At 39.5% G+C, this 121,896-nt stretch overlaps 5 protein-coding genes across 14 annotated transcripts; 2 read left to right on the top strand and 3 right to left on the bottom strand.

Annotated features, from left to right (window-relative positions):
- Positions 1–778: 778 nt before the first annotated feature.
- EIF2S3 (eukaryotic translation initiation factor 2 subunit gamma) lies at positions 779–16,325 on the bottom strand. Its single transcript, XM_067297386.1, has 12 exons — positions 16,226–16,325; positions 14,194–14,257; positions 13,542–13,669; positions 13,292–13,413; positions 12,011–12,105; positions 10,582–10,740; positions 8,869–9,003; positions 7,836–7,930; positions 6,870–7,014; positions 6,530–6,699; positions 5,290–5,462; positions 779–2,230 (listed from the first exon to the last, which is right to left on the bottom strand). The coding sequence occupies exons 1-12, from the start codon at positions 16,292–16,294 to the stop codon at positions 2,167–2,169; spliced, it is 1,419 nt and encodes a 472-aa protein (XP_067153487.1). The 5' UTR covers positions 16,295–16,325; the 3' UTR covers positions 779–2,166.
- Positions 16,326–16,675: 350 nt separating this feature from the next.
- KLHL15 (kelch like family member 15) lies at positions 16,676–40,191 on the top strand. 5 transcript variants are annotated; one of them, XM_067297356.1, is made up of 4 exons: positions 20,840–20,896; positions 21,584–21,747; positions 29,044–29,755; positions 38,776–40,191. In XM_067297356.1, exons 3-4 carry the CDS (start codon positions 29,051–29,053, stop codon positions 39,883–39,885), a joined length of 1,815 nt encoding a protein of 604 aa, XP_067153457.1. In that variant the 5' UTR covers positions 20,840–20,896; positions 21,584–21,747; positions 29,044–29,050; the 3' UTR covers positions 39,886–40,191. The 5 variants fall into 5 exon arrangements, with proteins under 5 accessions (XP_067153475.1, XP_067153468.1, XP_067153457.1 ...); XM_067297374.1 differs by lacking the exons at positions 20,840–20,896; positions 21,584–21,747 and adding an exon at positions 16,676–16,743; XM_067297367.1 differs by lacking the exons at positions 20,840–20,896; positions 21,584–21,747 and adding an exon at positions 17,310–17,797.
- Positions 40,192–49,318: 9,127 nt separating this feature from the next.
- Positions 49,319–59,462, bottom strand: C1HXorf58 (chromosome 1 CXorf58 homolog). 3 transcript variants are annotated; one of them, XM_067297297.1, is made up of 7 exons: positions 59,415–59,462; positions 58,161–58,255; positions 55,984–56,095; positions 54,719–54,850; positions 53,705–53,934; positions 50,587–50,737; positions 49,319–49,732 (listed from the first exon to the last, which is right to left on the bottom strand). In XM_067297297.1, exons 2-7 carry the CDS (start codon positions 58,229–58,231, stop codon positions 49,559–49,561), a joined length of 870 nt encoding a protein of 289 aa, XP_067153398.1. In that variant the 5' UTR covers positions 58,232–58,255; positions 59,415–59,462; the 3' UTR covers positions 49,319–49,558. The 3 variants fall into 3 exon arrangements, with proteins under 3 accessions (XP_067153398.1, XP_067153388.1, XP_067153381.1); XM_067297287.1 differs by lacking the exon at positions 59,415–59,462 and adding an exon at positions 58,938–58,985; XM_067297280.1 differs by lacking the exon at positions 59,415–59,462 and adding an exon at positions 58,481–58,613.
- On the top strand, positions 58,755–102,898 carry APOO (apolipoprotein O). 4 transcript variants are annotated; one of them, XM_067297327.1, is made up of 9 exons: positions 58,755–58,820; positions 63,911–64,021; positions 67,264–67,383; positions 71,205–71,259; positions 72,323–72,418; positions 75,329–75,420; positions 79,997–80,104; positions 90,811–90,906; positions 102,527–102,898. In XM_067297327.1, the coding sequence occupies exons 1-8, from the start codon at positions 58,812–58,814 to the stop codon at positions 90,865–90,867; spliced, it is 648 nt and encodes a 215-aa protein (XP_067153428.1). In that variant the 5' UTR covers positions 58,755–58,811; the 3' UTR covers positions 90,868–90,906; positions 102,527–102,898. The 4 variants fall into 4 exon arrangements, with proteins under 4 accessions (XP_067153428.1, XP_067153411.1, XP_067153420.1 ...); XM_067297310.1 differs by lacking the exon at positions 102,527–102,898 and adding an exon at positions 93,862–94,170; XM_067297319.1 differs by lacking the exon at positions 102,527–102,898 and adding an exon at positions 91,273–93,852.
- A 14,054-nt stretch (positions 102,899–116,952) lies between these two features.
- Positions 116,953–119,984, bottom strand: SAT1 (spermidine/spermine N1-acetyltransferase 1). Its single transcript, XM_013951975.2, has 6 exons — positions 119,713–119,984; positions 119,382–119,433; positions 119,214–119,297; positions 117,898–117,999; positions 117,777–117,817; positions 116,953–117,472 (listed from the first exon to the last, which is right to left on the bottom strand). The coding sequence occupies exons 1-6, from the start codon at positions 119,776–119,778 to the stop codon at positions 117,302–117,304; spliced, it is 516 nt and encodes a 171-aa protein (XP_013807429.1). The 5' UTR covers positions 119,779–119,984; the 3' UTR covers positions 116,953–117,301.
- Between the last annotated feature and the right edge of the window lie 1,912 nt (positions 119,985–121,896).

Raw genomic sequence — 121,896 nt, 5'->3', positions numbered from 1 at the left:
GAGGCTGATGCAAGAACAGGCCAGAAGCAAAATTTACTATCCTGGCTCTTCATTGACTCTATTCTTCCTCCAGTTTCTACCAGTTCCTGTGCACACCATCAGACAAACAAGATCTTAATATTTCAGAGAGAACAAGACAAAATTTGATACACCATCTCTTAATATTACTGATATCTAATTAATAATCTGAGATCAACTATGGCAGTATCAAATCACGTTTTAGATGTAAATTAAGTAATGATTCATCTGTAGTAATGACCTACGGATATTTAGCTGAAGAATGTAAAACCAACTACTAATCTTAGCATTAGGAACACACTAGTATTTTGCATTTATTATTTACATAAGTGAAAGAGTACATTGTTTTACAAAGAATATGACACTTTTCATTTTTAAATTGCAGATCAAGACACTAAGGCCTAATCTCCAAAATGTTTGCTTAAAAATGCCTACAGGTACTCAACAGAATTTGTCAGAAGTGCTTTGGCATTTGTGTCATTATACCCATATATTCAACACTTTTGGAAAGAACTCTTCGGACTAGATTCCAACTTTGTGGTGGTGTAATCCTAGTATTCTGCGGTGACTTACTTCCTCTTATGCATTTGCCCTCATGTCCCCAAACTAGGTAAGACTTAAGTTCATCTAAGTTCCTAGAACTTAGAGTTACAGAAACAAGCTTTCAAAGCATGAAAGATGCAATCTCTAAAGCAGACATATTTGGGATTGTATACTGGTCAAGCACCAGGAGAATCAGGAAGAATTGGCTCTGACTCTCTTTTAAAAATAAGCAGCACTATACAAAAATGAATGTATTTAGTCTCAACACCATGTGAGGTAGAAATACTTTACAAATGGAGAAACTGAGTACAAGAATGCAGAATACTTGTAATAAGGCAACACAAAATACAATGAAAAAAATCAGGAACAAACCCCAAACTGCTTCAAAGCAGTCAATCATCATTTTAACTAGTGAAACAATATTTATCCTTACTACCCCCTTGAAGATATTGAATGCAGTAACTCAAACCAGACTTTGAAGATGAACACAGTATTTTCCTCTATAAAAATATGAAAAGTAGTATGACTTGCGAAATAGTCTATTATATAAAATACCTAGAACTATGTATAATAGTTCAAATGAAAAAGTCAAACCTAAATGGTTGAAAGTATTAGAACCTTACCACTTTATTACATTATGTGTTTTCTCCTCAGGAGTGTGATCCAGGCTAACTAAACAAAAGTGGTTTTACACTGTTTTTACCCCTCATCTCATTCTGATTTTTTTGATTTTCTAAAGTCCTTCCCTTCAACAGCCTTTTCCAGATATTTTAAATTCAAGATCATAGCTAATATTTGCTTACTAGCTTAATGCAAGTTTAAAATAAGCAGTTTACTCATGTATAAAGATGTCAGGTCACCCACACAGTTCCGCAATGACAAACAGCTACCTTTCAAATGAAACATGTTCTTTTTGTAAATTCATTCTAAAATAAGATCAAAAACAGTATTGCCAGTTCAGATCCAGTTTACTTGTATTTCTTCTTTGTGGTTTTATCCAAAGCCCTTGTTAACATTGTAAGTGACAACTTTAAGAAGTCAGTCAACATTGCCATCCTAGTTACAAAGGGTAACACAGCCACAATCCCAAAGTCAGAACCATACACATCTAAACAAAACAGGATGTTGTGCAAAAAGGGTACTAGTCTTCAAAGAGTTTGTTCTGTTTTGTTTTTGTTTTGTGCTGGTTGAACAATCACCACAGTCTTTTGTTACTCAAAAAATTGTATGAATTGATGAAAAATAAGCAATATTTTATTTCGGTATTGGATTTATGGTTTGTGTGTTACACTGGGGCTGGCATGACTGATATTAAACAGATATGTCTCAAACACAACATAAATTAGACATGCCATGAGACATGTACAATTAATTTCTACTAAAATGAGGATAATTAAACCCACTTCTACGCCAATTCTTTTACACTTTTAATGGTGATAGTGACTAGTATTTTAGTAAGAGGGTAAAATTCAATAAAATGTACAAGGACAGCCATACAACTCAAAGATAACGTTTGCACAGCTTCCAATTCCACTGTGAAAATATACCCCCCCCAAATAGAAATAGGCACTTCATCTTTAAAAATGAAGCACTCATTTTCGTTCTTCAGTCGTCATCAACAGTTGGCTTGATTGTCACTCCTCTTCTGATTTGACCCCAACCAATTAAACTGCAAAATGAAAAACAGTGTATATTACTTTTCATAGCACTTACAAATATCCAAAATAACTCAACATCCTTCTGTCAGACTTATGCCTTCAGTTCTCACAACATGTAGAATTTTCTCCACTCCCTCCCTTCCTGAAGCATCCTTCAGGATTTAAGAGCGGCTACTGGAAACACAGGATAAAGGACAAGGGAAAGAACATGTGTATGTTGGTAATCAACCGAGATAGTACTTTTGAACAGTGAACTAAAAACCTGAAAATTTTGTAATTTATGTTGTAATAGTGAACTATAAATAAATTCATAGCTTGATTTCTTTCCACGTATATATGAAGTGCTGCATTACTCTCAAAGAGAAATGAAAATGTGAAAGTACAAACAAGATGACGGTGAGATTATAAACTGAAATATAACTCAGTGAATGTGTAACCTATACATGAAGTTAACTCAACTCTCAGATAAGCTCTACTATTTATATTCAGTAAAATCAAGGCCCTCCTCTCCTTTTATGGACCATAAGCCTCAAAAAAATACACTACTTTTCAAAATTAAGATTGTTTGTTTCCACAACAGACAGTCCATATTATTAATACAATTGTCTCTAAAAAGACCTTTAAATTTCCAGCAACCAAGTGTGTGTCTAAGTTTAATTTGCTAAGCAACAGAGGCTGTCTCTGGAGATCAGTATATCAATTAAAAGAAAAGGAACTGAAATATAGTAGCTCAGTATTTCCCACTTTTTGAGGATAACATCCACAGCTTATAACTTGTCACCCTGAATTCACTGTCCCTTGGAATCTCTACTGTAATCTTGTTTGTTTGGCCATTTAATGTTTAACCTCTGGGCTTCTATATATTTATTTTCTATTTTATTCCTCCTATTTTTTGCTTGCTTTCTCATATTTTTTTCTCATTTCAGTACTCCATTCCCTGAGATTACAAGTTCCCTTTCACAACACCAGCTGTACGTGACCTTTATTCCAACTGGACTTTATCGTCCTCTTCTTCCAGGTCTGCTTCCCATCCCTTCTCTCAATTTTGTTTCTTAATGTTACCCTTCTAATACAGCACAGATGGCAACTTTTTAATAAGAGAATCTTTATATCAGGTTGCCATTACTTGCCCAACCTATAATCCACAGACAGGTGGGCTTTTAGACAAAATTAGGTTAGGGTTTGAGAGAGGGAAATAAAGATGCGAGATACCTTACAACAAAACTCGCACTAAAAACTGCATAAGCTGTCAGTCTATGGTTTGGAAAAAAAAAAAAAAAAAAAGCACTGTTTCCAATACAAATAGCTTATCCTCTTCCTTCCTGTTTCCCTTATTTAATTTGGGTCCTAATCTTTTTATTGCCTGTTCAAGATGCATTATCTTTTTCCTTGTTTTTTTCAGGGAATAGCCTCTTCCTTAATATGTCAGCTAGCTCTGAGATAGAGGCGTGAAATTCTCAGGTATGCTCTCCTATTGATCTGAAAAAGAAACACCCATCCATGGATAAGATATTTAAAACTTGGTTCTTTTTCACACATTAGGCACTGTGATAGGCTGGAGAGGTGGGCAGAGAGGAACCTCATGAAGTTCAACAAAGGCAAGTGCAGGGTCCTGCACCTGGGGAGGAATAACCCCATGCACCAGTACAGGTTGGGGGTTGACCTGCTGGAAAGCAGCTCTGCGGAGAAGGACCTGGGAGTGCCGCTGGACACCAAGTTAAGCATGAGGCAGCAATGTGCCCTTGTGGCCAAGGCGGCCAATGGTATCCTGGGCTGCATGAGGAAGAGTGTTGCCAGCAGGTCAAGGGAGGTGATCCTCCCCCTCTACTCAGTCCTGGTGAGGCCGCACCTGGAGTGCTGGGTCCAGTGCTGGGCCTCCCAGTTACAAGACAGACATGGATTTACTGGATTGAGTCCAGTGAAGGGCCACGAAGATGATTAAAGGGCTGGAGTATCTCTCATAGGAGGAGAGGCTGAGAGAACTAGGACAGCTCAGCATGGAGAAGTGTCAGGGGAATCTTAAAGTTTATAAATATCTGATGGGAGGGTGTCAAGAGGCTGGGGTCAGACTCTTCTCAGTGGTGCCCAGTGACAGGACAAGAAGCAACGGGCACAAACTGAAACACAGCTAATTCCATTTGAACATAAGAAAACAATTCTTCACTGTGAGTGTTCAACACTGGAACATGCTGACCGGAGAGGCTGTGGAGTCTCCAGCCTTGGAGATACTCAAAATCCAACTGGACATGGTCCTAGGCAACCTGCTCTAGTTGACCCTGCTTGAACAGGGTAGTTGGACCAGGTGATCTCCATAGGTGCCTTCCAACCCCAACTATCCTGTTACTTCTGAAATGAATGGTGAGGGCTGTGTAGGAGCAAGGAATCTAAACAATGCTTGTGCTCTTGTGCTATACATGTAGTCTTATGGAGCACAGAAGAAGTACAGTATATGTCATCTAAAAGAGAAGTACGGCACTAAGTCTAAAATGAATCATCAATCAAATCTGCTCACCTTTCTCAGCTACCAGATGCTTGCGCGCAGTTGGCCATTCTGTACTTAAAATTTACATGGATCAATACAGTTGATACTCGTTTCCTTCCTCTCTGCTCACAATACACAAAATACTTGAATCTTAGAATGTCCTTCCTCCATTCACCTGCTATTACTTTATGTTGCACTAGAAGTCACATAGAGCCCCACAGGCTGAATACCACTGACTTAGGTGTATGAACAGGTTTGGCATAATGTTACTTGAACTTTCAAACCTGTCAAGATTGCCTACTGTTACCTCAATTACAGCATGGCTGTTTTGGCAACAAAACCATGAACATCAGGAGTTTCCTTGCGTGTTAAATAATAGAAAGCCAACTCCGTTATAATGCTTCTTTTAAAAGATGCCAGAAATAGCAAGAAGCATTGCACAAAAAAAAGCATCAACACGTTAGGAGAACCTACAGGAATTTTAAGAACAGACACACATTTACATATTCTAGAGCAAAATCAGATTCACACATTTCTTTGGGTGACATCATCACAATCGGGTCTTCCACCAATCTAATGTCAACTTACCGCCAGTGTTTCTCAACTCTTCGACTCAGGGCAATTTTTTCTCCCACTTCTGTGCATACAGGGTTAGTTAGCACAATCTTTCCCAAATCGGCCTTTACTGCACTGACTCTCCCTCCAGTAGATAAAGATCCTATGTTTACCATTAAAACTTCATTCTTTGATAATTTTTGCACCTGAAATAAGACATACAAAATTCTGAAACCTAAGCTTTAAAAACAGCTCACATTAAGTCAGCACTGTTTAGCAACAAAATGCCTCTAATGAAGAAAAATACCAGAGATGATATTATCTCTCGTTACCTAACCACCACAAAAAAGATATAGCTGAAGGATTCAAAAACTACAATTATTCCCTACACAAACCATGCAAAACAGTGCCAGTGGAGAATGGTTATATTTTCACTCTTCTGAAAGCACAAATATGTAAATATGTTGTCCATTTAATATTGCAGGTTCTTATTGTAGAGAAATCCCAAGAAAGTATACTGTGCCATTTTCTATAAAACATAGAAAACTGAACATACTACATTAGTAGTGAAAACATTGGCTCAGATATTGCTACAAACTGGAACATTATACCATTCTTCTGCATAATCCTGATGTTCTCATTTCCCTTAAGCCTACATAAATCAAGACAATTTCTCAAAACAGAACACTTCAGAGGAGAAAAAGAGAGTGAAAACAATTTACCATTGCATGAAGCAGTTTTTAGATTTTAATGCTAATAGTGAACACTATGATGTTTCAGTTTGATCTTTTGTGTAAAATGGACCATAGAACAAGAGACTGCTGTGCATGAAGTTCACAGTTTCTCTTGAACTACAGCATTTCAGAAATTTAATTTTAAAGAGTTCTTAAAAGGAGAGAGAATCTACAAGAAGCAAGTAGGGAGTCAACCAATATGCTTGTAAAACTATTTTTGCACAAACAAATAGGCTGACAGCAAAGAAAAACAACTACGAATATATTTAGAATACCTAACTTTATGATGTATAAATACTTTACAGTACTTTAAATGATCCTGATATGAATTCCTACTTCTCTGAAAAACATTCTTCTATAATATTAAACAAACAGATGCCAGTTACTTCAGTAACATAAGCATATGTTAACAGGGAGACAAAATTACTATACGAACCAGAAAAATGTACATGCTAACAAAACTTAGCACAAAGAGTTAATAAACAAGAGAAATTAGAAAAAAATACCATAGCACTGTCTTTCTAAAACAGGGTACAGACCTTTGCAGCTTTCTTGTCTCCTTCAGTGCGCACACCTAATAATCGCCTTAGCAAGAAATAGGAAATTTCTAGCTCTGTAAATATTTCAGGCAATGCTCCAACTGCACCAAGAACTTGGCCTACCATTCGGTCAGCCCGACACAAAGTTGGATCAATCTTAGTTCCGACACCTAAAACATAACAAGTCACAAAGAATAACTGAAGCTGCCGTGGTAGCTGCCACATTGACGTATTAATATATTTGAAGGAGATCTAAAAACGACAAACTGAGAATTATTGAGAATTCCTTATTACCTGGACAGCACTTCCAGAATATCTTTTCATAAGAGAATATTCTTACCTATAAGGCCTCCTGGAGCAGCATATTGGAGATCATTGTGTTCTGCAAAAAGCGATACAATTTTGGAAAAAATTGGCTTGCACATGAGTTTTCCTTCACTGTCCTTCGACACAATACCAGGCCGGACCTCAATTTCCTGACCCACCTAATTACAAAGGTGAAAAAGTAGTTAACTGGTTGTTTCACAGGAACATAAAGCTAACTGCTCATCACAGATGAAACCTAGTTTTTCCAAGACCTACTATTTTAGTCCTTGTTTCTGGGCTAATGTAGAACTTCTAGGACTTTTGTTGCACTGTTTATTGAAAATTGAAAAATACTGAAAAGCTCTGTAACTTACAGCCAATGAAACACAATTACTTTTCTTCCAAATAGCTGCCTTAATAAAAGATCTTTATCAGTGATCATTCTAACACCTAAATTCTAGCTTAAATTTACTTTTCTTAATGACATTGACATTTCACTAAGAAATGTTACAGCACTGAGAAAACAGAGCTAACTTGATCACTGTAACTGACCAGCACCAATAAACTGCAAGACAAGGAAAATAAGAGCTGTACAGGCATTCAGAGATGTAGTTTGCTTTCCAGTATAACAGAAGTACCTTTAAAATTCTTTTATTTTTTATTTTTTCAAAATAATTTATTAAGGAAAGTGGCAAGAAAAAAATTATCTCCCTCAGTTTTTGTAAGCAATGAAAAAGGGTATTGTTAGCAGCAAAAGTTACAAAAATATATCAGAAAAAAAAATACAGAAACAAAGACCAGTGTTTCTTGTTCCTGTATTTTAAAACAGGAAAGTAACAAGTCATAGACAGAAGGATAGGTACCACCTAACTGTATTCTAGTTTAAAAAGAACAACAACAACAAATTTCAATTTTATAGATTCATTTTGTACCAGGCACACAAAAACTCTACTCAGTACTATCACTGCAGTATCTTCCGAGAGGAAGAAGAAAACATCACCTTTAAAACACCCTTCAGAATACTGCCACCAGCTACGCCCCCCTTCAGGTCATCAACTTCACAGCCAGGCTTGTTGACATCAAAAGATCTAATTACTGAAAAGAATAAACCATAATCAAGTTTATATTTAAGATTAGGTTTTTAAAGAATTAGTATCTTTCTTCAGAAACTTAGAATATTTTCCTGTTCTTATGAAGGTAAAGAAATATTTATAAATATTATAAATACAAAATTCAGATAAAATGCTGAAATATGGTAAATATTTTATTCAGAATCTTTAAAGATTGGCTGATTTTTTAAATCAAATTATTTCTGCTATTCAGAAACCATTTTTGAAAATTTGTTTATATGTGCAGTTTAAATGAAGTTAAATATCAGTAACTAAAAAAGAAAGCCACAATCAACTATATTAAAAAAAAATCTTCAATCACAATTTCAATTTCTTTGTAACCTTGTTCTAACTTATTGAATTGGTATGTATTATGAAAACATGAGCTTTAGGTCTCCCAAGTTTTGTGTAAAAAAAAATTTTTTTTTTAATTTATTGTGGTGGAATTGATTTTTAAAATATGCTGGACAAAAATCAAGACTTTGACAATCACGCTCAGGAGACATGACTTCTTAATACAGTAAATTTAAACAGGTTAGTCTACCTATGTGATCTATTGAAATAATTTAATTTGCATATACAACCGTTTGTCAGTACTTTGTTAAAAATGTTCCTTTAGTTGCCATTACTTTAAATTTGATATAAGACATGTACAAGTTTCTCATCTTTATTGCACTTTACTGCTGTTGTGCACATAGAATATACACACAAAATAAGTACCCCAAATCAATTTAACTATATCTGTTAATTTAAGTGTGAACAATACAGAAGCTCTCAGGAAATAGGCAAGTTTTAAACTGAGGCTTCATTGAACACTCCTCCTAACCTTGCCTCTTTTTACAGCCTTCAGCAACATGCTACTTGAGGCTTATATACACGTAGCAAAAGATGAGCCAAAGAAGTAACACATAAGCAGTTACTTACCAATAAGCCTTGGTTCGGATGTGAAGTCTCGCAAAGGGACTGGGATTTTCTTCACTATATACTCACAAACTACCTCAATGTTGTATTTCAGCTGTGCAGAGATTGGAATAATTGGAGCTCCTTCTGCAACTGTACCTAAAACAAAATTAAGTTCAGCATTGAGCCTTAATACAGTATTTGCAGAAACATAACAGTGTTCCATCATTGTTAAAAGCACTAACGAAGTTTAAGGCACTGTTTATACCCATTTCCAAAGACTAGAAGCATCAGAGCACTACTCTTCCCTTCACCATTTTAGCTCAAAAGCCATCCAGACCTGCTTTTCAAGGCAGTCTGAAAGAACCCTCCTTGTGTTGTCCTTTGGGTGACTGCACACAGAAGTTATACAGCTGCTCTCTAAAAAGTTGTGAATAATAACCTTCTGTTCTAAGGGAGAATTCACTTCTTACTTCATGCTATTCCTGATCATCAAGTAAGTTCAGAGGATTACTTGAGTCATTTAATTCCTAAGTCTCAAAGAAACAATGGATACATTAGGGATCTCTGCACAGGAAGAGTTGTAAACATGCACACACTAGATAAAAATCAAAGTAGTAAAGCATATCATGAAAGGGAAGCCTCTAATTTGAATGTTTAACTCTATGCTGACCAGCACTTTACAAATTCTGTCACTTTCTGAAGGTGTAAATAGAAATATGTTTTTAGTTAACCATTTAAAAATGAGAAATGATCCTCACTGCTTGCTTCAAGGCACCCAGCTGAGTCATAACTTTTATTTCCCAAGAGAAATCAGGTACCTAAATATTTGATGCATTCATTTCATGCTCAGATTTCATTTTGAAGAACCAGAATTCCTATCTCACTTTAATGACGACCTTTTCTAAGTTTTGCAATACAAATACATATTTTAGAGAAATCTTAATTTTAATAGAAGGATGCATTGAATTATCAAGACTTGATAAATAAAACTAATAATATTTAGATCTCATAACTCCAGGTCTCACAGAAGAACTCCAAATTTATGCACCAAGCCACTCCAACATAGCTGTTATGAGCAGCTTCTTATGCAAGGCAACGATTCTAAACGATGAAAGGACAGACCCATTGGCCACTTTTGATGGTGATAACCTAGCCCTATAGCTTTTTACCTGCTCCTGCTAAATCAGATAAGTAGGGAAAACAATGGAAGCTTCTGCAAGAGATGAAACTCAGGGAAATAGAACAAAGTTGAGCAGAAATCTATGGCTGGAGTAGGGTAACACTGCTTGAATGAGCAGCATAACATTGCTTGAACTGGACTTACAGGAAGAGAAGAAAGATCAACTTTCTGTGAGCGGATAAAAAAAAAAAACCACCACATTTATACCTACAAGGTTGTCATAAAATTGTTGCTTCATTCTCCCCTACACTGCAACAAAATCACAGTGCAGCCTCTAGCAAAGAAACAGACAGGGCTACAAAGAAGAAACCACATTTCTGTAAAATCTACTAGACAATTAGCTATTGCTATTGCCTTTACATCAATAACATTACTGTATTTAGGCAGTCTTGAAGGAAGAAGCACAATTCTAAGTCTATTTTTTAGATTACCAGACTACATATACCAGTGTAATCCAAGTAAGAGAAACTTTTCTGCAGACACGTAGAAAAACACTATGTCCCAACACTGAAGAACTTCCACCACTGACTGAATTTCTGCTGTTGAAAACTTACCTTGTACAAATGCAAGAATCTGTTCATACTGTTCTTTAGCCTGGCTCTCCTTTACCAAATCAATCTTATTCTGTAGAATCAAAATGTGCTTCAGTTTCATGATTTCAATAGCAGCTAGATGTTCTGAGGTCTGGGGCTGAGGGCATGACTCATTACCAGCTGAAAGAAGAAAAGTGACTGCAGTACAGAAACTATAAAGATACACAAATCCCCTAGTGAGGACCTCTACACTTTCCACTGTGTCTTTATAAAAATACTACAATCGTCTCTCGTTAACCCACATACGAAACACCCAAGTTAGCAATCATCTACTTCTTTCCAAAGACTGTTGGTTTTAGTATACACACAACACATGACAGATGAGATGGTACTAGAGTGGGGACTGGAGTCCCCATTCTGCTTGCTCCCAACAGAAACATGCATTTAAAATTTCCAAAGGTACTGGACAGCTAACTTGTGTCTACTTGAATCATTCCATCCTTTAGGTCTCTAGACAGCTGAGAACTGACCATAACATAATTGACCTTTCAAAACAATCTTAAAATCCTTTAGTGTTTTCTTATCACCAAAGCGATAAAAATGCCAGGACCCCCAAACTGTATGACAGACAATAAATACATGAAGCATGTGAAAAGGGCAATTATCAGCATGGTTTGGATTCCAGGTACCCAAGAAGCCTTCTTTGGCCTGATGTGTCATTATTACATTTGAGCTCACTTGAAGTTTGATCCATCACATGTTCTAGCTGTTCTAGCTCTAAATAGGCAGGAGGAACAACAGCTTATCAGTTACCTCCGACTATTTAAACTACTATATCTGAAGATGTTGTTCTCATTTTTTGGCATGCCCTGTCCAGATAACACAATCACTCTTTATCACTGCAGATCATTATACTGTTCTACAGATGTATGAAAATGAGTTTTACTCACTTCCCATTGTTTGAAAATCAGAACAAGAATTTTCTAAATCCGTATATATCTCGTGCACCTTGTTCTGTCCATATTCATCTGGTTTTACCATTTGTACTGATGGTTTTTGACTCTCCTGCATGGCTAAGGCTACATATTTAAAGCAAGCTGAAGCTTCAGAGAAATGCAAAATGTACCTGTACCCAAATGCATTTCCATGAAATAATATAAATTTTACCATACTATACCACTACAGGATTTCACCTTAACCTACCAATCTGTCTATCAGCTGGGCCAATTACCAGACTAATGAGTATGTTCTGGCTGTATTAAAAAAAAAAAAAAAAAAAAAAAAGTAGGGTACTTTTTTTGTAGTACCACTCAAGCTTTTTTAAACACATCTCAGTAACACATTTTTTAACCAATCACTCCCACACTGCTCCCTAAATTTTAAAATCTATATGAAGTAGTTTCATGATATTAAAAAAAATAGAACTCTGTTTCTGTGTACCAATCATTACCTATCAACAGCAGAGCTGCGTCCATTACTGCTGCACCGTTCAACATAGTAGCCATCAAAATATCATGGCCAGGACAATCCACAAAAGAGACATGCCTGTAGGTAACAAGAAAAGTAAAAAGAAATCCAAAAGCCAATTATCAACAATTTCTGTGACTGGTGTACATGAATGCTAAGCAGACACAAAGGTTAAAAACATCCTTAAAAAAAAGAAAAAAAAACACATAGCAAAATCAAAAGAAACGAACATTTCAGAGATACTGAGAAGTGATAATTGGAAGTATTTTCATAAAAACATAAAGACTACTGAATCAGCTACTAAATAATTTTTCTGAGTTTTAAGATTCAATACTGTATCTTCATACTAGGTACTGCTTTAATATTTCAGATTTACAAGAAATTAGACTACACTTAAATGCACCAGATTAAACACACACACACAGGATATAGCGTATTCTACTTTCTCTTATATGTTTTAAAAGATGTCTCCCATTATCCAATTTTAGAAAGTATGTGTCTTTAATTACATAGATAAATCTTAGAAATGAAGTGCAATTGTAACTACACTGACATTATAACTTTTAGTTCCAATCTTACAATTCCACTGTGCAGCCTATAATAATTGATGCACTACATTCCTGTATGAACTACGTTCACCAAGAATCTTTGTTTCTTGGTAGCAGGCCACCAAAAAGCAAGGAACTGACTTGCTGCTAGCCAACAAGTTTAAAAACCTACAATAAGCAAATAAACAGTAAGTGAAAGAATCCAAAGCTTATAAGTGATAGTTTAACAGTGGCTGCATAACTATCATACTCCACCAAAAACTGTTGTTAGAACAAATGTCCTACTGGGAATCTGAGGAAAGGAAGGAAATACATGATTACAGCAGTAACAGCATTTTACACATAAGCATGAACTAGGGATCTTGTACAACTGCCCTTGTGGCCTTTCCCATTTGAACAATCAGTCACTGCCTTTGTGGCCATTCCCATTTGAACATTAAGAGCAGAAAAAATTTACTCAACAGTGTTAAAAATAACCAAGGACAGAAAATACTGCTATGCTCTTCCCTAGATTGCGCACCATCACTAATAAAAAAAAAAAAAGCAGTTTAAATGACACTTTAGGTCAGGGGTACCCAATCTACAGCCTGTAAGAGCACGTGGTCTGCCAGAACCGTTCATTCAGCTTGCCACTCAATCTTGTCTATTTTCAGTTACAAAAAGGGAAGCACGAACAAACAAAACACAGTTTATATCCTTCGTTTTACAGCAGTTACCTGACTAGTTTAAAATTCCCTTTGGTGCCAGGAATATCTGTAGGGAACTCATCTGGGGTGCTACTTCCACAAGATCGGTAACACTCTGGTCGGGAACAGCTTGGATCATCCAGCTTGTAAATCTGTAAGTATTTTTTAAAAATTAGAAGAAGTTTAATGCATCGAAAGTCAGTTACAAGCTTATGTCCAACCTCAAATACACTAGTAAGTCAAATTAAACACATTTGCTAGATTCATTGCAATGACTCACCTTTGCATTAGCATAACCCAGCTTGATTGTGATATTTCTTTCCAGTTCATTTTTAAATCTGACAGTATGAACTCCAGATATAGCTTTGACTACTGTCGACTTTCCATGGGCTACATGGCCAATTGTACCTATATTTTAAAAGTAAATGTTTGTCAATAAACAGTTGTTTAATTTGTGTAAAATTTCAGTACAAGCAACTATGTTATTACCCCAAACCCTCTGGAGCCAGTAGGTCCAGAGCTCCCATCATAAGCACATATGGATTTCTTAACCATTTTCATTTAAACAAACAAAATCCTAAGATGAGCTTTCAACAGACGGATCTTCGCATTTTCATGAAACTCATTCACTGTCTAATTTTAAAATATAATAAATTTTGCTTTAGCAGCTACTCCCCACCCTTCCTTCAACACAATATTCTTGCAATAAAATCACAGTGATTTTCAAGTTAAAAGGGCTTGACAAGTCTCTTTCTGTTTCTTGATAACATTTTAAATACAAACACTATATCTAGGAACTATGTTTATATCTGTGTTACTGTCTGTTTCAATAAGAACTTTTTAAAAATTCTGTCACATAGGTACCATATGCTAATGCATGAGCACCAGAGTCACATTAATGTCCCCCTCCTTTTCAGACATTTATTTTTTACCTATATTAATTGTGGCTTGTCTGCTGATGACTTCTGGTGAGAGAGGCGTCAGCTTGGTAACATCCTGTATGAAGAAGACTTTACAACTTATTCACCTTGTATCTAAATGCTTTAAGAGTACTATGTGCATCTTCTTAAAAATTATTAATTCTACTAAGCGAAATTCAACCAAGCTAATTAAAATCCCCAAAACTCTCCCCAAAACTCCCCCAAAACTTGTTACACATAACAGACGAATTCATATTAATTTTCCATGGGCTAAACGACCAATTGTACCTATATTTTTAAAGTAAATGTTTACTGCAAAAGTAATGTTCTATCACAATCAACATATAATTACAACTTACTGATAGCACCTAACAAATCAGAACACTTACAGATACATTCAGTAATGAAAAAAAACCCCCAACAACTCTAAAGCAGCTTTTTTTTTTTTAAGGCTATTTGTCCAAATACTAGACAAACATTGAAATCCACTGAAATGTTCCTCTGTACTATTTTTGATGTTCATAATTAATTTCAAGGCCTGAAGGCCTGATTCTCCACTGAGTCCATATGGGTGGGTTGATGAGTTCAAGCAAAGATTCACAATGCCAGAAGAGTTCTTAGTGCAGGACAGCATACAAATACTTTGCAAAGATACATATAATATACATGCACACACATTAATCGGCATAAAATCATATAGTCTACACTGTCACACATACAGGTTCTGTGCACAGTGATGAAATGCAATTTTATGCAATTAAGGCTAAGTTTAGGTGTATAAAGAGTAAACTCATTTTACTCATTATATAATGAATACAATTTATGAAAATATTTTAGCTTACACATTATATTTCCATGAATTACATGAACTAAATGTTCAGGTTCAATAGAAAACAGGTTTTGTCAGTTTAACAGAGGTGCTAAAATATATACTTTTTGTACACCTAACTTAACATGACTGGATCTACTGAAGTCAAGAAGGGGGACATGACCTGCAGATGGCACTGTATAGCAGGATGTCATGCACATATGCATGATGCAAAACCTGTCATCAACAGAACTGTTCCCAGTGCATACAATTATGCATGTATGCTTTTTTTTCCTCAAGACTGGTATAAAATCAAGTTCAGCTATAAGCTCCGGCCAAATGCAAGCATTCAACGACCAAAAGAGATAAATACAGGACAGGGCTTAAGTGTAATTCCTACTGACCTCCCAATTAAGCATATCGGTTCTTTTTCCCATTGGCAAATACCAAGGCCAACCAGAAAAGGAAGTAAGTAAAGGAACGTTTTGAAACGATCAACATGCTTCGCTACTGAACATCAATATGCTTAAACATAACATGAAGAGTACTCCTGTGCTCAGGAAGCCAAGACTATCAAACGTTAATACTGTAAAGACAAAAATAATTCCTAATTTGCTGAAAACCAGGGAGACAGCAACCAGTGGGACTTCTGATGGGCTCTGCTTGCATACATGAAGAAAGTGAGACAGCCCCAGTTAGGCATTTAATAGGCGAGCCCACCACGGCGAGAGATCGCTACGACCGATTTTCCTGGTGGTCTCTGCAGAGCGCACAAAGCCCAATGCAGATGGGGCGGGCAAGCGCGCTACCTAACCCCCTCGGAGACCAGGCGACCAAATTACACCCGTCCCTAGGGCAAGGAAGCGCCTTTGGCACCGCCGCCCAGCAGGGCAACCTGTGCGGGGGCCGCGCGGCCACACCGCCCGACGGCCTCCCCTGCCCAGGGGCCGGCGCGCCGCCCCGCCAAGCTCCGCTCCCCGCTCACGGCTCCAGCGAGCGAGGGGCCCCATCGCGCCCGGCGGGCTCCCAGCGCCGGCCCGCAGCGCCGCCCGGCCCCGCGTCCCCTCCCCGGCCCCGCCGCCCCCAACGGCCGCGGCCCGGGGGGGGGGGGGGGGGGGAGGCTCGGCTCCCTTCAGCCTCCGCGTGCCGCCGCACCAACGGCCCGCCCGGCGGCCCCGCCGCCGCCCCCCCGCGCCCCGCCGGCCGCCGCCGCCGCGCCCCCCGCGCGCCCCTCACCAAGGTGGCGAGGTCCTGCCGGGAGAGGTGCGGCTGCCCCAGAGTCACTCCCGCCTCATCCCCCGCCATCTTTGCCCGAAGAGGAAGCGGGGAGGCCGCCGCCGCCGCCTGACCCCCGGCGGGGCGCGCCGCCGCCGCCGCCCGCGCGCTGCCCGCCGCCCGCCAGGCGGCACCGAGGCGCCCGGCGTGGGGCGCCGCCGCGCTGAGCGGCGCGGGGCCGCCGCCGGCGCCGCCGCGGGGTGGGAGCGGCTCAGGCGCACGGCGGGGCAGCCCCGCGAAGGACCCCGCGTCTCCCTCGCGCCGGGTGATGCAACCGGGCCTGCGGCGAGGGACGCTCCGCGTGCGCCGGCGCCGCGAGCCAGGCGAGGCCAGTGCGCGTGCGCGCGGGCAGGGGGGGCGGGGCGAGTGGCGGCGCGCGTGCGCGGGGCGGCTCCCCACGGGCAACGGTCGTGAGCCGGGGGCGACGGGGCCGTTGCGCGGGCAGAGGCGCTGAAGAGAGGGAGGGGGGATGGCGAGAGGTGAGCTAATTAAAATGCACCGCTAGGGACGGTTTGTGCTTGGTCTTATACGCAGCCTTATGTTGCTGTTGCAGTAACAAATGCCTGATAAATTAGCATGTTTAAGTATTTCTGTTGAAAAGGGATTGTCTCTTGTCTTTAGAACTACATGCTGACCGGGCCCTCTGTTATTTTATATGATCACTGTATATAATACATAAAATGTAGTCTCTTCGATGCTGTAATCAAGATGGGGGCTGGTTTTGTTGAAAGCTGTACAAAAAGAATGAGTTTCTTTCTGTGGTTATGGCAGTAAAGATCAGCTTTTGTCGATGCATATTTAACGGCAAGAAAATGCAGGTTTATTTAGCACAGTAAGTAGGCATGAAGCAGAAAGGAAGATAAAGGTAAAAATTACAACCAGATGTGTTTGCACGAACTAGAAAAGAGCACACCTAATTTGATGTCAGATCAGTTTGTGTTTTTTACAGTAAAATGCCACTATACATATGTTAGTAATCTTTGCTGGCCATCTGCCTAACAAGATTTTGAATTTCAACCTTCTTCTTGTTGCTGTCTTTTGTAGGCTGAGTGCTTAGCGGTATAGAGAACATACGGACATAAGACCCTGCCCCAAGAATGAACTGCTTGAATCTTTCATACCAAATAGCTAACCCCCCCCCACCAAATGCATGCTGTTTTCAGATTCAGGCACAACATAAATGCTTTAAAAGTCAAATAAAATCCCTGGTACGGTGATGACAGCCAGCTTGGAGTTTTAACAGAGACTATGAGATAAAGGCCAAATTCCCAACCCTTTCACTTGGGAAATCAAACTATCTCCTTCATGGAAACCTTTTCTTACAGGCATAGAGACTATTGCTACTAATAGGATTTTTTTCAGTGTTAACACCCATTATGTCAAATACATCCACATTCATCAACAATGTCTTTGCTTACTGAAAAATGTGAAGATTTTCAGATTTTGCCTGGCTAACTGCTTGGGGGAAAAAAACAGGTTTGGAATACACAATGACGTGACTGAAGTGTGATGATGGAAATCTGTACAAAACTGGTATGCCTTGTTTAACAATGCTTGTAACCTGCCACTTTCACAAATACTACTATTCCCATTTTTTTCCTGAAACTAGATTCAGACATGAGTTCTACTCTGAAAACCTAGAGCAAGTACATTGCCAGCATTCTTGTTCTGAAGAAATTAATATGAGAATGTGGCAAGAAACCTTACAGTACATGTAATGGTGTTGCCAGTGACAAACTGTGTTTTGTCCTGCAACACAATAGTTCTGCACAAATTGACCAAAAATGAATATTAATCTAAAATTATATTAATCTAAGATATATGAAATAATATAAATATAACTATAAATGATATATCAAATGTAAAAATAATTTTCATATCTAGTCTTTCTTGAGGCTACATGATGTATTACAATTTTCAATAAATTATCTCACCTCTAGGAAAAACGGTAGATGCTTATGACTGAGGTACACAAAGTATGATGGGAGCATGATGCAATACTTGGTTATAGTTGCCTGAACTAGGCATGTATAATCACTGTTTTATGAAAGTGAGCTGAAAATAGTAGACTCTGTACTTATTTAGCTATGTAAATTGTGCAACAACACAGTGAAATATAAAATTATAGAAACAGTTTTTTTCACATTTACAACAGCCTTTATAAATGATTTAATCCTTGCCAAGAGCTCTGTCAGGCATCTGAAAAAATACACAAACTGTTTCTCCTACTTTAAAAATGAAATTGTACATTTCACATATTCTGAGATAGTCTTACTTTAATTCACTGTATTTTCGAATATTCCTAGTATGAAGAAAAAACAGAAAAGTTTAAAGACTGCAAATGTCTAATAAAACAGGATAAAACCTCACATTTTTAGGAATTGTCAAGTATATTACTCATATACCTATACATATAAAGTAAATAAGGTTTAAAAATACACAAATGAAATGGAAAATAGTGTACTAATATAGCTCAAACACTTAAGTCCATAATTTTATGGTAATAGTCTCATTTATGTGAGTGGGAACTACTTAGCAACCAAGATTGTACAGATGCCTAAATGAGAGGTTTCCATCCAAATCTCTATTTGCATTAATGCTAATTAAGGTATTATTGACACTAGTGGTCATTGGCTGTGGCTCAAAGTTAACAGTCTGACATTTTTAGTTAGGAGATTAAAATTATTTTGATTTTTTCATTAGAGGCAAATTGTACGATATGAAGGAGGAGGAGGTTTGTTTTGTTGTGCTTTTTAATGTTGAGAATGAGTATGCCAAAGCTGCGGGGAGGCAGTTTGGCTTGGTTTGAGGTTCTCTTCTGTGGCAATGTGGGGAGACCTGAAGATCATCTTATACATCAGCTTGCCACAAACTGCAAACAGCAAAATGACAGCTAAAACCAAAACAATCCTGCTAGTTCTTTCCACCCTTGCTGAAGGTGAAAAGTCTAAAGAGAGCACAAAGTTGCATGAAGTTCATGTTGTATCATTTCTTTACAAGAAATATTTATTTTCTACTCCAGTTGGTCTTTGCTGAAGCATGAGAGTGTGCTGTGAGTGGGTATGTGGTTGGTACAGCAGAGGACATACGTATCCTATGAGTGAGGGCGAGAATGTTTTTTCTGTGTGAGACTTAGAGGGCAGCAACAATAGCTGCCTTGGAGAGAGTCAGTAGATAAATGTTGGTTGTTTAACCATAACTGCGTTAGTAACAGGTTTTGAAGCAGTGACTGGGGAAATGGGGCAAATCTACTGTGTGAGTTAGTGCATGAGGTGGAATGGTATGAAGTGTGCTGACCAGAGAGAGGTCAGGTCTTTGGTATGATGGAGTGAATGGGAGCAGGTTGATTGTAGTGCGGAATAAGTAGGCCATGAGGGAGCAGTAGGAGGTCAGTTAACAGAGTGGGAATAGCAGTGGGAAGTCTTTTGTGAAGCAGTGCACAGAATAGCTGGTTCGTTGTATGGAGCTATGAAAGGTGGGAAAGACATTCAGATTGGGGGTGGCAGTTATAGAGCAGTTATGCTCGTTTCATAAATTGAGAATGGGATGGGGGTGGTAATGAGAGACTGAAAATAGACAGTAAGGGGATGGGAACAGCAATAAACAGGATGGCAATGCGTGGCGTGTTATTTAAAGCAGTGAGTGACATAGAAGGTGATAGGGGAGGTACAATAGCAGGTAGTGAATGGTTTGGGGGTGGCAGTGGCAGACCAAAGGTCCACATGGTTTAGTATGCTGTCACTACGTGGGTGGGAGGGGTTGGCTTTTTTTCCTTCTTGCACTAAAGTCACTGTTTGTTGGGCAAGAGCAAGTGGCAGAAAGCAAGGAGGTGAAGTTTGGGCTTGGGGAGAAACCCGCTCATCCCTTGCTGGGCCGCAGTTCCCTGTGAGCTACACGGTTTGCTGCTTGAGGGCAGCTGTGCTAGCAAGCGGGGCTGGTGGCACTGACCTATTTGGCTCCAGTGACCTGATTCTCACAGTGGCTGGCAAGGCCGCCTGTGGCAAGAGGACAGCTAGGGTCAGCCTGCAGCACCTGTGGGTGGCCAGGTGTCAGGGGAAGGAGGTCAGCAAGCTCCTGAAAGGGGTTGCCCTTGCTCAGGGTGGGTTTCTGTACAACACCCAGGCTGTGCTGCTGCCCAAGAAAATGGAGAACAGAAAAACGGATGATAAATGAGACCTCTGTGAAACTGGGGCCGGGCTTGGAAACTAAAGGGTGAAACAAAGCAACAAACCTCAGAGGGACCAAAAGCAGATACTTGTGGAAGAGTGTAGTAACAGGCCAAACATAACGATGCTTCTTGCTGCTGCCTTCCCAGCCCCCCGCCGTGCGCGGCCTCCGCTGGCCTCTCGCAAGGGACTTTTCTTCCGCGGCTGCCGGTGTAAGTCAGCAGATGGGGCTGGCGGCGGGTCGGGCTTGGAGGGCCCGGAGGGCAGCGGGTGCCGGCGGGAGCGCGGGAGGCAGGGCCGCCCCGGAGGAGGCGGGGGCAGCGGCGGTGGCGGCCCGCGGTGCCGGGCGCCCTCCCCCACCCCCCCCCCGCGGCGGGCCCGCAGGTGGCGGCGGAAGTGACGGCCGGCGCGGGGCGCCTGTCGCGGGGGAAGATGGCGCCTGCGGCCGCGCTAGGCAGCGCACAAGGTAAACAAGTGCGAGCGGCGGGGGGCGGCGCGGACCCCGCGGGGCGGCGCGGCGGGGCGCGGAGCGGGGCCAGGCCAGACCGCAGCCGAGAGCGCCTGGCGGCTCCCCACCTCTCCCCGAGCACCGACCGCGGGGAGGAGGAGGGCGCCCACGGTCCCCTCTTCTTCTTCTTCCTCCTCCTCCTCCTCCTCCCGGCGCTGCCTCAGCCATTGCCCCTCTCCTCAGCCCCCGGCGCGTCCCTCCTCCGCCGGCTTTATGTTACGCAGCGGCCCGCGTCTCTGCGGGTCCAGCGGGAGGAGCCGCGTCCCCAGCGCCGCCGCTGCCTCCAGGTAGGTGCCGCCGCCCCGCGCCCCCCCCCCCCCCGGCCGGCCGGCAGGGCCCCCGGGGGGGCGGGGGCCGTAACGGCAGCGCGGGGGCTGTAATGGCAGCGCGGGGGCTGCTGCCCCCGGGGCCCGGCCCGGCCTCGGGGCTGAGGTGCGCGGCGGCGCGCGGCACATCGCGGGGTGCGGCCAAGCAGGGCGCCGGTGCTGGCGCCGCGGAAACGGCTGCTCGCGGGCGGCGGCGTTGGAAAAACGGTAGCTGCTTGCGGAGCTCGTAGGCTGCGGTTGGGCATCGGCACGGCAGCTTTGACCTATTTTGGTAAACACTTGGATGTTGCTTAAGGAATTAAGCTCTTTTTTCCTTTAGAAGAAGGATAGGGGAAGCGTGAAGCCGTTCCTGGATAAAAAAGGCAGAAGTACTGAAGTTCCTGGTGACTTGCTTACTGCCTCCTCTGCCATGCCTGAGATACTAGCCTTGCTCCTTCACCGCCGGGGCCCCGGTTTGCACTCGGATCCCCTCAGCGAGCCGCCGTGCGTCACCATCCTTTCTGTCTGTTATGCCGGCACCTTGCCCGTGCGTTTAATTCCTACCGCCTGTCCCATAAACTTTTCCACTGTCACTCATCTCCTTTCACTTTCCTTAATTATATCCTGTGGCTGGTTTGGATCCACACAGGTGCTGATTTGCCTTTCAGCAGGCAAAGCAGAATGGATAAGTGTTGAGCTCGCGCTGGAGACACTGAGTCTTTTTCGTTTCTTCTAGCTGCCAATTTTCAGGAAGGTTGTGGAAGTTTAGTATGTTTGAGATTTCTACCCTTCTGAGAAACGAGGTTGACATTTGGCAGTGGGGTGAAAAGCTGTGTGTCTTGGGCAAAAGGCACGATTTTATTAATCTCATTTTCTCTGAAGACTGCTGAAAAGTATTGACCAAGTTGACAGGATTTAGCAGCTAACAATAAAAAGTCAATGAGTTGTAAGGGGTAGTTCAACTATATTAAAGTTATTTTACTAAGAGAGTTTAAATACCACTTACAGCTCATTGACTTTTCATTATAATGCTAAAATTTTAAGTGCTAACAGGCCGAACACTTCAATATAAACAAGCAGGATTTGATTTTAGCTATTGACTATGAAATACTTGCTTGCTATTTATCAGTAGAAAGTATGATTTTCTTAATTAATATCTTTATACTGAAAATCACTCTTTAATGATAAAGTCCACTTAAATTTAATAACATTAATTGTTACATAAACCACCGGTATGTATAATAAAGATGATTAACATCCAAGATAGGGTGGACCTCTCCTCTTTGAGAGCAGTGGCAAATCTGTAGTTTTCATCATTACCATACTTCTTAGGTATTAATGATACAAGTTTTTCCAGCTGAAGATCATTCTTATCCTTATGGATCTGTTCAAAGTATTAAAGACTAGCTGCCTAGCCTTGTGACAGAAAATATATTGGAACAGCATTGGGTTCAGCTTGCTCCAGGTACTGGAGCTTTTTTTTTGCGTGTGTGTGTTTGTGTGTGTGTGTGTGTGTGTGTATACAGGTGTACCTGCAGCGGTGCTCTAGCCAACTAAAACTATGTCAGATGTCTGTGAAATGCAGTTACATCATCCATGTAATGAAACTAATATGGGAAGCTAGTGTATATCTTTCAGTAATGTTAAATCATGAGACAGAAGCTGAGTTTAGATGCAGTTAGGTATTGGTCAATACTGTTGAACAGTATTTTAAAATAAAATGGTTCTGATTTTTTTTTTGTGATTATAACATATTTGGGTCCTTTTGTGCAGAAAGACTAAATTGGATTATAATATCATTTTTTAGGGACACACAGCAATACAAATTGAAAACATTATCCATTGTAAATATATGCATATGGAAAGTAGCAACAATCTGCTTTGAGTTAAAGGTTTCTCCAAAAAAAAAAAAAGAAAAAAAGAAAACGCTTAGTGCCGTACTCTGTGAAGATTGCTAAAGACCACTCAGCAGAGTTCGAGCACACTTAAAGTGTGATGTATAACCATACTGAGCTGAGACAAAACCCATTTTCAGTTTTAGTCGGTTTGGTTATAGCTGTTTCTGACAGTGCTTCCAGCGTAACCATAATGATCTCACAGACGATTGACTTTTATAAAAATGCCACTCTTGTTGCTAACTGATTCAGATGGCTTGGAGGTAGCAACATGGGGAGAGTTTGTAAGAGGAGCTATCAGTGTCAGATGCGTGCAAATGAGAGAAATTTCTAGAAGAGGCAGGTGCAATTTTCAGAGGTCCCAAGTATTAATATCTAAAGTTTTTGACAGTTAGCAGCCTAATTCCTTTGACTGCCAGTGGGTGTTAAGCTCTTAAATCCTTATTTCTGAAGTAATTGAATGTCTTTGGAATTCTTTCCAAGGGTTCACACTAAGGACTTCTCCCAACCTGTTAGATAATGCCAGGGTGTTTCAAGTAACTTTTTTTCTGAAACCTAGCATATTAATTAAAAAAGATTTTATATATGCAGAAATTTGATGTGTTTCTTTGCAGCTGCTACAGTTGGAAAGAATGGAGAATTTCGATATCCACTGGTCACTGATCTTTCTCACTTTTACATCACTCCCTCTGTTGCTGTTAGTGAGGAATTATGATGAAAAATGGTGGTTTGGACAAGGTTTAATGGTTTTAGTGTCAAACCATGTAAATAAAGGTTTAATTTAGAATGTTATTTATGCTTCAATCATTGTTACCTAAGTGCATTCAAAGATGCTGTTTTCAGTGACGAATGTGTGCATTTGTGAGTGTTTTGCTTGTATGTGCAAATGCCTGGGTATATCAGACTTTCATAGATATGTATAAAATCTGCCTATGGGAAAACATTCTATTTGTGTAGGCAAGTGCTTGTTTTACCAAAATTAGGGTCACAGAATTCTGCTGAAAGCACTTTTCACTATGCCTTACTAAATCATATTTATAGTGACTTTAGAATTTGCATTCAAATGTGTACATTTGTTGGATAAAGGGAATAGCTGGAACAGATTACTGGATTTTAAAATCTGTTTTTTTACTTTGTGTTATAAAAGTATGGTTCTGTAAGTCTGATAAAATAACTTGCTATGTAACTTGTAGATACAATGTTTTATTAGTTTAAAATTTGCTCAGCCATGTTCACATGAATGCTTTCTTAGAATTACTTTGAGGAAGGTAGAATGAACAAATACTTCATAACTTATAAACATGGAAATTTTCTAGTTCTGTCTCAGCATCTCAAATGAGTTATTAAGAAACAGCAGTAAGGGAAAGCAGAAATCTGCTTTTCATCTGAAGTGCTAGAGTTGGTATTGTCAACACTTCCTAGAACAATATGTTTCTCTCCCTAGAAAGTGCATAGAAGCTTACGTATAAAATACAGATGCTTCCTTGCAGGGCACGCTTTCAGGAAGTACTGCTTTTGGGTAGATTTTTAAAGAAAACAGGACTTGAGCCAAATGCAGATATTTCATAACTTCATTCTCAGCAGCCTGTGCAGTTAGACTTTGTTTCTTCCACTTGTGACTAAGAGTCTCAGACACCCTGAGGAAAAAAGGTTCTCCTTGTTTAGCAGGAAAAAGCAGTCTGGAACAGGGTTTTCAGACTTCTGTTACATCTGCAGAATAAAGATGAGAAATCAGTGTTCCAAGAAAATGCTTTTCCAGTCACAGCAGAGTAGACTGTGTAATGCATTGTGTGCTAAAAAGGAAGAAATGTCAGGAAAAGCTAATAAGGTTAAGTTTATCTCTCTCTAGGATTTTCAACAGAGAATTATACTTCCTGTGCTGCATTACACTGATCAGCTATAGTATGAGCAGAACAGTGGGGAGCATTAACTTAGATTTCCACCCCCCCCCTTTATTGTTTATACACTGGACATTTTTTATTCTAATTTTCTTACAGACCAGTGTAGACTACATGGCTTCCTTAGAATCAAATACACTGTTGTGATTTGCATGGATGAAGAAAATCTAACTCTGAATTTTGCATTTTTATTGAAAGTATGAAAAAAATCATTTTGTTATTGTTTTTTGGGAAATTGGCTGTAGCACTAGAATAGCGCATAGAATGACATCTAAGATTGCAAGTCATGTGTGGGAGGAATGGGATAGCTGTGCTTTAGAAAAATGACTTAATTTGAAAGAATTTTGTATTTCTTTTTAATATTTAAACTACCTTTTGCTTTTGATTGAGGACATTAGCTATAGATATGAAGATTTTCAGCAGTTGATCATAATATGCCTTTAATGGTCTAGTTCCCAGTCACTGTACTATTTTAATCCCTTCGTGTATGTACACTGGCCATATATGTTTGTGATACAAAGAAAAATGTATCTTCTGATGTAGTATATGGCTTTAGGCCAAAAAGGGATATTTACTGCTTTTATTTAGTGGGGGAAGACAAGTAGCTTCTCTTTCCTCACTCACAGGTTTCTGAAGCTTCATTACATAGTGTTATGGAGAAGTCTCATCATTTTTTTTTTTCTCTACTTAAGAAATTAATTAAATGCTCTCTGATGTTTGCGAGGAAAAATATTTTGTCATTTGGAAACTGAAGGCTTACTAGAAATAATATAAGGAGAGAGATGAAAAGAAGAATTAAGTGACCTAAACCTCTACTTTTGAACACTCTGAAATTGTAGTTTTGGAGTGTTGGCCACTTTATGTTGACAGTGTAGGGTTTTATGGCTGACTTCTGGTTTCAATGTATTTTTGCATACTAGCCAGTTTTAGGAAGATGTGAAAACTGGAATCCTAATAGGATGCCTCGCACCTTACTTTTTGTCTAGACAGATTTAAAATTTTAAGTGTTTCTTATTTCTGAGTTTCTTTTGTCTTTTTACTATTTAATCAGAGTCAAATGGATGATTGCAAAAAAATCAATGCAGTCTCAATGTAAAAACAACTTGATGCTGGTCTTTGGTTTTGTGTATTTATATACATATATATAGAGAGAGAGAGATTGTGTGTGTGTGTGTGTGTATATAAAAATACATAAAAACTCTATATATAGATGGATAGATAACTTTTTTTCTTTTTTACTTAAGAGGAGCACCAGAAATGCTTTTGTTTATTTGGTGCATTTACCTTGTACCATTTGTCTTTGCTCATCTTCACTTGCCTGTTTTTCAGTCGTCTTTTCTTTGGGGCCTTTTAAAGTCATACTATATAAAAGTTAATTTCTCTCCTCTTAGTTGCAGAGTACTTATAATTATCTTTTTCTTAAGTCAGTGACCCCACACAAAGTCTTTCTTTGTCAAAGACCCTAGCATGTCTTTGAAGCTTGCTGGTACTGTTCCTTTATGTAGATGCTGTGTTGAAGAAACTTCCTTGAGATACTGTCACCTGTGGGAGCCTGTATGATGGGGCCATTATTTCCAGATAATAATACATGCTGCTTCAGTCACCTGGGAAATGTTGCTTCATTTCTGACATTCTTTTCATCTTTATTCATCTGTTGTTGCATTTTCCCATTGACATCTCGCATTTGCATATACCAGCTCTCCTTCTGAGCCTTCTTTTCGGTTATCTTGGAATTGAAGCCGAAGCAAACTTCTTCAGTGGTTTCCTAACTCCTGCAATTGGACTGCCAGAGAGTCCCTAGTGACCTTTGAACCTCTTGGCCTATTTCAGGCAAAATTGGGAGAGAGCAGTCTCAAATTATGTCAAGTTAATGTGTATTTTATGAAAATGGGTGGCCTAGGCTGAGGCAAGTGACTTAAATCTCCTAAAGAGGAAATGCTGAGGTACGAGCTCAACTATTATCAGACATCAGAGAGCTGGGGGTGGGAGGGAGATGTTAAAAGTGCTCTAATGTAAGAAAAGCTAATGTTAGCACTTACCTTTTACTTTATACCAAAAAATCCTATTAGAAAGCAAATATCTGAAAAATCAGACTTTGTTGCTTCCACTTCGGTTTGTTTATTACTTCTCTTTGAGGTGGTAAGTTAGAAAACTGACTCTTTCCTTGCCTGCTTTTACACCATCGTTAGCAATAGCAAAGAGAGGAATCTTTGATGGCTTTTTCTTCCTGGTAGGGATGTGCTGTGTTCAGGAACAAGGGCCACACAGCACAGAGCTCCGAGGAGGTTTGCCTTTTCTGCCTGTCCTCGGTGGCATTGAGGGGAGTGTGCCATTGTGGAGACTGGTGAGAAAGTGATTGTGTTGTCGGTTTTGTTCTCTTGCTGCTCCTCCTGCTTTCAGGAATTGGAATTTTGTTATAAAGCCTTATTTTTCTTGAAAGAGTGTGTTCCTGGCGTTAACTCTATTGTACACAAAAACTGACAGCAGGCTTCAAAAGTGTGGGAGCGGTGCTAATTCCGTGAGGTGTGGCTACAAACACCCACTCACCATTTTAATTTTGCATAGGCAAAAAGGTAGCACTGTTTCTGTTTTCCATGATGTGCACTGATGGGTTGAGGAATGGAGATGATTATCTGTTTATGGAGTCTCATCAGATCCCATCCAGTTCAAATGGCAGCAGTCAGGGTGTGCTGCTCGAGGAAGGGGGAGCAACATAACTGCTTGCTGAAGTTGTGAAACCTGGAGTGCCAACCTGGAGCCATTTCTGTGTCCATACGCTCAGTGTCTTAAAGTTCCATAATTTCGAAAGTTAAAAGTTTCTTAAATGTGTTAATGTTGGTATTATTTGACCTATTTATAGAAGTTGCCAGTATCGTTACATTACTCTCTTAAATTGCTATTAGTTATAGGAAATTCAGAGTTAAAAATATTTAAATATACAAATAACTACCTGGGTGAGTGTTGTGGTGTAACTTTAGCTTAAATAAAAATGGTTGAGCCTATTCTAATAGCTGATTACTGCCAAAAGGTGCAGATCTTGCTGTCCTTCCTTGCCTCTGCTCACGCTTGTGATGTCCTGCCCTTGAGCAGTTTCTGAGTAGTTGTCTTCTATTGAATACTTATCTTCCTTAACTTTATCAGGGTAGGATTCTGCCTTTTTTTTTTTTTTTTTTTTTTTTTTGCTTATTTACAGTTAAACTGTAGTTAGCACTATAGTAGCACTATGCATCTGAAAAATGTTCAAGTGCTTAATATGCAGTTAAGCTTCACTAAGCTCAGTATGCAGAAGAGAATATTAATTGTGATTTAATCTTTTCAGTGCTTCCTATGGACTTAGTATTTTGTGCTTTATAAATCTCCTTACCTAATTAATTTCCACAGTAAGAAATGGGCAGAAAAAAATCACTGTGTTGTTTTTACAGAAAACTGAGATATGAGAAATTAAATAACATTTCTGAAGTGCAAAATGTTCACTTTTCTAGAAATAACTTTCAAATAAATTGACATACTTTATCAAGGTAAAAATTATTTTAGGTTATACCTTGTAAAGACCTACTGGAGCTTGTTTCTGAAGTTAAGGAGGTCCTGCTTCCTTTCTGATGCCTTTAATATTCCAAAGTGGGTGTTTTATTGTTCTCGTGAGATAATTCTTTAGAAGGATTTGGGAAGGGTGAGGGGGGAGAACTACAACCAGCTTTTAGTTGAATATTCATTATCTGACCAGTAGCTAGTTTGAAGTGCTGAATCAGTTTGTCATTATCTCATGCTCACTCTTGTTCATTACCCTTTTCTTTAAAACCGGAAGATTTTTGGGGAGAGAAATATTTGCAGTTTGTGTTTTAAGTGGTTTCTTAAGTTGATTTTTCAAGGTAGAAAACAAAAAAGAAGGTGAAAATTCTTAAGTGTTAACGAAAGTAATCTCAGTTAGGATTTATCTGCTCAGGTAGGACTTGTATTGTATTCATTATTAGAAATAACAATTTATTTTTATTTTATTTTTCCCCCAGGTGATTCATGGCAGGGGACGTGGAAGGGTTTAGCTCCTCCATCCATGACACCAGTGTCTCTGCTGGATTCAGAGCACTGTATGAGGAGGGATTGCTTCTTGATGTCACACTTGTCATTGAAGACCACCAATTTCAGGCCCATAAAGCACTGCTTGCCACCCAGAGTGATTACTTCAGGATTATGTTCACAGCTGACATGCGAGAACGAGATCAGGACAAAATCCATTTGAAAGGTCTGACAGCTACAGGCTTCAGTCATGTCCTCCAATTCATGTACTATGGAACTATTGAACTGAGTATGAACACTGTTCATGAAATCCTTCAGGCTGCCATGTATGTCCAGCTGATAGAGGTGGTAAAATTTTGCTGCTCTTTTCTCTTAGCTAAAATCTGCTTAGAAAACTGTGCAGAAATTATGAGACTTTTGGATGATTTTGGTGTAAACATCGAAGGAGTCAGGGAAAAATTGGACTCCTTTCTGCTAGAGAATTTTGTGCCACTCATGTCCAGACCTGACTTTCTTTCCTATCTGAGCTTTGAAAAGCTCATGTCTTACTTGGATAACGATCATCTGAGCAGGTTTCCAGAGATAGAGCTGTATGAAGCTGTTCAGGCTTGGCTGCGCCATGATAGAAGACGCTGGAGGCATACGGACGCCATCATTCAGAACATCAGGTTTTGTTTGATGACACCATCCAGTGTTTTTGAGAAGGTTGGTGCATTTGAAAAGCAATAGACAGGATTCATCATTTAGCTAGGGCAGCATGCCGTTAATAGGTAAGATTCCCAAACGTGTTAGGAGGAACAAAAAGACAGCATTTATTTTTCTAGCATATCCGTAGAAGACAAACATCTAAAAGTAATGTCATCTGAATGTTAGAAAACAGTATGTAGAGTGACTGGAGAGCAGGTAGGTTTACAATACATGCTTTTAAATGACTTCTTATGGAAAGGACATTTTAAAATAAGGTCACTTGTATAAAGTTCTATTTCAGTCATTCTAACTGTATTCCACAAGTTGCTTCTTGATTTTCCAGAGATTTCTGGCCTGCATACATTATATAGGGTATATGTTATCATAATTGCTAGCAATATAATCAAAACAAACATAGTGACTGTAGATTTTACATGTTTTAAATACAGGGTTTTTTTTATTTACAAATGAAAACTAGCATCTGCTGCTAAATCAACAGGTTGGAATTTTTTGTTGTTGTATGTTCAGCACTTGTGCTGTTACACAGGAGTTGGAAGTAAGCCCTGATCTTGCAGTTACACATACACTTGATTTTACACATGGCACGTAATGCAATCAAAATTAACAGTGCGAAGTGTAGTGACTTACCTAAGTATCAAAGAAATCTTTGTAACAGGTGATTTAAAATTCAACTGATACATGTATGTATTAAGAGGTTAAAGGAGAACTTGTTTTTTTTGCTGTTCTGTTGAAGAATAGAAAAAACATGATGTTTTCTAGCTCCTGAGAATCTCAGAGTATTTGTCAACAGTAGAGAACTGCAAAATACATAAGCAGCTCTCTTGCAGGCTAGTAACAGTAAGGGTATTCAAGTTAGCAGTTCCTTCATTTGTGCTGTTTGTTTTAACAATGATACTGATTTTGTGTAATCAGATATAACTTGTGTATTTTTTGACCTGTCATTGAATTAATAGGATTTAAGTATCTATGTTTTTGTTGGGCTTCTTAAATTAATTTCCCATACGTATTTTTTCTTTGGTATCTAGTGAATATACAGATAAGATTGTATTGTTCTTAGTGGTCTTCGGGGCTACTAGTTTGTGCTTATTTGTATTTTAAATCATAAAAACTATTAATTATTTCAGAGATTAATGAATTTTTACACTTTTTTGTCTGAATTGAATACAGGAAGTCGTAATACCTAAAATTATATTTTCCTATATTAGCCTGTAGATAAAATAAATATAATCACCTAAATATGTTTTAAAACAGTAATGTAATATTTATATTCAGTTAAAACATTTCCAACTAGTAAGAACCCAACTCTGCAACATATTGTGTAATGTCGTCTTTTTAATAAAGCTTTTACCTTATTATGTAATTTAAGGTTTTCAGTAGGTAAACTGATAGGATTCACAAAGTTCTTAAGGGCAGTCTAATAGGATAAGATCCATGCAAAAGAGTCTGCCTCAACTCTTTTGAGATAATTCAAATATCAAGTCATCTTCACTGAAATCTCTGTAAGCACGAGTGAAAAGTGTGTGTTGCTCTTTAGGATTATATTTTAGGTATAACTTCTGGAGTTGGTTTTGCCATCAGTGGTATGTGTAATGCATGTTTTGCTTCTCACTTTTGATCTTGCCACCTACCAAATGACCAGATAGGTACAAGGTAAGGAGAGAGGTCTTTTTCAGCATCCCAGGTTACATACCCACATCTACAAGCTTTATCCATGAACAACCTATCCATGAATTGTATGCGGCAACAGAGAGAAGCTGGTGTAGTTTCTGGAGTGGGACAGTGATAGGTAGGCTCAGGACAGCAGGAAGCACTGCTGAGTAAGTGTCATTCGTCACTGCAGCTAGAAATGTATTCATTTTTGGACGCAGCCAGAAAGCCCTGAGTAATCCAGCATGACAGGTGACAAAGGTTGAAGCTAATGTAAGAATATTGGCCGCACTTACCTTTTAATAACAGAGCATGTCTATTAACCGGCAGTAGCTTGAGGAAAAACTCACTCCTGTGTGTAGAAGGGGGAAAATATCAATAACTGTGCTTTCTTGGAGATCCTGGAACAGACAAGAACCCACCCCTTTCTTGCAGCCAGCAAAGGGTGAACTCCTGCATGTACCAAAAACATTCTGAGGTTGACTCTTATGGTCAGGGAACTCAGGATTAGCTGTACACTGACTTGTCATCTGTACTTTTATGTAATCTTTCTAATACGCATTTCTAAGATGCCTGTCGTAGTATATAAATGACTTATATAACTTAATTTTGCAAGTCACAGTAAGGATTCTTTTTGCCTTTTAAGCCCTTCTTTTTCTTCATTGTTTTCTTTCTTAAACAGATTTACAACCTGAGTGGGCTGGTTTTCCCTTTAAAAAGGAATTGATGAGTGACTCTGGATTGATGCCTCAAGACTGACATGCTTTGGGGTGCACAAGAGCAAATGTAACCTGTTTGCTTACTCTGATCTGTCTTGGAAGAACTGCCTCTGAAGTATGAATAGATACTTTGGTTATCATTCAGCTGTTAAAATAGATGTTTGGGGAAAAATGGAAGGATAGATGAAGTGAGGATTTGGGGAATGGTGAAAAATAAAGGAAAAGGGCACGGGGAGAAGCACAACTTCTACTATACATGTTACACCCTCCTTTATTTGGAACATATTCATAGCTCTGTAAGTCGCGAGGAAAATTAAAGGGGAATTTTCCTAGATCACTGAGTTCAGCTCTCTGCTGTTGCAGGCGACCATGTCACGATTTGCTTTCATATGCTGATCAAGATCTCTTTAGTTTTTTCTACTACTCTAGTTGAAATGTTGTTTTGGAACTTCTCTGTCCTTAAAACTGGGAAGCTTTTTCTAATGTCCAGTCTGCAGGGTTTGTTATGACTAGTCCACGCAGACTGATAAGTTCCCAGCTTAAATCAGAAACTTTGATATCACTAAGTGCATGAGCTTGTACTTTAGAGATAGGACAAACATCATGTTAGTTAGTCTGTCCAGCACTGTGCATCATATTCTTTTCTGTGTCTCAAAAGTGAATTTCTAGAAGATGGCATTGTAATTTTGTCATCATGTTTATATCTTTAAGTGTTGTGTTCTTCTCTCAATTTTTTTGTTTAACTTCAATGTCTAATAATTCACACATATATAACATTTTTCTAAAACTTTGTGTCCTGAAGCTCTGACTAAGGAGTGTCTAGTGGATGAGGTTAGTCGGTTCTTCCTTTCCTTAAATATAGGTGCTGCACTTGACATCCTTCTGTCTCTGACGGTCATTGCTGACTTGGATAGATTTGCTAGAAGTATTTGTATGTACTGAATGTCTCAATTCTGGCATACAGGTTGTTGGCTCCACTCCGATTTGAGAGCTCTTTGCAGTTAGACTACAGCTTGATTGTGATAATTTCCCTTGCTATTCCTTTTTAGAAACTACGTCAAAACACTCAGTTTGAGGGTATTGTCCTTGCTGCAGAGAGTCTGTCTTCTTTTATCTTCTCTTTTTATAGTTAAGCTGAAAAGCAGTAAGTGATTTGTAAGGCTTGCAAAATATTCAAAGCCCTATACAGGTACTGACTAATTTTCTTACTGGCCATGGGATATAAGTGAGTAATGATCTATTTTATAAAAAGGGAAAGTTAGGTACAGTAGCTTGTCCAGTACCATATATACTGTTGCTTGGTTACAAGATAATTTTGGTTGCTGTTATTTTAGAGGCATACATGTAACTTTAGTTATTTGACTGAATTTTGATTTGGAATAAGTTTGTTTAAAACTTAGGCTTATAACTGTGCTTAGAGTATGGATAGAGATGAGTAAATGTGAAAATAATATGGATCCTTGTTAGCAGGACTGATGGATCTTGAGTTTTGATTGCAATTAATCTCTAGTAAAATCTAAAAAAATTTTTTCAAGTGAAAGGAAGAATTAGCTCTCTACAACTCTGATACAAACTGTCTTTATTCATTTAAAAGACTTGGCATAGCTTCTGTATTCCTATTAGTTGAATTTAAATTGGATCACTCATACATTCAGAATTAGCTGCTTTAGAAGACTTTAAGCACAATTTTGTAACCTTTGAAATAGTTTTCTGCTTATGTGGCTAGAGACAGTAGAGTCACATTCAGGGCATACAGAGTTTTCTGTGTTTTTATCAGTTCCACAGTAGGAGCCAGACTCAGATATCTACCCTAAATTATAACACGTTAAGGTTTAGTTACAGGTTTACAAATAATAGTTAGACACTTCAAAAGTAGCCTTTGCTGTACAGTTTTGAAAGCTTTTTCCTAAAAGAGTAAGAAACAAAAGTACAGATAAAGCGGTAGCTGCAAATGGTTAGAGGAAAAAACTTAGCTACACACTGAAGACAAACTTCTGTTACAGAAAACTTCCTTGCATTTCATGCTCTTTCTCCTACTGAATTTGCCTAACTGTTTTAAAGAGGTCATGAAGAAAACATGGGGTACATGTGGGGATCATTTTTTCAAATTAGAAATGTAAAGGCTTGCATTTTTGGCTTTATTTTTTCTTAAACTATAGATTAAAAAAAAATCTTAAACTTGTCTAGTTGCTGTGACTGGAAAAGCATCCATTGCAATGCAGCAGGAAAATAGGCAGTGATAGTCACTTTAATTTGGGAAGGCAGAGATTTTTACTGAGTTTTTCACTGATTCAAAATGAAGAAGAGGAAATGCAGTCAATCTCCAGTTTACTGTGGCTGGAGGGATCATGTTGATTTTGGCGGGATCACCAAGTCAATACCAGTCTTTCTGGTATTGACTACCTGGGGAATGGATAGAGAGTTTTGAATTATTTTCTTTATCTTCTTTTTTATGGAATGACATGCTGCTTCATTTTGTTTATGCTGATCCCTGCATGTGTAACTAGAAGTCTCATTGTGAACCACTGGAGTTGGTAGGTTATTCAGTGAGATGTGCAATTTCTATTACAGTGATATTTCACTAGTGGTTCTCTGGGGAGTTCTTGCATTAATGCTCTGTCCCAGCAGACCCTCTGTAAGAAGGTTTTAGCTAGAAAATTAAAGAGTAATATGGGAAAGTATGCACAAATATTGGTAAAGGAAGCCTGATCACTAGGATTAATATCCTTTTTTAGAATAAGGCTGGGGTTGGTAAGGAAATTCAACTTAAACTTTCTCTCTGAGACCTTTCAGCAAGAGAACAGAAAAGTATCTGTTTAAACTTTGAAAATATTATGAAGCGTTAATATTTTTTGTCAGTTCAGAGTTGATGGTGTCCTCTTCACAGTGCATGTTTATCTTACTTTAGGATTCATCACGGTTATTGTACATTTCCCCCTAGGAAGTGTTTTGCACAAACTTGTGAGCATTCTCACTAATTTATCGTCTTGGTGGTTAGGAGAATGGTCCTTCTAGAACTCCTTCATTTTAACAGTAAAATTTGGTCTGTTAGTAAGCACTTAGATGTTTATTAGTCTACTACTACTTGTTGCTACTTATTGGTAATGGCAGAAGCCTACCTTTAGATGCTGAGAGACTTTCTTCAACATATTTTGGTATCAGACAGACAGCTGTTCCCACAAAAGGTTTGCTATGGGCCATGTTCTTTAATCTATTAAAACTGAAGTATATGTATAACTTAGTTAAGGTTGTGTTTTAATACCTAAATTTAAAACCTCCTTCCCTTTTTGATTATACACACAAGTAATTAAAAATACTGTAAAATTATTCAGAAGGGTAGGTGTGGCAAGGCTTTTCCTTACTGAATAGGATTTTCAAATAATTCTGGAAGATCACATACAGACAACATGCGAATGTGAAAGTGGGCAAACCCTCCTATGTTTGCCTTGGCTTCATCTTGATCAGGCACGTGTGAGCAGTCTCTACTCTTTCATACAGCCATACTCTAACATTCGCCTTAGAGCACTGGTTGAGCCTCAGGAGCGGTTCTGTGCCTACATGGCAGGGATGGTGCTGCTGAAGGTGGAAGACCAGAAGCACTGATATTTTTCCCCAACAGCGGTGTCTTGGAAGCCTCCAACTACCTTTCTTTATCAGAATATAGATAAACAGTGTGCCATCCTGTTTTTCTGAATATTGTAGAAATTTCTTGTGCTGATATATTTTTATATTCATCTCTTCAAAACTGTGCTTGTATCTGACTTCCCCACATATTTGTATGTGTGTGTGAGTTTATAATTAGCAGTTGCATTTGTTTCTTGATGTCTTTCTGATTTAAGGCAAGAGATTGAGGCTTTACTTTGATGTCATTGCCTTCATCGAGATAAATAGTAGTAAACTACTAATAGATTGGCTCCCTGGTCTTAAGACTCTAGCCTGTGGAATTAGAAACATACCTTATTTCTTTTTGCACACTCTCACGGGTGAGGTTTAGGTTGCGTGAGTGAAGGAGTAGAGTGGTGAGAGGTGGCCTGGGCTGGCATTTCAATTTCTAGATCTGAAGACGGAGTTTTAAATGTTGCAGCGGGAGGCACTTCCCATGTCAGCCAGGCTTTGCTAGCATGCTGCTTCTTGTCAGAGCATGTTGATCCTATTGCCATCCCTAGTCTTTCGAGAAAACTTCAGATGTATATATGTGGAGCAATGCTCCTTTAGCTTTTTGTTTAATTCCAGAAAAGATAGCTCTGCTTTGGGTACAAATGCATGAAATAGTGGTGCTGTTGTAGAATTTGAAAGTTAATTTTGAGAACAAGGTAACCCACCCAGGGTGCTTCGGGTTGTTTTAACTTACCAAAAAAAAAAAAATTTTACACAGTAATCTTTAAAACTTTCTATTTCTTGCATTTTTTATAAGCAGTGTTTCCCCCCCCCCCCCCCCCCATATTTTTTGACATTAGTGTTCAGTCTTTTCAGCCAGGCAAGGTATATGGTTTGTTCTAACACAAGAAAATACATGCTGTGATTCTTCTCCTGCCATATAAGTGGATCTGCTATGCTCTTTTCCTCATTTGTGATGACAACATAAATCTTTTATTTTCTGGAAGAGTTGGGCTTAGTTTAGATGTCTTATAAGCACTATACCTAAGTAAACTTTTTGCTCCATAATTGCCCCTCCTCAACAGGGTATAAAACAGTTGAATATTGTCCTGAGAATAATTCATGAAGTCTGTGTGTGACCATCCTCTTTTTCCAAGCAAAGATAAGTTGAATTTCTGAAAATAAAAAGAACAAGTGATTAAAGACTGCATCATAATGCATGAATAATATGGAGGATGTATTTGATATAATGGCTTGTATGAGTCTATCTCTGGATTTTATTTATTTATTTATTTTTTAGGATTGTAAAAAGCCACAGATCAAAAGTTAATCCTTACGTAAAATGTTTGGGTATTTTTTCATTTATAAATGTGCTTTTTTTTTTTTTAATAAAAACACTGGTTCACTCTAACTTTTGTATGATAAAGTGCTTTGCAAATGTAGGTTAGTATTCTTTTTTTTTCCTGAAAATTTGTTGTGTAAAACAATCTAGAAATTTGTGCGACTACTTGCAAGTCATGTCCAACAATAACAAAGTCCAAAGGATTTTTAAAAAGCTTGTTTGACAGTAGACTGGCTTAATTACTATACAAGGAAGAGAAATGATTAATAGGAGGCTAGCAGAACTTGAATACTACTTACTTTGTTTATGGAACAAGCAACTACTTTATTCACAAAATATAAAGAACATTTGTCTCCAGATTGCTTTTCATGTATGTGAAAACCATCACTTATACCATCACCACTTACGTAAGCAGTGATACAGGCTTTTATCCTTTGGGAAAGGGCATAGGAGCAGGTGGGGGAGGGGACAGAAATTGAAATATAGTAGCTTCTGATGTTGTCGCAGAGTCTAGTGGTCTCTCTGAAATTTAGGAGTGGCCTGACATTTCTTTTTCAGAGCATTGCACCTCTGTTTGAAGCTGGTGGGAACTAGAGGTGTTTGGGCTGTTTGAAAGCAATCCAGTTTTATGTGAAAAATGATGAGACTAAGTATCAAACCTGATAAAGGATTTAGGAGTTTTGCAATAGCTAGAGTTTGGGGTTCTTTTGTTTTGGAAGTGTAATTCAGAATGCTGTGTTAGACATCTACCATTTCCATATGGGAAGAGTGAGTCACCCCCTCTGAGCTGGGGGCTGCTTGGAGATAGCTAAATGAAAATGTTCAAGACAGGAATCTGGTTTCAGGAACTTGAATTAGCTTGGATAGTAGGAAAGGTCCCTGAAAGGTAGATTCTTACAATCATTCTTTTAAAAAACTAAGCAGGGATAACTCTCTTCAAATTGCGAGATGGGAGCAAGGAGTGCTCCCCTGTTCCAAGGCAGTTCGAAGGCTGTAACTCTCGCCTGCAAAGTGGGGATTCAGACCTACCTCTGCAACATACCAATAAAATGTGCAACCAAGGGTGCAGAGGTGGAGATGTTTTCTTCTTTTGTTAAAGATGGGCCTTAAGCAGTGGAGGCTCGCAGAGGGGAGACATAAGATAACCATCGTCTCTAGCGGTTAGTGCAATCTCCTGTCCTGAAGGAAGGGGCTTGGGCACCTTCCCTTCCCACCCCTCCCTGATGAAACTGCTGTGAGCACAGCCTCAAGTTTGGGAATTCCTACTTGGTCTCCGTTGTGAGAATTCAGCAGACCAGAATAGACCTTGGTAAACACAGAGTAGATATCTAGATGTTTTTCAAAACCTGGACAATAGTGCGTTTTTAAATTAAGTGCTTTGTGGATTAAGCAGAAGATGAGCAGAGTCTTTTTGGGGGAGAAGGAATAATGATTTTTACTCTTGGGAATTTCAGTTGTGCCTAACTCCTGCTTAAATTCTGCATGTGAGTATTCAGCTGAAAATGTTAGCCACTGCTGTCAGTCATGGGATTGCCTTCTGGATTTTGGATAATTGTATATTAGCTTGACCATCCATGCACAAATGCAATTGTTCTCGAAGCTTACCTGAATGAAACTAAGTATAATGATCCTTTAATGACACATATTCATTTAGGTTGTTCTGGATTGTTTCTCTTGGTCAGCGTTTTAATATCTTTTAAATGTATTCATAGGTAAAAACATCAGAGTTTTATCGATACTCCCGGCAGCTGCGACATGAGGTTGACCAAGCCATGAATTACTTTCATAGCGTTCACCAACAGCCTTTGATGGAAATGAAATCGAACAAAATTCGCTCTGCCAAACCCCAGACTGCAGTATTTAGAGGAATGATAGGACACAGTATGGTAAACAGTAAAATTCTTCTCTTGCACAAACCAAGGGTCTGGTGGGAACTAGAGGGTCCTCAAGTACCTTTACGACCAGACTGCCTTGCCATTGTGAATAACTTCGTATTCCTATTAGGCGGGGAAGAACTGGGGCCAGACGGTGAATTTCATGCTTCCTCCAAAGTGTTCAGATATGACCCAAGACAGAACACATGGTTACGAATGGCAGACATGTCTGTTCCACGATCTGAGTTTGCTGTTGGAGTTATTGGGAGGTATGTTTATGCAGTGGCTGGGAGAACCAGAGATGAAACATTTTACTCAACTGAACGGTATGATATTACTGAAGATAAATGGGAATTTGTGGATCCTTATCCAGTCAATAAATATGGACACGAAGGGACTGTGCTTGGTAACAAGTTGTATATCACTGGTGGAATTACATCCTCTTCAACTTCTAAGCAAGTGTGTGTATTTGACCCCAGTAAAGAAGGGACAGTAGAGCAGCGCACAAGGAGAACTCAAGTGGTCACTAACTGTTGGGAGAACAAATGCAAAATGAATTATGCAAGATGCTTTCACAAAATGATTTCTTACAATGGTAAGCTTTATGTCTTTGGTGGTGTCTGTGTGATCTTGAGGGCCTCCTTTGAGTCTCAAGGATGTCCTTCTACAGAGGTTTATGACCCAGATACTGATCAGTGGACTATTTTGGCTTCTATGCCAATCGGTAGGAGTGGTCATGGTGTAGCTGTTCTGGACAAACAGATAATGGTTCTTGGAGGCCTTTGTTACAATGGTCATTACAGTGATTCAATCCTCACCTTTGATCCAGAGGAAAACAAATGGAAAGAAGATGAATACCCAAGGATGCCCTGCAAGCTGGATGGCTTACAAGTATGCAGCTTGCACTTTCCTGAATACGTATTGGAGCATGTTAGACGTTGCAGCTAAAACAGAATGAGCAACCCAGTGAAATGTAAAAAGCTATCCCTAATTTGTCAGGAAATCCAAACCAGTTGAATTTCTTCAGAGACATTAACTTGTGTATAAGAACAACTGCTAAATGCTTAGAGAAACAGGATGTACAGGGAAGGTACTTACCAAGTCTATTAGAAAAGCCAGTAGCTGGTCTGGTATTGTAAAAGCTTTGTGGTTTTTGTTTTGTTTGTTTGTTTTTTTAACAAACATAATTGTAAGTAGGGGAAAGAAAAATATATTTTTTAGTGTGCTTATTTTTTGGTAGCATTTTATGTCCATAGTTTTTCTCTCTCTTTTCTCTTTTCTCTTTTCTCTTTTTTCTCTTTTCTCTTTTTTCTCTTTTTTCTCTTTTCTCTTTTCTCTTTTCTCTTTTCTCTTTTCTCTTTTCTCTTTTCTCTTTTCTCTTTTCTCTTTTCTCTTTTCTCTTTTCTCTTTTCACTGGCCTTTACACCACTATGCTTCTGAAATCAATTGAGTTTAACAAAATATCTGTGGAAGGAAGAGAAGAAGGACTTTATTTTGATGCTCAATTGGAAAAAAAAGAAAATAGAACTCATCAGCTGTACTAGGGTACAACCAGACTTAAAAGAACAAAACTAAACTGTATTTTATGTTGTCTTTGGATACTTTTCTCATTAATTGCTAAGTATTCTCAATTCTGCTAGGTATTTTTGTTTTCCCTTAAATACATTTAAGAATAATCTTAACCCCTTTGCATGACTTTTTTCCTGTTTTTGTATAGTAGTACCAGTAAGTCTGCCAAAATGAAGATTATACGTTTTCTACTAAATGGAAAATGAAACATTTTTATATTCAAAACACTATTTCTATGCTGCCTTCTATTATCTGCATTGTGTTTGTTGGTGGTAAAATATATGCACACACATGCATACACTGTAAAATCTATATATAAATGCATCTTTTTATGTGCATTTAGGATATTATATTTTAACTAGTGCACAGATTCAGCCATATCTGTTGAATTTTAGGTATGGTATTATCCTTTAATGAGCTAAATAATTAAAAAATTCTTAAGTAACTGGAGGCCTCGTTTGGTATCAAAGTATCTAAAGTATCTTATCTTTAGCATATACTGATTGATTCAGTAACTTTGAACTCTAGATTGATGCTACATAATGAACTGTTAATAATTTGTTATTTTATATATAATTTTTAAAAAGTAAATACATCTTACCTGAGTTTGTTTTACTTCTGAATGTGCTGCCCTTTCTTTATTTTTTTTAATGAAATTTGAAAATGTCAATAAGCAAATGCTGAACACTGCTTTGACCCACAGTTATTTTTAACACTGGATAGACTATAATTTAGTCTCAGCAGAGACTTTGCTTGTACTTGTATTGAAGTGGTATAATTATTTTTTTTAATTACCAACTGTTGTGAACTACTGTGTTTTGAAAATGTGGGGTTAGGTGGTTGATGGTTAGTACCATTTATGTTTCTTTTACCAAAAAAACCTACACAACTGTAGCTACTGCTCTCAGAGTCCCTGAATTGAGATGTGTTGTCCAAAAGGGCTTTTAATAACTGCACTGTGTTAACTTGCAGATTTTCTTGGCAGTAGATTAGTAAGAATATCTGCCAAGATACAAATAATGATAAAAGTAATGATTCACATTCTAATTTTCTTTAATGATGTGAAATTAGCCACTTCTAGAATCTAAAGGAGAGGTGCGGGGAAGTTGAAGGTTCACACTTAATTTAGATGTGTAGGGGCAAAATGCTGAAATAGGCACCTGTGTATTTTGTAAAATCTTATGCTACTGTGTTTTACTTTAATCAATAGACTTTATATGCAGCAATGCAAATCCACTTTATTCAGCATCTTCTAGTCAGAAGTCACTGTAGGAAAGGAATGTATAGTACTCAGGGAGTTCAAAAGAATGCACTTATACAGGGACCAAAATCATCCCAAATTTGCTATATTAAAAATATCTACTTGCCTAAACTAAATTTGAAATAATCAATAGAAGTTAAAACAATGTGTTAAACTCCTTATACTTGTATTTAATGGTATCTTTGTAGTAATTATGTTTCAGGTTGAGACCTGTGGATATGGCAGATTAGCAGAATCCTTTTTTCATTAGTAAAGATTGATATTTTCTTTCTGAAAGTTTTAACAAAGAGAGAGTATATACCAGCATAGCTGTAGCGGTAAGTTATCTATGCCAGTAGTGACTGGACCAAATATTGATATTCAGCCTTCTGATGCAGACCAAGCCTTGCAGTTAAATTTAAGTCTTTGTTTAGCAACATTCAGTTTACTGAATAAGAAATTTAATTTACATTTTGAATAACTTAACCTACAGTCTTCTTGGCTTACACTAAGACCTCAGTTTCACTATGAGGCTTGTGTATATGTTAACCTGCATAGGTGCAGAGATTAACTGGCTTCAGCTGGTGCTGGCTATGTGCAGATGAAGAGGTTCTTACTGTACGTATCTCATGGAAAATTGGGGCACAAGGGGAAAAAGAAACTGTTTTTACTGTTATCTCTTTTGTGACTAATCTATTTCTTAATAAGCTTATGGGGCAGCAAAGGCTAATCCTGCCTAAGTAGGCTTTCATGGGTCTGTTATGAATAGTAGGGAGTACTTCACCATTTTCATCTAAAGACAATGTGGGCAAAGGATGTGATTCTAGAAATACGGTCTTCCATGATTCAGGTGTAAAGAGAGATGACCAAGACTTTATTAAAAGTAATGTTAAGGACGGGGGTGTCTAAGCTGTGTTTCTGGCTCTGTATTTAAGCACCTTCTGCAGTTCTGAGTGCTAAGCATCTGCCGGTTAAGTCATTGGTGAGTACTGACGCTTGGAAAATGAAGAAGCCAGGTCATTTTTAAGTGCTCTGCTTTTAAGCTCATATTTAACTTCAGGCACCCAGTTCTGTATGATCTTATTCTGGATTGTAATAGTAATTTTTCTGTGAAATTCTAACTTGAATGGTTGGTTTCAGCTTCCCTGAGGTTGCATCTCTGCTGAAAAGCTGGCTGTAACCTTCTGAGCAGTAGGAATGATTGGAATTTGCTTGGGTTTAGAACGTGGGGGGGTATATGAGAGTGCTTTGTTAATTTACGTTTCTACCATGCTCTTATTGTTTCAAACGTCAAATACAAAATTAGCTTACGTTCTCTTTTCCATTGCCGTGGAACTTTTGAGATGCTTATTTTTGTTGCATTGTATCCAAGAGGGATATTTGCTTTTTCTTGAAAGGTTCTGTTTGCATTTGCTTTCAGTGCCTAGCTCCAAACAATTTAGTGTTTAAATAAAAACAAAACAAGGTTGGCGAATAAGAACTCCCTATTGCTATCAAATTTTAAACACGGTGATTAGATTAAAATAGGATGAGTTTTAAAAACATCCAAATGTGTCTCATTCATCAGGGAATAGGTAAGTCATAATCTGTGATTAATAAATTTGAGGGGATTTTTTTCTTCTTCTGTTCCCACCCACCCTTTATGTAGTATCAGAAAGTCTAATCTCACATACTTATTTAAAACTTAACATGTGAGCTGCTTTTAAACAGTAAGTGTACTTGCCTTTCCTTAAAAGGATGGACATATTGAGTTACAGCTTGAGCTGTATTTTTTTCACATTTATAGTAAAATTTATCAGGTTCATGTCTAATTCTTGCAACTAATTCCAGGAGGGAAATCTATTTTCATATGAATCAGAATGGACAAAAAGTATAGTGCTTCTGTAAGGAGCTTGAACACTGCCAGTTCCCATTCAGCATGCTGCTGTATCTGTTTTCATGGGCCAGATTTTTTTTTTAAGTGCTACATAAAGAAAAATATCCCTTTTTTTCCCCTACAGTCTTGGCAGTAGTTTCATAGTGGGAGGTATTAGGTGGCAAAAAAAACTTTTGAAAATCTGATCCCCATTGATTTAGCTGAAGGAAGGTGGTACTTAATTTTGCAAAGGATCTGCTATTTCGGAAAGCATTGCTAGCAAGAGGGGCTAGTGGCCGCATATCGGGTAGCTGGCAGCCTGCCGTCGTCTTTTGAAAAATCTGGATGCCCTACTTTCTGCAGTGTGATAGCAGTCCTGTTCTAACCGGTTCTAAGGTTTTGGAACTTCAGCATTTCTCTAGCCTCTGAGATCTGCAGCTATTTTTTCTTAAGGACCTCCTGCCTTAAAAATACAAATGCTGCCTTTTTCCTGCTGATATTGTAGTATATATTTGCATCAGGGATGAAGCTTCACCTGACACTCAGGAAGCAAAGGATGAAATTCAGCATGTGCAAATTAAAGTAGGTTTAAAAAGAAACACATTATTTAACTCATTATGTCCTTTCTTTTGCAAAATGTGGCTAAGCATTATAGGGAGATGCTAATGGCTCTTTTTAAAAATAAAAAACTTTAAACTGGTGTCTGTTTTATACATGACAAAGTGTTTTTTACAGGTGGAAATAATCACATTTGTGGAGATGTTTTGCCTTTTAAAGAAATAGTGTTCCTTACAAAGTGAAAGTAATGAACTGGGCCCCTGATTCTCCTAACACTTCAAGTATGTACTTCACATATGTGAAGAGTCCAATAAAGGACTGTAAAGGAAATGGAAAACTATAAGGTACATAGAAGAGAACAAAAAAACACAAATGTTATTAAACCTGTCCTTAAGTGTTTACAGGGCTGGGGCATCAAAGAAAACATCCATGCTGCTCTCCTTCATTTAACAAAACATTGAAATTACTTGGATAAGTATGTTCCATGGCATGTGGCAGTGCTCACTGAAGGAGTGTGGGAAAGAACATAACTGGAAAGCAAGTGTAATTCATTTAAAACAAAGCTTGCCAGTGTCCTGTAGCTAACATTTTGAGGTTTTAATGTTTTTAAAACAATATAAAGGTGCTTAAAATAAATACTAATGACTATTTTTGCACCTGTATTCTATTTCTGAGAGTTGGTAAGTAACTTAGAGAATTTCCATTTTTGTGGGTAATCTTCATAAAAATACAGTCATGCTAGCAGGTGGCAGGAAAACTGACTTCTGAGCACAGCTTTCCTGGATTTCCATTTACTAAGTTTTTCACTTCCCAAATTTCAATTTGTGCTTATATAGTCTTTTAAAATAACTTTCAAGAATCAATTTCAAATACCTTTGGATTAATATTAAACTCGTACCTAGGGGAAAACCACTTTCTAGTTGCAGGTGATAGTTTTTATTTATGGCTCTAGTAGAAAACATTGCTGTGTAATTCTAGAAAATACAATGTTGCGTAGGACTGCAAAGGTAGCTGTACTTAGGGGGCTTTTCTTACCTCAGTGAAACCCATATAACTTATGTCAGTTATGGGAACAGGTGGAGGGAAGAGCGAGTTCTGTTTTTATTTTAAATACTTTCCCCCTATATATTGTTATTTTTGTAGATCTTTTAAAAATATATTATTGTATGCCGAAGAATGCAATTCCACTATAGTCTCCCATTGCTTTCCAGTGTATGATATCAGATTGTGTTGAAAAGAATGTATTTGATAAGTTAACATGAAAACAACTTTTCCGACTGTTGTGTTTGTGTCTAGCAATTGGAAAGACTTTTCCTATTTAAAATTAGAATTATATATATATATGACCTCATATGTACATTTTGGATTAACACTCTAGTGACTACCCCAGGGCTGCTATAAAATTCTTCTAATAATTTAAGAATTGCCTCGCTTTAACTGTTTTTAAAAGCATTTTTTCTTGTCATTTTTTGGCAGAAGGTAATTTTCCCTTGCTGTGGATACAGTATGTTCAGACTTGCATATGTGCTCTGTTCCATTTTTAAACTGAAAAAAATGTATAAAGTGTGTATAAAGAAAAGTGTAAATAAAATATTTTTAGTCTTTAAACATTCTTGTGTAAACTGTGTAATACTTAAGGGCAGTGTACCTGGATAACTTTCTGCAGGACTTAAAAGTTCAGCTGGTTAAGGAAATAATCAAAAATGTTAAGTATAATTCATAATGCTCTGTTAATGGTATGTGTATCATTATCACATAATGCAGTATTAAAGTTATCCCAACAAGAAATGTTGGAAGTCCTTCTATAGCATCAAGCTTTTATCTTTAGCTGTATTTTATAATCTTCCTTGTTTTAATTGCTCTGGTACATTCATGTGTCTACTCTGTATTTCAAGCTTGAAATAATGTTTTGAGTTGACTTCATAGTTAAATTTGTAAATCAGCATCAAGACATAAATTTAAATGATAAAACTAAAAATTGATGCCGGCCTTTGCTAGTCAGAGCTCACAAGAGTCTGCTCATAGCTGTGAAACATCATTGAACTGGGGGCTCTGAGACAACAAATGTTTATTACACACTTGGACCTCAAAGTGTCAGACATCTAAGCCATACTGCTTTAACTTTTCTGTAACAAGAATCAGTAGGCATTTTAGGATTATTATCTCAGATTAGGACAAGAAGAGGAGAAAAACATAGAACAGGAGGTTGTGATCTTTACTTATTTTCTTAAGCAATCTGATGAAAACCTTCCTTGTCAGTCTCTTCTTACATTTTTTCCTTTTGTCTGCCACTATCTATTTTTCAGCAACCTCTCACTGTCAAATCAAAATCTCTTGTATAAAAACCTGCTATCAGGAATGTTTGAGAACAACTGTGATTGTTTCATCTTTTTTAATGTTGGGTTTTAAAATAGCCATTGATTTTTATTTTAATATTGAAAATGACTTAAAAGTATATTTGTATGAAGTCACTACTTTTTTTTCCTCCCTCTTCGGTAACTTGACTTCATCCTACAATATATATCGATTTAATGAAAGGTACTGCAGATGCATTTGTATCGATCCCAGTGGAATGCATCACTGGAGAAAGAGCCTCTTTGATTGATTGTCATGTGTCCCCATTTTCAGTTCAAAGGGAGACCAAATGGATTAGACTCTGATACGGTGGAATAGAAGATGACAGCAATCTTTTCACATTGTAAATTTGTTATTGGCAATTGTTTTTATTCACCTTTTTAGTTTCCGTTCTCTGTGAGACAGGTCATACTTTTGACAATACCCTTCTTCCATGACGTTATGCTGGCTGACATTACTTATTTCTTAGCACCTTCACAGCTGATTGGGAGTCCCAAATAATGGTTCCGTTATTTCACTAAGGAGAGCTTTCAGATTAACTGGTTCATAGTTGCTTGTGTCATATTCTTCTCTTTTTGGGAATATCTGCCCTTATTTTTGGCAGTAGTTCAGTTATTTGTGATCACTTGGTTTGTGTGTGTGTGATGCTAAATTAATGTTATTTTGGCAAAGGGTTTTTTCAGCTAATTCCTTCCAGATTCTTTGATATGTTAGCTACCTTTGCTGACTTGAGATCTTAATTTTAACAAAGTTCCTCCTTTGTTACAGATATATTTTTTTTCCTATTCCATCAACTCCATAATATGGAACAGAAAACTCTTGCTTTCAGTATTTCAGATTCTTTATTAATTGGGTATATTTTGAGTTTTTAATGTCCTTGTTGACAGATGTCTCCCCTCTCCCCCCCACTCTGGCCTATTAAGTCTTACTGATTTTTCAACATCATCTTTTAATCAGAGTAGTTTACTTTTTTGGCATGTGTAAAATTTTGCCCCCCTCAAGGGAGAGGGTAGGGAATATGTGTAAAGATAGCTTTAACTTCTTACTGTAACACTTTCCACTTACATTTGATGTGTTAGTTACACTGACAGATGCTTTAAGCAATGCTTACAGTTAAAAATATATGACATCATGATCTCTGTTTAAGTATCCAGCAACTCTTCAGTCTTCTATCCACTGGAATGAATGCTAGCATTAAACATCTCATGTTGAGTGCCCAGCCTTCTAGATTAATCCTATATAGCATTTTAGAAACTAAGAAAGTATTGTTTTGCCATATATATGTCTGTCAAATATGTTTTATGATGAAGTCACCCTTTGTAACAGTTCTCATACATTTTATGGATAAATGTTGCTGAATAAATTATTTTTCTAATGAGATACATGGTTCTATTAGTTATTACATTATTCAATTTTATATTCAATATACTCTTATTACATTATTCAGTTTTACCAGATAGATAATGTTCTCTTACTGGCAGCTTCCTTTCCCACACCCATTTTCAGTATGTCCTCAGGCATGTTCTAAGCCTGTTTCATTTACTTTTTTTTGTCATATGGTTCATCTCACAAATTGGAGTTAAACCAACCACATAATTCTTCTTCTGTGCGAGAATCTTTATCTCCTGTGGTTCATTACCCTAGGTCCTAGTATTGGCATGCAGACACTGTAAAAAGTCCCTTGTGTAGCCCTTTATGCTTGGAGATAAAACATTCAGTTGTGTGTTATGGGTCTGTTTTATATATTTGAGTACTACTGAGGAGACTGTCAGACTTTACTCTCTCTTCTTTGTCAAAAGAATTGAATAATGCTAATTGAAACCAAATATTTTCCCCATGTGCTGCTTTTTTCTTTAACTTCCTTAATCTCAGGGGAAAAAAATAAAGGTGGTCAGTATATTCCTCTTCTCTGCTTCTCTTTCCAGATTTCAGAAGCCATACAAAATGTATGGAATCGTGCCCATGACAGAGACCCTGATGCCAGCATAATGCACAGCATAAGCACTTACTGCTCTATTGGTGTAGTGATAGCCTTCATTTTCACTCCTGGAAAACAGGAAATTGTTTTGCTATTTTCTTGCACCACTCAAAGTTCTGTTGGCTAATTTATTTCTAGGATGGAGTCCTAATCACTTGTAATCCGTGGTTGGCTGTGGATGTTCCATGGGATTTGTCTCATTTAACAGCTGTTCTTGGTCCTTCCTCTGGCTCTTACAGGTTGTTCTCAGATTTTTTTTTTCCTAACATTGATGGCAATTTGATACCAAGAACTAACTTTAACTTCTGATGGCAGTTGTTAGTATTAAAATGAAACCCAGAATGTTAAAAATTTGTCAAGTTTCAAAAGACATTTTAGAGTACAAAACCTTTTTCCTGATTTTTAGAGTTCATTTATTGCAATCTGGAAGTGTTTCTTACTATCAAGTAATATTTTTCCTTCACTCACTGTTTCTTCTGACAGATTATTCAGAACACTGAAAGGAAATATGCCGTTAGAAAAATCAGATGCTGATAATTAACTGAACTATAGCTTTTAATTAGAAACACCCCCCCCCTCATCTTAAGATTTGGAGCTGATCAAATTATCAACAACCTTAGAGGAAATTTTTAGCTGACTTCTGAGAGCTGGATTTTGACTCAGTACCGTTCTTTGAAAGCAAGGGGAGTAAGGCTGAACTCTACATAAGTTAAATAAACTAAACATTGTAACCAAAGAAATAGTACAAGCTTTCTAATGCCCAAATAATAAACTAGCCCTACTTCACAGAAGTTCTGAACCTTAAAAAATTACCACACACGCTCAGTTTTAGTTTTGTCCTAGCTTTGCAGTGCAGAGTTGTTTTTATTTTAGTTTTCCACAGTGAAAAACAATTACAATGAATATATATTTTGCTAAACTTGTTAGTTAAATAGGTGTAGGAAGCCATGCTTTTATATTTGCAGTCTGTTCAAAGCAGGACCAAAAGCATTCAAATGACTAAAAAGTTTAGTCATTTTCCAGTGCCATAACTTTTGAAGATTTATACATTAGCTATGGATGAAAATCATCCAACATCCTCAAGAGGTAGTGCCTGGGACCAAGCATACAATTTAGCTGCTTCATGTTCCCATTCTTCATCTGTAAGAATAGATTGATCCTCAGGCTTTTCAACTTGTGAAATTGTAGCTTCTTGATGTTCAGTGAAGTCGCTCCTGTTTTTAATATCCAGTTTCTGTGCCTGTATAATAGCATGCATAGTTATAAAACTACAGGAATAGGGACCTATTAAAAATTGTGTGATATAACTTTGTAAATGGAGACAAACCAAATAAAATTGCACTTGAAATGTGCCATTCTTCTCATTTATACAAATGCCAAAGCAAAATAAAACATGAATCTTTTACCTGTGCCAGGACTAGCTTGTACAAGACTTGTGCAGTTGACTAGCTGAAAAGGTAGTTTTACATGCTGCACTAGAGAGAAATAGTTATAAGTACAGATGGTGTCAGTCTGTACACCATTACCATATGCCCCCTTAGTTCCTACAACTAAGCTGGCCTTAGCCCTTCTCCACAGGGTGTGGTGGGAAGAAAACATATGAATGATTTCACGTTACAATAAGTAGCTGGTGATAACATATGCTGAAGATAGAAGGGTGCCAATGAACAGTCTAGAGAAAAAGCTAAGGGAAAATTTCTAGATGGCAATTTTCATAAGTGCTTGTGAAAGAGCCTTGCAAAGTTTGTTTTACAGTTCCATAAATGCATTTCAGGGTTAAACATATGTAAGGTCAGGTGTTAGTCTTCGGTGGTAAATACACCCAGAATGGATGCAGTATTCTGAAGGTACTAGATGTGGTGGGTTTTGATGAATGCGAAGGAAAGTTGTTGGGTTTTTTTAATTAAAAAAAAACCAAAACCGCCCTACTCCAAAATCAATGGAGACGTGCAAAAATAGCCTGAACAAATGCCACTTGTCATGCTACCGAAGTGTAAGGAAATATAGAGGGACTTCCTGGCTAAAGAATACTCTCCAAAGAAATACTGGATTCTGTCCTGAAAAACACAGCATGCATCTAATTTTGCATCATACCTCTCTTTCTTTCTCACACAAATAGGCCCTCTTCATTTTTGCTATCTTTTGTCGAGCTTGAGAAGAGCAACGTGTTGACTGCATGGACACTGTAGTGGGTCGGTCAGAGCAAAACAAAGAGGTGACTGATGAATTACATGGAAATGAAGACCTAGAAAAGAAGAGTATTTAAAAAAACAGCTCAGTAGCTTCTCTCAGAAAGCATGTTGCTCTAGACTGAACAAAGAAAGCCATGAAACCAAATCTTATCTTCTCGAAAGGGAGAGAATAATAAATTTTTTCCTCATCCTCTTTTCCTGTTACATCAAATGATGGTGGTAGTGACATTAGCAGGGAAGAAATTTAGACTGTTCTTAATGTGCTACTCAGTTCTGACACCCTTCTTTCTTAAGCTGCCCAACAAACCTCTACAGAATGGCCTGCTTCTCTTCTGATCCCTGGGATCCTCTAAGGTTTCAAGTCCCAGAGTAGAGGCTTAGCAGGGAAGCAAGTCAGGACTCAAACCAAGGTTTCACTAATAATGTAAGTATAAGCTTCACTGTTCAGGTATGCAAATCCTTCCCCATTTCTCAAGGAACAGCTAGCTTGTATCGTAAAAGACGTAGCACAGCATATAGTGATATGTTATATTCTCCAGAAGTTTTCTCTGTGTGCATGAATGGGAAGTCCCATGGACTTCACTGTAACTCCTCTCACTCTTAGCAGTGTGTGTGGATTCTTTTGCAAACATAAAAATTCAATTCTCTTACAGCAAAAATTAAGGGAGCAGAAGGCACTTAAAACACGTTTAGTAATATAATGTACTAATTGTAAAACAGTATATGTATATATAGTAATCATAATACATACTACTTTTCATTCATGAGATATTTCTATATGCATGTGCCTTGGTGGGAAAAAAAAATATAACCCTTCAAAACTGATCACAGTAAAAAAAAAAAAGAGTTATAAGTAATAGCAACATACTTAGCTCACTTTGTTAATTATTAAAGAGGTGGCACAATAAAGAAAAGAAAGCATGCCTTTTATGAAAATTAGGTAGGCCAGAAGCCGTCATTCAGGTAAATAAGATACTACAATTAATATACAAGCTTATGTAGATACTGATGTCAATATATTTATATGCAAATGAGGTAAGATATCCACATCCCCTTGCTAAGAAATTAAGGATTACTGTGGAAGTGATTTATTTATTAAGTTAAAATTTTTGATGTGTTAAATATTTAAAAAGTCTGTCAACAGATACAAGTCTTTTCACCTTTTAGCCTCAGTTAATGTCCAAAATTTATTCAGCTCAGCTGAAATCTGAGATGTGTTTAAACTTTGAAAGGAGTTGAAATTGTTGTGATTGGTGCTTAAGGGTGTCAGAAAGATGTTTGTTAGTTTATATGTTCTCACTGCTTTTAGTAGTATACAACCTGTGCACTGCAAGATGTTTGGTACACGTTGCATTCAGTGTCATCTCTGTTGGTAGCATCAGCAACATGTTAATAGAAGAGCTATTCATTTAGGCTGAAGGAAGAGCCTAGAAGGGGGTAATTCAAAAATGCTGGAACTAAAGTTATTGATTACTACGGTAAGTCAGAGACTTGAATTATGAAGGAAAGTTAGGTTGCTTAACTATGGTAATATCAAAACAGAAACTGTATTCAGTTGGATTAAACTGCTTTTTGCACAATAGGTTTCTCTCTTCTACCTGTCACCTGTCTTAGAATATAGCATCCTTATTTAGAAAGCACTGAGTATATTTTGGATGCTGTCAGAATGTGACAAAGCTGATGACAGCACACAGAAATTCAAGTATTGAATCACCTAAGAGATGAATGCAGTAATCCCTTTGATGTAATTAAAGGTAAGTCAGTGGGAAAGCACAAAGAAATCTGCAGTGGCATCTGCCTGTTCTTAACATATGATTTGCTTATTGAATATATGAGTTCAGACCTTGTAGCTGCCAAAACAGCACCTCTGACAAGTATTAAATGCAAAGTACTTTAAAAATATACACGGTAAGTTGAAAAGCAAAAGCATGAGGTAAGCTTCACTCCAAACAAAACAGTATCATTAAATACAAAAATCTGCTTAACCCATTTTTTCCAGCTTAGAGAATGAATAAAATAATGAAATAGGATTTTTATGAAAATACTAACTACACTCCCTTCATAAAGGCACTGGATAAAATCTGTAATCATACACCCCTATAAAAGTTCAACTAGCTGTTTAACAAATACGTGCTAAAAGTGGCAGTGACGTAAGAAATAGATTATGTGCTTTGGAGACCTACCTAGAAAAGCTGTATACCTGACATGTCACATCCTACTGTGCTTTGTGGAAAATATTTAGGAAGCCAGGTTCACAATGTTAGGTGAAGCTGCTTGAAACTGAAAGTTCAGTTTATTGGAGCCCTTGCAGTCATATATTTTCTATTAACTGCAAGTTTTCAAAATAACTTGAAAGAAAAAGAGATCTGCCAAACAGCATTCCTTTAACTTAAAACACACACACAAAAGCAGTAAGAAGCAGAAAAGCAGTTTACTTTATAAAGATTTTAAAAATGAGTTCTAAACAGGCTGATAAAAAATAGTGTCATATCATAGTATTATATATTCCTTTTCAATTAAGAAAAGGTGCATGGAAAAACGTGTTTTGGAAAAAGATGTATCATCAAAGAGAACATCAAGATAAGCTGGCCTTTCAGAATTATAAAGTTTTCCAATAATCAGTGTCAGTAGGTAACTACATTGATATTTAATGGGTAGATGTTACAAACTCAAATTTAAACAGGAATATGCAACAAATCTTCCCCCCCCACAGGTGTGGCAAATAACTGTCTAATAAAGGACTGTTTTTTCTTGACAAAAAAAACTGTAAAAAAGCAATCTAATACAACATTATGAAAGATTAGAGTGTAACAATTAAGTCAAAGAATTAGGAATAAAGTTTCTTAAATTGTATTTTTGCCTGGACTGACTTCATTTATGTACCAACATTTTCAAATTTCTCTGCACTGCAGTTTTCTAAAGGAAATATCTCTTTCACAAGTATTTAGAAATGCTAATTACCAAGTAAAGTGAAAAATACTGGCATGCAAAATAAAATGAAACTTGGTACAGGTTCTCACCTAATAAGAGAAACAGCCATGAGTTGATCATGCCAAAGCTCTTTATTCTGTGGCCGCAGCAGCAGGAACTTCAGCTCCTTTTTAAGTCTGTCTGACAATGTTCTGGACTGTGCATAATCCATTATGTCGTACACTATCATTGTCCTAGGGAAATTTTTCAGAGACAACCTTCTCCAGCAGTTATTCCTGCCACCAAAGTATGCAGGGGTTTCATCCAGATTACTGATATACTGTCAAAGAACAATACACCTACATGAAAACTAATATATTTGTACTGGTCTTCTCTATGAAGATTTTCCCATTCTTTTTAATCAGACATATCAATCACCTTAAAGATGAACGTGCACATTAAAGAAAAAAATGCATTCAAGATGGTGGAGCTCATAAAATAGTCTGCTTTAGATTTTTTTAATAAATAACAGTATCTGTTCTGTAGATATTTATATCTGCATTATGTAAGTGTATGAATAATTGCTGTGTAATCATTGAATTTAAAAAGATTACAAAAATATGTATATTTAACATTTATACCACTGTATGTGCAGTAACAACTGGACTTTACTATTCTTGCAACAAACTTAAATAGAGAAAAGAGTTAAAAATCTTTCTCCTCTATTCTAGTCCCATTAGTTTACTTCAATGGCATCCCTTTTCTTTTTGACTCTCATGTCACTTTTATCTTTGAAAATTTTCTGCCTCTAACACCTTGAGGATGAATAAAATACATCAAAAATGTGACTGCCTTGCAAATGGCCCGGTCACTTTCTATGCTCTCACAAAGTTGCTGTAAAATACCATGAAATCACTTTTCCGCAAACGTTTGCCACACTCTTACCGCTTATTTTCCATGGATATAAATGACTGCACAAAGTATAATACTATGGTGAAAGAGACCCATTATCATTCTTTACCTTAAGTCACTTATCTACATTTTAGATAAAATCATAACTTCCTTGCTAAAGAGGGAATCTTCATAACCAAAACCTGTAATAAAATATCTGAAACATTTCCTACATGCATGTAGTCTTTCATTGTAGCAACATCTGTTTCATCTGTTATCCTTTGCTTTTGGTACTGAAGCTCATCTTGTACTATTTGTTCATAATATTTCCGATATCCCATTAACTTGCAAGCATCAGCTGCTGCCTGTAAAATACAGCAGAAAAATGTAATAAAACTTCAAAAAGAAAAGACAGGCACAAGCCTGAAATCTTCTCACTTCACCTCAAATTGTTCTTGACAATCCTCCAATCTACCAAAAAATAAAAAGGACCTTTTGCTAATTTACAGAGAACTCATTGAGAAACTAGAAGAGCATTGTCCAATTCTGCAATGTGATGGTGAGGCATTCTCATTGGTCTGGAAAATATTTCTTCATGCTGTACCTGGTTGCATCAGGTCTATAAAGAGACTCTAAGAAAGAAACGTAAGAATTTTCTTAAAGATGGCACAACAAAACTTAATCATTACAAATAACGTTTAAGATGATATAAGAGGGTGTGTGCCTCCTCTGTCTCTCCATGATACCCTAACAGATGAAGTATCTGTTAAGTTCGAATTAATATCTTCTTCAAGATGCTTTAATTTTATATAAAAATCTTTTTGATAAAATTTTCTAGGTTTAAGAGGATGCATATTCTAAAAGCAGTATTAGCTCTTCTAAATTACTATAATTTTTGGACCTGGACATTACTTTCTTGATGTACTTAATTATGTGGCTAAATTAGGAGCCATGGCTCCTCTTGGAGTCATAGGAGAAAGGACTAGATGAGTGCATTTCAAAACAGAAACCTAATTCAAGCGCTCTTAACTCCCTCTGGTGGAGTCTACGTTCAATCAATACCTAGGCAACAAAGGTTCCTAAACTATCAGGCAGCTATGTTAGGTGGCAAAAGTTAGGAAGACTGAATAACCCCTTCGAGCCTAGTGATGACAGAACTGCCTCACAACAGAACTGTAAGGGCAACTGTATGACACAGCCTATGGAACGTACTTTTTCCATACATAACAATCTACACAAAGAATACAGACAAATGCTTTCACATATCTTTGTGTAAAGCTTTGTGTATAAACTTTAAGCTTGAAGACAATTTTTCTTTGCTAACTGAAAATTAACAGCATTCAGCAGAAGCAAGTTACTTGTTTGCATTTGAAATGTATTGTTATGTGACCAAGACTGAGTAAGAGGATAAACATCTTACAGAATGTCAAAAATAACAAGCACCAAGATACCACTAACTGATCAGAAAATGACCACACATGAACACAAAGTAAGTCACCTCATTTGATGGACTTATTATTCTTTTTCCACTAATGTATTTGCTGCCTTTGCCTTGAGTGTGGCGAAAAATCTTAAACACAATGAAAGGTGGAAACTCCTGACCAGCAAATCTGAAGAAACAAAGAACACAGTTAATTAACTGCAATATGAGAACAGATTTCCGATGAATTAAATTAGAAAAGACTATTGTCTTGTTTTATCTTATCTGAAGGGAATTCAGTACTCATTATTTCTGATACAAGCTGCAAAGAACTTGCTCCAGTCTAACTTGCTCCAAATGAACTGGAGATCCCAATTCCTGGGTTGCAAAAACCAAGGAGTGCTAAAATATGCAGAAAAGGATAGTTTTATTTTTTAATTTAATATTCTGAAAATGGAAAGATAGGGAAACCCATCTTTTTTATCTCTATACTCTACCCCCATCTAAATTCTAATAGGATTAAAACATTTCTGAATATCCTAGTATCTTTTATAGAGGCTGCAAGATAACACATTGAACCCTGCTTGCTTTATGGAAGGCACACTAAACATAAGCCCACAAGCCAGAAACAGTTCTTGTAGGAGGTAGTTTAAATAGTAAGAGTAGTTGAAAATACTTTTTAAATCACTCCCAAATTAATGAGGAATCAGTACTTAAAAAAACAACAACACACAATTAGTTGATCTGGGTGAAAGAATGCAGCAAAATGATGAATAATATTTTGTGACTTGAAGTAAAAATGGTTAAAAAATGGTTACTAAAACCACATTGTCATATCTCACTGATCCTGGGTGTTCCTAAGACCTCAGAACTTTCCAAATAGCAAATGACATTTATCTAAAGTAATAAGAGCTCTGTATCTGAAAGTCCACTCAAATTCAAAGGAATGACAAGGTTCTCACTGATTTTCAGAACAGTTGGTATGATAGCTTGAAAACTTTTCATTTAAAGGAACTCACAGAATTACTAAAAAATGTGCAATCCTGCCATACAAAGCATAGGATCAGTCTACTCATACACTGTTAAATTGAAAGGCTGGAATTTAAGTCTTCAGAACGGAATGGCATATATTTTAAAAAATCAGAACCCTAGAATACTTTTTTCTGTAAAGTATGGCTACTTTAATGTAATGTAATGATTTAAAGGATGGGGTTCAGGCAAAAGGATTTATTCTTATGATTGTATATTGATGAAGAAATGCAAAATTCAGATATTGGGCACAACTGACTTTTACAAGTAAATGTTTCAGTTAAAGTCCAGCAAGAGGTTATGGGAATAGCAGCAGAGCAGCCCACATCACCTTAATCTGGGGCCAGTAACTGATCACAGTAGCCCGTAAAATTCCATTAGCTGAGAAAAGGTCATGAACTCTTATGAGCAGCCTGGCTGCCTTTGAAAGTGGTTTTCCTTTGCCTGAAGTCATAGACAGAATATTGTAAATCCTCTGGAAACATCAACACCATCTTCTTTTAGGTTGTTCTCCATTCAGGACCACATGGTTCTCATTTTCTTGCATGAGCTATGCCCAGAGTGCCAGATCAGAATGTCTAAAGAATAGTGTGTATGTAAGTCTGAGACTTCCATTTTTTTAATGAATAAATAAGTTCTAAAGAGATGTTTCTACTTTGTACATACTGAAATTTAGAATATTTTCTATTACCAAAATTCTTCCAGTGTATGGTAAGAAATAATTCAAAATAAGTTCCAAGTCCAAAATAAGTCCAAATTTAAAAATTCAAAATGTGCCTGATGTGTTCCCCTTTTACATGCATATCTATTTGTTTCACTTGTAATATTACAACATATAGAAATCATGAGTCCTGACTACATAATTATTCCCAAATCATTCCTAAATTCCTCCAGCAAAATTTCCTAAAATAACCTGGTAAAGACAAACAGAAGTCAAATTCTCCCTTCTTTGCTGTAGTAACTTTAAAATGTCCTCATAAAGCCTTACCATAATTTCTAAAAATATTCAAAACTGCTGGGAGCTTACATGGGAAATTTTAGTCCAGAAGATACATTCTGCAAAAATATGTTGTCATAAAGAAAGATGTAAAATGAAGTATCGTTCAAAGTGTAATTTTGCCTGACAGCATACACAGTAAAAGCAAGCAGAGTACTGTTTTGTTAAGTTACAATCACACTGTATTGTATGCTGGATGGGAACAAATACATGATTGTGCCTACTTTACCTGAACCTGACTTTGCACTTCATACTAGGATCTTTTATCAGTTCAGCTTCTGTTGGGCTCACCCTTCTCATAATTTCATGCGTAATGCAATGTTCCTGAAACAGATTGAGATACGAACTTGAGTTCTTGCCGCTCTGACAGCTATACGTCCCACATCCGTACGTTACAGAAGAATCGTGAACGCTCTTTCAACTATTCTATCCAAACTTTTCACAAGCTAGTACAAGACGCTTCTCCCCGCCCCCCGCACACGGGCGCGTTCCCCTCCCGCGCGGAGCGGCGGCGGCGGGGCCGGGGCGCTAACGGCCGCCGGGGCGTACCACGGCGCGCATCGCCCGCGTCAGCAGCCTGAAGAGCCGCATCTGCACGTAGCGCCGCCAGCCGCGCTGGATGGTCGCCGCTGCCGCTGCCGCCACCGCCACCGCCGCCGCCGGCCTGCGGCCCGCCGACATGGCGGAGCCGCCCCGCGCCGCCGCGTTGCCGGGATACCGAGACGCACGGCGCGCGCGGGGGCCGCGTAAGGCGCCGCGCCTGAGGCGTGCGAGGCCCCGCCTCTGCTCCCCACCGGTTTCCGTAGCGGCGCGCGAGCTCGCCGACGTCACCAGCGCAGCGACGCGGCCGGCGCCATTGCCAGCCCGCGCCGCTACCGCGATGCTCAAGGTGAGGAGCACCTCCCCTCCCCCCGCCGCGCCCGCGCGCCCGTTACCCGCCCCCGCACCCCCCGCAGCGCCCCCAGCCCGGCCCCGCCGGCGGGCCCGCGCCGCCCCAGCCACGCACCGGGGGTCAGGGGGCGGCCGGGCTCGCGGGGGCGGCGCGGCCGCGGAGGCCCCGGCCCGGCGCCCTACGGAGGGGCGGTGGCGCCTGGCGCCGGCGGCGGCTGCTCGCGGGGGGCCCTGCGGCCGGGCGGTGGCGGCGCGGCCGGCAGGGGGCGCCCCCGGAGCGCCCTCGGCGGCGGCGCGGCCGGGCCGGGCCGGGCCTGCGCGAGCACGTGAGCGGGGCGGCGCGGGGCTGCTCGGGGGCCGCGGCGCCCGGCCCCTGCAGTGGCTTGTCTGTCAGCCGCTCGCTTTCCCTGTTAAAGCGAAGTGTTGTTAATCAGTTGCGTAGACTCGGTGCTAAACGCTCTCACGTTGTTTCTAGCTAAGTTTTTTCGATTTACAGCTAAACATTTGTAAAAATCTGCATTATCCGCTGACAGCTACGTCCAGAATAGTTTGGGGAGCATTATCTGTAAGTGTGGCAAGCTACGAGTCTTACATTTGTTGCAGTCGCCTAACCTCTCAGTGATCTTTCAGAGTGAGTCCCAGTCCTCTGTTCTTTTACAAAAAGAAAAAAATGGCGCCCCCCTTCCTTTATTTAAAATTAAGTCTTTATTAGGCACAGCAGCATGGAATTGTGATTTAGTGTTACTTTTTTACAGGGTTTGGATTCATATAGCTGCGAAGTTCCTTGTCTTAAATGTTTTTTAGTTTTTATGTAGGTTGTCAACAAAGTCTGTGAAAAGGAGTAAACTTCCGTGATCTGGGCTTAAATCAACCAGCAGATGGGTTGCCTCAGAGGTCTTTGCCTCGGATGGGAAAAGCCCCAGACTGCTTCAAGCTAATAACAAGTTATGTAAGGATCCTTATGTAAGGATTTGCTCTCAGAATTATGAGAGTTCCATAAGTGATACTGAATTCTACATTAAAGGGATCATATGTGTCCTGGTGATGAACTTCCAATACCAAATTTTAGTAGGCACATCAAACCTGTTAGACATTATTCATATTATTCAATGGAAAGGTGGTACATTCTAAGAAAAAATTTTGTTTTAAAGAACATTGAAAAACATAGAAACGAAAGTTTGTTCTTTTTCTGATTCCAGATTTTGTAACTTCAAACTACGTTACAGTCCAGTAATTAGAAATTGAGCTCCCAGGTTGCTTTCTTTTTTTTAGGTGCATTACTTGTTAGTTTGCATTAGCTTGGGTATATATTTGAAATCTATTGTAGGGTTTTGTGTACTGTCATAATATTGCTACTCTTATACAGTCATTGCGGTTAGGCAAACTAGTGCTTAAGGCCAGCCTGATTTCTTCTGCTAACAATAGGGAAGGGGGCTTCTTGTTCTTGATATTTGTGCTTCAGGTAAAAGGAGTGCCCAAGAGTGGGTTTTTTTTGTTTGTTTGTTAGGGTTGGGAGACAGGAGGAAGAAGGGAAGAGAAAATGCAGCTGCTTCTTATGTTAGGGCAAATATCACCCTTCACAAAAGTATGATTACGGATTTCCTTCCTTTTACTCTTCCTCTCCCCCAGTTTTGACAGACTGAGAGTCACACTAACAAGTGAACTAAGAAAACAGACATGAGAAAAAAATAACCAAAGTTCTACTTAATCTTTCGCTCTTTTTTTTCCTGTTCATATTGAGAACTAATAGAGGATTTATTTTTCCCATAGGTTTTTTAAATTAAGAGTTTAAAACTTTGAGAAGAAAACAGTAAAGCAAAAGAATGAAAGATGAAATATGATAGGCTTTTTCCCACCAGTTTTGGTATAGTTTGCCTGTAAGTGATCTGGTGCTTACAGATAAAGTTAAACCCTTCAGTTAGAAAAAGTAATAAACTTTTTTTTTAGTTAATGAAAATACAGAACATTGCCTAGAGAGAATGTCTACAGTCCTTTCTTGTTATCAATTGAATAGATGTAAGACTGAAGCAAATTGAAGACAGCTCCATCAAAAAGTTTTACTAAAACGATTGGTTTAGTAATACTCTTCTTCAGAATTAAGAAATGAGATCCTAAAGTGAAGTTTGGAAATGGAAAATGGAACAGTTGATCTTTCACACTGCAGAATAAATGTTTTATTGTGTGTATATAGCACTTTAGTACTGATTATTATCTGTCCTGTAAACTGCAGCATAGGTTTCACTTGAACAGCGTGCTTAAGGAGAGATTCATCTTGCACTTTCAGTTGTTACTTCCATTTTGTTCTTTAAAATGTAAATACAGAACCCTTGGAAAATGTCTGCTCTTCAGTATTATGATAGTATAAATGGTTCAAGCTTTCTGTTTGAGTAGTCCTGTGGTCACTGACAACTGTTTGGGAGACCAAGGTGATGCCATTCTTATGCTCCGCTGTTAGAGTGTTTGAGACGTGCATATTTACATAAAACACTCAAATGTTTAAGGCATTTGGATTTACTACTTTTGTTGGTGACATTTAACACCATTTACGTTATTAGAAAATTATGTAAACAGAAGTAAAAAACACACCTCCTGTTTAACACAGTAGACTCAATTTATTTTTCCTAAATGGAGGTGATCAGTAATGAATTATACCTTTAATTAAAGTATCATTTTACAAAAGATGTTATTGCTGTTGTTTTTTGTCAGTTTATTTTATACAAAAGACACTTGTAAAAACATTAAATTGAAAATGTAAAAACTGTGTGCATGCATATAACAAATGTTTGCTATATTCAGATCTTGTCTCTGAATGACTCTGAAGTTGTGAGAGGTTTATTTTAAAAGCCTTCCCCATTGCTAACATCTTTTGAGTGTAGTATATGCCATTGATGTAATAGTTATTATAGCACAGCTATTCTTAGTTTATTAGAGTTGTTTGAAATTTAGGCTCACTTGTAATATTTGAACTCAACTTGGCAGTTCAGATAATTGGTAGGTGTAGTTTAAATACATTTGATGCTGCTTTGAGGAAGGCGAATGGAGTAGATGAGTATCCTGATGCCTTTTCTAGATGTGTTTTATTTTATTTTTAACATTAGAAAAATCACAACAAGTAATATTTTACTGAAAACATTTTCAGAATGAAAATGCATTTCAGATTTTTGCCTTTTCAGTGAAAGAACAGTTTTGCAGTGAAATAAAAGAGAGAAATAGATCCTACAGTTAATAATGGTTAGTGGCATTCATGTTTTTGTCTTGGCTAATTAAAGTATGTGAAAAGTCTTTGTTTAAACAAACATTATTAAAGATTATTCATGTCTTTCCTTGACTGTGAAACAGAGCTGGTCTGGTTGTTGTGGTGTTTCATTATATTGCTGTGATAATGAGTCCATAAATACAAGTAAGCAAAAACTTCCATTTTAAGCAAGTTTTTCCATCCCTTTTGGTCCATCAGATCCCTTACATCTTTCTGAAAAACAACCATATGGCCTAGTTCTTATGTGCTATTTCCTTGCATATGAGCAAACATTTTCAGGAAGTTTGACAACTATATATTCTAGTTTTGAGTTTGAAGAGTCTCTTGGTTTCATTTAATGTTTAATAAATATTCAATCTGCAAAGCAGTGGATGAAACTTGAGTTGCAAATACTGATCTGAATACAATAAACAGTCTGAATAAGTTTAAAGCTACTTTCTAACAGTTCTGCAATGGGCAGAGACAAAGTTTCAGACTAATCCTGTTGCTAGGTCAGTTATAATAACAGCATGAAAGATGCATTGATTTAACATGGGCTTCCGTTTCACAAGCCGTTAGGTCACTATAATATCCTTACTATCCCTGAAAAGGAAAAGGTTTTGCTGACTTCTTCTTCATCCCCTCTTCCCTGACCACACATTCCTCTGGTGCTCATCAGACTGTTTCATGAATAAGTTCAATTTACGAACCCCACAAAAAGCTCTCCACTTCTGCAGGATTAATCTTTGCTGAATTAGTGAGGTGAGTTGCCTTGCAGTGAAACCCTCTGGTCACTAACGGCAGGGCAAGGGAAGCAGTAGGACTTCCCATGTGGAATGGAGGCCACAGGCATCTCCAGCTTGACGGCTGCAAGCCATTAGATTCCCTCATGCTGTAACGTGGTGCAAAAAACCACAGGCTGTTGTAACTCTGCACAACTGAGATATATGTTTGCCAGTTTAGTAACATGAAGACGAGATATTGAAAGGTCTTCTATTTTAACTGCCTTCTTGAGTTAAGCATTTGCTGTTAATAGGATGAGTATTTGTTGGAAACTTTTTTGTGTGTTCTTGATTAGTCACGCATCTAATTTTTTTTTTTTTGGTTAAGACATTCTCTTCTGTTAAGAAATACAATTTAACATAGATCCTGAATATGGGGAAAATTATATTCACCTTCTATATGGTGATCGTGTTGTGTGTGATTGAATCTGAGGCATTCAAAAACAGTCAAGTATCTGTCACGATGCTAGCAGTGCTGTAATTCATGTCTCTCACATAAAAGTAGGAGACAGTCCTAAAATTCTTAAAATCACTGATTATGTGCTGATACTTTCAACTGTAGGTCTTCCTCCCCACCCCCCTAATTCTAGATGTAGACAATAACTAGAAATAAGATGCTGAATTTTTTGGTATTAGCTGCAGAAAATAGATGCATTATGGACTTTCATAAAATTGCTTAAAATACGAATCTCAAATTAAGTAATATAATGTTCTTAGTATCCATACTGGCAAAGCTGGTTGTAATTGTATTTCAAGTGAGAGAAAACAGAAGATCTTTTTGTGAGGTGAAAACTGAGATTAACATTTATAGCTGCTGTCTCCTTTAGCCTTAAGCTTTTCTAGATACCTTCTGAATAATTTGTGTGTTATCATTTGAGCACCCAAGAGTGTTAGGTTGAGTACTGCCGACCTCCCTTTCTCCTGAATTCCAATCATCTTAATTTATCACCTATTACCATATACTGGAGCATAAATATTGTCTGTATGGGATGTGTTCAAGCATGTTGCCATCTTGTTTGGACTTACATGTCACTTACATTACACTTACATGTCCTCTCATGATGTTTCTAGGTAATTCGACTGGGAGCCACCCCTGTTAGCCTGGGCTTGCTCTCTGTCCAGGTTTATGCTTCCTCTTCGGAGAAGGAAACTTCCAAAAAGGAGTTGCTGAAAATTAATGAGGTAAGTATGGTTAGAACCCTAGTGCTCTTCTACCTATGGAGAAATATTTGCAGATTTCTGAAAGACCGAATATATTTTGAAGAGCAAATGTGTTTGGGTATGTCGCATGAAAGGGAGGGGCGGAAGGCCCTTCCTTATCTTTATGATTTACGTTTGCCTGCCAGAGCCCCCTGTTTGAGGACTTTCCCTGGGTCAGTTTCGCAAAGTAAAAAGAATAAGATTTTATTAAAGCGACAGATACAACAGGTTCGGAATTGCCACTGATAAATGCACTTGCTGCTACAAATTTTCTTTCTATGAGCTCAAACTAACAATTAAGCGCTTTCAATAATAATATATTTTCCCGGGTAATGTCCGACGTTTGTCAGAGGCGCAAGTCTTACCAAAGAGGCGTCCCTGTTTGGGGGAGGGGAGAAGGAGGCTCGCTCGTCAGCAATCTCCAGTGAACAGGTCAGGGGTTCAGTTTTCTTCCCTTCCAAAAACTTTAGTGAGCTGTCCTCTGTTTTATAGTTGCTGAAGGTGGGGTGTGGAAGCGCGGCAGACATACTTCATTGGCCAGATTGCCATTCGCGTGGTTGTTGGGGGTATGCCCCCCTTATTTACATATCGTTATGCAGCAAAGGGCGTGATTTTTAATATGGTAAGCAGGGATAATGAGGCTGGGGGTACTAGAGGTCAACAGTTAGTCTGTGAGCAGCAATTATTTTTTGGGATGCAACCCTTTGTGGTCAGGGGCGGACTGTGATACCTCCATATCGCTCCCTCCTCCGCCGTGCAGCTGGAACAAACTGTCTGGCCTTCACCAGCTAGTTCGTTACTCATGTTGCAAAAGGGTGGTGTGCTTTGGCTGCCACGTACTGTTTTTCCCGTGTGCCCCCTTATCTTTCTCCCTGAATTCTCTTGTTCCCACAGGGTACATCTCCTTACCTTTTGTGTATCCTTGCCTTTAAACTCAGTTCTCTATTTTCAGTAACAGAGAAGTCAATATGGTGTTGCATTTGATGACCTCTGCTTGACAGTGTCAACTTGCTCACGTGCAGGATCTTCTTCATACGTTAAAGCTTTCTGTTCTTCATTCAGAAATTGTCTTTTCACCTTCACAGGTTTACCTGGAGTCATGTTTCAAATCCACAGGAATATCTTCTTTGCTTTTTATCCAGATCATGCCATGTATTTTTATGACAAATACTGTTGTCAAATTCTGTTAAAATTTCATTTATGTTCTCAAGTGAAACAGCAAAACCAGAAACTTGTATTTTTAAAAGTGCAGTAATTAATTCTCTGTTTTAGAAACAAAATTTTTTGCCTGGTAATGCTTTAAGTATTGTAGCCTACAAGGCTACACTGCCTCCACAAAGAATTAAGTCAGTTTTCCTTGCTTTGCAGCATTAGGACCTAAGTAGCAACAAATATGAAAAGTAATGGTAATTTAAACCTGTCACTCAACTGTTTCCTTAAGATGTTTCAGATGTCTTGGTTATATCACAATTACAACTCTAAAACATCCTGTCCTATCTCAAACTGTAGTGTAGTTACTTACCAGTATTGTTGCATATGCTTTTAACAGTAACAAACGTTAAAGAGAGGTATTTTGTAGTTCATAACTAAATACAGCCTTATATCTGTGAGAATTTATAGTTGTTTTAAAAGTAGTGTTAACATTTTAACCCAAGCTAAAGTGTTGTTTCATGAGCAGTGGAATTATATGAAGCTTATTTTTCTGTAGACTTGGGTCTTTTGGATATGTCTGCATCAGCAATTCACTTGCATAGTATGAAAAGAGCAATAGCTGAAGCAGCCTCCTAGCTTCACCTCAGAGGAAGAACTTTAGCTTGGGTCTTTGTGTGCCCTGCGCCTCCACTGGCATGAGTCAGTAGTGAGGCAACAGTCTGGCATTACACATGTGCTGCATGATCGGCTTGGCCGTCAGCTTCAGTAAAGCAGCATGTGCAATGGTGGAGTTCTGGCCGCCTTTCTTAGCATTCACGGTGTTTACACTAATTTGGATCTCTACTCTGTCAGCTGTCTAGTTTCATCAAACATATGGGAATTTAATCATCTCTGAGACTTCTATCCATGTGTCAGGCTTGTCTGTGAGGTTATCTAACAGGATCAAAAGTTGCTAGTGGGCAACTGATTGTGATTATGATTGCCAGAGATAACCAGATTTCCTAGGGAAATGAGATTTAAAATGATTTTCTTATAAAATATTATGGGGAATCCAACTGTGGAAGTTGTCAAATTATTTTTATGTACATGTCACTGTATCTCTGATTAAGGTTAACTTTTTTTATTATGATAGATAATTGTTTCCAACTTACCTTGAAAAAGAGTGCTAACTGCACTCTGAAGCAACAATATGTTGCTTCAGTATAAACATTAGTTTACACTGAACTACAAAATGTAGTATAAACTTTTATACTAAACATTAGTATAAAATATTAAGAGTTTTAACAAATGGCCTTTCTATTTTTATCTAAATTTTGCTGTTCCACTTCAATAATATAAACTTTGGTCTTTATTTTTTTTAGTGGAATACTACAATCTTAAATGTGCTCAGGTAATCGCAATAAGTACATTGTGTGTTAAGTCCCAAATACAGTGTGTTAGTATTTATTATGTGAAGATGCCCATTGCTCGTTAGGTGGATGTTACAGTTCCTGTTTGCTCATATCATCCTTTTGGTGCTGTTAATGCTGTCAGTTGCTACTGTGGTTAATGACTGCAACACCGGGATGTAGTACAATTAAACAAACAAAGAAGCTGGGATGTAGTTCAGTAACAAACAGCCACATTTGTATTGGATGTGACCTTGGTTAGGTAATGACTTTGATTCTCTAATAATGGCTTGTGCAAATATAAGAAGTGATTGATTGTGATTTTAAAGTTCTAGTACATTTAGTATGTTAACTGGGAACTAGAAGTGCTGATTAAGACTAGAAACATTTCTTGCAATTATGTTTTGAGTTCTTATGAAACTAGTTTAACATTAATTTATAACCTGTGACTTGGATCATATAGCAGCTACTTTGGATGAATTGCACAGCAATTAGAAGTCATCTTCATCCTAATGTGTAATTAAACTTTGCTCCTAATAGTTGTCTTACAGCTGTACCTGAATTTTTATTATGCGTCGTTTACGTAGTAAGCACCATGTTCTCTGGTTAGAGACTTAGTGCCCTGAAGACCTTCTTGCATAATTACACCTTTGTTTTTAACCTCTTGTTTGCTAATATTCACAGCTGTCACTCTACTCCTCTCCAGCTCGTGAGACTAAATATGTGGAAAATCCACAAACCCAATTGGAAGAAGGGGTTTCACATTTGCGGCATGTTATGGAGCCATACACAGCCTGGTGTCAGGTATAACGGTTTTGTGTTAAATGTGGTAGTGATTTGGTGATAAGGATTGAGCCAGGATTTTGTTTCTAGATACAGAATTAAAATATTTCTGAATGGAAAAGAAAGAATTCCTTTAGAAATAGTCATGAAAGGATTTGAATTTATAAGAATTTTTAGATAGCAGCAAAGTATTTTTAGAAAAATTAATTAGCTTTAAAAGTATTTTTCCAAAATTTTGCATGATTAAAAATTTTGCATGATTCAGCTCATATTTACCTCATCCTCACACAAAAACTAGAGTTTCTTTCCACTGTTTTGCTCAATTAAAACCCTGCTTTTTCACATTCTTGTATGCCTCTAAAAGAATTAACAAGTATTAGTTAACTAGAGCTCACAATTGCTATCTGTAATAATCCTTAAGCTGTTATCTTCTGTAAGGTAGTTAGGGGGAAATAGTTATCAGTAAGGGAAATAGGAAAGTAGATTGCTTGCAAGGTTGATGGTGAACTTTATAAACTAAAAATCAACTGTAGTTGCACAAAGCACTTTTGTGTGTATGAACAAATCTAAGTTTTTTTTTTTATTTTGTTTTTTCCACAATAGAGAAAGCTTATTAAATTTTCTGGGGGTCTTGCTTCAGGTTCAGGTTCAGTGATGTTTGTTCAATGCTTTTTTAGGGTAACTTTACCTTAAAGTAGAATTTCTGTGCAGAATGCGTTACAAAGTTATTTGAAATGCGTTCAGCAATCAAACTAAATGTTGGAAATCTTCAGCTTTTTGATTAAAAAAAAAAAATCTGTTCAAGTACACAAACATTAATCACTTGAAGTCAAGATAACCCTTCTGTGGTAGGCTTTAAGACTGGCTAAATAAAGAACTCGTTAAGGACTAGTGCTCAGGCCCACAGTTGTTACTGAAATGGGATTTGGGCTGAGATGAAGTCCAAAAGTATCATCTTCAAAACCAGCACCTGAAAGGTGTGTTCTGTACAGTTCCTTAGCTGCCCACGGGTCTGCTTCTTGGCACACTCAGAGCAGTTGCCAATCCCACTCTTACACAGAAGCCTAAAGGTTTATAGTATCTCAAGATATGGGAGAACTGGATTTGGTACTGTCCTGTGACTGAGAAAGATAGGAGAGAGTGATTAAATTTGCATTTTGCACGCTCAAAGAGGATGCCATAAAATATCAGGCAGTGTGTTTTGGGGCAGCAGTAATGAGTTGTCCTCACTGCAACTGTGACAGGGCACAACTGTGTAGAAAATAAATCGGTATTTGCTGAACCAGAATTTTGAAGGAAGGAACATGACTCACCAGCAGAGAGAAGATCCCTAATCACTACTCGGTGGCAAACCTGGCTTCTAGGCCTCATCCCCAAACCTTTTTATGTATTTTATTGGGTAGCATATTTATACTAGTGTAACCAATCATTAATACAGAAATAGTCTCTGGAGCATAGAGGAAAGGCAAGGTCTTTGTAATCTAGGTCTAGACTATTGTTACTAGGTTACAGAGTTGTATAATTGCTTTCTTGCTCTCTTCTGACCCAGTGAATGTTGACGCTTTTTTAACTCTGTTGTGCTGGGGAGGGTGTTGCATGAAATATCTGATCAGGTAGTCTTAGCTTTTAAAAATGTGCTTCCTTCTATTTTCTGAAAAGAACATGGATCTGTATTTTTTTTAAAGGAACGTTGTGGGCATTGAACTCTGAGCCCTCTAGATCATAAATACAAGTCAGAAATAAATGTTCCCTGTAATCCCTAAGCCTGAAGGGGCAGAAGGGTGGATGGCCCTGTCTTCTGGTCTGTTCTTGGCAACTTTATGTGATTCTCTGCTTCATGTGCTGGCTGCTGTGAATCCTGTTCTTGCGCTGCAAACTGCTCTTCCTGTTCTGTACAGAAAGCCGAGATGTTGAGCTTAGGGCTGTGGTTCCTGCCTAAACGTTCTGTGTTGTGGTGCTAACCGTTAATAGTACCTACACCTCCCTGAAGAAATATCCAGGGCCGTTCACAGTCTAGTTATGTGTTGCTAAAGTGCACATCAGCAGGGTATAGGCTTCAGTTTTGAAGGTGAAGGGGGATGTTCTGCAGTATCACTAGAGCTCTGACCTCTTTAAATGCCTGTGTTCTGTTTGGTTGCCTCTGGTAACTGGGAGTGAAATTTGAGAAGAGACTAGTTACCTGGTTGGGCTGATTGCAGGTAAGCTCTGTACAGTGCTTTACATCTCACTGGCCTGTTACTTTATTTGCCCTATTTTTGTCTACGTGGTAGTCATTTGTGCAAGATGTGCTCTTCTCCTCAGATGACAGATCGTTTCCTCGCAGTGGTTCACTGACTCATTTTGTGAAGTGGGCATGTAAACTTCATGGTTTTGGGGTCATCTTGCTTGCTTAACTATCGTCAGAGACTATGGCTTTTTTTTCCCTCAGCTACTTTAAAAATAGCATTTTAGGTGTCTGTCTCAGTTGTCTTTCAAATTAAAAGCATAACCCAGGATATTGAAATTAGAATTGGCTACATCCGTATACCCTTTTTAGTTTTTCAAAATTACTTGCTTAATCCTAATAGAAAGCCAGTTCAAAATGCAGATGTAGAAATAAGAGTTTTGTGTGAGCTCTGACAGAAGATCAGACTTACTTAGTCTCTGGGTCTTTAGAGTGTGTTTCTCTTTGCACTGGCTTTTAATATGGCAAAAAGCCATCTAGTGTTATGTTGCATCTGTCACATGCTAACTTTTTTTTTTTCATGACAAACTTTTGCTAAGTCACTATTGCCAATAAGGAAATGAAAGTTCTTCTAAAGATACTGTCCCAGTGTAGTAGCCTAAACAAATGCTTTTACTTCCCCATAGATGTAGCTCAAGTGGTATCAAGATTTTTCTGTTCTTTAACTTGGGCATATATGTTTAGGAGTTTGTTCCCTAATTGATGGACAGTCTTGTACAGTCTGCCCAAAGAATAAACTGTCTTTGCATAATTAGCAAGGTTGCTCTTATTAAGATTTATTTCTGCTTTGATAAAAGGTAGTGTGATTTCCACCCCCCACACCTTATACTTTTTTTTACTGTTTGTCCAAAAAACCCCTAGAGGTAATTCCTGGGGTTGCTGTAGTGCTTCTTCGATTAATTGTTTTGGACACTGTATGGGCATCTTTTTTTTCCAAATCATCTCAAAAATGCTGTTGCGTTAGCCTGAGATACTGTCTCTTGGAAAGGGAGATTTATTAGCTTGCAAAATGAGTCATGTCCCTCTGAAGTGCTAGAAATGAGTTTATTAGTTTTGTATTTTCTTCCTTTGCATTCTTAACTCAAGAATTTTTGCAATACGTATATATACTGAGAAAACTGAGATAATCCTGAATTTCAGGTACTTGATCAGAAACTCAGTGAAATATTGAAGAAGACCTCTACATTTTGAGGTACTATATTTGATCTGTGTCCAAAGACTACCTTGAGAAAATGCTGTGTGTTATGCAAAATGTAATGTTGAGCAAGCCTAAACCTGTGAGTGAAGGGAGGAAGTGGGAATAAAGGGAAGTAGTATTGGTGAGCTGGGTGAAATTAGAACTGCAAAATTGTTCTGTTTTCCTTATTTTCTTGATTGTTTTTGTGTATTAGAATAAAACAATACACAAATTTATTTCCTAGTTTGACCCTGAATAAAAGAACTGCAGCTGTGTTTTACAGACCCAAACAAAAATGCATTATGGGTAAATTAACAAGAGATTTATTTATTTATTTAGGGACCTAAAAATCTTTTTCTTCATCGGCTCGGTGACGATCTGGTAGTTAATGTTTTACTTAATTGGTATCTATTTACTGTTGTTTTCTTTTCTTTTCTTTAGGATCTTTATGCTAAAGCTATGCCCAAATTAGAAAAAGCTGTTGAGCATGGTAGAGGTAAATCAGTTTACAGTTTTCTTTATGAGCAATTTAAAATGCAGGACTGTACTATATCTTATATTAAAAAGGAATTCCATTAAGCATCATTCTACATGAAGTCTTTTGTGCATGTAAGGCTATTTTTCTGTGTGCATTTCCTTTGTGAACCGTCATGACACATAGTTAAAATCTGAGACCTGCATCTATGGATGCAGATCTAGGCATCTAATGCCATTAAAAATGATAGACATGAAGAAAAAGTCTCACAATTTATTCCCAACCAAGAGGAAGCATAATTCAATAGTACTTGCTTGACCCGGCCCTGTAATTGAACTTTCCTGCAATGTTTATTTGTTGTTTCCAGTGTTGCATGTCTTATTTTTGCTAAGCTTAACTTTATCATTTTGGTTTACCTCCTTGGATCTCCTAAGTACTTTGAGTTAATTCAAAATAATTTTACTTATTTTTGTTTTGAAAGCATCTTTTCATATTTTGCCTCCTCAAGACTGAGTATGGATGCCAGCAGTTACATCTTTAGAGCTCATTTCAGATCTTGGGCCTTAATCATCTTTTCCCTAAATTTAACAGTCTGTCTTTTGAACTCCTCTGTGTGGAAGGTTTTCCATAGTTTGTTTCCCCATCGGACCTCCACATGAGAGCATCCTTCATTTCTGCTATGTCTTTGTTTTGTTCTGTCATTTATTTTTTATGTTGTTTCACTTAAACTAATTCTTGTTTACGTGTAAACGTAAGAATCCATTTTGTAAAGGTTTTTATCACCAACTTGAAAAAGATATAACTGAGATGCAAAAGAGCAAAACAAAACAGATGGCCCAGAAACAAAGGCAAATCTTCTATGAAAATTGGTAAACACAATATGATGTTCAGTTTCATTCATGTGTCACTAGAGAAGATCTCAAAGGCTTTGAATTTTATGCCAGCAGTTCTAAAATGTGCGTGATAGTTAAATGTGTTTTGATAACTCTTTGTGTCTTGTAACAATTGCCAGCATGTATTGATGGTTCCTTATCGCAAAAACATTCACATTACATTAATGCACTGTGTTCTGACTTCCTTTCAGAGGGTTGTGAATTTCTCCAAAATCCCCCTCCTGGGTTTTATCCAAGGCTTGGTGTGATTGGTTTTGCTGGAATCATTGGATTGTTTCTTGCTAGAGGTAAGTGGGGAGCCATTGAACTGATTGTGTTATGATTTGGGGTAAATCACTTATCTGTGGGGTTTTGGGGGATCCTAATTTTTAACTGTGAGACATGAGATCTGACTTAACTGTTAAAAGGATGTGTCTACAGTGCTCATCCTGTTATAAAGAAACTTCATGTAAAAGGTGCATAATATCCATTCATTATTGTTTATGAATCTGTATTTGTTACTAGAATCTAGTCTTTGGTCGTTTTCAGTTAGTTTATTGTAACAAAAGTAGGAAAAGATTTTTTTTTAGACTAAAAATCTTTATAATTGTTTAAGTTCTTGATCACGTATGTCACTGTCAATAACTGGAGAAATAAATTATGGTAAAATACAGAGGTTCCTAAACTATGATACATGTACGATTTGTTGTATATTCAAATCGCTTGAAAATATTGTGCGTCCAGGTGCAGAGCTGCCGCAGATCGTAATAGCCAGCAAAAATACTTGTGAACTCTGGGTATAGTATAAATACAAATGTATTTTGTGATGCAGAAAAGTGATACAGCTAATTTCATCACACTAGTTGAAGAAACAGTAATATGTTTATGCTTTGACAGAAATGTGTGTTTTAAAGAATGTTAATTATAGAAATGTACTTTGTGTTTGTAGTGAGATATTCTTAATACAAAAAATATTCTTAATGAGGTAACACAAGAAAAAAAGTTGTAGAATTTAAATACTAGTGAGGACTTGCTTTGGATAAAAATACACCTTAATGGACTCCATATGTGTTGAACAAACTGGAAATGTGTGCTTGGCTATTTAGAAATGGCAAACATTCTGTGAATGCACCATCTCCTTCCACCCCCCAAAATTTAATTTTCCAAAGATGATGCAAAGCAGTGCAATTTTTTTTTCCTAGCATATATATTTAAATGAAAGTCAAGGTCTCCAGCTTCTCCCATTTGAAGTTCTTTCTCTTTGAGTTCCTTCTTCTTGAGTTGTTACGTGATTATGAATGAAATTCGTTTCCAGCCTTTAAGTGTGGCAAAATTATGGAAAAAAGAAAAGCAGTCTTGGGACTGGATCTGAAAGATAAGAGGAGCCTAAGTTTAATAAAAATAATCCTTTATAACATGAATATCTGATTTGTGAGTCTTTTAGGATTGGAGCCATAATTTATTAATTTTATCTGATTATCATTGACAATACTGGAGAAAATACCTGGACTGTTATTTCCAGAGAGTATTCCAGCTGTAGTAGGAAGGATTGATTTTGATGCTGCAGAATGTTAGAACCAAATTTCCTCTTTTTTTTTTTTTTGTTTTGTTTTTTTTGGGGGGGGGGGCGGGGAGGAGGGCTGGGGACTAGGATTGGCTTTCCTGGAAAAATTGCCCTCTTGGAAGGTACAGATAAATAATTTCTTTCAGGTCTAACCATAGCACTTGAGGGTACTACTGCTCACTAGGTAGAAAGTATTGTTTTCATACTTGTCACGTGAATATTTTGTAGTCATCCAACTTGATTTAAAATGCTCTTGAAAGTAATTTGTTTTAACCTGGTTGACTTGCACTGGAAGAGATTAGGGGGTATTCCTGAACTCCCCTCAGATGGGTATCTCCAGCGGGTAACAGGCTGCTGGAAGGCAGTACTCTCTTCAGCTTATAAATTTATTCCTAAAGTGATACTGTAGTTGTGCTCTTATATACGATCACTAAGGAGGATTTTTCTATTTCCAGGAATTAAAGCAAAAGTGTAATTTATCTGGTTGTAAAGATGCAATGAAACTCTCCTTTTCTGTGCTTCCTTATAGCTAATTGGTACCAAGTTCCCTCTTCATGAGACTGGCAACATCACTTTATGAAAGTCTCTCTAATCTACCATTAGCAGCTTCTCATCTCATCATGAGAGTGTATTTGTGGAAACACCACATACTTCTAATACACATTTCCTCTTCAAAATTAAGAACCTCTTTATTAGAAGTAAATATATCTTTGCATATAGAACAAGCTGCACTACAAGCAAGGGAACTACTGAAGCCTGACTCCTGCACGTCTCTTCTATGTCCTATGCCCTTTTTCCCTTTTTTTTTTTTTTTCTTTGCTGCTTGCTTCTTTTTTTTTTTTTTTTTTTTTTTTTTTGCTGTACCTGCTCCCTTCTCTGTTCCTTTTTTGACTGGATAAATTGCAGTGTACCCTGTAACTGATTCAGTGATGCATGTTCTCACTGGCAGCCAGGGTACATACCTGTGACCAGCTGTGATGAGGGTGTGGTTTTTTTTTTAAGGCAGTTAAATTTTTAGACTTGTATCATTGACTAGAGATTTGGTTGAAATTGACAAATTCAAAACTCACTTGGGGATTAAGCAACTGGCAGACAGCATAATTTTAAGTACTTTATCCTAGTTGAAAAGTACTTTCAAATTCCTTGCAAATTGCTACACTGAATTAAGAAAACTTATTCATAAGAGCAGCTGTGGAAGAATCGGTATTTGTGAGTCATGGTAACTTATGAAGTCTTCTCTTTGTTGTGGAACTTCTCTTGCTTCTGCTTGATTTCTCAAAAGGATGTTAACCTCACCTTTCTTTGCCTGAGTTTTTCCTTTTAGTTTAGAAAAAAGCATCAGTTGGTATAGTTTCCTTCAATATTTCTTAACTGTGACTTCATTATTCAGTGCTAAATTAACTTGTGTACTACCACAGCAAATCTAGTTGTAAGGTAATTTTCAGTATGGAAAGATGCTAATAAAAATATTTTCCCAAGTAAAAAAACATTGATCAGTTTAATCATGTTTTTTAAGAAACCAGTACGTCTAAACAGAAAATATGCTGAACTGTATTTAGTAAAATTGTGTTGATTATAAATAAAAGTTGAGTAGGGCCATTCAGCTGTCTCAGCTAATGCATACTCCAACCATGTGTTTTCTGTTGTGAAACAGGTTCAAAAATAAAGAAGGTGGTGTATCCTATAGGTTTCATGGGAATTGGTGCCTCCCTGTATTATCCACAGCAAGCAGTTGCTATTGCAAAGGTCAGTGGTGATATTTTTCTTTGAAGAAGTGTCTTTTGTCAATTATTTTTTCATGCCTTCAAATTAACTGGTAATCCATTTTTATGAAAGTCCTGTCTGCATGCTTGGCACTTAACAAAATAAAATTAATAGTTACTTTGTCAAAGGACATGCAGTCTAAACAATGCCAGTCAGATGTTTCATTTCTTTTAGTGACTTTGTTTTGCTTCTGACACCCATAGTAGAGTCTTCAGTTTGAGGAATATGAATTCCTTTCTGAGTCTCTAAACTCCAGTAATTATAAATTAACATAAACATGATTAGTAAGTACAGTTTATATGTTCAGTTACAATACTAAGGAAGCCTGAAATGTGTTGAGAGCATAGGAAAACAAGATGGGGGGGGGGTTTAAAAAGAGAGAGATTCTATGGAGGAATCATAGGAACAACATTTTGACAAGACAGGCAATTGCCTAGAGTCCACAATGATCTCAGTTCGTATGCCTTGCTGTCCACTCATTCTTAATTTTACTGGCAGATTCCTCAGATGTTCACCAAATTCTTCTTCAAATCCAGCACTTAGCCACCCACAGCGTGCATATTTTAGTGCATCAGAAATACTCTGTAAGGTGATACCTTGATCTTGGGTGGGATCTTTTTAATGCTTCCACGATTCAGATACTCTAAATACAAATAATTATGTTGACTATCTTCAGGGAGTGAAAATTATGCAGATGGCAGGAAAAAGCATTATTGTTTAAGAAGCTTAGACTTTTCTGTAGATGAATTGTGTATTGAAATTCTAGTTGCCTTCTGAACAATAAAGGAGGAAGTGATTGAATGGTGTTCAAACTGATGTTACGTTTTTAAAAGAAACTCAGTTCGGCATTAACTATGGATTTTCTACTAATAGCTTCACAATACCTTGTTTATTTTACCAGAACTTTGAAGTGCATGCTTGCACTTTGATTAATTCACAGTTCTTAGTTTGACTATAACACAAGATTTGATACGAGACACTGTGCCTGAAACTTGATTGGAATAGGTTTAGCTTTGTTGACTTGGTCAGGGTGCTAGATCTAAGAGTTGGAAAGCCTCTATGGAGAGTGATGTCCTGAGGGTGGTTTTTTTTTTTTGGTTCCTCTATTCTCTTTCTTGCCCTTTTTTTTCCTCAAAAAAGCAAAAATTTAAGCATATGGAGATTACTATTTTTTATGCTTTTAATCTGTAATTAGAAGCATTTTCTTCTCTAGTAATTACTTTGAAATGTTTCATAGGCATTTCAAAAAGTTTCTGTAAGCCTAAAAAGAGATGCTTGCAGTACGAAGCTCATGAGCCATGTTGATAGAACAGTATAGGAAATATCTTGGAACATAAGTTTTTCTTTGTTTTGTTCGTTTTTTTTTTTTCTTCCATATTTGAGTACTTCATCACTACATTTCTATTTGCAATGGTATAGTTCCCTTCAGTTGGTAAAGTTTGGATTTGGCCATACTTCAAAGGAGCATAAATATCTTTTCCTTACTGCCCTTATTGATGACTTTCCATTGCAGAGCTGGAAATAAACTCAGCCAAATGTATTTGCAGTTGAGGTACAATACTGGATGCATCTATCTGGGAGAAGACTTTTTTCCTTTAACTAAAATGTATGACTTGTTAACTAAAGTTACAGTAGCAGAGCTCACCGTTGCTCATATGTAGTTTTCAGATGTTGATTCTCTAACTGGAGATCAAAGAAATGCTTGAGGCATGCTCCCCCCCCCCCAGTAATTGTTCTGATAGAGCACAAATTTGTAAGGGATTTATTGCTCCATTGCTAGCATCAATTTTATTTGTATAACTTTAAGCAAATGATCAGGCCATATATGTGGTAAGGGAGCTCGATTTAATAATAATGTTGTTTATTTTTATTTTGTTTTGGTGGAACTTTAACTAGTGTTTTGAAACTGTGTTGCTTTTCAGCTAATCATGATGTATTTCAAAAGGTTTTTTATTAACTGTGGCTTCTCCTCTGTCTGGAAAAACTTTGCATTATTAAGTTACTTCAATCAATCTCTATCTTTAGAAGAGTTGTCAGTCATATTTTTATTTATTTGTATTGGAACTTCTCAAATTTCCTAAAACAGCATGTCTTTTATGCTTACTTTCTTCTTGGAAGGAAGAAAAATCCTCCTAATACATAAGTTTATTTCCTTGACAACAAACTAAACTATGTGGTTATTTTTAACCTATATGTGTCTCCTTGTCCAGTTCAGCACAGTGCATAATGCATCAACAGTTGTACTAGCATAACAGAGAGCTTGGCATAATTGCAGGAACTAGGGGTTGAAAAGAGTGAGTTGGGGTCATGTAGTCCACCTCTTCCAGGGAATGAAATGCTTGTGAAATTGTACTCTGCTTTGTTAGAGATAGGAACATAAATGCAGAAAAGCCAGCAGATCCTCAATTTAGTTTCTCAGCATGCAATGTTGATAAAGAATTGCTAACCATAATTCTGCTTGATAATCCTCACATAGAGCGTATGGAAAAGTTGATATTATAAGTTTAGTTTTGTGTGCAATTAAAAGGTGGAAGCTTGTTTACGTGCAGATTAAGCCATAGGAATTGCTGATGCTACCGACTGTGCCTGGTATGGGTGTTTGTGGCCCAGGGTCATTTCAAGCTATTTTAGGATCCCTGTTGACAACCACTTGGTATGACTTTTGAACTTGTTTGTTCAAATGTTAGCATACAAACTTAGTGTTGCACTGAACACAGGACGTGGTTTAGCATACTGTAACACAGATGAATTGGAAATTGTTATCTTCCAAAAATTAAGAATTCTGGTTTACTGCATGGAAAAATTTGCCACTTTTCAAATGAACTCTTTGTATGAGTGTTCAAATGAGCACTTTGAACAACTTGAATGGACTGTATGTATTATTATTGTTCCCTTTACTTTGCATGGCTGGAACTGTCACTGCTGAGAATAGGGGCAATACATCAATACTCTTAAACTGCTTCATGAAAAAAAAAAAAAAGAGATATAAAATACAAGACTGTTTCTCACACGTGGCTCCACTGTTGTGCTCATTAGAGGATGCAGTGGATGGTTATCAAAATTTCTTGTATGTGTTCCTGTTGACCCTGAAACATGCAGCTTACAGGTTGTCTAGCGCTGGGCTTCTCAGCCCACAGGAACTGTGACCCGTGTGTGGGGCCCACCTCTCTGGTCTTGAATCCGCTGCAAAACAGCTGTCCCTGCTGCAGGCTGTATACGGCCAGTTTTGTATTTGTACTCTTCCTGAAATCTAATGCAGCACTAAAAAAAAAAAATAGTACAAGGCTGGAGGTCTCTGTCTGGTTCAAAACCTCACTTGTGCTAGTTGCAGTACAAAGGTGGTCACACACTCTCTACCCAGAAGCACATCCATTACTGTTCTGCTGCACAACAAGCGTAGTCCCTTGCGTTCAGGCAAACAAAGGGAAGTGGTTTGTCGCAGGATATGTGCCCAGCTGTGAAACTTCTTGACACAGGATGTTGTGGATGCTAAAAAATAAAGAGGCTCAAGGGGAGACTGGACAAGTTCATGCGAGAGAAACGCACTGGGAGTTGTTACACAGAAATCGCCCTCTGGCTCAGGAAATCTCTGAGCAGCAAGTTGTTGGAGACTGGAAGAAACTTAGGAGGAAGTGTCATTTATGCTTGCCCTGTTCTTAGTCTTCCTTGTTTTTTCAGTTTTGCCTGTTGTTGGAGAGTAGGGTGATGTCTTCTCATTTCTTGATTTTTTTGGTATATTTTTATTTAGTTTAGTAGCTGTCGACTTGGACAAATTGTCCATTTTTGCTGTTGCTTATTTGTAAGAAAACCAGTACTAATATGAAAGTGAGTACTGATCTGAGTCTGGAGTTGCAAAAACCTAACACTCTTGAGTTTTAAAGGATACTATGAATTTTACAGTTCCGTATCATGTAGGGGACAGCAAGATTTTGTCTGTTATAAGGCAGCTGGATTTTTCCTGTTTCTCTTATGTTTGGGTCCTATAATAAAAACTGTCTTTCCTACCCCTTTTGTGTTTTAGGAGTTGACTGCTGGTTATTCATTATAGCCACCTATTAGCAGAATAGGTCTTGCTTCTAAATAGCAAACAAACAAAGGAGTACCCTTATTGTTTTGTCAAAGCAGTGAAAATGTAAAATTGCAAAATAGTAACAAAATAAAATTTCTAAAAAGGCAGTAAGGTCAAATTAAGAAAAAAAACTTGAATATGTTAAATCTACAGAATGAAAGGTACTAAGATTATAAAATCCAAAATTATTTCCATGCAGCATCCTCTATCCACCTATTTTTATACAAATATACTTTAATGTATTCTTTGAACAGTTTTTTAGCAGGTTGCTAAAGCAGGTAACTTTTCTACTTCTGTGTGACATTTTTGTTTTCTTTCAAGATGCTTACTAACGCTGTACACCCTGAGCTTGAACAGCACGTGTGTGTCCCTAAAACATCCCTGGTAAAGATTTGAGCTTTTGAAATCTCTTCCACTTGAACGAAAAGCAGGATAATCTTTCTCAGATGTTTATTAAATTCTTGCTTTCTAATACCTTTTGTTTCAAAGGTTGCTGGTACGCAGCTGTATGACTGGAGTCTACAGGGATATATTGCTGTAGAATCTCTCTGGAGGGATAATCCTAAAAAGAAGAAATCTGGGAAAAAAAGTGATAAGGTAAGAAGTCTGAGGGCCTTGATTTCTGAATTACAAGAAAATGTGTAGACACACATGACATGTTCAGGTGAAGCGTATCTATTTTAAATAATTTTTTACTCTGAGCCTTCTTCTGTGAAGACAAGGATTTGGTACTGTTTTTCTAACCTCTGGAAAAATTATCCTATTTTAAACTTTCTATATTATAAAATACAGAAATATAGTATAAAATACTGTTTAGAAGTTTTATTTAGTAGTTGTTTAATGTGTGATCTACTAAGTGTTCAACAGAAAAGTTAGGAGTATTTTGTGCTCCAGATCAAGATTTATAGTCCTGATTATTAAAATACTCCTACTTTTTAAAACAAATGCTGATTAAATTTGATGGATTCCATCTTAAAAATCCAACATGGCATTGTTTTTTCATTATATGTATCTCGTCTTTGAAAGAGGTAAAATAGAATCTTGTTTTCAGTTTGTTCCCCTTCTGCTTTCTTTTTTCTTTTCTTTTTTTCTCTTCTTTTTTTTCTTTTTTTGGTGGGTGACTGTTCAGGAACATTTGCTGTGGAGTAATGATGTAATTATGTACTGATCTATTAAACATTACTATCTAGTCATAAGAATTAGCACTTTATAGGAATATGCAGCTCTTAGGAATTTAGTCATGGATGACAAGCTGTATGGTTTCATATTTACAGCCCTATTTTAGAAAAACTCGATTTAATCAGTTCTCATCCAAAAAAGTGCCAATAAAAAAAAATTTCTTTGAGTCATCTTTGAACCTGTGTACTGGTGAAGTACTGAAGGCAGTCATTGCTGAAAGTGCTGCTTTCTACATTTCCAGTTGTTGAACGTTTCTCTCAAGAGCTTGGCTGTTGTATGAGGGGCTAAAGTAATGTTCAAATAGACAATTTCTTAGTTCGAATAACATTCGTTTTTATTTTCTATTCTACAAGTCACTATTTTTTGGCTGGCATTACCATTTTGTGCTATGCTAAGCAGATTGCTTGTTTGCTTTAGAGGTGATGGCATTTAATAATAGAGCAAGGTGCTAACATAGTGGTTTTGTATTACTGAGTTTCACAAGCGTTGGGGTTTCTTTAAAAACAGAATTTCTGAATTAACACTGCTAATACAACTAATTAAATGTCTGCATGCTTATTTTTAGTTTCAGAACAGAATAGCTTTCCCTGTTCCCCCTACAGAGCATCAGTGATACAGTACAATTTCTTTGGGTACAATTTCTTCTTCAGATAACTGAAGCATTTTCTCTAGCTTTCCTATGGCCCACTTTATATAATACCTGCATTTGAGGGTATGTGTGCCTTTAGTTACTCTAAATCTCAATATCTCAACAAGTGTGCTCTTCCGTAGTTGATTTACAGTTAACAGGGTAGTTGCACTCTAAGTCTTATCATTCAGTGTACATGAATGAATTTATCCTTGGTTTTGAGGTAGTATTTGTAGTAGTATCTAAGTATATTTGTTTCTATATTTCTCTGTGCTGGAACAGTATATATTAAGACAAGTATTTGTTTGTATATGTATTAATGTAAGTCTTTGGGATTAATTCTTGTGAAAAAAAATTAAACATGTGGAGGTTAAAGAATACCCAACAAAAAAAGAAAAGTGCCCTTTCTCTCTTGAGAGAGATTCAAGTATACTCACAAAGTCCACTCTTGGAAGAGTCCTTGCAGTGAAGTCCTTCAGGACTTGAAGTAAAAGTGAAATCAACAGCTCAGAGGATAACAGAAATGAACAGGAAGACAAAGACCAAAGTGGTATCACTCCACAAGAAGAAAAGAAGGGGTAGGGGGGAATGGATAGAAGAATGACTTCATTAATGTTTTGCACTAAACTGAGACTTTGCCTGTAGTTTGAGTTGGTCAAGTGTAACACGTAACAGTAATGAATTGTAGAACTTCAGTTGTGTATAACTATGATTGTTTATTTCTCTAAAATGCTAGATATTATGACTGATTAGTAGTACACAGTGGCACCATTACGCTAGAGCAAATATTCATTCACTCCCTAAAAGGAAAAAAAAAACAAAATTGGAAATGAGATTCTACTTTGGTGCTTCAGATGCATTTTGCATTCTACAAAATGCTGCCAGTTTCAGAATTAGTGCAATGTGATTGATTAATGATATTGGAGATTTGCGCTGGCTTGTGAAGGAATGTGAACTCTTTTAATGAATCATTACGTTATAAAATATTTTGACCATAATTTATAACCTGCCTCAAGTAACTTCTCGAGTTACTTATCTTAATGGTGTTTTGGTTTGTTTATCTACTAGACTTTTTCATTATTCCACAGAAGCAGGCTCTCTTTGTAGTTGCACCTCTCTGACTCAGATAAGCAAACTGATTGCTGCGAAATATATGCAGATGGCTTAGAGAAGCCGAGTATAATAGACCAAAGAATTGGTTAGAGCTAGATAGCTTATGACTGATTAAATGTGTGTGGGAGGGAGAGCCTGTAAGGTCAAACCATTGTTAGGAAATTTTTTAATGGTTATTTAAAGAAATAAAAGTTCAGATGTGTAACTTCAGAGCTTCTGTTGTTTTGAATTTATTTCTAGACTCATTGCATCTTTCATTCCTGATTTCTAAGCAGTTGTGCTTGTTCAGTTGATTAAAAACTGTTGTCTTAACAGAAGACTGCTGCCCTTCTCTTATTTTACAGATTAGTTCTTTAAAGTAGCATGTCAAAACTAACAGGTGATTTGAAAATAACTTTGAACCAGCAGAAAGTTTTAATGTTTCACTGTGGATCTTCTGGCTGACCCTTAGCTAAGAGCTGGTAACAGTTCCTACTAACCTGACAATGCAGTACAGCTGTAGGAGTGGCGTTCTGGGTTGTTGGGAACCAGAAGTCCTATCTGACTGGAATGAGGTATCTGCTGCACGGAGGTCTAAGAAATAAGGGACATAGGCACTGAGAAAGAATATGTTTTAGAGAGGCAATTTCGCTTGGATAGACCACAGGTATGGGATCTAGTTCCCTAGGTAGGTCTAGGTGTGGGACTAGTGCCAATATAAGCTGGGTTGGAGGAATGCTCACACATGCCATCAGTTGCCAAGTCTTATGAAAGTGGGCATCAGTTGAATGTTGGTGGAGACTTTCATCAGTAGATACTCCCTCTGTATTGGGCCTGGGGCGCTTCAGTAAAAAAAATTTGTACAACTCTTTGAATAAACAAAGGTTAGTTAGTTAATCATACTGTACCTTTCCTAAAACATAAACTGTCAAAAAAATCACAAAAAATATAGGCAACATTAAAATATTTCAGAAAGACAAACTGACAGTATTGATAAAAATTAGCTGAGCTTTTTATTTTGTGTCCTAACCTTTCAAAAGGAAACACATGGTTGTTATTGGAAGCCAAAAACTTTGAAGCTTTCATCTTTTAATAAGGTTTATTCAAGCACTTGCTACCTCAGCAGAAAAACAAACCACACAAAAAATTACAGAGACCACTGAGTAAACGCACTTCTTTCTCTTCCTCCTTGCAAAATCTTTAAATTGCCCTTTTAGTTGCCAAAAAATAAGTTATTTGCACAAGAGAGTGAAGTGCCCTTGAACAGTTTCCTCCGAAAGTCCATCTAATTAATCACATATTGGTAGTGTTAACTATTGCCAGTTAGCTTGATGAATTAGGCAAGATACAGAAATCCCATAACTGAAAAGAAGTACTACATGCTTCAGTTAAATTGCCTGTACTTCAGATGCTCAGAGGTCCCTAAACACTTGAGTATACAGCCTCATTGCTTTTTGTGCTCTGAAGTTGTTAAAGAGAGGGTGTTGTGTCTATGACTTTTAGAGAAGCTGAATAGCAGTTCTAAGAAGTCACATGCTTTCAAAGTCACTAGAATGTGGACTGAGAAGTACTTCTAATGAAAAAAAGTCTGCGCTCAAATTTCCTTTTGTCCACCTTGGTGAACTAGTATAAAGCATACAGGTGAAAAGTTTGTTTTTTAAAGGTAGTGTAGTGACGTTTTAGCAGGATGTGATCAACCACACTTGATAATGAGAACCTCTGCCTTTTTTGATACCTAAAAGTGCAGGTGTGACTCTAACATGAGATGAGGGGTCAGGTCTACCCTAAAAAAAACCTTTCTCAGTCCATCAGGAACACTGAGTGCTTATACTAGCACTAGCAAAAGTGCTTTCTCTTCGTACTGCTGATTAGATTCACAAAATCAGTATAAACCATTCCAGCACAAAAATTTTTGGCAGTAATGTAAGCTGCATAAAAATAGAGTTTTTGCTGATACAGAAATGTCAAGGAAGAAAAATAAATACTCCTATCATATACCAAAACTGGCAAAGTATTCGGGGATAGATTCTGGGACTTCTGCCTTAATTTGACAGCCCAGTGAAAGAATCAGGATTTTTTTGTATAATCATTTCTTATCGTCATGCCTTATTATAGGCAGCTAGATTCCATAACTAGTGAAGGCAAATATAAATGTTATTCTTGAGTTTTAGCAGATGTAACCCATTTCAGGAAACCATGCCAGAGCGAAAGATATTACTGTGTGTTTTTGTTTTTGTGACATTCATTCTAGCATTCTTCTGTTGCTACACAAAGGATTCATGCAAAGATCCAAATGTTATATGGGTGGCTCTTCTTGGCTTGTGTTAATTCTTTCATTGCTCGTAATGTGTTTGATAGTCATAGGTGTCACAGCTGTGCAGAACTTGATGTTTGTGCAGGAATATGTCTTTTAAATAGACATGGTATGTTAATTTTTTGAAGTTTTTTTGAAGCAAAAAGCTATGCCAAATTGAGGTCATATCAACTGAAATCAAGGTTCTGCCAAAAGAGATGAATTCCAGGACCTTCTGCTGTAAACTGCTGTAACAGTTGAAACACTGTGGCTGGAGGCCCTCTCCAGAGAAAGTCAGTCTGGTAGTTTTGAGTACACTATTTACAGTATAACGTTTTGGTACCCTGAAGCTGGCTTGCTGAAGGGGTGGTTGTCAAGATGAAAGTGCCTGTCTAGTAAAACTACATAAGAATCATAAGTGAAAATGAGTGTTCAGTGTTTTATTTGCAAAAGGATGAAACATTTTCCTAGTAAGGGACAGTCAGAGTTCAGCTTCTTTATACACTATCTTGATATAAAATAGACAACATTTTTGCTACTTCCCCCAAATAGGGAAAGTGGTAGAGGAAATATGATCACCTTGGTGAGAAGCCAGGGATATTTTAAAGATTTTATCTTCTGAAATTCTTTTGCTTACTTGAGTAATCTTTACTCACAATATTATTTCCACAAAAATCAGTGGTATTGCTGTTAATGTTTATATTATCAGGTTGTAAATCTTGGGGGTAAAAGACAGAGAAGTGACATTAGAAATGAAGTGAAAAATGTGTTCGTCAAACCTTGTTTAACTTAAATTTTGTTGCAAAATTTGTAGAGAATCGTATCATCTTCTGTCTTTATACAGTTTTTAGAATGAGGTATACTGTTTGAAATCCTTTTGAGTAGCCTTAGGTGGCATCAAGCTTTCACTACTGGGGTTTTCCAATTATGGAGGCTAACACCCTGCATTGGCTTCAACTAGTCTTTGTGGTCCCTCTGCTCTGCCCCATTATATCGTAGTTCATGTAATAATTCCTTTCTCAACATTTTTTTTTTCCTTCTTGTAGCTTGGCCTTCCAGCGCCTATAAAAACTTGTTACTAGTTGAACCTTTAAGCCAGTGAGTTGCAGCTTTCTTTTCATGTGACCTCTGTTTAATACTGGCTGCGTTTGTCAGCTTTAATACCTGCTCTTAGGTCAGAGGGATGGACCAAACATAGCTGCTGGAGGATTTTTGTGCAACACCATAACTTCAAGGACTATAGTTTTCTATACAAAGGATTATAGTTTTGTTATGGAAGACTGCTTAAAAATCAGTGTTCCAGAGCCACAGTTTAATACAGACCACCTGCAAGTTTCTTAAGAATCAGGCCCTGTTTTTCAATGTGTGTCCCTGTTCATCTGATGTTTATTTTCATGGAAGGCAGCTTTTTGCCCTTCCTCTTCAGCTACTCGTTGTGATACTTCAGTCATTTGTACTGCTGTATTGTGCTGTCGGGTTGTCCCGTTCCCTGAAGCACTGCTTCTGAAGAGATGCAAAACGTAGCTCCAGTGCTACGGTGGTTCCATCTTCAAGTGACAAGAGCATGTGTTATGGCACCAAGTCATTTAAATGTAGGTTGGCCAGTCAGCTAAAAGGTACTGATACACACACAAACAATTTTCTGCAGTCAGTTCTCTCTTTGTTCTGTCTTTATGCCACTCAGAGTTTCACCATAGTTTCAGCTGTTCTAGATACTCATTCTCTCTTGTGCTCTTTCTCTCTCCCCTCTTCTCTTTACCCACATTCCCACCAGACACTGAATCAGTCACCCGTTGTTTTTAGTGAAGTGACCAAAATATGAAAAGCCAGAGCACCATAGTATGTCCCAACATCAGAGCTTTAACAACACCCTTCTTTTCACTTCTTGTTCCTTTCTTCATGTTTGTGCTCTTTCCCCCTTTGCTCCAATCTGGAATAAGATCTTACAGTATACTAATTTCTTTGTTACCTGTTGTCAAGAGAAGCTCTTGCAGCTTATTGTTTGGTTTTCATTCCAGCCTGGTCTTTGTGATTTACCAATACTGTATTTGGATTTTTTTTTTGTTAAACGTAGCTGTTTGGACATTTTATGACGTGTTAGGTGGTGACAGACTGCTTCCAAGTGCAAAGACTGCTTAGTTTTAGGTGCTTGTTTCCTGTGCTTGCTCAGAGCAGGCTTTGAGGAAACTACGGAGCTGGAGTTTGCTCACCTGAAGGCTCTGGTGGAAGTTGCAGTGCCAGTGTCTTGCCTGGTTAGCCTTGCACTGAGCATCACAGCTTGTGACCACAGTGAGCCTAAACCTGTGTTTTAGGAGGACAGTTTCAAGTCACTTGAATTTTGAGTATCTTTTAAAACGCAGCATAAGCAGCTGAGAGAAATTCTTTTTACTGTAAATGCCTGTAAGACTTGTCTTCAGTAGCTACTCAACAGACAGGTGAAAGTTGGTCATCTGACTCCATTAACTAAATGATAAACATCTACTGCTGACAGAAAATACTGCTTCCTGTCATACCCTCTCCTGTTGTTACTTGGCAGTAAGAACAACAACAAAGAGTGAAACTTGTTTAAAAAAAAATTACTTTTTTGGATTGGATCCTTAGTTTGAGCTGTGGTGAATTTACATATGTTAGAAAGGTGGGAAAGAAATAATCTACTCTGTATGAAAGAAAAGTTTGTGTTTTTCTTCAGTGCAACCTAAAACACACTGAATAACATTTTAAAACTGCTTCATATTTCTGAGAGTTAGATTCAAGCTCAACTAAAAATAACAAATGAAGAATAATTGTTGTTGGTTAACTGGGAAAGGACAAATAAGATAAAGCAGTGATGTTATCATCATTCCAAGCAATGTATTGCAAACAAAAGAGACCAGAGCAAAAAGTAAATTATTAATCTGTGAACCCAAATGCTTTGTTTTTCTTTTGCAACTGTGTTTCCCCCCCCCCCCCATAATGATCAGACTCTACCTTTTAGGAATTTTCTATAATCATAAAAGATATGCGTATCTAATTTTGGAGTTAGGATTTCTAAGGTTAGGTGCCAGTGTAAAAGGGCCTGGGCATCTGCAAGACCTTTTCTGAGGTAACAGCAGACATTGACTTTGATCTCAGATTAGGCTCCAGTGCTGTGACGTGAGAAAAAAAGTCAACCTTCTTTTGTTTTTTTTTGACATTAGGCTAGGTTGCTTATGGGGATTTTCCTCTGGATTAAAGGAGAATTTTCACAGAAATCATTACATTTTCTGAAGTTTGGTGTTTAAAATGTAGGTCTCAAGGCATCTCTGTTAGATACTGTGAGCTAAGCTGAGATCCGTTTTAATCACTTGCATACTGAAAGCTTATAGAAACCATTGTTTACAGTCCCCCTGGTTCCAAAATTCTTTTGAATTTCAAATAATGATTTTTATTTTTATTTTAATCCCAAGGGATACCAGTTTATTGAACACTTTACAAATGAATGTGTTTATGGAGGTTTCTTATCTATTACCTTTCAGTTGAAACTGTCAGATGTGTAAGAATGCAACGTACTGCCTCTTCTGCTGTGGGATAGTGCTTTGATGTATGAACTCCTCTGGCCATCACTTATGCTAGGAAGCGGTTGTGTTGAGCCAGAAAGTGGAAAGACTGTCTTGAATATGTGCCTCCCTCTGTTAGAGAGCATCATGCCACAGAAGAGGTCTGTCTTTTGGGTCATTGATCTAAACATGGTTTTTGCTTCTGTTGTTTTGGGGATGGGGGTTGAATGTGACTAAAGGACCTTGACACTTTGTTGTAAAATTAGGTGTGATTATCTTCTGCTCCATCTCAAAGAACTCTTTTTTTGAGCTATCCATGTTACTGCTCTATCAGTGACACTCCAGATTCTTTATTTACATAGTGGGCATACACCAAGTGGAGTTACAATAATTCCTTACTTGCTGATTCAGCAGCTGAGTTTGTGTATGAGTAATAACAGTTTAGCAGCAGGCTGACTTGGATTTAGCCCACTAGTGAAGATAAGATAAGGTCTGAGAGACCTACTAATCTCGTAAAAACAAAGGAATGGAGCAAGACCCTTATTTTCTCATATGTTTTAGTAGTTTTTTGTTTTCTTTCTTTCAGGACAAAAAAAAAAAGCTCATCTAGGTATTATTTGCTTTTTTACAAACTAAAACAAGTGGAAAAACATAGAACATCTATGAACAACTTATTTTTAGTTGGATTGTTCAGAACTCAATAACCCCTGAGATCAGGCTTTATGAGTCAAGTTGTTCATGGTAAGTTGTGAAATGTCATAATTTACAAGTTCCTGTGCTGGAGTTGTATAGTTATGGAGTAGGTCATTATTTTTGACATGGGTGTAGTTTGTAGATGTGATTTCATTTAACTGTTAGCTATCTGGAATTGCAGTCAAAACAGAATGGCTTTTTTGGAGGAAAGAGTTATCTTTAAAGCTCTTGCTACACATATTTGGAATAAGAATAAAAAGTTGAGGTGATTGACTGCAGCTTAAGTACTTTAAATTTTTGTAATGTAGTTGCATGATGCTAAACCCTGTGAGAAAGTTTTAAGTAAAGTGTTCTTTGGAGAATGCCTCTTCAGAACCTGAAATTTTAAAGAACTTAAACCATCTTCAGCAAGTATCTGTGATGTAGTAAAATCCTGATTTTTTTTTTTTTTTTTTTGTTCCAGCAAGTCCCAAAAACATGAAAACCTTCTCTCTCTCTCTCTCTCAATGTGTAAGAAACAGAATTTTATTTTCCCAACCAATTCTATGTAAAGCTAACAGCTCATAACAAGAAATTTTGCGAAGCACTTTACAGAGAGGGAGAAGAGTAATCTTTAGTTATGGGAAATAAATCAGTGCTTCATCCAAACACCAATGTATGAGAAATGAAGAATCAGAAATTTTAAATTATTTTCATAATTGAGTCTTCCTGTTTTGAGCCTGTATCTTCAGCACAGCGTAAGTATGGTCTCATAGACCTGCAGCCTCATTCGTAGTGTTTAATCTGTACTGGAACATATATGCTAACCATCCTGTGGAATTTTTATCTTTTCCAGTCTCTTCTGGCTTATTTTGTTACATTTTCAGTCACATTTATTTAAGGCATATTGCTGAACATCTCTCTTTATAAGAAAAAGAAAAGGCAATTTAATTTTCACATTCTTAGAATTTATGAGTAATTGAGGTTGAGTGGAACATCTCATCATTTCCTCCAGTTCCCACTCAGAGATGCTATGAAGTTAGATCTGGTTGCTCAGGCTTTGCCCAGTCAAGTGCTGAATATCTCTGAGGGCAGAGATTCAGCAGCCTCTCTGGGCAGCCTGTTTCAGTGTTTGATCATGTGATGATTTTTTTTCCTTATCTATAATAGAAATTTCCCATGCTGCAACAGTGTTCTTTACCTCTTGTCCTTTTGCTGTGCGCCTCTCAGAGGGATCTGGCACTGTCAAATACATAAACACTCATTAAATAGCTGTAGATAGCAATTAGATTTCCCCTTTGCCTTGTTTTCTCCAGGCTGAACAGATCCAGATCTCTCAGCCTGTCTTTGTATGTCATGTGTTTCAGTCTCCTAGCCGTGTATGTGGCCCTTTAAGTATTTTTTTTTTTATTGATAGCTATTTAAAACTATAATCAAATGACTGTTTGTTGTAGTATACTTGGCAAATAAATGGACCAGATGCTCTAACAAGCCTTTCTTCATTCTTTGATTTCTATCATTTATTTCAGAGAAAGTGTGAGAACACGCTTTCAAAGGGTGTGTGGTAAAAGAGGCCTATTGTATAAATCAACGCAGAATTCAAAGAATGCAAAATGGCAACTAATCTGTAAGAATTCATCTTCTGTTATTAGTGCAGGCAAAAATGAGTCAATTAAAGCATTTCTGTTGAACTACTTGTTCTTTCAAATCTTTTAATTTCGGAGCTTACTGCAGGAAGACTAAAATTTAGAAACACTTTGGGAGAAGATCATATTTGAGTGTATCTTACTGAATTAGTCTCATCAACCATTTGGTATTGCAAGAACTTTTTGTTTTAGCTTTTGAAGAGGGTTTCTGTTCTAGCAAAAATGTTAATCATGGATTGCCTCAATTGAGGTTTTGTGTGTATTTTTTCCTCCTCAAGGGTGATGCAGATGGTGACAAGCCCCTGGAAGTCCATGCTGTTTCAAATGAGGAGTGAGCCCAGAAGTAGAACATCAAATCACTTGCCATCAAACAGGTAAAGAATAAAGACTGATAGTAATATGTGGCTACAGCAGCAAAATAACCTGGAAAAACTAAGCATTTGCAAGTTTAACTTGCAGATGCCTTCCTTAGATTGATGAATAATTGGGGAAGAGAGGTGATAATTTTATTCATTTTTAGTATTTATCAAGAAAATGCTTTCTCCTAAACACTACTTGACTAATCTAAATACTTCATCTTTAGAACACAGCAAGTAAGTATAAAAGTCTCCTCCAGTGGTTCCCAACTAATTTTTAGCCAGACCTTGTTAAAGCATTGTTTTGTCTCAGCTTACCACTCCTGCCTCCTTTACCAAAGACCTCTTTGCCCTTGTCATTTGCCTCCTCTCACACCTGTGCAGGTGTGAGGAGGGGAGAGGAACCTCTTTCCTGCTGATGATACATTATTCCTCTCAAGCTTCGGCAACACCAGGGTACAACCTCATCCTAAAGCCTGCAACAGTCCACCCTGTGCTTCACCTTTTATGTTGATGCTCCTCACTAATGAGGCATGCCTCGTCAGTGGGGAACCAGTGCTGGAGGAAATGGAGGCAGTGTTTCCCAGTTCTCTGAGCCAGAAACAGACCACTGAGTTGTTTTTTAACATCAAGCGAGTCCCTTGACTGTTACAGTTTCTAGAAAGGTAAAAAGCATTCCCAACTTTTTAAAGATAGTTCAAGATAATAGGACAAAATATGCTATGTATTTGAGGTATATTAGTACTCACGATATTGTAATTGGATGTAGTTTAGTACAAAATATCGGATGATGTATGCTCTATTATCAGTTGATACGGGATGTCTTTTCTGAACATTTTTTCTAGTTGCTCCTCTTTACCCTACATTACTTTTGCATTATGATAAAGAATTACTTTTCATCAGAAAACCTACTTTTGTAGGGACTCCTCACTATTTTTGTATGGAGTGTTCCATTTACTTCCTCTCCCACCCCCAACTGCCAACTACATAAATATAGTCTGGATTTAGAAAACTGCACCATTTTTTTTTTTCCCCATGTATTGTCAGCAGTTACAAATGTTATGCAGATATGATGCAATGCACGCATCTGCTGAGTAAGTGTTCCACTTTTACATGGTCAGTTTTAAAAGCAAAACTAGTCTCTAGTGTTGTGTTTCCATTAATGTATTTTTAATGGTTAATTCCCCTCACAGGGGCAAAGGTATGTTGAGTGGTTCATTTACTGAGGACATTTGTTTGTCCTTCAGATGTATAAATAAAAAGTTTTTAAGTATAAGAGTGATCTCTTAATATTTTATAAAACAACTACATAAAATAAAAACACACACAAAAAAAAGGAAGAATAGTCTTGCTTAGAGTAAAGATACCCAGGAAAACCAAGAAGAAGAAAAGATAGATCACTAAAATATTGTGCTTGTTGTGATTTAGGATGGAGCTACTAAATGATAGAAAGACAGGAATATTGATCTCTTGTTTATTTATATGGGACACTGTACAAGTGTCAAGGTTCATCAGAAACAGAAATCCCTAAGTCACCTTTTTTTTTTTTTTTTCTTTCAACATTTCTTACCCTGTGGATATAATTTTTTTCAGCTCTTTATTTGTTCTTTGAGACTTCAGCACCTTCTTAAAGCAGGTTTCTTTAAAGAAAAGGAACAAAATCTTGTCAGGAAGGTTTATATTAAAGTTGTCCAAAACCTTTGTCCTCAGAATGTCAATCACATAAATAGTAAGTTTTGAGGAATACCTCGTTAACAGCTGCTGTCTCAGATGTCACTTTACTGGTTGACTTTTTAAAGAGTTAACCTGCTCACGTACCTGAGTGCTTTTGAATTTGCTTACTTTGCCTCATGTTGTTTCTAGAGGAGCTACATAAATGAAACCACTAGATTTTTGACCTGGAGGAGCCAGATGGTGAAAGTTCAATTCAGTATCAATTTTCAGCTGTTCTGTGGGGGTGGTGATTTGTTGCTTCTGCTGGAATTCAAATCCAGTTATTCAACTCCATGCTTAAGTCCAGATGTTTTGTTGGATTTCAGTGATCCCAAAGGTTAGAGAGCACTGCTGTGATCATTGAAAAGATGTGTTTGTTTATACCAAATGAGATCAGTCCTAACAGTCACACTGTATTTTAAACTGTTGGCAATATTCCTAGTTGAATCTGGTTACTAAAATAAATACAATGTCATTTTCCTCAAAGATTTGTCACAGCATGGGTCTTTGAATTAAATGGTCAGCCCAGGACAAAATCGCTTTGGAATGGAGACAGGCAGTAACATATACCTTCATTCCAAAAAAACAGCAGCATTGCACCTCCTTTATTGCGTGTTAATAGTTATATGCAAACTACAGCTCAAACCACATCCCGCTGTGGGAGAACTAAGCTTTAATTTTATCCATCTGTTGTGCTGATGAGTTGCATGTAAGCTACACGAGTCCGTGTTTTTCCATGAAGACAGCATATCTCATTTTCACTCTGTTCAGGTTCTATATTTTGCTATTTCTATTTGTTTAAGTTATATTGCCCTAGATTTAGGGCAGAGTAAGCAAGATCAGGGAGAAAATACGCTTAACAGGAATTAGAAAGAAATCCATTTGAGAAAGTCAGTTTATTACACAAGACTGCCTGTGGTGTTTTGTTGCTGGGAAGTGTTCTTTCATTTTTATATTTGCATACAGCTCGACTACAGAAATCAAGATCTCTAGAGCAATCTCTGGATGAGATTAATAATATTAATGATTAATGCTCTATTGCTGTGGCTGCAATCAGTAATATGAAGCATTAAATCTCTATACTAGGAATAAATCGGCATTGAAAATATGGATTCTGATCAACTTGCCAAACCAAAGGAAAAAAAAAATTAAAATTGCACTCTGACAGCGGGTACAAAGAGTCTATGATGTTTTAATTCTGCTTTCTCTCTCTCACCCTCCCTCTCCCCTTTATCCTCTGTCCACTTTCTTTGGGTATAGATGACTATAAAATTTAGATAAGAGCAACAATTTCAGAAGAAAAAGACAAAACGTCTGAATCCATTTTGACTTTGAATGTGACTAATCTGCCTTCTGCCTCAGGAAAGATTGACAGCACCCTGTATCATCTTCTGGTATGGAATCTCTGAAAGGACACTGCGTATTTTGTGTCAGCCTGAGACCTTGTCCTTAATTCTGCAGTGGGACTCAGTGGGTCTTATTGCAAGGTCAGCAAGTAGGAAGTCTCAAAATTCCTCAGTCTCTTATTATTATTTATATGTAAAATAAAATTCCAATTACATAAACAGTTCTGATTGTTTTCCTCCTCCTATATTCTTTAACTAAAATATGACATTCACACAATTTATGAAACATAGTAGACTGGTTCTTGAGATGCTGTTGACAATGTCTATTTTAAAAAGTGAGGAAAAGCTCCAAGTAGCATGATGTTTCGGTTAGCGTTAGCTAATAGAATTACGAATGCAAACAATTACAATGAATCTTGTGTTTTCTCTGAGTCTCCCCCTCCTTTTTATACAAATCTTCTGCCTCATCAGTGCCAGTGGGAGGTATATAATGAAGCATCTGTGAGTTCCTTTCTAGTAGATGGATGGGAATGGAGCTGTTAATGTTCGTTCTTGTTTTTGCTTGAATGCACAGCGCGGTGAGAATCAGAGTGTTGTGTTGGTGGGAACCAGCTATAGAATGACTTGGCTGTTTCCTTATTGCCAGCCAGGGGAGGGGAAAAGTGAAGCAGAAGGGAAATACAAAAGGATTTCCAGCATTCTGAAATCTTTGCACAATAAAACCCTTTCATCGTTTGTGGCCATTTACATGAAGCTCTCTTTTGGGGGATGGTGTTTTGCAAGTTACTGTAATCCAAGTAGCTCATAGCATTTAAAACTTTATTGGTGAGTCTTTAATGCTTGTAAATCAACCATCAGTGAATATAAGGGGAATGAGGGAAGGATAGAATGCTTGTGAGGTACTAACTTTCTAAAAAGAATAGGCAGGAAATACCAAGTAAATTGGATTTAAAAATCTTTTTTTAAATCATCGTTATTTCTTGGTAGGTAATTCCCTTGGGCATATTCCACAAACATTTAGAGAAAAACAAACAGACCTTGGCAATGCAAATATCAGTCTGTGTGGGCATTATAAAACAGGCCAACTCTTCAATACAGGCATAAGGCATGTGGTTGCCTTAGGCAGGAAAATAGTATCTCACAACATGCTCCATGCATGTTTTTATGAATGTTTTGTGCTGGTATGGATGGGTGCTTGCTGGTTTAGCAAGGAGAGCAGAATTCTTGCATGATAAAAATTTTTTTACTTGAAATTTGCCAACATAGTTCAAACAGTGTTGGGAGGATCAAAGTAGTGTTTTTGTCAATAGTGGAAAAGAAACTTGGGGAACGGACATGTTGTAACTGCTGTGTTGCACTGCTCTTACAATATAAGCACAGATTTCTGTCTTCAGTTAAAGTAGGCCTGAACTTGTATGTACTCATGTCTTGGGGGAAATTATTACCGTTGAGTTAGGAATACAGATTTAAATACCTACGTTTTGTTCAGCATTATTTGACATAGGCCACACTGGCATTTAAGAACATAATTACTTGGTGATTCTTAGGTATTTTGACTCTCAGACTGCACCAAGATGTGCTTCCTCATTCTCCTTTTTAAGGCAATTGTGACCCTTTTTTGTTCCTTTATACTGACCATGGAAACAAAATGAAACTTGCTGTGTACAGTCTGCTGCATTAGCTAATCTGCATTCAAACACAGTAGCTTTGAATCTTTTTTCATATGTGTGTGTGTGTGTTTAAAGAAATCCTGTGTTGAATAAGTATCATTTGAGTCAAATTCATTTTGTTTGATTACATCTTCATACTGTCTATTTATGCTAGCTCTTAAAAATGTCCCAAAATGATGGACTTCAAAATGGAATGCTTTTATCTAGTGGGAGATGACTATCTCCTTGCACCTGGAAAAGCAGATGATGAGAGGATGGTTCCAAAATGCGAACAAGATAGCTATAACTGAAATCTTTTCCTTATGTCCTCTATCTAAAGTTTTCTGTGAGTACCAAAAAGTAATGTCCCATGATGTTGTGAGTGCAAAAGATCATAAATATTCAACTCACTTGGCACAAACACTCCTAATGGAGAACATGAGAGCAGTTGACCACAGTTCATATATTCCTGGGACTATTTCGTGTGTGCATGTGTTATCTTTTGCCAGACTTTGCCTGTGGGTATTACAAAATGTGCTAAAAACAGCATATAACCCAACCCAAATTTCATGTCAACAGTCTGGTCATCCTTCTGCTCTAAGCCTTTCAGTTTGGTAACTGGAGTCTGTGCAACTGAGGAAATAGTGTTCTCATCTCAACATCATCTGTCATAGTGTCAGTGAGCAGATATGTTGGGGACAGGTTGCAATGTCCTCTCTTAAAAGAACTATCTTTGATCTCTCCAACACAGGAGAGCTGCAGAACTGGAGATCATTAGGTTGGCCTATGCAGCCCTCCTATCCTGGGTGGAAATCCTTATAGATAGTATGTTAGCAATATATTGAGTAAAAGTGGATAGCGTAGCTTCTCCTTTTGCTGCAAAACCTTGCAGTGTTGAATAAAAGTGTATTTTGCCACATGTGGTCATTGCAAAAATCTGGGTTAGACTCAATACTCTAAACACAGATGGCTCCAGACACAGACTTCTCAGCAGACGTTGTAACAAAAATATTTTGGAGCCTTCATCATTGTATCTGTTACCTTTTAAGAGAGCTATAACTACAGTGCAAGAAGGAGCAGGACTGACTTATATTTTAGGGCTGGAGAAAACAGCTGGGAAGCTGAAATGGCTTGCTGCAGCCCTGGTTATTAGCCATGGCAGAAAATCCCAATGTAAGAACATTTGCTTCAGAAAAGATACAACCCTCCCATCCCACTATACAATTCTCTTCTTTTTTTTTTCTTCTTTTTTCTTCTTTTTTTCCTTTTTCTTTGTTTTCCATTTTTCTTTTTCTCTTTTCCTTTTTCTTTCCTTTTCTTCCCTTTTTCCTCCCCCCCCGCTTTTCTTCCCTTTTTCCTCCCTCCCCACTTTTTTTTTCTTTTTTTTTTTTTTTCCCTGGAGGTCATTTCTACACCCTCAAGGGTATCCCTAGCTTCTTGTAAAGCCAGTTTTGTCAGGATAAGCCCCTATTAACAGAGAATGTTTTGGCTGTTCAGGCTTGACAGAGAGGCCTGCCTAAATTCCCATTGGACCTTCCTTTTCGCCTGGACCCAGCACCTCAAAGCAGGATCAGCTACTGTGTCTGGATGGCCTGGTGCCTGTCTAGGTCCACACCACTGTGGAGTGTTTTTGAGAGGTACAAAAGCTTCTTGTTTACAAAAGAAACCTTTGCTAGCAATATCTTAACTACAAAGTAGAAAAGGATGTTTCTAATTGCATCACAGCCCTTCCTTCCCCTTAAATCTGGACCATTACCTGATTTTGGTAGTTCTTGACTGTGTATTGTTCTTAAAGTGACTGGGACTGATAGCTTTCTCAAGGTGTCTCTGGGAGCAGTATCAGTATATTAATACAATTGCATTGTCTCTTCCTGCTCCGTGTCAGTGAGGTTTATCATCAGTCACCTCTGGTTAAAGACCGGGGTCTGATCTGGACTTTCATCTTGTTCCCTTGACGCTCCTGGATTTCTCCAGAGTGCTGCTCCCACCACCGCTTTTTCAATCTGGTGTTACTGGTAGCATTCAGAGTTGGACAAATCAAGGTGGGCTCAGGGTGTCTCACAGCTGATTACCAGCCTTCTTCCCCTAACGATACATTTTTTGTGGAGGAAATAGAGCTACACTACCTGCACCAGAGCAGCCTCTCGGACTCTGTTGTCTCTTGCTGGCCATTTTTGGTGCTTTTAAGGATCTACCTCTACCAACAAACATTGAGAACTGGTTGGTCATGTGGGACGCATCCAGCTGTGGCAGGCAAGCCTGGATGCTAGTGATGCTTCATCACCCGGCCCAGTTCCTGAGGCAAGGTCTTGTTACTGGTAAGCTGTGCTGTGAGGCCTGGACTAAGAAAGCTCTGCTGGATGTTTTGGAGTGGTTCTGGAGAGAAGGAGACAGATCCTGGTGACTTGTTGCTGTGTGCCTGGGCAATAGCCACGCAGCAGCTGGAGCTGCGTGCAAACGCTGTCCGAAAGGCCAGGTCTCTGCGCCCACCGTGACAACAGTGGCGCAGGTCCTGGGAGAGCTCAGTCAGGAAGTTTGTGCTTATAATAGAAAAATAGAAACTGAGCAAGAGTTAAGAATTTAATTTGATGGTGACTAAAACTAAAGGATGTACTTTGCATGCAGTCTGAGTGTCCAGTCTTGGTCAGTGATATGAAGTTCATAAAACAGCGGCACAGAGTAACAAGATAATGTCATTTGCTATGTGCTTTACCTGGCAGCGAGGGCAGATGCTGTGTCCACAAGGCTATTGCTGTAGTCTTTGAGCAATTTCAATCCATTAGTCCTTCTGCCTGAGAAGGAATAGCTTTGAAACATCACGTGTGTGTAGCCCCATCTACAATGAGGCTTTAATCAAAAACACATCCAAAGAGCACAATTGAGAATGTGTTGCTGCGTATGTATGTTTTGCATTTGTTCCGTAAATGGCAGGGTGGTGCAGTTTTTCTTTTTTTTGTATGCTCCCCAAATACTGGAAAAGCTTTAAATGGGTGTCTATATTTTTTCTTTTGTTCTCTCTCTCAAACACTGATCTGTTTCTGCAAAGTAACAGGTATATTTTATTCATGTACGTGTTGGAGTTGGACTCAAAGCTTGCTAGCCTCAGTTTCAAAAGCGCGAAGCCTGTGGGCATCGTTATTGAGAATTCAGTAGTGCCCGTGAATGCCTCCCTGTAATACCCACTAGCCGAGTTATGCAGCTCTACGTTCTAAACTTATTTTACCAAATTACCTTTGGCATGTGTTTAAAAAAGAACTAGCAGCAGGACCATGTTTTGTTTTGTTTTTAATCTCGTTCCGCATTTAGTGTGGATGTTTCAGTGCTACTCAAATATGTGTTGTGCAAAGTGTTACCACCCCGTAAAAGCAGCAGAAGCCTGCAAAGCCATCCCTGGCGCGGGACTTTCGTGCCAGCCTGTTGAGAAAAGGATGGCAAATCTCTTGAAGAGTGGGGTTTGACTGACGTGTGTTGGTGGTTAAGAAGCGAGCAGAGTGTTTGCTGGTGGCACGGGGCACGCTGCGCTGATGGGCTGCGGGGGAGTAGGTCTTGCGTGGTCAGGGCGCTCGCTCAGTGTGCATTTTAAGGTAGCGGTGAGATCGGGAACCTGGATAAAAGAATAAATTTAAAAGGTGAACCTCATTTCTTCCTTCTGTAGATAGTACTGTGTGAAGACTCTGAAAACATACCGCTTTCCACACTGAAGCTTTTTTAAACCTGGTGTTTTCTGTCCCATTGCAATAACAAATCTGAATCTCCCCAAATCCAGTCTGGAGCTGAAGTACCTTCACTCAACTTCAGGGTGCAGCAGCTTTGCCCATGAAGAAGTATCAGCTCCTCTGAACTGAAAATTACCCATAGGCGGTGTTTTGCGGGGAGCATTGAGAGAGGAAGAGTGCTCCGGCTTGTGCACTGGATGGTCCCCCCTCCACACGCAGCCTCCATGCCAGGGAGAGGGGGAAGGACGGCAGCCATGGGCAGAGGGCTGCCGTGAGGCCCCTTCGGGCCAGCTCCTGGCTGTCTCCTGAGAGGTGGAGAAAAGCTCTGCTGTTTTTCTAGTGAGTTGGGGGAATGATGGGGCATTAAACCAAAGCCGTCTGGCCGGAGGCTAAGTGGCAGTACCTACGCACCAGCAAAGGGTTGTAAGTGGTGGAGGCAGCCCTCATGCCTGTTTTGGGCCCTTACCCTTTTTTTGTGGTTGTGTAAAAATTGCATACGGAAATGTAGAGAGTTTGTATCAATCCACAGAGAAGGAGAAGGGATTCTTCCCTTCCCCCCACTCCCCGTCCTAGATTAAGTTCACTGACATAGTTTCTGTAAACTTAGCAAGCCTCAGACTCACTTCCTTTTGTAACGCGACCTGAAAGAGCTATTTCCTGATTCGTACGGCGCTGGTGTATGTGCCCACTAAGTGCTCATTCATACCATGAATCATAAAGGTAACCTCCGGTCAAAATGCGCTGCCGATAGCTTGGTTTAGTACGAAAAGAAAAGAGTTTTGCTATTCAACACAACAGGCTGAGTCATCTGTGCTTTTACTGGGCAGTTGTTTCTCCTTGGTGCCCATGGTTTTGGGGGGGTTTTTTGGTTAGGTTTTTTTCATCTTAAAAGCATCATTTGCAAACTGCCTGAACTGACATTATCCAGGAAAAGCGCCAAAGCTGGCCCAACATGTGATGTTTACTGTCGTGTACCAGGCTTGCCGCAGTGCCTGTATCCAGCGGCAGCAGGAGCTGCAAGCGCGCCGGCCTCGATGTGGCAGTGCCTCACCAGCCAGCCCAGGCAGGCCTGCGGCTCCGCACAGCCCAGCGCCCCGTAAACAAAACGAAGATGCTGGAAAAAACTCAGCTTTGCTCTGCTGTAACCAGCAGCAAACGGCTCATTTTCATGTCTGTGGTTAGATGGGAGATTAGCAAGACACGAGCCTGCTGTGTTTATCCCTTCAGTGCTCGTCTGCAGTCTCATCTGACAATAAAAAAGATCAGCTGTTACTGGCTGCCTTACGGAGGAAACGTGTGCCTGCTTGGCTCGCAGCGGTCTTTGCCAAGCCCAGCCAAGTTCAAAGGCAAGAGAGCCAATTCATACATAATATTGGAGCGTGCTGTCTTTGGGGAGCTTTTGCACCGCATCCAACTGTACAAGGACGTGGCCCTGGGGCCAAACAACTGCTGGCTGTACTTTTGCCTTGATGGAGTAAGATCGGGACAAGCTATCCTTGTACAACAGAGCAAAATACACAGATGCTAAAATCAGCAACTTTGTTTTGACCAGGAAGCATGTTCCCAGAGTAAACAGTAAAGGGGAGAAAGTCTTTGCTTGTGGAAAAAAGTGGTAACGGTGTAAGTGTGCGTGTGCGCATCCTCTTTTACTACCACCGCCCTTCTCAAACTGGTTAAAAAAGCTGGATATCTAACTGTTGCTTTTTAGCTTTTTTTTAAATCCTGCCCCATGTAGATTATATTAGTCCGCTAAGGTGAGTGACTATGTTATTTGAGAAATGTTAGAGGACAGGTGGCGAAAAAACACCCTCAGCCCAGGGCTGGCCAGCGAGTCACACCCAAAGGTAACAAGTGCGAGAGCAAAGAAGGAGCTGTTTTAAGTCTGTGGTAGGTGAGCTGAGGCGTAAACCAGATATGCAGAGATGCTTGCGTAGGCCAGGTCCCCTGAGCTGGGAACGTGCTGTACTGTGAGAGTGTTTTAAGTCTCAGGAGCCCCGAGGGTTCGCTGCCGTGAATAAACTGATAACCATCAGCTGTAAATAAGCGGTCATAAATAAAATCGTAACAGCTGAGGAGGTAGCAGTGAAGTAGCTGTTTTAATTGGTAATCCTGTGGGATTTGTCATATGTTTGTTTTTCCCTTGCAGAGGTGAAGAGCATGAGGGGAGTAGTTTCAGCTGTGTACAAGCTACCCCAGGGTTGTCCGAGTTTCCCCCCTTCCTCCCCAGCTTAGGAGGTGTTTTTCAAAAAACATCTGCCTATGAGCAGGCTGGGGGAAGCCGGGTGAAACACCTGGCCACCAAGGAGAGCTGGCCCTGCCAGACGGCAGATGCATCGGTCCCTGGCCACCCACGGCAGTGGGAACTCGTCTCTGGAGTAACTGTGCCAAAAGCACTGCAACATTTCCCTCCTTGATTCTTTGCGTGGACTTGTCTTCTCTTGCCCTTGCGTGGTCTGTGACCCCTCTCCCTGGCCCGCTCTCCTGGTGCTGCCTGGAGCGCCTCCCTGGCCCAGCTGCACTCGCCAGCGTTTTGTCTCTTGGTAATTTTCTTGAGGAATTGTGACACCTCGTCTTCCCCCACTTTCCAGCCTCCTCGTTTATAGATTCCTCAAGCTCCGTCTCATGGGTGGTGACTGCTGCAGGCTTTCATCACTGGCTTTTGCACAGTATTTCCTTAAAATCTGGTCAATTATTATTTTAATGAGAGTGATTTTTTTTTCTTTTTTTTTAGGCTTTCAGGTTTGTAGAGAAAAGCCTAAAGGCTGGTGAACAAGAAGCTCTTTTCAAGTCACAGTTTTGAGCCCAGTTGGGCTTTGGCCCATGGGGACAGCCTACAGGTACGGGGCCATGGCTCAGCCCTGGCACAGCTCCCAGCGCCCCGGAGCTGTTACCTGCAATGCCAGGTCCGTCGGGCTGTGGTGCAGCCCCCATCACCGGTGAGAGTTTCACTGGTCTCCGTTTGGGTTGTCCCTCAGCTCGGTGCAATAACAGCCTCTCTCCTCTGCTACGTGACAGGCTGTGGGCCCCTGAGGCTCTCCCTAAAAGACTGGGGATGACGGTTTTGCAGTCCCAAGTTAACTTTCCAGCGCTTTCCCTGTAGAAATGGATGTTATAGTACACCCTGCATAAAAGGGATATGTTTGAAGGATGTGAGTATTTATTTATGAAGAGATTTGGATTGCATTTGTTTTGTTTTTTTTTCTTTCATGCCAAGTTTCCTGCTCGGGTACAAGGAGCTGTAGAGGACAAGTGACCTGACTCGTGCGATGTTGTTGCATGTGAGCTCCTGGGGCAGGACCTTCCCACCGCGGCAGTGGGGAACGCAAGGCATGGGGAGCCCCCACGAACCCCCTTTTTTCCTTTTGTAACTGCAAGGCGTCTTTGCGCTATTTATGTTGTGTTAGGGCACAGCAGAGGCTGAGTTTATGTGAGGAGCAGATCCTAATAAATCTCCTAATACAATTTCCTCTCCTCCTCAGGTGGGATTTATTTATTTTTTTCCAGGAAATGGCAATTCTCTGGCAGTATGTTGGTAACGCGCTTGAGAATTAGATCAGGTTTTAACAATTAAAAAGTTGTGCTCACATGTGTTTGTCATGCCAAGTTTTCTTTTGATTGCTCTAGAAAATGTGTTCTTCAAATGTTTTGACCTCAGTAAAGGAAAATGAATATGAGAGTTAAAAAAAAAAAAAATTCATAGAGAACAACTTATTCATATTAAGATCTACAGAAGAGCTGCTTGCTTCTTTTAGGATGGAGATATATCCGCTGATTTATTCATCGCATTTATTTAATTCGTCCTTAAAAAAACATAAGCAAACTTACACTAACAAAGAAGAAAAGGAAACTGCTAACAGGGCCTCTCCAAGCATGCCTGTGCAATCACACTGCCTTAACTCTGTTTATAGATTAACAAGATTAAGCCATCGATTATCATACTGAAAACAAAAGTAGACAACCTGAAGTAATTTATTATATGATAATTGCAGGGTGGTGCTACTTTTGGATTGGTAAAAGTTTTCAAATGCTTTGCTTGAAAAGTGCACCAGATGTGTTTTACAGTGCGCGCTTGGAGGTTACAGCCGCGTCTCGGCAGAGGCAAGGATTGCCTGCTGGGCGCTGAGTTGCCTGCATGTTATCTACATTAAGGCTGAGTCAGTGAAATGAGGGGTTGCAGCAGGGCAGGAAAGAACAGATAACACCTAATCTGGAAGAGCCTCTGACTAAAAAGAAACGGGCAAGTTTTGAAAGCCTGACCAGTATTTTTAGGGCTTGCTTGAGAGGCAGCCAGTGTTGCAGGAAGCGCTGGCGCTCGCCCTTGACGTTGGGCTGCGTGGTGGCACCACACGGTGGAAATGCCAGAGGAAGGAGTTTCGGGAGCACCCCCGAAGCCCTTTGGCTCCACATGCGGCGATTCCTGTATTTCTGCTTGTGCCGGCGGGCTGGGCCGTCGGATCTGGCCCCCATTCCCACGCCCGTGGGGTCGGAGGGGGCCTCTCCTGCGTCTCCAGCCGTCCCAAGGGAGAGTTGCTGCGCAAGCAGGGTGACCTCAGCGGTGTGACGCCACCGTGAGTTGCGCCGCCATGAGTCGCTCCGCCGTGGGCTCAGCTGGGACGCTGGCTCCCCATCAGGCCAGCGAGCACCGCAGCCCTTTCACCGAGCGACCGCACTGGCAGGGACCGGGGACACCCCGGGCACTGTGCAGGCACCCAGGAGCGGTGCTGAGCGTGTCCCTTGGTGCTGGAGGAAGGACACGCAAAACATGTTGCTTGGTTGCAGTGGTTAGCAGCAATTCCCAAAGGGAGTTTATAGCACTCACTTTATACTGGTAGTTGTTCATGCCTCTTACTTAATGCTCTAACAGTACAGTTGCTTGCTTCAAGAATAAAACCCTTAGGATAAATCACTTGATGCATAAATGCAGCTTTTAGGTTTTTTAACACACTTTCCCTAGTATTGCTTGGGATATAGTTGTTAGAAGTGCTCTGTTATTCTTTTAGTGGGAAGAAGACAAAAATGCAGCATGATTATACACAAGTTACTTATGCACCTTGTCACTCAGATACTGTATTAGTTGGGAAAGTAGTAATGTTCGCACTCTATTATTATGGGAAAAGTGTTTTAAATGCAGCTTTAATGGAGCAAAAGGAGAGGTGCTCACCTGTATGTGCTCACTTGTCCATTATGTGAGTCACAAATAACTACGAGGCTTTGTTTTTAAGATGCTTTGAAGAAAAAGGGATGTAATTAATGGTGGAAACTGTACCTGATGTCTGTGAGAGGTGATCTGTGGGTGTCTACAGTGCGGCTGCTTCATGGTCAGCCCTGAAAAGTCCCATTCAGCGGATGCCCAGTGCAGCATGTCAGCGCGTGAAGTTGCATTTCCCCCGTGGCACCAGCCCTGGGTGCTCCGGGAAGGCCAGTGCGGTGCCTGGCGCCGTCCCCTGGCGTTGGCAGTTCTGGGATTGGGGCTGGCCCCAGGAAACCACTGGCCTGCCAGGGTGGCCACCTGTTCTCACAGGGACCCGCTGGCACTTTCCCTAAAATGGGTAAGTATAGAGGAAAACACATGGAGGGAAGTAATAAGCAGGCAATGCTTGCTCGAGCCGTGCTGGGCCGTACGTAGGTGCCTGGCGGGTCGTGTGAGTGGCTGTGGCCGGAGGGGACATGCGGTGAGTGGCAAAGGGGAGCTTTCCACAGGGTGGTCACCTGTGTTAGATACTGGCATTATTAAGTCTTCAGCTGCTCTGTTTTTTTTTTTTTTTTTTAAGAAACCAATCCACTGAACTGGAAGCACAAAAATATACAATAAACCATGGTAAAGGAGCTTTTTTGCTTATTCCTTGTACCCAGGGCCTCTTAAATCTCAGTGCATGCCAGTCTTTGAAATTTCCAGCCTTTCAAAAATTCATGTCATAGGTACTCTTTCATTTGTTATCATTTCTGTATGCTTGCGCTTTAGTCATTTCATAAACATATCTGTGACAGCTACTGTTCCAGTTCTTACCAATTTTCTATATTTTTGTTTCCAGCACTCCATAACTGAGCGTGTCCCACCAGTAAGAGCAAGTATGTGTTATTGCTGCTCCTGTGTGCTGTTAACACTGTAGTGTCTTGGAGGCGGTGGCAGGGTGTTTCAGGATTGTGAACCAGGGGCTGCCTAATAACCGAGGCAGGTTCTGGTGTCTGCTGCTTTCAGAAGACACATCCGTGAAGGCCCACCGGCTCGTTTCAGCTGAAGGCAAAGCCATGAGTCCATCCTATTGCCAGTCACCAGTATTTAAGCTATTAATGTTGAACCATACTGTTCTTCTGAGCCTCACCAGAAGGGAGAGAAGCTTGCTGCAAGGGCCCACTCTAACAGCTTTCTAGAATTACCTGCTATACAGCCACGAAATCCGGTGTTTCGTGCAACTGCGTAAAGCCCGCTTATGGATTTAGTGCTGTGCTGTAGGTTATCAGTGTATGCCTTTGCTGGGGGGAGCTGGCTGTGCAGAGAGGCGATCCTGAAGGCTGTGGTGCGTGCTTCCATGCGTGCAGTCATCCTTGGGCTGGTGGGGTCCATGACACATCCCCACGCAGGTCTGCGCAAAGCTGTGCAACCAGCAAGTCATAAAGCCAGATGACTGGCCCTGGCAGGGCAGCGGGTGTTTGAGGGATGAGTGCGAGAAGGTCAGCTCAGCTAATTTTATCCACGGTGCTGGGACCTGGGGAGAGAAGACATGGTGGGAAATCCCTCTGCAGGGGAGCGAAAGGATGAAGGAGCCAGAGCGAGGGTTAAAGAAAGAGCTCAGTCGGGAGCTGGGGAGAAAATGTGGGATTTTGGTGGTTTTGGCAGAAGACCAGGTGGAAGGTACAGGAAGAGGCAAGCAGGCGGGATGCTCCGGAGGAGAGGGGATGTGGAGCCCCGAAGGGACATCAAGTCAAACCCTGAAGAGGGCTGGAGGGTGGCAAGGAGGCTGAGGAAGGGAGCCGTACATCACCGCCGATCCCAGCTCCGTCCATTGTCTGTGCTCAGCCAGGAGGGCCAGGTTTGGGACGCTGGCGTGCCACCTTCCCAGCCACTGCGCGTCCTTGTGTGAGAGCTGGTGCTGGACAGCCCTCGGGACGTCGGCTGCTGCGAGGGAGCAACAGCCTGAAACTCAGGGACGTGTCAGAGGGAGCCTGTGGCTGCGCTGGGGCCTCGAAACACCCTTTGAACACGTTGGGACCCGAAACACAGCAGCTGGAGGAGAGGGGGTCTTGATGCGGACTGTGATGTTGTAATTGCTTGGGTAAGATGGGTTTTGTTTTGTGTGAAATACTGCAGGTAACTATCAAAGCTGGCAATCAAGAATTAAGTATAGTTTTTGAGCATCTTAGATCTACGTTCTGGAAAAAAAAACCATTTACCATTGAATGTCATTTCTTTCTTCTTAGATCCCTTTTATTTGGCATGCAGAAAGTTCAGGGCAGTGCTTGAAAAGTAAGATACGTTTTTCAGGTGAGATGGGGGTGGGTGACAGTTTTCAGTTTCCAGTCGCTGAATATTTTCATGTAGTCCCATTACCTTATCGGGCAACATATCTGCCGAAACGCCTGACCCTGTGCCTGGGAGGCAGTGGCGTCCCCGAGGGCGCGTGCGTGGGGCTGGCGGGGGCATGCACCCCGCTGGCGCTGGTTGCCAGCGGCCGCTCCCAGATTGAGACAAGGGGCAAGGTTGCGCGTGTGTGTATAACAAGTTATATAGGTAATACATGAGCATGGGATGTGGTGTAAAAGGCTTATTGGCATGAATACTCACGGCAGGTGGAGCCGCAAATGGGCAAGACTCATCCCCTACAACATTATCTTGCGTCTGCAAGATTTATTTTTCGTATCAGTTATGTTGCAGAAAACTACTTTTATGAACAGTTTTTGTTTCATTGATGGCTGTTTGTAATCTATTGCTTACACTGATAAAACTTGGTGTGTGTTTTACCAAGTGTGCCATGTGGCAGCATGCAAGAAACTTAACAGACTATGTGTTTATAGCCTGCAAATATGGCTTTGCATATAACTTCAAAGTCTGATTTTCTGTGTGCCTTTTGAGAAGAGGCATGAACCCCCATTAATTCAGTGGTGGGAAGCAGGCTGCTGCAAACTCTTGCAGTTTCTCCTCTGCAGTGCTCCCTGCCGCAGACCGCGGGGAGCCCACGTGCATGACTCGCCTTCTCATCCTGGCAAACGTTAAATCTTGAACGCCACAATTTAACCAGTTGCATAGAAACTGGCTCTCTTGGACTTACCTTTGCTCTTCCTAAATACTGTTTGCCATGTCAGCTTCACTGGGAAGGGGGATTATTTTGGCTTTGGTTGGCAACAGCGGGCACCAGTACAGAGTGCCAAAAGGTACAGTGTACAGAAGAGGTTCCTCATACGCAAGTTTGCCAGCTTTTGCTGACAACAGTTAAGATCAAGTATGATGATATGAAAATTTGGTGTTTACAGTCATCTGACTTCCTTAGTCCACTGGCTCTCCCCTGAAGTGTTCAGCGGGTCCTTCGGCACAAGTTAGACTACCATGGCTAAATTCGTATGTGCAGAAGAAATCATAAAGCAGAAGGGCTGGCTGAAACTGCCCCCATCTCCGTAGCACTGAGCCCCTCTGGGGATGTCCCAGGGGCTGCTGCTGGGCCGCAGCACCAGCATGGCATACTCGCATTTCTAAAGCTTTTGTTTCCTCCATATAGCTTTAGGCAGATTTACATTTGTTTTGCATTGTGTACTTCTGTAATCAGGAGCGCTGGATGTTTTGTGTTTTAAATGGGAGAACCATCACTTCTTGAATCCCAAAGGCTCAACACCCCATCTGAGAATGGGAAATAGTGGTACATCCTCTTCTACTCCTCCCATGCCCTTCTTGCTTTTGAGTTGTGTTGATGTGTTAAGAGGACCTGTGACTTTTGCAGTCCTGTGCTTATTCAAAAAACAAAAAAAAAACAAAAAAACAAAACCTAGTTCAGAAAGTACACCTAACCAGGTACAAGTGTATGTAAGTAGAGCAATAGCTGCATGAACCATGCTGAAGAGGCATGTGGACACGGATGTGTTGGGAAGAACCTGGTCCTGCCTGGGAGAGGGGAAGGGGCGGCTGAGTGTAGTGAACTGTGGGGTTGAGAAGCGCTTTGGCTTTTAATAGCAAAGCCAGGGAGGAACTCATGGTGACACCAAGTCCAAATGGCAAGAAAAGGAGCTCTGGGGCTCGGGCCATTGCACGGCTTCCTCCCGCAGGTGAGGTTTCCCCTGGGCAAAACTCTCTGCAGGACTGCTTTAATCAAATTTCAGTCAAATGTTTGTGATGGCAAACTCAGCATGGAAATGTAGGGTCATTATTACTTCCCTGTGCTGAGACGGTAATCGACTTATGCCCGTAAATGCCGACTGCTTTCTTAGGAAACAGATTTTTTGCCTCTGGGACTCTTTAACCTTGGCCTCGCTTCACTGTCGTTTGGACAGCTGTACTTTGTAATGTGCTGGACTTTGTTTTATCAGCGTTATTTGCAGTCTGCCAGCTTTCAGAGATAGGTAGTTATATTAAAATGGGTGTGTTTCCTTGCATGGCTAAGGAACAACATACACTGCCATTATTCCTTGAATTCCCAGCTAGTTCTGATAAAAACTGGCTTAACACAGCGCTGTTTCTTTGAGACTTTAAATTTTCTGCCCCAATGGCAACGTTACCGTTCTTGTACAGGGGTTATTACCTCCAGGAGCAGTGAACATCATAGATTTTTGTCCTTCCATTCCCGCTACATTGGCTACCCCCTGGGTGCCCCACGGGAGTCACCAGAGCAGCACGGGGGCAGCGGGCTTCCCCCAGCACAGCTCTCTGCAGTTCCCGCTTGGGCTGGATATTTTTACTAGTTGCATTTGAAATTTTTCCTCTCCTCGCAACTTGGCCTGTGCTGATTAAGATCAATCCAGTAAACAATCAAAATTAATAATAATAAAAAAAAAACCCACAGAACTGTCAAACCTTTTGGACTGAAATGCTTTGGAGAGGCTGGAAACTTCCTGTTTGGCCGTATCTTCCTTCTCTAAATGCCATCCCATGTCAGTCCAGAGAGGCCCCTGGAGCATCTCCTCCTGCGGCTACATTATCCAGGCAAGGAGCTTTGAACAAGTCTTCTTAAAACAAACTTTTTTTTTTTTTAAGGAAACTGTTAATTCTTCTTATAATATATCTTCCATATGTGCTCTAACTCGGCTAAAATTCAGGCTCAGTCCTACCAGTCATGTTTATAATGAAGCATAAAAGCTCTGAAAAAAGAAAAAGAAAAGATGCATGTGCCTGCACTTTAGCTGAAACGTATTCAGGCTGTGTGGTGGGAAATGTCCTTGTCAATCCATGTTAGCCCATGGTAGGAAGTTGGCTGGGGAAGAAGTGCAAAATTCTATGATATAAACTGACTGCAAAAGATTATAGGCCAAAACTATGAGTCCTTTTGTTTTTCCTGTAGCGCCTAAGCTATGTGGTGTTGTTCCTGTGCCAGTTATTGGAGCAGTTCAAAAGGGAAAGTTCAGGGAGATCTTGAAGAGACCAGACAGGAGTTTGATTATCATAAGAGTCATCAGAGGAAGACAGTTCAAAGGTACCTTTGCAGATGGTAGCCAAATGCCAAAGTACAGTACAGCCATACCTTGGAGATATTGCGGGTTCAGTTCCAGACCACTGCAATATAGCAAATATCGCAATAAAGCAAGTCACACAAATTTTTTGGTTTCCAGTGCCTATAAAAGTTATATTTACACTATACTGTAGTCTATTAAGTGTGCAATAGCATTATGTCTAAAAAAAAAAATGTACATACCTTAATTAAAAAAATACTTTATTGCTAAAAAATGCTAACCATCACCTGATCCTTCAGTGAGTTGTAATCTTTTTGCTGATGGAGGGTCTTGCCTCAGTGTTGATGGCTGCTGACTGATCAGGGTGGTGGTTGCTGAAGGTTGGGGTGGCTGTGGCAATTCCTTAAAATAAGACAGCAGTGAAGTTTGCCGCATCGATTGACTCTTCCTTTCACGAAGGATTTCTCTGTAGCATGCGATGCTGTTTGATAGCATTTTACCCACAATAGAACTTCATTCAAAATTGGAGTCAATCCTCTCAAACTCTGCTGCTGCTTTATCAGCTAAGTTTATGTAATATACTAAATCCTTTGTTGTCATTTCAGCAATGTTCACAGCATCTTCACCAGGAGTAGATTCCAGCTCAAGAAACCACTTTCTTTGCTCATCCAGAATAAGCAACTCCTCATCTGTTAAAGTTTTATCATGAGATGGCAGCAATTCAGTCACATCTTCAGGCTCCACTTCTAATTCTAGTTCTCTTGCTGTCAGTTCTAGTTCTCTTGCTGTCAGCCTGTCCTTTGAAGCTTTGAAGCCAGGCATTGATTTCTCCTCTCTAGCTATGAAAGTCCTAGACGGCATCTTCTTCCAATAGAAGGCTGTTTCGTCTACATTGAAAATCTGTTGTTTAGTGTAGCCACCTTCATCAATTCTCTTAGCTAGATCTTCTGGGTAACTTGCTGCAGCTTCTACATCAGCACTTGCTGCTTCACCTTGCACTTTCATGTTATGGAGATGGCTTCTTTCCTGAACCAACCTCTGCTAGCTTCAAACTTTCTTCTGCAGCTTCCTCACCTCTCTCAGCTTTCACAGAATAGAAGAGAGTTAGGGCCTTGCTCTGCATTAGGCTTTGGCTTACAGGAATGTTGTGGCTGGTTTGATCTTCTATCCAGACCACTAAAACTTTCTCCATATCAGCAGTAAGGCTGTTTTGCTTTCTTAGTATTCGTGTGTTCACTGGAGTAGCACTTTGAATTTCCTTCGAGAGCTTTTCCTTTGCCTTCACAACTTGGCAAACTGTTCAGTGCAAGAGGCCTTGCTTTTGGCCTCTCTCAGCTTTCGACATGCCTTCCTCACTAAGCTTCATCATTGCTAGCTTTTGATTTAAAGTGAGAGACGTGTGACTCTTCCTTTCACTTGAACACTTAGAGGCCATTGGAGGGTTATTAATTGGCCTAATGTCAATATTGTTCTGTCTCAGGGAATAGGGAGGCCTGTGGAGAGGGAGAGAGAGATGGGGGAACGGCCGGTCAGTGGAGCAGTCAGCACACACACAATGTTTATCGATTAAAAGTTCACCGCCTTATGTGGGTGCGGTTCGTGGCGCCCCAAAACAATTGCAATAGTAACGTCAAAGATCACTGATCGCAGACCACCATAACAGATATAATAATAATGAAAAAGTTTGAAATATTGCGAGAATTACCCAAATGTGACACAGAGACATGAAGTGAGCACATGCTGTTGGAAAAATGGTGCCGACAGACTTGCTCAACACAGGGTTGCCACAAACCTTCAATTTGTAAAAAATGCAATATCTGTGAAGCGCAATAAAGTGAGGTATGCCTGTAGTCAATTTTGAAAAATCTCATCCTGCATTTCTACCAGCGTCTTTTGAAAACGCTTAAGTCATCACTGCAATACCGGAAACACTGATGGGCTTTAATGTGGAAAGTTAGCATCTCTCTCCTGCTTTTTTCTACAGGTGGAGGGGGGTTTTTAGTGGGAATTTCAGGTGTTCACTTCTCTCTGCCACATGGTGGGCTTCTGGGAGGGGATTTGGAAAATGTGAAGCTGCCACATTATGCTGCGCAGCTAACTTTTACGTGAGAATTGGCATCTGGTTTCATCTTACTAAAGCATGTTCTTTTCAACCTGATTTTGTAGAGAAAGAAAACAGAGCTAAAGAAAATAGAGATGCCTTTTTCCTTGAACACGATCATTTTACACCTGCTTTGTGAACGATGAAAATATGCAGAGGTCCAAATGCAAATTAACAAAACCGTTCAGTGCAGAGGCGTTCCTGCAGCCCTGTGTTTGCTTTTTGCTCTCACGAGAGCTCACTGCCTCCTGCGGCCCTTCATGGTTTTTTTGGGCCTCCAGTAAATCCGCGAAATGAAACTGAAACTGATTTGAAGCTGTTTTTTTTTTTTCCCCGCCCTCTTCTCAGCTGGGGTGGGCGGCTGTGCTTTATTCTGTTATCAGGCGCGGCTGTCATTTCTCATTGCAAAAAATTCGGGTATGGAGAGGCCTGGGGGATACGAGGAGGTGCACCTAGCAGCCCTGTTCTAGTAGGGCGCAGGTGTCCGTGGTGCCGTGTTTCCACCCCAGAGCCCGAATCTACCATCCTCAGCCTTAAGCCCTTTCTCCCACGTCCACCTTGCTGGACGGGAGCTGCTGCCGCTCCCCCGGGCTTGATCAGCCCTGGTTACCTGGCCATCCTTCACCGGGGCTGCTCGGAGCCCTTGGTCGAGGTTGCACTGGCCAAAAACCTGCTCGATAGCCAAAAAAAAAAAAAAAAAAAAAAAAAAAAAGTAGGCCAAGTCTTGGGGGGGAAGATGGGCACTTGTTCTGCTCTCTTGGAAAATACATGTAGCCAGAGCAATGGGACAGGGACATGCCTGGGTGCCAAAGCTGCGCTCTGCTTGCAGCAAGATTAAACATTAGTGCCTGAAATGCGAGTTATGTTCTGTTTTGTTTCAGGTAGCAGCTACTGCCCGTGTTGAAATTGCAGCTGCTTCTCTGAAACCTGAGTTCCGAACAAAAAAAAAGTTAAAAAAAAAAAAAGCATTTCAGCAGTCTGGTCTGGGCAAGCAAAACAACTGTGCAAAGCTGCGTTGGTTACATGAGGTGAATTATTTAAAGCAAGTCAAACAGCGACGCGCGGCAGGTTTCACAGGTGCGGTAATCAGTCGGTGCATGCCTGTGTGTGCACCTGTGTGTGTGCGTGTGTTGGGGGGTGTGTGTGTGTGTGTGTGTGTGTGTGTGTGTGTGTGTGTGTGTGTACATTCCTTTGGCTTGGTTTTCTTCTCACTCCGCCAAGGAGCAAGGCGTAGCTGAGCATGGGGGCGAGTGCTGTAAGGAGAAAATTTTGGACAAGCTCTCACACCGGGACAGGGCCGCCAACGCCTTTGACGACTGCAGTGTGGTGGGGGAGCAGATTTCAAGAGGCCTTTTCAAAAGGTCGCTCTAGCAAGATCGGGGCGGGCAAGGATGGCCCTGTGGCGCCCCGATACGGGGCGAGCGTCAGCAGCCTCGTACTGCACAGCTGCGCTGGTTAAAAGCCGAATGTGAGCGACACGTATTTTGAGAGGAAGACTGTGCAAAGACCCGTTTCTTCCTGCTCAGCTGATGCTCTGCATTTAGTTTCGCAGCCTTTCACGCTCCCCTGAAAGTTTGCAATTTCCTTCTTGTCAGCTCCTTGTGTTGTTTGTTTTCTTCTTGTCAACTCAAAGACAACAAGGCATGAGCTACGTCTTTAAGCTAGCATTGAGCCAGCGGTGGTGCTGTACGGCAGTAAATTATGCAATTGCTTCCTATGTTTCTGCTCCATGCGGAGCTGGTGTTTTCCCTGTAACCGTGTCAGCAAGACCTCAGCGTTTAGCTGGCCGGGCTCCAGCATGGCAAATCTCCCAAGATGAAACAGTGTGTATATGAATTCATTAAAATCCCTGTGTTTCTGGAAAGGCTTGCATTGACCTTTGAATTATGATGTCGAGCGCAAAGGCTCTTTAAAAAAAGGGGGGAGGGAGGAAGGGTGTTTTCCCCACTTATTTCATGTTTTAATTCAAATTATGTAGACAAAAAAGCCTCCTCCTACACGGTTGCTATGGCTGCAGCTGCGATCATTGTGCAGGAGCCGGGAAGCAGTGACATGGAGAGGGGGCGGCGAGCCCATCCTTTCCGAATGTGGCCGGCCAAGCCTGGTGCTGCTGGATGAGTTGAGATGAGTGCTCACTGGTGTTACTGCACTGCTAACAAGCCCCGAGTATGTTGCTGTTGTTGAGCCCCACTTACTTACACTGGTATTGCTTGTTCCCCTACAGAGAAAGGGGGAGGAAGTCTGCCAGTAAATAGCATTTTCCTCTGGGTACAACTGCGCTTATGCTGTTTGGTTTTGGATTACTCTACCAGTGCAGCTTTGCAGTGGGGTCAAGATCCCAGACGGAAAGAAAGTCTTCCTCAGTCAGTCTGTGAAATGTTCCTCCTATGTCTAAATGAGTAGAAAATACTCAGCTGGGAGTCTTCATCACAGTTACAGTGTCACTTTGGTACCCCAATTATTTCAGCTAATTTTGAGTAAGTAAGTCTCTCAAGAAAAAGTTATTAAGGGAATTGAAAATTGGTTTTGTCTTGAGCAGTGTCACTACCACATCCCCCTGTTGGAGAGTTTGTTGTCATCACTGTGACAATATTTCTGCTGTTTTTAAAAACCCTTCTGCTTAACAGGATACCAGTGAAAGTCACATGTCTGAAAGGTTAGTCGTTGTCTTTACTTTCAAGCATTAATGTTCAAAATGAATACAGATGGCTGGAGGAGGTCTGTTCATATAACAATGCTTAATTTGTTTTATGCAGCTCCTTGAGAAACTCTCTATTTATTTCAGCAGGATTCATTAAAAATACAATAGTAAACTGCATTGGCAGAAGCAGATGAACAAGATAGGATAAACATTTTTAACTGATTGAAAATTTGACTAAGTTGTTTACTTTCCTAATGAGAATGCCTAATTAGTTAGCTTGGTCCATTCAATTGTGCAGCAGCGATAGCTTGATTGTGCTCCAGAAGTCTGAGGCTTGAGTAGTTATGGCCTAGATATCTAATGAACTGTTAATTTGAAAATAAAAACATCCTTAATCTATCTGCTCTGCTAGTAATCACCTTCTGGACTGATACACAGTGCCAGAAGCACTGGCCTAAATTAGCTTTAAAACCAATCTCACTATGATTTAGATGCATGATTACGTTACTGTAGGTCATGAGTTACCACTCAATCATCAGCTTCATTTCAGTAGCTGTCTGGAGGTGTATCCTTAACCTGTCAGAAGCACACGAGAAAAAGTTATGACCTTGAACCTCAGTGAAAGGAAACCAGCTCCTCCTTCCCATACAGTCTCTGGGCTTAGTAACCTACACAGTTCATCAGCTGGGCTTACTCTCACTTTCTTTGGCCCACTGAATTGCAAAACCGTGCAGCTTCAACGAGAGAGTAGTGAACACCTCCACAGCCACAGGTCAAGTGAGAAATACTGACTTTCCTTCCCCTAGGCTGGAGAGGGATTTGACCCTAAGGCTCTTCTTGCATGCAGTATGAACACTCTCGCAGCTGAGCTGCTACACAAACAAGGGCACATGTCTGGAAATGACTTTTATGCAGAACCTGATCTGTGAGGTCAGGGTAAATTTTGTGACAGAATCTAGGTTCAATCCAAACTATGTTGGCCCAGACAACAGTGTAGATGTATGCTGCCTCCTGCTTTTTTCCAGGACTTCCTATATTTCTTACTGGATTTCTTATTGCTTAGGCAATGGCTGACAGCCATCACACACACAAGCAGCACTGGCACACTGCTGCCTATCCCTTAGTTAAAAAGAAAAAAAAATCACAAAATACCCTTTTGTAATTTCCCCCTGCACAGGCCCTCTGGAAGCAAGGCAGAGGGTTGTCTTGTTCTCAAAATTTACCTTAGGGTTACCTGTGGTCAAAACAGTTGGTGCCCACTACTCTATAGGATGAGGAGACACCTTCTAGAGGATGCATGATTTATGCAGCAATCAAACTCAGTTTAAAAGCCCATTTCATTTAAAGCAGGGCATGTTACAAGCCAGGTAAGCCTCTTTCTTTCAAGCGTAAAGCAATACTGGCTAAAAGAAGCCTTTCACTGAGGGAGTTACTACAGCATAAGAAGGTAAAAATGTAAAAATTACATACATCCACTTGGTACTATCAACTTAAGAAAAAAGTAGACAATATTGTAAAGCTAAATTGAAAAATATACTTGCTTTTCAAGCTGATGAAAAAGTTGGTGAGTAGCATTGTTCTACTTGCTGCTATACAAAGGTTTAAATGCACAGGACTTAGGTTTTACACTTAGCACAGTGCTTAGCACAGCACTTTAGGCATCTTGCCACTGCTGCCTGATTTACAGCACTGAAGCACATGCCAAAGAGTAGAGTAGTAGAGTATCTGAAATTATGTATATAAATATAGGACTTCCAGAAGTATTTAAATTAGATCTTTAAAGACTCATGTAAGGGAATTTTTTTCTAGTTCATAAAAGTACACTTTCTCATGTGCTTGACCAATCTTGACTATTTTTAATCTTTTAGGCTTACAAATATAGCTAGATCCATCAGTCCCTGCAAGGTTATTCCCCCCCCCCTCAAGCTTATGCCTCCACACAGAGGTGTTCTACAGTTAAGTCTTGAGAAAGTAGCAGTAGCTTCTTTGCCTGGTGCTATCTTCTAGGCAGCAGAGACCAGTAACCATGTATGGACTCTCACAGAAAAAAAATTTAGTTCAAGAACACCTAACTTCCCTTACTAGACAGGATGCTCTGCACAATGCACAGAGCTGAGAGTGCTCTCTGCTCCAATAAAAGTGTGGGTAGAACCTCACCATTAGGACCTGCAGGCACTTTTATCATCACTTGGGGACTGTGACAAACAACCCTTCCCTTTTGAAAAATATGCCTGGGTGACTAATAGACTTCTATGACCTTAAATGCTAACTTTCCATTATGTGAAAATTGAAGTCAAAACTACTGCCATGAAGTGAAAACACTATTTATTTTTATAAAAGGAAATACTTAAAACAAATCCTACCAGTGTGTACATTGTACACATTTGAATGACACTTACAAGAATGAAGTTTTCATATACATTTCAAAGATAACAAGCCCACACTGGTTAAGGATGTATACAAGAACATTTTCAACTTCACAGATGCCTCAATTCCAGATCACAGTACCAATTACTCTAACCACACTTGCAAAGCATCATTTTCATTATTAGCATCCATGCTACTTTATTCCACTACAAACTGTACACAGAAAGCAAGAGGGAGTTTATTCATAGAGTATATATTCATAGAAAGGATTTATTTGCTGGAATCATCTCTCACTCTTCTGTTGCCATCTTCAAGAGATATTCTTTGTCAATTTTGAAAAGCCTCCACCCCTCCTCAGTGGACAGATCGGAGGCACCTCTTCTCTTGTAGAACCTGATGGAAGGCTCATTCCACTCTGCAACAAGGAAGTGCATACTGCTGCAGCGGCACTTGACAGCAACCTGCAAGAGTGTGCAACAGTATGAATTAAAAACAAGCCCTCACTAAACCTAGTAAAAATGGGTGAAGCTACTCAACTGCGTGTTGTCAGAAGTTTTAAAATCATTTATCAGTTCAGCATTTGTCACTGTTTAATACACTCTAGAGAAAGTTTAAAGCTTTATCTAGTGTCCTGTCACCTCCTTTAATAACTCAGCTGTGTTAACTGAGTAATGTTTAATGAGAAACTTTCATGCTGTTAGCAGAAGAGCACTACTTGTCACATATCCTCAGTTGTGCTTTTTTAGTCTTATCACTTAGACATACCTGACTCAAGTTCTTCAGAATTTCTGACCCAATGCCAAGTCCTAAAAAGTCAAAAAAAAAGTAGTAAGTTTTCAGTTTTAGAGAAACCCTATAATTACTTGTCTAATGCCATAAAACCTACCTCTGTACTCAGCCATCACATAGAAATCTTCAAGATACAGCAGTTTTCCAATCCATGGATCGTAAGTGAAATAGTACATGGCAAATCCCACAATGCTGTGTTCTGAAACAAAGGGTGTAACTTTAGCTAGTCTGAATTTAAAAGGCAAAAATATTAATTCAAGTCTTACATGCAGGCTTAAATATAGAGTCCCTCTTTTTGTACCTCTTTCTGTAACATGCAGCTGTTCACTATTAGGTTAGAATTAAAAGTGAAGTTTGCAAATAAGCACACAACTGAAAATGAGTTCTAACAAAATTTTAATTGACCTAACAGTGAAGAATGCCCTTTTCATATCCTGAAATCCTCAAAAGCAATGTTATAGTAAGTACTGAACATAAGGCTTTTTTCTACAAATACATACCCTACCAGTTCATCAGTATTTCCATTCTGGAATACAAGTCATATTTTACACGGCAGTTCAGAATCTAGATGATTACCTCAACTCTGCTTCCTTAGCAAACAAAACAAGCTAACAAACTAGAGAGCACTGATCTTACAATTTATATTCCTCAGTAATTACTGTGTGAGAAGGGCATGCTTGCTGACCACATTTACAGCAACACTTCCAACACTAACTTATGTTTGCACTGATAGCATCATGCCCTTCTCTATCTCTCACACCAGAAAACTTATCTACTTTAAGTAAGGAAAGCCGCTGCTTCAAGTATAATTCTATGGCTCAACACAAGAGAAACCAACTCTTCCAACAGCAGCACACTTGGTTCTAAATCTTGAGAATTAAGATCGTATCTGCTGTAATACTCTGCACGTACTGTGGGAGAAGCGTGCATACAAATTTCTGATCTACCGTGTTTTTTGGTAAAGGTTTGGGAATAACACTTGTCCCTGTAGACCTTACCTCATATTATGATCATCTACTTTATTGTGTAACGGATCTTTTAGTTACCTCCCCGCCCATCCATGTACACAGAAGGGCCATGTACATGGCGAAGCTAGAGACTGTAACCTGAAGATTGGGGACAAATTAAAGAAAAAATGTGATTCAACAGGATTACATAAGGTAAGTTAGGGTCAAACAAGAAAAGCCATTTAATTAATTGGAATTAAAGTACATTATATTATACCTGATCTTCCCACATCTCCAGGATTAGTGACTACTTCAGAGAATATCACTGCACATTACTCCATTTTTAACAGTTAACCTAGTCCTCCTGCCCCAGTTCATTGGCAGAACCTTATGTACAATCGACAACATTAAGTACAAGACATCTCTTGTGTATTTAGCATCAAAAACAAGAGGCAGAAAGTCTCACCCTCAGACGACCACTGTTCTTTTGGCACTTCTGCAACAAGACAGTGGTAGAAAGGATGCTCGCCAAAGCCATCCTCAAGCAGTTCTAGAAAAGCAGAACAAATTGTCACCTAAGCTACAGGCATTGTCATTAGGCTATCAACGAGGTGAGCAGCTGCCGCGTGTATACCTTTCTCAGTTAACACCACTTGGTCCTCCATGTCCTCGTATTTCGCCAGTTCCTGGAAGAGAACAACATGTAAGCAAGCTGTCCCCGCAGGTCTCCTCAGCGGCTTCCTTATTGGCCACTCACCCCCTCCGCAGACTTGCGCAAGAGCTTGTTTTTCTCAGGCAGAAGGGCAGAGGTACCCCCCCCGGGCGGGCCAACCCCCCCTCCCTGCGGGACGCCCCGTCCCTCCCCCCAGCGCGGCGCCGGCGAACGGCCGGTCTCGCGTGCCGTTTGAACAACACCCCCAACCGCCGCTCGCTCCCCTCCCCTCTCCCCCCCGCCCGACGCGCACCTTGATCAGTCGCAGCAGGTCGGGGCAGTCCTCAGGTCGCGCGGCGCGGATGTGGAACGAGGCCATTTTCGGCGGCGCTTCCCCCTGCGACCCCCTCGGCTGACGAGTCCCCGATGTGTGAACAGGAGGAGCAACTGCTTCTTCATTCGTGTCCCGGGCGCGGCGGCCACCTGCGGTCAGTCAGGCTGCGAGCATGTCCCGGCGGCCCTGAGCAGATAGGCGACTACCGGCCGGCTGCCGCTGCGTCCTCGAGGCGAAGTGTACGGTGAAGGCCCCCCCGCGCTCCTCATTTATAGATGCCCTCGCCCCGCCTCTCCTCACACGCAAGCCAATGGGAGCTCGCGTAGTGCTCGCCCTCAGCCAATGACAGCGCCCCTCCCCGGAGTCTTACCTCACCCTGCCAGCAACAGCTGGTGCAGGGGTGTCTCGTGACTCCCAGCCCCCCCGCGCGGTGGCGCCCCCTAGCGGAGCCGGGCGGCGCTGCAGGGCGCCCCCGCCGCAGCCCGCCCCGCCGCGGCCGGGGCCCAGGGGCCGCCGAGCCGAGCCGTGCCGCGCCCGCCGCCCCCGCTCCGCGGCCTGCGGGCCTCTGCCGCAGCGACCCTGGGGGCTGCGCCTGGCTGCGAGCCCTCCGGAGCCCCCCTTCGGCCATGTGCCTGCAGCTAGGGGGTTGCCTCGTGCGGTGAGGGGCGCCTCGGCGCCATCTTAGCTCTTCAGCAGTGGCTTTAACACAAGTTATTTTCCTTGCTGTATGGGAAAAAAAAGCTGTTGTATCTGCCCGAAATGTCTCGGAATGCCACAGCGATCCATATGAACCCCCGTACACATAGTTCTGGTCCTCTGCCTCATCAAAGCGTGCACCTTGGTCACCAGAAGAGACTCTCCAGACCGTAGTAACCTAAATCCCGTACACGACTGGCAAATAACCAAACACTGACCCAAGCAGCAATGCACAAACCATGCTGTAAGTTCAACATACGTGCTCTTGTGCAACCCTGGGCTCATCACACGGGAGTATGAAGCCCTCCAGATAGTCTATGCTCCTTGACACAAGGAGCTAAAACAGATTCCTCAATTAAAAAAAAAAATCAAGTCTACTATAAAAGGCACCCACCTGAGAGAAGAGGTCTGACCATAAAAGATGTAAGAAGACTGATTTAAAATGTTTCTGACACAATACTGTTCATGGACAAGATTGGGATTCATAATTCCTAAATCCGTTGCAGCCCCACTTTTATTAACGTCTGTGTCTACCTTTGCATGAAGGACACTAGTGTACATTCTTTTACATTCAGCTTAATCTGACTTGTTTTAAAAGTGATTTGGGGTATGAGAAAACACTAAGTCATGCTACTGTTGTAACAGTCCTTAAAACATGGATTCCCAAACACTCTCACAACACTCAAATCCTGTTTTCCAGTGTGTGCAATGACTTACAAGGTTCACCTTCATTTGGACATATGGGTCAGTATGGAACGCGTTATTACAGGAGCACTTATAAAGAAATGTGTATTCTGGCGGCCAGCGTTACCCAGGAAGATCCTTTGGCACACGCAGTGGAATGTGCTTAGGGTCCTACTAGAGTAATTTTGGGTTTATTCAGACACCAACTCAGGTGTCACCAGCTAACTCAGTTACCCTCTATTGGGGCAAAACTGACACCTGGAGATGCCCAAGGAACAGCAGCATTTCCCAAACAAGAAGTGACAGCCAATGGCTAGGAGGAGAAAGTTGAGATTTGTTTCAGAAGATGTTACGGATCTGGAAATCCTTCAGGACATGGGTTCTGGTAGGGAGATTGAATCTGAATAACTTCCCAAAGAAGAGTCCCAACCTAAGTGCAAGGGATTTCATGAATATACATTTTTTTTGTTGTTAACTCCTAGGAATAACCTGACTGGGATCACAAACACGGAATGCTATTTTTCTGAAAGACTTAAAAGGGTTTCTGTTGTGTCAACTTTTTTTTTGTCCATTTGACAATGAGGAAGTCATACTATCAGAAAACCTAATGTTGGGTAAGAGCAGAAAGGGCCTGGTTTCTCTCGTTCTCAAGTCAGAAAAGTCATATGATTTTAAAAGTTGAAGTTTCAGCAAAAAACATATTCTACCTCAAATGTTTTTTGAGAGTCCTGCCTCAGCTTGCTCAGAAATATGCTGATACTGTGTTACCCCAGTGAATACGGT

Source organism: Apteryx mantelli, chromosome 1 (assembly GCF_036417845.1).
Source record: "Apteryx mantelli isolate bAptMan1 chromosome 1, bAptMan1.hap1, whole genome shotgun sequence".
Lineage (NCBI taxonomy): Eukaryota > Metazoa > Chordata > Aves > Apterygiformes > Apterygidae > Apteryx > Apteryx mantelli.
Note: the sequence above shows the minus strand (reverse complement) of the source record. Positions and strands in the feature narration are given on the sequence as shown.

Coding starts and splice junctions, on each gene's coding strand:
- APOO (XM_067297327.1), top strand. Junction 67,384..71,204: donor CATACACAGCCTGGTGTCAG/GTATAACGGTTT, acceptor TCTTTTCTTTAG/GATCTTTATGCTAAAGCTAT. Junction 72,419..75,328: donor TGGATTGTTTCTTGCTAGAG/GTAAGTGGGGAG, acceptor GTTGTGAAACAG/GTTCAAAAATAAAGAAGGTG.
- EIF2S3 (XM_067297386.1), bottom strand. CDS start 16,294: ATGGCGGGGGATGAGGCGGGAGTGACTCTGGGGCAGCCGCACCTCTCC. Junction 7,931..8,868: donor ATCCGAACCAAGGCTTATTG/GTAAGTAACTGC, acceptor TATTCTTTTCAG/TAATTAGATCTTTTGATGTC. Junction 5,463..6,529: donor GAGACAAGAAAGCTGCAAAG/GTCTGTACCCTG, acceptor GTCTTATTTCAG/GTGCAAAAATTATCAAAGAA.
- SAT1 (XM_013951975.2), bottom strand. CDS start 119,778: ATGGCCTCGTTCCACATCCGCGCCGCGCGACCTGAGGACTGCCCCGAC. Junction 119,434..119,712: donor ACCTGCTGCGACTGATCAAG/GTGCGCGTCGGG, acceptor GTTCTCTTCCAG/GAACTGGCGAAATACGAGGA. Junction 119,298..119,381: donor AGTGGTGTTAACTGAGAAAG/GTATACACGCGG, acceptor CTGCTTTTCTAG/AACTGCTTGAGGATGGCTTT.
- C1HXorf58 (XM_067297280.1), bottom strand. CDS start 58,612: ATGTCGGCGGGCCGCAGGCCGGCGGCGGCGGTGGCGGTGGCGGCAGCG. Junction 58,256..58,480: donor CGCGGGCGATGCGCGCCGTG/GTACGCCCCGGC, acceptor AATCTGTTTCAG/GAACATTGCATTACGCATGA. Junction 53,935..54,718: donor CAATGAAAGACTACATGCAT/GTAGGAAATGTT, acceptor GTTCTTTGACAG/TATATCAGTAATCTGGATGA.
- KLHL15 (XM_067297374.1), top strand. CDS start 29,051: ATGGCAGGGGACGTGGAAGGGTTTAGCTCCTCCATCCATGACACCAGT. Junction 29,756..38,775: donor CATCCAGTGTTTTTGAGAAG/GTTGGTGCATTT, acceptor ATGTATTCATAG/GTAAAAACATCAGAGTTTTA.